Below are 144179 nucleotides of genomic sequence, written 5' to 3' on the forward strand. Positions count from 1 at the left end.
ACAGCTAACTTTTTTCCCACAAATCTCGAGGTTAGTTTATGTCTTTTTCAACTTAATCGGATCTCTCTAGTGATTTTAAGGATTCTGTAGTTTAGTTACGTGCAATTGTCTGTTCATGTTTTCGCCATGGAGACTTCCTATACAGTGGGAACAGAATTCAGTAACGGATAATTCGGCGCTCCTACACTTATCGATCGTGCCAGGGGTCGGATATTTCAGTGCGCCTTCTTTGCTCTTTTTGTCGCGGTACTGGGGGACCTCACCATTCTCACTACCACCTGGCTTCATTAAGCCAATTTTATTGTGTTCCAGGCACATAGGCACATGAAACCGGTTCTTGCTAATTGCAAGCCGTGAAAACATTACGCCGGAAATCTTCACTACATTCTTTTTTTGTTTTCGTTCGTCTTTCAAAGTGAATCTTTGGTGCAGGGCTTATGTGCTGGTAGTGCAGAACGTGCACCATTGAGCTTCCTTGGTGATGATACAATGGCATGCCCGGAGTGTAGTTGCAGGAGAGGCGCGAGATTAAATTTTGAAGGATCATTCATCGGGGACGGATTTAACGCAAGAGCGGGGCACACAAATGTAACAGGACCTCGCTGGATCCACAATGATTGACCCTAGCAGTTTACTAGCGGAAATGAGAGGTGAATGAAAGGCCAAATGAGAGGAAAACCGCCCACCGTTACTTGATACCTTTTTTTTTTTTTTTTGCTGATTTACGATTTCACAGATCTTCGAACGTTTATGTGACATAAGCGTTCGAAGATCTGCGAAATCGTTAGTGTCTTAAATAAATCATGATTTTGTCTCAGCAGCCATGTCGCTATCACGATGCTGATATCGAACTGAGTCATAGAGGGTTTGAATGAACAGACTGTTAATTTATTTGTTCTTGTTATGGCAACACAATCGGCTTCGATAGTCAAGCAGCTTAACGCAGATGTCATCATTACGAATACCTTTTTATCGGTGAAATTTACAGCAGCTTGTATTGAACTATAGTAGGAGACGACGACGAAACCAGGATGATCGGCAAAGCACAAGACGGACGGGAGCTCGCGTGGTCTTTTCCGCTGCAGACATCATTTGGAACCACTTCGTTATTTCAGCAGCATTAAACAAGTTATAAGTGGAGACCCGGACGTGATGCGCCAGCGCCTTCGGTGCACCGTCATGAGCAACAACGAAGACTCCACGACAGGAGAAATCTCATCCGCACATGTTCGGTTTCTGAAGTAGTGGACCGCCGATTCGAAGGTATCGTTTGCTCAAGTCGAAAGCCAGATTTCCATGTATCGCATCACTTCGCAAATCCGCATGTTCCACTACGTCGTCGCCGCTCTTCCACCCGAAATAGCGACCGAAGTGCGAGATTTAATCTTCGTTCCATTACCGAGCAAACCTTACACCACCTTGAAGACGGAACTGGTGAAGCGGACGCCGGATTCAGAACGGCGCCAACTACATTAACTGTTGACAAGCGAAGAACTCGGCGACCGGAAACCGTCGCAGCTGCTCAGAAGCCTCCAACAACTCCTCGGCGAGAGAGCAGCACCGTTCGACACTTCACTTCTGAAGGAACTATTGCTTCAACGATTACCGACCAATGTTCGCATGGTGCTTTCCATGACGTCAGACCTCCAGTTGCCTGCCCTGGCACAGCTGGCAGTCCCCATTATGGAGGTTGCCACGCTGCTGGTAGCAGAGCGGCATCAATCGCAAGTCTCGACAAAAGCATCTGTGGACTCACCATGTACCAATTTCTCTGCAGAGCTGCACCAGCTACGGGATGTTCTCAAACTAGAGTTGAGTGAACTCAGAAATGAAATAGCTGCAGTTTCGTTGCGCTCTCGATCAACATCGCGGCAACGCAACAATGAACGCTATCGTCGGAACCGCCCGATTTCACCGCAATCCAGAGTCGGCTGGTAGTACCACCGAACATTTAGAGACAGGACCAGACACTGTACACCACCGTGAGCAGCGGCGGAAAATGCCAAACCCCACCACTAGAAGCGGCGAGGGGTGCTGTAACGGATGCTGGCCGCTTATTCTTCGTCACAGATCGCGATATCGGCCAGAGTTTCCTTATCGACACTGGCGCTGAGGTAAGCGCACTGCCTTCATCTGCACTTCCTTGTAAGCCTCAGCAAACCCCCTCCTTTCTTCAGGCTGCCAATAAAACATCCATCGCAACCTACGGTGAGCGAGTTTCGACAATCAACATACTCTGCGGAGAGTTTTCCGATGGATATTTTCAGTCGCGGACGTTGCCTACCCAATATTGGGTGTTGAATGTCTCACGCATTTCAACCGCATCGTTGATATATTGAACAAGAGTCTTGTATACCCAACCACTAATCTCAAGGTTCAGGGAATAGCCCTCACTACTTCTGATCCACGTCCTAGAGAGCCCCAAGAGGCAGCGTCGATGTACGAGACACTACGTCAGCATTTTGCATCGTTAACTCGCCCTCATAAATTTTAACGTCCAATCAAACATTACGTGACCCACCACATTGTTACAACGGGGCAACTTGTTTATGCTCGACCACGTCGGCTACACCCGGATCGCTTGAAGGTGGCACAATAGGAATTCGCCTACATGCTTGAATTGGGATTCATACGTCCCTCATCAAGTCCATGGGCATCGCCTCTACACATGGTGCCGAAAAAAACACCCGGGGATTGCCGAACTTGTGGCGATTACCACACCCTAAACAACTTAACAGTATCGAATCGCAATCTCTTCCCACATATCGAAGATTTCACGGCATCCCTTTCAGGCGCTAAAATCGTTTTCCAAAATTGACCTTGTCAAAGCGTACCATCAGATACCTGTACACCCTGTTGATATCGCCAAGACCGCCTTTACTACCGCATTCGGGCATTTTGAATACGCCAGAATGCCATTTGGCCTGAGAAATGCCGCGCAGACGTTTCAGCGTTTTGTCGACAACGTAACTTGAGACCTTCCCTTTTGTTATGCATATATTGATGACGTCCTCATCTACAGCCTCGGTACTAAAATACACTTGGAACATCTCGAACTTCTTTTCCATAGGCGTGATGAATATGGCCTCCTAATTATTAAGGCCAAGTGCGAATTCAGTGACACCGAAATTAACTTTCTCGGCCACCACCTCGACCAGGGGCCCTAAGCTGGACGCTTGGCGAAAACGACGGCGAGAAATTTGGCGGCCGCGATTGGCAAACGCCACAGTTGACCTTGGCGCCGGCCAATCACAGCCGCCAAAGTTCTCGCTGAATTTTCCGCCAAGTGTCCAGATTAGGGCCCCAGCATGGACTTCGACCTCTCGACAAGAAAGTCAAGGATATTCGAGATTCCCTACGATGTCCTACCTCCATCCGGGTTTTATTAATTTCTCCCGCTGTTTCATTCCTAACTGCGCTGAGATACTCAAAGCATTAGCCGACCTCTTGAAAGGCACCAACACACCTTCGGGAATGCTTCAGTGGTCTGCCAAAACGGCGCAAGCATTTGACCAAGCTAGATAAACACTAGCCAAGGCCACTTTCTATTCCATCTGAGGCCCAATGCCCCGCCCAATTTTATGGTTGACGCTTCTAATACTGCTGTTGGGGCCATCCTGCAGCAGCATGTCGGAACAGATTGGCACCGCATTTAAGTCATCTCAAAGAAGCTGGAATCTGCAGAGTGCCGCTACTGCACTTTCGGCCGTGAGCTCCTCGCTATCTGCCTGGCAGTCAAGCAGTTCAACATTTTTTTCGAAGGCCGAGCTTTTTTCATAATCACGGATCACAAACCATTGACCCATGCGTTAAAATCTGCCAGCGATAAGTTTTCTCCACGAGAAACACGGCACCTCACATCATGGCTGACGTTAAGGGACCCCACAATGCAGCAGCAGACGCTCTCTCGCGCATTTCAGTTACTTCCAGTTACAAGACTTTTCCATCCTCCATTGACTTCAATGCAATGCCTTCTGCGCAGCAGAACGACTGTGCCATTCCTTTACTTAGTCAGTTTTCTAACAAGTTAAAGCTTGAGAATATCACAATGCCGGTTGGTGATTATCCTCTTCTTTGTGTTATATCAACTGGAGTGCCTCCTCCAGTTGTCCCTGTTGCATTCCGCCGTCAGGTCCTTGATGCACTCCACGGATTGTCACACCCAGGCATGCGCGCGACACAACGCTTGGTCACTGAACGTTTCTTTTGGCAGGGCATAAATAAGGACGTCCGGGGATGGACACAAGCTTGTATAGGCTGTCAAAAATCAAAGATTTATCGCCATACCTTGGCACCTTTTCAATCATTCCCGGAAGCAACCAACCGTATTGATCACGTTCATCTTGACATCGTGGGCTCATTACCTCCGTCAGAGGGCAACACCTACATACTTACCTGTATTGACTAATTTACTCGTTGGCCAGAGGCCTTCCCGATTCCCAACAGTACAGCTGCTACCATTGCACAATTATTCGTGAGCGGAAGGGTGGCAAATTTTGGTGTACCAACCAGCATAACTACAGATCGGGGACTGCAGTTTCAATCATCTTTGTTTCGTTCCCTCGCATAGCTTCTCGATGCACAACAGATACACACATCATATCATCCCATCGCCAACGGCATGGTTGAAAGATTACATCTATCACACAAGTCATCACTCAAGGCAAAAGGGGATCCAACATATCGGGCCAGACACGCGCCTCTAGTTCTTTTTGGATTTCGATCAGCAATCAAAGCTGATCTCAACTGCAGCCCAGCAGAGCTTGTTTATGACACCACTCTACGCCTTCCCGGCGATTCGTTTACCCCGACCGTTCATAAAGTCGGGATTGATTCCGGGATCTTCGCTAGCGAACTAAAAGCTTTCACAAGACAAGTTCGGGCAGTGCAACCAAGCTACGAACAAAAGCCGTCGATTTATGTGCCACAAGATCTTGAAACATCCACGCCCGTTTTCGTCCGACGAGATGCGGTTCGAAAGCCGTTACTGCAGCCATTTAAAGTCATGGAACGGCGAGACAAGCATTTTCTCTTGGATTTAGGTGGTCGAACAGACACGGTATCTGTTAACCGACTTAAACCGGCCCACTTGGCAACGGCCACCAACACTCGCCCATCTGGTCATACTTCTGGTACCCAACCGTCTGCATTTCCTTTCTTCACATCTACAGACAAGCTTCTCCGTCGTCACATAACGTGGGCTACGCCTCTCTGGAGCCCGCTTTTTTAGCAGGAGGGTACCTGTAGTGAACTATATTAGGAAACGCTTACGAAACCAGAATGAGCAACAGAGCACGAGAGGGACGAGAGCTCGTCTGGTCTTTTCCGCTGCAGACATCATTCGGAGCCACTTCGTTATTTTAGCAACATTAAACAACATATAACACTTATTAGTGTTATAAAGATATGATGTCAACTGTTGGAGGCGCGCATTTTATGTGATGACAGATTCCAGACGCTTACTTAAAGTTAAGTTTTAAGACGTTATATTTTCAACAATTATTAAACGTGACACGTTTATTTATTTCGCTCTGGATTTGTCGGATTCAATACAAATCTGCATCGTCACTGCCCATCACGTTCTGCATATCAAACCATCTTCGTGTTTGTCCAGTGCGAAGTTTACATAATTTATCCATTCACAGACGACGCCGTAAACAACCACTAAAGGGAGTTATAGCTCGAAGCTTTACGGCATCTATTATGCTCATGTTCATAACTTTCTCTATTGCCAGTTCGAGGTCACAAGCAACAGAACACGTCTAGGTTGCTGCCGTAAGGACTAACGCAACTGGCACCCCTTGCAAAATTTGAAATCCAAACTTAAATACCTAAAGTTCGTAGTGGAACATAAAAGAAATTAAATTAGTAACAAATTAAAAATGTAATTGCATATTAATGCTTTTTAAGCGCAACTTTTAGGCGCCCGTTTCCGGGTTGAGCGACGTCGGCGTCGGCGTAACCGCCCGTTTCATTATTGGATGTTTCCCATAATGGCGCCTCCCGCCACGTGTGACGTCACGAAGATAAAATTTTCCCGCTGACTTTGGAGGGAAACTTTTTCGCTCAATTTGGCGGGAAATCTTTCCGCTTAATGCGGTGGCACATTTGTCTGCTAAATTCAACGGGAAAAGTTTGCCGCTAAATGTTGCGGGAAAATGCTTTCGCTAAATTTAGCAAAAAAATGTTAGCAAACTTTTCAATAAATTTAGAGGGGAAATTTTCGCTTAATTTAGCGGGAAAAATTTAGTTTTGTTGACGCACGCAAAAAATCCACGGGACCCTAGCCATAAACAGCTTCGCAAAATAACTTAATAAGCACGGTTTCATGTGGTTCATATTGGAAGCAGTACCAGTAGAAGACACAGAGTCAATTCCGGTGTACGACAGGGTAGCACATTAGGTCCGATAGTTTTTTTTTAAATATTTATATAAACATTCTAGGATTTTTACTGTTGCGATATAGAATCTTTCAGTTCCTGGACGCTACCGTTCGTTTGTTACCGAACCATAATTACAGCCAAGCGGTTTCGCTGCTTCAGAGCGAGATAAATGGATTATTTAAATGTTTTGCATGTGATATAGTTTCTTTCAATATCAATAAAACTAAATTAGTTTGCTTTCGTAATATTCATAAGCATGTTAGTCTAGTACCAAACGTAGATATTCATCTCCATATCACGGTCAACAAATTTGCAAGCGTAGGGCATTACCATATGGCTCGATACTTAAATAGTTAGGTTTAACATTTTACCATGATGTCCCGAGGAACCACAAATTAGAATGTATTGTTTAAATAATCCAGGTGGTTTCCGGGTGTCTTTACAAGCTAAATGTGCTTTTCGGTGATATCGCAGGGAACTGTTTTTAGATCTTTAGGAGAATCAGTCATACGGTACGGAATCACGATATGCGGCAATTCTTCGGTGCACGAAAACAGGGAGTTCACAAAACCATAAAACATAATGTACACAATATTTCGTACGGATCAATATACAAAAACCTGGGGATAAAAAAAATTTGGGCGCGCTTTAAAATTTATTTTATCAGTTTCATAGATACGTGATAATAGCAACCAATTATTATTGTTGCGCCTTTAAACAGAAGGTGAGAAAAACTAACTTATGACGTGCAGAGCGGTTCAAGGTTTCTATGATAGAAACCAATTATGAAACAAAATTAAAATATCACTGCCTTCCCTCATTATTCAGCACTTTGCCAGGGTCTTTTTCTAAATTTAGTACCCTTCCGCCCGGTAAAAGGGAATGTAAGAGAGTGGTGCCTCATGCTTGCGCAATAAGAATTGTATAATTTCCTAACGCGTGTTGTGGACTTCTTATGTAGTTTTTTTTTTTTTTTTTTGATGTTTAATTGTGTCACTGATGTTCGTTGGCTGCCTGATCCCACCCACAAGCATCTTGGCTTTCGTGGGCCAGCAAGCTTCAGTATGTATTTTCTAAGGATAATTAAGGCGTTATTATTATTACTATTCTTAATTTTCCAGCTTTTGATGTACTCTGTTGTAAAATATCGTTTTGGAAGCTTATACCAAGATTCAGTCCAGCTTCTGCTCCCAATGTCAACAGGTTTGTTATATGGCTCTTGCTGACAATCTTGTAGTTCACACGTATCTCTTTAGTCCTGGGCTCCTCCTGCATCCCTGAGGCCAAAAAACTCTACGGTTATTTGTTTTCACGTGCGCCTCTTTGGAGAGTCGTAGACCCGTTTCCTTTTAGCAGCGATGATTGTTGTTGACTTCGTAGCGATCGAATTCCTGGCAATCGACCTCGGCGGTTATCATTTCTTCGTCAGAGCTGGACATTCCGCTCCGTTTAAATTGATATTTCGTAGTATCGAAATTATTCCGCACAGACGCAATCTCAAAACAAGCATCACCGGAAAGGCCGCCGGCGTTTGTTGTGATTCAACTTGCATGTGCTCCGATCATGCCGAGCTCTCCGAGTGGCTATTCGTGTTTCCAAAGACGCCGTCGCGATACCAACAGCCCACTCCTGCGTTGATTGTGAGCTTGCAAGACACCGGAAGTTATATTTTAAAACACGAGAACGTCGCCTTCCTCCCCTCACTTTAGAAAACATCCGTGAAGATCGATTCCTCAACTTCTTACGATGTCCGTAACCTAACAACTTCTTAGCTAAGTTGTCGTAGCCCAAGAAGAAGTTCGTGAATCTGGCATCTTGTGTTGAGGCAAACTCATCCGATCAATGATGCTGGTGGTGATGATGCTATAGGCTTCATAGGCTTCATGGCCTCCAGACAAATATGGGAGGTACGTTACCGTGTTAGAAAAAAGCTCTTCAACCTGTCTTTTGAACTGGTGTATCGCTAATCTGGTGAAGAATGTCAGTCGATTTGTGCATCCGACCTACAGGCGTCTCATAAATCCGAGAAGGTAATGTTGTCGCAGGCTCCTGATAGGCAACAATCCACACGACCTCTCGGAAAATTCCACACCGTCTCACAACCCGCGACGGCGTTGAAGATGGTGAGAGAGGGAGCACGAGCCCGAAATGCATTATACTGATGCACATTTTTTTTCTTCTTTTTCTTTTTCTTTTTCTTTTTTTTTTTTTGGGGGGGGGGGGGGGGGAGAAGAGAGAGTAGCCGTGCTTCCGTAATGCAGTTGGGCGGGCGTCGTTCTTGGGCCCAGCCACCTCTTCGTGCCGCGCCACGACATCATTTTGTTCAAATTTTAGTGTCTCGTGCCAGAGACGTAGCGGCGGCGATGGAAGCCACATCATCCGACTCACCACAGTCACATCTGTTTTCTCCGCAAGTAATCACGTAGCACCCGCGCTCTCCCGTTTTCGAGTCAGACGGACGATTCCGTGTCAGACGCACGATTCCGTGTCAGACGAACGATTCCGTGTCAGACGAACAATTCTGAGTCAGACGAACCGGCAAGGGTCCGTCTGACCCGGATTGAAGGTCACACAAAGACCTTCTAAGCCGTCCCCTATTTTTTTTTTGAGGGGGGCGGGGGGGGGGGGGGGAGGGGGAATTGTGTCGGCAACCTGGGGATCAAAGAGATGGACTAGGTTGCCCTCATGTTAAATCATCCGTGCTCACTTCCACCGCGAGAGGGCCAAGTGCAATTGGCGGAGTGAGCGGTACTCCGCCGCTGATTAAAGGCCGTCATGGCTTATGCGCCGTGCTATTTTGACCGTAGCTTGGGCGATACGCTTAGTATATAACTACGTGCTTTCGAACCAGTGCATTGTGCTATTTTCCGAGACGGGTAGCAGCAAGGGAAGTCCCACACACTCTGAACATTCTTCTTCATGCTCCTGCTGCAAGCATCATTCGAAAAAAAACAAAAAAAAAAACGACAGCATTCCTGTGCGTGGTTCGGCGCCTACAGCGACGGGGTGTTATTGGTGAAGCATTTTCCAGATGGCGCTGAACACGACCAACAAAAGTCGTAATTGCGCCGCCTGTATTCACGTCACCATTTAAGCTATAAGTATAGACAACCAGAGGGCTAGGCAAGGAGGAGCTCGAACATTGCAGTGCATTGAGGGAAAGGAACTCGCGAGTATTAGAGGTTCTCAAAGATTACTAGGTTTATCAGCCTGATTATCGGTAGTATCACTCCAGTCAGGGAACAACTATCAAGTGTACTCATGGTACGTAAACAATCTGATGAAGAGCGTCGTGAACGGAGGCGTCTGGCGCTTGGAAACTCAGATTATATTTAAAGGTTCGTTCTTCTAGAATGATTGACTTATGCAGCACAATTATCTATTAATTTGCCATAGATTATTGCACTGTTAGTCTGACTCTAAAGTCCAGAAGCTTTAGAATTAACTCTCGAGTTTATCCAGAAGTGGTGCGGATCCTCTCGTTTCCAGATGTAGAAACGTGAAGAATATCTTAGAATATGGTTATGCACACTCGCACATCTTACATATTTCTGTCTTTGCTTTTGGTTTCTTCCAGTCCAAATAATTATAAGTTATTTATTCGACTGTGGTTTCGAAAGTCGTCTATTTTATTTTGGTTGAATGACAGCCTTCTCAAGTTTGTCAAGTTTACTGCTTTGCTCTTTCGAGACGACTTTAACGTCTACGATTTCTTAATTTTTAGCTTTGATGGTGTCCAATATACTACAGATTGCTTTCTGGCATGATTTAATTTTTTTTTAATGTTGCTAGCACTAACATCGGTGTTTCCTTTTGTTTTCTCTATCCTAACAGGACTTGGGTTCAAATCTATTCTCCCGCACAACAATAATAAACTTGTCAGCATCAGTGGGATATTGCAAAAATATATATTTATTGACGTTTACAGATCCAAGAAAAAAATTATATCACTCTCTAATAGTGATATTTAAATATAGCGAATTCTTCTACAGCTCTACGTAACTGTGAAAATCAACCAATCACTCAAGTTGACATCTCTACTGTCCCCGGTTAGGCTGCCTCTGACGCCGCGAGCATGGTGACAAAAGTTTTCGTCCATTTTTTAAATCACCACCAGACGATGCTGCCCTTGAATCGGTGAAATGAAGGGACGGAATAATCTTCCTTCTTTCCGTTGGTGCCAGGGACGAAAATATTTTCGCAGCTTCTCCTTTTTTAGTGTGCAGAGAAGGGTGGAGAGCTTTAGCTGAGAAAGCCCAGGCATACTATGTTCCATCTTCCTAGTTCCTAGACAACTCATTTGATTTGCGTTTGTCTTCCAAGTAGCGTAAAACACACCAGTGCACGAGGCCCGTGCCTTGAGCGGCCCTTGGAAGCAATTAACGACGCAGCACCGAAATGAACGGCCCGCGGAAGCGAATGGTGGCGGAGCACCCGCTCGTGGCACGTGCCTTGCGAGTTTTTACAACAATCGTGGGCGGTACTTGAAAGCCTGAATTTTGTGACGGGATTTTTCTCCTGCCGTTTTTATCTAGATGAGCATTCTCCTCAGGCGCGATAGGATATAACAACTAGATGAAAAGTTAAAACAACCATAGGTTAGCAATCGTACTGTTTTGGACACATTTCAGGCCTACTGCAGATACACGATACGCCCAGTGGAGGTGACTGACCTGTACACACAATACGATTACTAACCATACTTCGCTTTATACAAGGTGTCACATAAACATTTACAGCTTTTGTTTCTACTGCAAAAATAATCTAGGCATCGCCGAAAGCTCATTCTCCGCCCAAAGGTAGCGCTAGAGGTCACAACCAGATGCCAAAGTTTCAGCCTGATCCGATAGCGTAATCAAAAGTTATAAGTGATTTTCTAAAAGCCTTGATCGGAAAATGGCGGCCGACGGAGTTTTCGAATACCTGAGGCTGTATGGGACCAGAAACCGAAAACGGGCAATTCTGAACTCCATTTTCCCATTGAATTTTTCAGAAAATCACTTATAAATTTTGATTAAGTTATCGGATCGGGCTGAGCTTTTGGCATCTGGTTGTGACCTCTAGCGCTACCATTGGGCGGAGAATGAGCGTTCGGCAGCGCCTAGTTTATTTTTGAGGTGAAAAAAACTCTGTAAATATTTTTTGTGGCACCCTGTACTTAGTGTACAATGGTGGCAATACCGCGTTATCGAGCGTGTGGTTCTATTAAGCGTCTTATACGGGTTAGAACATGGTCAAATTAACGGCCAGTCCATGCCTCACGCCGTCCCAAGGAGCTCTAATAGAGTTTTACCCCAGTTTTGAAACTAAGTATAGCTTTAACTTGAGGAAGGAAACAAAGGTCGCGCTGGAGTTCTAGAGATTCTACTCTAGACCATCTCAGTCGGTGGTTTTGTCTTTTTTAGTGAGAAAAAGGCTTTTTGGCCACGTAGTTGTGTTCAGAAAATACCCCACTGGGCTTGTTTACGATCCCAAGTTATCATTGATAGCGACTTGTGGAGTCTCAGAAACAAGGTTCGCCTTTGCTTTTACCACCGCTCAGGTGCCTGCTAATATTGTCAAATCAATAAATACAAAATGAATGCGTATAATTTGTGTGAACAGAATGAGCGGTGCCTCGGCTGTCGCCCCAGTTCACCTGCAGAACACGGGAAAAAATAGTATTTTTTTCGCCTTCTAGTTTTTTTTTTTTTTTTTTGATAAGTGAAGATCCTTTTATAACCAATCCCAGAACATTTAGGAACTTTTAGTTCCTAATCTTTGTTGACAGGGGCATATGCTCTCACAGCCGCAGCACCGTTTTTTTTCAGTTTGTTTTAGACTGTGGCGTGTAATAGATGCAATGAAAGTATTTCGGTTCAATACTTTTCGCTTGAACGCAAAACCACGGATAGTTGGATAGGAGATTAATTTTGTAACGGGTCCTATTTAAGCCACATGAGAGGGTAACGCATTTATTTAACATTAGCTTAAAAAAAAATTTTATGCGGCGCTGTAATGCCGGAAGTTTTGATTTGTGACGTAGCTTCTCTTGCATTTCGTAATTTGCAGTGAACTAGCTATACCATTTCTGTGAGAAGTCTGCTATTACTTTATTTCGGTAGTTCCCGTAGGCATGGCTAAAGCACCCGAATTTATTTCCATGTGTGTCTTGTGGGAAGAGACACTTGTCTGAGATTCAGTGAGGCCAATCAATCTTCGCGCCACCTATTGTCTTCCACTATAGGTATGTTGTGGCCATGCCTGCAATGCCATCGCCGTATTGTAGTGGACACCCTCCGTGTAATGTTTGCTGTATGTGGCCCTTATGAAAGACGTGAAGGTAGCGCTGGTCTTGATGCTTGGTTCATCTACTTCTTGACGCATCTGTTATTCACGCAATGCTGCAACATAAAAATAAGTATATTTTTAATCGGCACTCGAGAGAATGGATTTGGATTTGCTTCGCGGTCGCCAGGTTGCTCGTTGAAAGCACGGTCATCACATGGCCCCGTATATATACAAGCTTATGTATGACGTCACTAAGGCGGCATCGCAGCATGGAATGTGATTCATTATTTGCTTCCGGCATTCATCAGGTGACATACGTTAAGCCAAAAATGACGCTTTCTTATCTTCTGAAACAACTAGCAAATTAGCGGCATCTTTAATGTACGCCAAAAGTTACCCAAATTTGAATGATGGCTAAATAGCATCACAGATGTTTGACTGTGAAGCTCTACGAAATACAATGGTGGCTTCACGTGCCGTTGGTGAACTTATAAACATTATACGACGGGATGCAGAAGGTAGAGGAAATCTTTAATATTCTTTATAGAACGGTGCCCTTTTGCCTGATTCGTCAGCAAGACCAATCTTTAGGGAGAATTTGATCATTCGCAAACATTACCTATTCACATATGTAAGTCAGTTTCTGACATGGAAGAGGATGACCATACACGCTCATCGTCAAGCCGTTCTGATAATAATTGGGGATGTGTGTGATGACGTTCAATTTGACGGTTTGAAATAAGCAGGTTTCTGATATCTTTGTCACCAAGTAATCAAGGAGACCGATTTTTTATATCTTTCTTCAGTTTTATTTTGTTGCGGATTTAAACTTTGTGGTGTTTATTATCTTATAAATATAGTCCGCTCGGAGCTTTTTGCTACGAGTTCCGGACGGGAACATATTTCGTTAGCTGGTGTTCTTTGTTATCTCTCGTAAGAAGGAGACTGCACACAGCTAAGATGCATCGACGCCCTTTGTCGCCTTTTATTTAGTTGCTCTATAGTGCCTGGAACGCGTCACCCAGTAGTGTGTTTTCCGCGTTTATAAAGTGGGCCCTTAGTTTTCGCCCGATGACGTCACAGACGTGTCACATTGCTCCCGCCCGCGATCCTGGCGGTGTCCCAGCAGCAGTGGTGGAAGCTGCAGACCCCTGTTTCGTCGCAGCGTGAGAGTCCACGGAAGCTTCGGCAGCCAGGAGTTCGGACGCCGCGACGACAGCGACACAGGCGTTCGCTCGTGCGTTTCGCCAGCATTTCTACGACCAACCGCCAGGATCCCGACACCCAACAGCGCTACACCCCGTCATCTGTGACGTCATTTGCTGCCACTTCGAGGCCACTTTTGATGTATCTGCAGCATGGGGCGCTGAGCACAGCAGTCGGAGACGCACTCTAGGCACCAGACTTGCGGCATCGCTGAGCCGTGATTACTCGTTGATTTTGATAACAGACCACCTGAAGTTATGTAGGCAACAGCCGCTGACAGCTCAAGAAAAGAAGGGCGTGGTCTTTTAAGCTCACACCTCTTGCTTTGCGATTGGTTCTCCTGCGTTTTAATAGCTGATTCCACCATCTAATTGGCTGAAAAGCTATGAAAGGATGCCCAGGATTCACAACACCCTGCGTTTGATAAGCTCTCAGCGACTATGCGGAGCCCAAGTTCGTCTGCTTCTGTAGCAAGGATTACGGTAATTGGGATAGACCACAAATCTTGCTGTCCTGAGGTCTATCCAATCTCCTCAAATCCGAGGCGATTGGAGCTCGGCGTTCTGACTTCGCCACAACCCCTGCGAAAGAAGCAGATGAAGTTGGACTCCGTATGGGCAGCGAAATCTAATCCGTGACGCGGACAGCCTTGGCGAAAAAAACTCCTTTCGGAGCTTCTGGGTGTTTTCGAGACTTGGCGGGGATTTCGTTGGAGTCGGTAATGGTTCGTAATATAAGTTGCAAAATGTGAAACTTACATGTCCGCGTTTGCATTCCATTCCATCCACAAGCGAAACTCGCCTGCACTTGTGGAAACGTGTAGAACAGCACACTGTCTGGCACTTACGGAGACTCTTGGGCTTCTGTGGACAAGATAGGTAGACGTCTAACTTTGTGACAGCGTTACGAATGCTTGTACTGTTGTTCTCGTCTGGTACCTCTCGCGACATAAAAGAAAAGTGGTGTCGCACTACATTGATGTTAACGTTTCTTTGCTACAAAAGCAGAAGGACATTTCTGGCCCTTTTAAAGTGATGTAGCGCTCGGTGACCTGGTTTAGTTGTGCCTTGCTGTACAGATTTGTACACGGGACGCGGTACAAATCTGCTGAGGCTTTCTCAGACTTACTTTAAATTAAACGGTGCGCGTGTTTTTAGCCACTTGAAATGGTGCCTTTGAGATTCTCATTATTGTGGGCTCTTATACGGTGAGTGATATGGAGTAGTAGACAAGTTAAGATGGTGGAGTGTAGTCTCGCGTAATAGCACCACGATACGGCCTCGTTTTTCAAGGAACAATAAGTACCGAAGGTCGTCAAGAAGGCAAAAGTGTACTACCCTGAAGAGTCGATCTTCATTCCTATACATTTATGCACTAATGCCCCTTTCAGCTAAGCTAATTTACTGCAGTTCAAACGCGTGTCCTTCAGCTCCCTGAATGTCACTCCAAGTGTTTCGGTGCCGCAGTAAAAAACTAGTTGTCACTCGGAAAACACGGAAATAACGGTGTGTGGAGTACTATTAGACATTGCAAATATTATGGTCAATATATAAATGTCTCTGAAATGTTATATATATTGTTATGGCAGAAGGCAAGTCGAAGGCTTTGTCTCGTCAGGTTCACCGTCAGCCTTTAATGGCGTCCATTCACCCACAGGCACGCTGTCTAATCTTCTTTTTCCTTGCTGTATTTGCAAGTCTTCGTCTTGTACAACACTCTTTACGGTCTGAGTCTTCGTTTTGCACAACAATATTTTAATCAGGACGCCTTAGAATATATTATATAAGGCTACAGTAATGAATAATCTTTACACTGTTTCGTTGCTTCTAACGGACCTTCACAAGAAGACGCAGATCCAGCCTTGGCTTTGCGCTTTGTCCTACGGAGGTCTGCGAAAAATTCATAACACTGCCTTCTTAGACCATACGGATCGTATTATTTCACGCAGGTACACGTCGAAACTGGAGTAGGCTCTATCTTTCTATGCTAAGATTGCATTGAAATCACTTACTTCACCGCCGTCTTTTATTGATTCACCGTGGCGCTAATCTTGGTCATGATCAAGCCTAAACCGGAATGCTAACTATGCTTTGCTATTTTTTTTAACAATACTCATCTCCTTTCTTATTTTCGCTTTTTTTTAATTAAATTTAAAATAAAATAACGCGACACTTTTTTTTTTTTTTTTGTTGTTGTCTATTACTCTTGAAACACCGCAGCGCATTCGATCGAGCAAAGGGAGTTTGTCAAGCACACTTAAAGCCGAGTGTGACCCTTAGGAAGAAGCCGTGTGGCACACTATAGACCGACACGCGGAGCGGCTCTGTTTACCAACACGGCCGGAAGGCCGCGCATGCGCGGTAGCTATGTGGGCAAAAGCAACCCGGCTCTCCGTGTTTTCGCCATTGCGCTCTATGGCGTGCGCTCGTTGTTGACGTTGTAGGGACGCTTGTATCTTTATTTGTGCGTCGTATTTCCTCATAACGTATGTCGTACGCTATGCCCGACTATTTGAGCTCGTTGCCCGAGCCTGAACGATAGCGGTATCGAAACAAACTATGCGTGGACGGCGTTGCCTACGAGGATCCCTACGCCGTAAACAAGACCTGCTGGACTTCCGACGTAAAGTTGCTGCCATGGAAGTCGACGGCTCAGGTCGTCGTTTATTTAGTTTTTTCGCCAAGCCAGTTCACGGCCGACACGGTGCAGGCGTACAAGTCTCCCGAGGCCTACGATCACATCGAGTCGGTTTCCGCACTGCCGGCGGAATCAGCAGACTGTGGGTCTGCGGAAGTGTGTATTCATTAACTGATTAAATACACAGAGCGCCTTCAAGTCAACGTATGATATTTTTCATACCCCCATGACCACAAGGCATTACAACCACTAAAGGTTTGTCCGTGCAGTCTTGGCGGTATCAGGTTACAAGTAACGGCGTTACCAGGAACGCGTTACTTTTTTCAGTAACGTAGTTTTCGTTTTCGTTTTCGACACAGTTTACGTTTTCGACACAGTAACGTTTTCGACACAGTAACAGTTTACGTTTTCGACACAGTAACGGGTAACGTACTTGTGTTACTATTTCAAGTAACGTAGTTACGTTAGTATTTACTACTTCCCAAGTCTTAAAGAAATTACACTTCAATTGTTTTCGTGTTTTAGGCGTCAAGCCATGTTTTTCTTTGCGTTTTTTCTCTTAAGTATTTAAGTGAAACCGTAAAAAGAGATAAAGTAATTATGTTCAGTTCCTGCTTCATATATGACCTGTATCGTCAAAACCGTAAAATGTGTTAAATCATAATTTAAAAAAAGTAATGCAGAAGTAACGTGCCTTACTTTTTATCGGTAGCGGTAACGCGTTCCTTTTATATTTAGGTAACGTAGCTCAGTAACGCGTACCTTTTATTTGCAAGTAACGAGTAACTTGTTTTGTTACTTTTTTTTTGGTAACGCCTACAACACTGCCGTTCTGTCGCCGATCCCCTTCTGCTCGGTAGCACGGGCGTAGCGAGCCTCCGACGAGCGCTTGGCCGGTGCGTTGTGCGCGAACACCGTGGGAATAAAATCCGGGTGGTCTCGATCAGACAACGGTTTCCTTGCACATAAGCAAGCCTCGGGACGGAGATTGAAATGGAAGCCGCACTTGCCTCCAAGAAAGTGTTCGCCGCAGAAACGGTCGTTCGCACGAGGTGACCATTCTTTTCGATCCACGGATATTATCCACCTTCTATGCCTTTCAGAGTCTGCCGGGAACTTGTGGAAACTCACTCCGCTATTTTTCTTGTACATTTTGGCGCAATTAACGGCAACACAGCTTCGCGGCATGCTGAAATGCTTTGACGCCCATGCGAAACGTGCGCGCTTTTGCCCACACCCCCCGGCTCCAGCGCGATCGCAGCGCCGCCGCAGCTCCGTGACGTCAAACCCGCGTGTCGGTGTATACAAATGACATTAAAGAGGAAATGTACTTGGTTGATGTGCACTACGTTAGCCTGTCTGACAGGGGTATTGTATACACCTGAGCGCTTCTATATTCATCCGTACTTTTTTTTTTAAAGACAATGCCACAAAATAAGTAAAGGCGACCTCATAATTTTCCTTCATGTGATATAAGCAATACAGTCGTTACATGTGTCGTGCAAGAATGATGTAACGAAGATGCACGTAAAAGTGGCAGAATCTCATTAGTATAGTGCGGCACCATGATCTTCCCTCCAAGAAATTAGAAGAGGCTACTTTCCCGCCCGTAACTTGGGATGGCACAATGACTGCAGTCTACAGAGGGGGATGGGCAAATGGGAAGATTAATGAAATGTTTAGAACGAGAAAAAAAAAAGATTAGGCTGGAACACTTTACTTGATGAAGCATGATGCTCGGCATCACCAAGGGCGCTGTTTGTTAGGTGTAGGCATTGTCCAGCCTTGTCATTCCCTGAGGTGCACTGCAGCGAGTGCGTTTCCAGAGTGCTTTGCGAGAAATTAGACTTTCCAGGTTTTTTGGAGTGTACAAAACTGCACAATAATGGGTGTTTTTATCTTCAATGTACAAATTAGCTGGTTAAAGTGAGCTGGGTACTCTCGTTTCTTACTGACGGCTGCAGCAGAAGATGTTTTAAAGAAAATCAGATGAGGTAATCAAGTAATGAGCTAAGTAAGAGATAAAGAAAGACGGCTGTTGTTCTATACAAACATAATGTGTCACACGGATTTAAGAAGATAGGGAACCTTGTTAACATCAACGTAGCCTTTTCTGCACCGAGTATGCTTCTGAGCTGATGCAGCAAAGTCAATCTGTCAACACAGCGTCAAGCTGGTTGTGCAAAAAAGCACCGAAAGAGGTTTGTTACTTGCATCGAGGGGGTGGTTAGTTTATTATATTCCACTCTCATATGGTAGAGAATATATAGGACAAACCAGCAGGTTTTTAAATGATCACTTAAGAGAACACTTCTATAGCACCCACAAAGTCGTTTCAGGACACCTGGGCATGCAGTGTAGGTATTGTGGATATGTTCCGAATTTCGAAAAAGGTTTGTAACAGAAAGAAGTCGGTACCCGCTGAGAAGAGATATAAATAAAAAAAAAAAAAGCGCTTCTGGTTGACAAGTGTGTTAGCAGTCCGTCTTAAACACTGTCTCAACCCACCTGACATTTTTATTCTGAAAATTGCGGTGGGGATTCAGAGGCATATTTAGAAGTGGTTCCTGTATTCGTGCATCTGTGCTGGTCTTAGAGATTGGGATTGTCAGCCCAATGACGAGAACAAGAAAGCTTGAGATACACCTAAGCATTTCTTATGAGTCGTGAATGCGAAAGCATGCAAGCCGCTCGTCCGCTCCCTTTGTCGTCTGCTCGTCCGCTCCTTTTGTCGTCTGCTCGTCCGCTCCCCTTGTCGTCTGCTTGTGCGCTCCCTTTGTCGTCTGCTGCGTACTAGCGCGCGCGCGCCTCGGGATCTCGAAGGCCATGGCGCAGCGGCCAATGGGAGCCCCCTCGACGCGCGCCAGCTAATGGAACCGAAGGCACGCGGAAACTATCTGCTCTTTTCGCGTTTCCAACTGATGACGTCAGATCGCTCCATGAGCCAGTTAATACTTTCGCATTAAAAAGTAACAGAATGCAAAACGAGTTGTAAGTCAGCGCGTGTGTTTGTCCTTTTGTGTGTTGGTGTGTGATTGATCTTGTGCTGTTAACATGAGAAGGTTTTATCTTCTTCAAGATATGCATGACTCTCGATCGCCTTCCCTTTTGACTAAGTTAAAATGAAATCCCCTGCTCACCTGTTCGACATTACAAAAAAAAAAAAAAAAAAGTAATTCGGGAACTTTGGTTGTTAACATCAAGGTGATACTCGGTCACGAAAATGAGTAAACAGAGGTAAATCCCTCTATAAGTCTGCATTTAAGCACTAGCTTTTACGTTGGTATTTGTGCGCTCGTTAGTAGCGATTTGACATTTCGCAGGTCTCGCTTGGCTGTGTAAAGATTATTGAACAATCTATCAATAGAACAGAATGATGATATTAAATGATATTAAAACAGCGTGAATATAAATGTGTACCAAACGATACGGTGGACGAAAGAAACAACGTCCGCTTAGCCCATGTCCAGTTACTCCATAGTAGGAATACGTACCATCTCTTCAATTTAACAATTCTCTTACCTCTAAAAACACGAAATAAAGGGTGTCCTAAAAAATGGACATGTTTATATGTAATTATATTGCAAATATAAACTATGCACATGGAACACTCGTTTTTCGTCCAAAAGTAGCGCTAGAGATCCGAACCAGATGCCAAAGTTTCAACACGAACCGCTATTTTATTCAAAAGTTACAAGTGATTACTCAAAAATGACATTAGGAAAATGGCGGTTGATGGAACTCACGAATGCATAGAGCTCTGTGGTGCCACAGACGAAAAAGAGGCGAAAATGAGCCCCATTGTTTCATTAAAAGTTTCGGAAAATCACTTAGGACGATACCATATCGGTTCGAGCTGTAAATTTGGCAACTGGTTCGGACGTTTAGCGCTACCTTTGGGCGGAGAATGAGTGTTCTGCGTTACGTAATTTATCCTTGCGATGAAAAAAAAAAGAAGCCTGTAATGTTTTTTGAGACGCTGTGTAAATATACACATAGAAACTGAAAGAGCGTAAAAGATTAGAGCGCGACGGAATGTCGAAGTACCAAGCTCTAGTTGGAATTATCCGTAAGTGAACTCAGTCGCTACTCGCTGCTCTAAAGCAAACACCGAACGGCGGCATCCGGCGTTCGAACGCGTTTCGCCAATGAAAAAAAAAACCAAGGCAGAGAGAGTTGTATTTTCCCACTGACCATTTGAACCAGAGCTTGGTGCTCTGACGTCCCTTCACTTCTCACTTCTCTCTTTCAGCTTTTATGCCCTATAGGCCAGAATGTTTTAGCCTCGCAAGCAGAGGCGAGCGGCGCTCTACTTTCGACACCGGACGGTACGTATGGTGCAGGGTACTGCGGAGATCGCGGTGGTATGCCGCAGTATGCTCTGCCTACACTATTTCCTTGCGCGTGCTCATTTATTCTTTTGTCGTGTGTAAGTTTTAACTCCGGACGCACAAGAACTATTCATCTGGACGGCATTGCAGTCCCCCCGCAAAACCGCAGTCCCCAAGAAGTGCCCGCGGGCGTCGCCCCAGTCGACACAATATGACCGCTCGCTGAAACGTCCAAAATCTGCTCTGTACTCTACCTCGGATGTTGTCTATAGTCCTGGCGAAACCCGACACCACCGAAAAAATGAAGACAGCGCCACCCCTTCCCCAAAATTTCATTGCTATTGTGTTCACACAGTGCCGTGCGCGTCTCGGACTAGCAGCGTCTCACGAGTGCGACGATGGTACCGGGCGTAGCGAAACGACCGCGTCCACCGCTTTTCGGCTACTCTCGTCAAGATTCAGAGCAGGCATTGTCTTCTAGGTGACAGTAAAGAAACAGGGCCGTGCAATTTTCATTTATGATTTCTTTGCACTTGAGGTCGGGACCTGGAGCGATGCGTCTGCATGTTTGGGAATACCGTTGGAGCCATACGTGTGTAGAGCACGAGGCGGCACGAGCCGTCTCCTGCATTCTCGCTTGCACTTTGCTAGAACTATTCCGGCGTTACACGTGCGCTGAAAGTTTAGCGAGATCCGTGTATTTATCATCAATGTATCATCCCAGACACCCACTTTTGAGATGAATTGTACCATTAATCCTTAGTTCGTAAGCACTATGTAGTTTCCCCGAATATTTTTTACAGAAGATATTGAGTTCGTTTTTGTAAGACAGATAGTTTTACAAGATTACTCGTACAGTTTGTGTAAGCCGCCGCCGGTCTTCCTGCATTCCAGGACACGTTCGATTATTTCTATGCCGCCAAAGCATAGAAGCAGGTTTCTGCGTGGTTTAGTTTTATAATGCGTGGTCCAAAGATAGGAAACTTACGCCACGGGAAATCATAGGACCAAAGTCTGGGAAGGCTTCACGACACAGTTGGTTCTTCGTCATTTTCGTCCCCGGAAGTTCCTTCATGTTTATTCTGTAGCGCGTCTGTGACGTCACATCAAAGCAGGCTTGATCTAGAGTCCTGAAACAAGCAAAAATGAAGAACGCCTAATCTTCACCGATGCTCCGTTATTTACCAAACCGTCTTACTTTGACGTGTCGCACTACTTGACTTTATTTGAATATTGCCCGAACAAACAAGATATTTAGGAATATACCAATCTCGCTAAGCCTCAGGCGCATGCAAGACGCCGCAATAAATGTAGTTTGCTGAAGGCAGGCTACATTAATCCATCTGAACACCAATTTAATCCAAGTGTCAGTAAACTTAATTTCAACGCCATTCATTTGAATTCACGAGTCACTCAAGTTAATCCGTTCATATCACTGAATTAACTATGACTAAACTCATATGTGACTTCCGTTTTTGAGGTTTAAGTTCCTTGCAAGTCATAAATGGTTTTTCAGTCTTTATGCGTATTGAGTAACTCGTTCTTACGTGAATTTTGAGGTATTTTTTAGACCACAATACTTAAGCTCGTGACTGAATGATGGAGAGTTTTTTGTCGGTTTTAGAAAAGTAACGAAAATTTTGGAAAGGCTTGACAGTAGCAGCTTGTTTAAATAATTTGCATTTAAATTAGACGTATGCAATTAATAGCATAAACATTTCCATTGCAAATCAAGACGCTGATTTTCGACAGCGAGTATTCCACTCCCAAATATGTGAGTTACTTGTCTTTAGTTTGAAGAACAGAAACAAGATTACGGTCACAGGCCAGGCAAATAACACGATGACTTTTCTGCCTTGCTTTTTTACGTCGCCGTTTAGAGCACCTGCCATCGGGTTTTCTTTTGAGGTGTAGTGCCAAGCCGCGCGAGTGCGGCTGGGCTATGCTCACTGGTGTAAGCTTTCACGCCGGACTTAAACTTGGAAAACATCTCTTTAGTCGGGTTCAAGAGCGGACTGTATGGCGGTAGGTACTTTAAAAACTGCCCCAAGGACAAGGCGGCGTATGCGGCTCGTCGATGTGCGGGAGCGTTGCCAAATATTATGACTGCATCCTGGCCTGGAGCTGTTGCCACGACAGACCTCGAAACTTACTCCAGGAATTCGTGAAAAGTCGACCAAGACATTTTTTTCACATTTCTCTGCAAGAGAATCCCGTCATCAGACAAGCATCCGAGGATGCTGATATTGGGCCTTGTGGTACATTTAGTTCTCGAGACGGAGTTGTCGAGGATCTTTCTCGGTTTAGAATTAAATAGGCTGAGCAGTAAATGTCACACCGTTTAATCGGTCGTTCTCATAATTCGAGCTATACAAAACAAAACAAAATAAAAAAACCTGCCTCATTGTCGTCTTCCCTATATCGGAGTCGTTTCCACTTCACCCTTCTTGATTTTCCAGATGCTCCCGAGACGGAGAAGCGTAATGAATCTCAAGGAGATATAGCTTTCGAACTGGCCTTTGAAAAACATTTCCGTGTTGGTCCCTGACGATGTAGGCTCAAACGTGACCGTCTTTCCCTTTGATGGAGTCTGTAAATTTTATCAGATTCTAAAAATATCGGGGACAGTTCTTTTCTTCAAGAAGTACCAAGTCACTTGCATACAGGTTTGTGGACTTGATATTGGGGTAGTGATCAGCAGATTGTAGTTCCGAGATGTTTCCTTTTCTCCATCTCGTCCAAAACTGGTCCAGTAGTTGTTGTCGGTATTGAAGCTTCTGAATCGCTTGACGTTGTATGAGGGGCGGCAGAATCTCGTCCGTGCAGTTCATTTCTGGTAAAACAGTCAAGTTTTGTCCAACCAGAAAGTGAGCCAGGCAAAGTGGTGCTGGTTCGTCAACTTCCGAACTGACGCATATTAAAAGTCTTGAGTTAATAATAGCCTCCACTTCAGAGAGGACTGTTGGCAGCTCTTCAAAGCCAAGGCCGCATTTTCCCAAGACTTTCCTGAGTGTTTTTTTTACTGAGCGCACCAGCCGTTCCCACCACCCTCCCCACCAAGGAGCTCTCCCAACAATTAATTTCCACCGTATTCTGTGTTGAGCACGGTAGGAAGTGACGCCTGGGTGGTTCAGGCTTTTCAGGATGTTCCTCAAGTCACTTGATGCCTTCTTAAATGTTTTAGCATTGTCGGAGAATATCGTGCTGGGTACTCCTCTGCGCGAAATGAAGCGCCGAAATGCCAAAATAAAGGCGTCAGTTGAAAGATTAGTTGATAATTCCAGATAAACCGCTTTCGTTATGGCACAGGTGAACAAGACTATGTAACTCTTAGCATCGTTCTTCTTTCCGTTCCGGTTTTTCGCATAGAGTGGTCCTGCGAAATCCAATCCCGTTACCTCGAAAGGTTTGGTTTCGTTAATTATGTCGGCTGGAAGTGGAGCGAATTGCATCTGAGTCGGTTTAGTACTGAACCTACGACACTTAGGACATGTACCAAATATCTTCTTGGTTAACTGTCGTGCTCGAAGTATCCTGAATCGTTGCCTCGAAACAGTCATCGTACTAGTCACACATTCATGAAGCCACAGGTTCTGAGCATTCAGGACAATGAGTTCTGTACAATGCTTGTCATTCGGCAGAATGATAGGATGTTTCACTGCACTTGGAGCGTGCAGCTCATGTAGCCTTCTTGTTATCCTGAGTGTACGATGTTCGTCCTGAAAGGAATGAAGATCAGCCAGGGGTGAGTGTTTTTCCGCTTGATGGTCTCTGGTCAGTAAGCTGACTTCCCTTTTGAAGTTTTCATTTTGAACTTGCCTTATTCAATATTATTCCGCCGCGGCATAATCAGCAGCTTTCAAGTGTCCTTTTCTTTCCAAATTTTCGCTCCTGCAATTGCTGACAAATCTGATAACTCGGGCTGTAACTTGAAGCAATCTAGAGAGGCTACTATACTTCGTCACATCAAGGAATGCCATCGCTAATGGACTTGTTTGAAGGTATACTTGGTGATGTAGTGCTATTTGCATTTGAGTTCCAAGTGAGTATCTGAAGTAGGTAGGTTTTTTGGCCATTCAACTGGATCTTGAACAAGCTGCTGGGTCCTTTCTACCACATGGATCTATCCCGCAGCGTTGCTGCTGATTCTCCTCGCGTGAACTGGTCCGCAGGGTTACTGTTTCCAGGGCAGTGCCTCAAGTTTTCGGAAACACTTTGTGATTGAATTTTTAGTACTTGATGTTTTACAAAAGGCTTCGATCTTTCTACTGAGCCCTGAATCCAACTAAGTACCACGGTGGAATGCGTCCACATGACATATCGAATATGAATGTCAGGGTACGTCTCGCGCAAATAGTCTAGGGGTCTCGTACCAACAATAGCTCCCATCAGTTCCAGACGCGGTAACGTTATTGTTTTGATCGGCACAACCCTTGATTTAGTTGTCACTAGAGCCGTTAAGCTTCTCTGCTTTGAGTTTCGATTCGCATGCAAGCAGATGCTCCATAGGCTTGTGCACTTGCGTCGACAAAGGTGTGCAGGTGTGTTTCTATGACTTCTGTCAGTCCATTCTTGAGGTGTCTTGGAACGAAAATACTGTAGAGCTGAAACAGCTCAGCGCAACATTCTTCCCAGTCTCCTCTCTGGCGCTCCGGAAGCATTTCATCTCGTTTTAGTTTAAGCCTCCACAAACTCTGGAATAGAATTTTTGCTCGTATTGTGAAGGGTGTATTCAATCCCATTGGACCGAAGAATCGTTACGCTGCTTGTAGCACATACCGTTTAGTGTCTCGTTTGTTTTGTAGAAATGAGATAAGGTTATCCACTGAGAATTTGAAGCAATCGTTGTCCTTGTCCCAGGTCATCCCCAGTACTTTCAAGATCCCCGAGAATCTTCTGTCAGTGTCCTCTGCTATCACGCCTGTCTCTATTTCCTCCATAATTTGCTGCAGTTCAGCATCGTTAGAAGACCATTTTCTTAGCTTCATGCCTGCATCGTTCATGAGGATCTTAGATATTTTGTACCCAATTCGGTTGCTTCTTCCAGCGCATCTGCACCCACAAGAAGATCGTCCACGTAGATTGAGCTCTGTAATATTTCTGTAATGCTTTTTTGATCTCTAGTCACGTTCTTCAGATGGTGCTGTATAGTTGCAGACAACATACACGTTCTCGACGTCGCTCCAAACGGAACTCTTGTCATCCGCCATTCCTGAATGTTCGGAAATTTCATCTGGGAAAGGAGCTCGTCTTCAAACCACGGGAACCTGAATGCGGTGCGATCTTCTTTTTTAACATCGATTTGTAGAAACTCTTTTTCGATTTCTGGAGTTAGTACAATCGCATGCGCTCTAAAGCAAAAAAGGGTTTGAAGTATTTCTGGATTCAGGTTAGAATATTTTTCCAGGAAGTGATTAAGCGGTTTGCACCCTTTTTCGTGAGATGAAGCGTCAAACACCACCCTCAACTTCATGATAACAGACTCTCCTTTGAGGATTTTCCAATGTGGCATGTAATATGTTCGTGTCTCAGCTTGATCGTGCTGACCGAGCGGTACTGGTTCCGCATGTCCCAACTTTATATACTGGCGGATTGCCTCGTCATAACGCCGAAGTAGATCGTTCTGGATCGAAATTCGCTTGGTCAGGCGATGTAGGCGAGTCGGAGCTATTTGACAATTATCCTTGAACACCTCCACACAGTCTTCTTTCCAGGGCAATGCTACTTGGTACTTTTCACCAACCTTGACAATGCTCTTGTGAAAGCGTGCTGCTACACTCTGTTGAGTGTTAGATGTCTCCACGTCTGTGATTTCCATGCTGTGAAGTTTCCAAAAAGCCTTCAGAGTTTGGGTGGTTGCTTCCTCGTCGATCATGGTTTGTGCGGTAAGGACGCTCACAATCAGGGTCGTTTTTAATAGTATACCCTTTTGCATCGAGGTTCCTTGGAGAGTTCATCCTATCGCAGTGTTGAGGGCTACCAATCCACGGATTTCCTTGGATCACAAAATGTTTGTAGTTGGATGTTATTGCTCTCACCTAGCTCAGTAGAAGTCGTGTGCTTAGGATCAGAAGAAGACACGCGAACGACTAAGTCTTTCTTCGTTTTTTCTTTCCTTGTCCGGGCGAATGACGGATCATACATTCTTATCGCGTGTCGTCTGTTACAATTTGGGCACCGTAGGGGCCTTTTGCCATCTCTTGCGCGATACCCATTGATGGTGCTGCGGAAACATCACATGTCCTTTCGCAGCAACTTCTTCTCCACACGAGTCGTGTCAGAGTCTCGATAATGTGTGGTGTGCCCTTTTAAATCTCAGAAGTAGCCCTCGCCTGTTGTTTGCTGAGAACCATGTGAGCTGTGAAGCGCCGAAGCAGATGCAAGAGATTCTTGCTTTCGCTCGTTCGTACGGGCTCCGCTGTAGTTGCTCCTTTCCCTGTTTTGCCCTTCAATTCGAAGAAATTGTAGCGTCTCTTCGAGTTCTGACGTAGATGCAGATCAGGCGATGAAGTTGCGTTGCCCTCTGCTGCTGCGTTGTTTGTAGCCTTGTATGAAACTTGTCTGTGGTATTTCACCACAATGTCGTGAGGCACCGATGTACTGAGAATATCACAAAGCATGGCCGCGAAGCTTCCGTTCGTCACGTTTAGTGAGTTCAGAGCTCGAATGTTCAGCTGCGTGGTGTAGTACAAGTTCCTCAGACCCATGGTGTCTGTAGAGGATCGAACACGGGGAAGATTTCGAGGGGGCACCAGATTTTCTTGCTCTATCCTCCTCTGTTCACCGAAACGTTGCTTTAGTAGTTGAATGGCGTCAACATAGCGCACTTCTGTTGTTGGTAGTCCTGCTATTCCAGCTGCTGCGTCTCCAGTCAGGCAGCGGCGTAAATAATGAAATTTATCCGTCGTTGACAACGTACTGTTCCCAAAACGTCCGCCACTGGGTGACGTCCCCACTGAAGGTAGTGATGTCCAGTTTTGGTAGTCTGGATACACTCATCCTGAAGACTGTGACATGCGCATTGGGCGTTGTCGCTGCTGTTGCCGGAACCATGGGGCGTCTACTGGTGTCCAATTCTGCAATGTTGAAGCAGAGCTAGGCAATAAACATCATGGCACGGCCTTGGTATTCGGCAGCAGCGGCGTACTCGTTCTCGAACTCCTGTGCTGATAGCAGCAGCTCTAACTCCTCGCTCATTCTTTTAAGCTCCGCGTTGCTCGTAGTCAGGCATTCTTTGATTTCGATGAGCCTGTTCAGGTCTATATCAGGGCTGTTCAGCTGTGTGGTGGCGTCGTTTATCATCCCGGTGTTTTGGGCTCGTCGAGTGCTAGGCTTCGCCTTCAGTATGTCCATTGCGATTTGTTAGGGTCGATTGGCTTTCGCTTGGTTGGCAGGAATCTCTCTTAAAAGACCTTCGCGTTACAATCCCGATGGTTTGCCTCCATCGTTAAAGTCTCCAAGTTCCACTGTTAGGGTTAACAACGAAAGTCACCAGTACCTGGTAAATTTGCAGCTTCGTCTGGGTTTGGAGATGATGTCTTGAGGCAGACTAACGGGTTTCGGCACAAAAATGCCGAAGATCTTTCTCGGTATAAAATTAAATTAGCCAAGCAGTAAATGTCGTACCGTTTAATTGGTCGTTCTCATAATTCAAGCTATACAAAAAAAAAGACCTGCCTCGTCGTCGTCTTCCCTATATCGCAGTCGTTTCCACTTCATCCTTCTTTATTTTGCACAGGAGTAATTTCAATTTTTTGACCACCCAAGCCTTCGACTACACCACATCATAAAGGTTGCCTCGTCGGCGTAATATCGAGGTCGAAGCGGGCCGTAGCCCTGTAGCCACGAAGCGTATTATTTTTGTGGATTTTTTACATCACAGCAATTTCCGCCAACGGGCTTCAGAGAAAGTTGCTTTCTTGTATAACTGTGTCCGTCCAAAAGTTTGCCAATTGTAGATAGGCTGATTTGGGTTCCTGATCCAGTTGCTTCGAGCTTTTGTTTGAGTTGCTTCAGTGTGTAACTGCCATATCTTGCACAACATGCAAGATATATGACACCATAGCTGTCATATCTTGCAGAACATCGGAGTCGAATATCTTCTTTGAGCCTCCTCTGTGTTTCGGTTCCTCTTTGTCAGCCTTCGCAATTCACCGATAACTTTTCACATTAATTCTTAGTGTTTCAGCAAGTTGCTTCATGCTACCGCCTCGTCGCCAGCTGTCAAGCGGCTGCGTTCAATCTTGATCGGATACCTTTCAATAGACATGTTTAGGTAGGTTTTGACCCTTCCAATGTGGACCTCGGTTTCTTGCATTAGACCAACTTATTGCCAAGAGTGTTCACCCATGTGGGTGACTTGCGTGAAAATCGTTAAACTGCTCCTAACTATTATATCTGCCTCGGAGATTCGAGGATCTGCCGCCGTCTGCAACCAAGCGGGAGATGCCAGGCTATCGTCTGCAAAATCTGCACGGCGCAAGAATACCGTGATGTGTTTGCAGACGACACAAGAAGTGCTGCCGGATGGTTTTATCAACGACGTCGTCTGCTATTTTACGGAGACCGTCTTCGAAAACTCCGCGGTGTGTTTAGGCCGGGCTGCTGTTTTATCTAAGGCTACTGCTACTTTAAATTTTGTGCGAACACTTCGCCGTATGCTTGCGCTGTGCCGCGGTTGCAGACGATAACCTGGCATCTACCACTTGGTTGCAGGCGGCTGCCGATCCTCAACTCTCCGAGGCAGATAAAAACGATTTTAGATGCTTGACGGTGTGCATCTAAGTCACCCGTATTTTTTAACGCAAGTGGTAATAAGTTTGTCTAATGCAAAGTGTCGAGTTCGACCTCGTTATGATCCAAACTTTCCTAAAACATCCTACCAAAAGGTATCTCATCAAGATCAAGCGCGGCTGCTCGACTCCCGGCGACGATGCGGTAACATCAAGGAACCTGCTGACACACTAGGAATTAACGTAAAGACTGCTCGGTCGAATGCGAAGACTGACAGAGATGAACCGAAACTCAGAGGTGGTTTAAAGAAGACATTCGACTGTGATTGTGTGCAGGACCTGAGAGCTATGGTAAATGAACACCCAACCTACACGCTTAGGCAACTCAAACAAGTGTTTGAAGCAACTGGATCAAGTTTTCAATTCAACCTATCTGTAATTTACTAAAATATTAAGGTGGGCTAGTTTGTTCAACATACCGAAAATATAGAGCTCAAGGGGCAGACACGGACATGAAGTAGAGAGGACAGCGATATTCTGTCTACTTAATGTCCGTGTCTCCAGCTTACGCTTTATAATTTTACAATCTACAATTGACTGACTTTTGAATGGAGACGGCTACACAGCGAAGAATCTTTCTTTATTCAACCTTTATTCAAGGATTACCCAGCATTGCCTGGAGGCGTTATTGCAGGGGGATTACAGTTTTTTAAATAATACATCTTCATTTGTAGAGCACACCTGGTCTTCAGACAGCCTATTCCACGTTGAAATGGTTTTAACAAAAAAAGAATTTGCATACATGTTCGTCCTGGCATGGTACTCTCGGATTTTAAAGGCATGTTCTGTCCGCCCAGAAACATAATGTGAGTGATTTCAATATACCTCTCTGTTAATGCCAGTTTTATGATTATATATGAGAAATAAAAACTTCAGTCTCAACTTTTCTCGTTGAGAAGAAAGCAGTTCCTAATTCAATTCGCTTTTCATTTTAGTGCAGCTCTCTCTCCGTCCATAACGACCTAGTACAAACCTAGCAGCTCTATTTTTAATTTTTTCCAATTTATCAATCAATGTTATGTGCGAAGGGTCGCAGACGGTGCAGGCATATTCTAATATCGGCCTAACACATGTTAAGTACGCGGTTTTCTTTAATTCAGGTTGTGAAGATTTCAAATTCCGTTGTATAAAATCGAGCGCCCTGCCAGCTTTTAGGATGACATCATCAACGTGAGCATTCCAAGAACAGTCGGATGACAGTGTGACACCAAGGCACTTGTAGGTAGTTTCGTTTCTCTGCAACCCATTAACCGAAATTGCAATGATGTAAAAAGTGAAGAAAATATACGCTTCGTAACTACAGGTGTACGGCCCGCTTCAGCTTCGATGTTAGGCTGACAAAACAAACTTTAATAGTTGGCATAGCTTAAGGTTTAGGAGGTCAAAACGTAGGAAGGACGCCGTGAAGGCAACAGGTACCCGAGAGCCAAATATCAACATCCTCGCAAGCGTGTCTGCTGACGGTTTCTTCTAGTGGGGAAGTGTGGAAAAGGTGTCCTGCTTAAATTCCAACGAATTCCTGGAGGAAGGTTCGAGGGAGGCCAGGATTCGGTCATTATAATTAATAATATTTCCGCACACCGACGAGTCGCAGACGCCCCCTTGTCCCAGCGGCACTCTTTGAAGTACTTACCACCGCACAGTCCGGTCTTCATTCCATTTTAAGATATGTTTTTAAGTTTAAGCCTGGCAGGAGAGCTTACCTTAGTGAGCATAGCGCAGTTGTACTTGCGCGGCCTGAAGCTACCACCTTAAAGGAACACCATTCTCAGGTTCTCCAGACAGCGGCGCAAGAAGCAGTGCAGAAAATTCAACGTGTTGAAGCGTGGCCTATGTCCGCAACCATTTCAAGTACATAGTGCCTGCCCTTCAAACTCAGTAGATGTAACTCGCATATTCGTGTGTGGAATACACGAGTTTCAAAATCAGCATCCTGCTTTGCAATTAAAATGTTCATGCCATTAAATTCACACACCTAATTGAAATATAAATTATCCAACGCGGTTTCACTGTCAAGCCTTTAGTAAATGTTCGTTACTATTTTAAAACCGACAAAAGACATATCCATGGCTTGTTCGAGCTTACGTATTATTGTCTAAGAAATCCCTCCAAATGCACGAGAAAACCAGTCACGCAGTGCGCACATACAGTTAAAAGTCGTTTATGACTTGCAAGCAACTTAGGTTTTTAAAAAGGTAGTAACATATGAGTTAGTAGTAACAGTAAATTCACAACTATGAACGAATTAAAGTAAGTGAGCCTTGCATTTAATTGAATGGCGTTGGGATTAAACAGTTGACTACTTGAGTTAAATTCGTTAACACTTGGGCTGAATTGGTGTACAGCTGAATTAAATTCTGGGACACACGGAATAAAATTTCCGGCACCTAGATTATTATGAGCGGGAAAACCAACAGGGTTCCCTCAATGCATTGCGTCAGCCGTGGCGTAGTCAAAGTGGCTTTTAGATATCGATGTTATGTTCACATCCAACTTAAAATCCTCGTCTTGCAGAATGCTCAATATTCACCGCAAGGTAGCCCCTTAAATCAAGGGGAATGCAAATGTGAGAAGTGTCTTTAGAATGCGATTAAGATGCAACAACCATCTCTCGGATACTTGACCCATACTCATTAAAATGATTTTATTCCCCCTAGAAAATGAAGTCTACTTTCGAAACTAACTGATGAAGAGGCTGCCTGACCCGAAACATTGCTTTGGGTTCCATTCTCCAAAGAGGTATTTCAAAGGCTAATAGCCCAATCTTTTTGAATGGTTGGTTTAGTGAGTGAATAAAGCTTAAATGGACACTTCAACAAAATTTGAAATATATCCGTCGTGTTTAGAAATAGGATGAATGTGATCCACAATATCTGTAAATGACATTCGCAAGTTTCTATTTTGAGCCTGATGGCTGTATTTTGCGTCGTAAACGGCCCATTCTGGCAAGCGCTCGGAATGCAACCAAGAAAGCGACGAGGGTAGGACACAATACAGCCTCTAATCTAGGACACAATGGAACATCAATGGGAGGCCAGAATGAAGCAATAGAAAACAATAGAAAATCGTACCTTACAAACCCTTTCAAGTGAGCCAAGGAGCACTTAGACCATTGTCCCATTCTGGCGCCAAACGTAACAGGTGCCATTAGGTAGCCGGCACGTGGGTCGCAGGTAACATTTCTGTAAGCCGGAGTGCTGTATTTTGCCCTTAATCCGTCGTGCACCATTCCAAGCCTGTGAAAAAATTCAAAATTTCGAGATAGATCTGTGACGTGGTTTTGAAATCATAGTTCGATGCAGGCACCACGTGCATCCACGTGTGATATATGTGAAACACCTGTGAACATATGCGATAAGTGCGGGAACTCGCGTAAACACTTAATATCAAGATCTGGTTCTTGTTTCGCGTCACTGTAGAGTTTGTAAGCTCGGTGGGTGTTCAAAATATCAGGAACCTTGATAACTTAACTCAGCCAAACCAATCGCTTTTGAATTGAGAATTTCTTCCAAGCTCTAACGACATCCTAAGGACATGAGTTGTGCCAAGGGGTAATCTTGTTTAAATTGTTCCGCCTAAATTTTTTTTAGTCGGAAAAATAAAGCCTGCATTTTTTAACACTATCATTTCGCGAGTGAGCGCTAACGGTGCTGTTTATAGACCGACACGCGGAGCGGCTCTGTTTACCAACACGGCCGGGAGGCCGCGCATGCGCGTGAGCTATGTGGGCAAAAGCAGCCCGGCCCTCCGTGTTTTCGCCATTGCGCTCTATGGCGTGCGCTCGTTGTTGACGTTGTAGGGACGCTTGTACCTTTATTTGTGCGTCGTATTTCCTCATAACGTATGTCGTATGCTATGCCCGACTATTTGAACTCGTTGCCCGAGCCTGAACGGTAGCGGTATCGAAACAAACTGTGCGTGGACGGCTTTCCCTACGAGAATCCGTACGCCGTAAACAAGGCCTGCTGGACTTCCGACGTAAAGTTGCTGCCACGGAAGTCGACGGCTCAGGTCGTCGTTTATTTAGTTTTTTCGCCAAGCCAGTTCACGGCCGACACGGTGCAGGCGTACAAGTCTCTCGAGGCTACGATTACATCGAGTGGGTTTCCGCAATGCCGGCGGGATCAGCAGACTGTGGGTCTGCGGAAGTGTGTATATTCATTAATTGATTAAATACACAGAGCGTCTTCAAGTCAAGGTATGATATTTTTCATACCCTCAGGACCACAAGGCATTACAACCAGTAAAGGTTTGTCCGTTCTGCAGTATTGGCGGTAACAGGTTACAAGTAACGGCGTTACCAGGAACGCGTTACTTTTTTCAGCAACGTAGTAACCTGCTCGTTACGTTTTCGACACAGTAACGGGTAACGTACTTATGTTACAATTTCAAGTAACGTAGTTACGTTAGTCTTTACTACTTCCCAATTCTTAAACAAATTACACTTCAATTGTTTCCGTGTTTTAGGCGTCAAGCCATGTTGTTCTTTGCGGGTTTTTTTTTTTCGTAAGTATTTAGGTGAAACCGTAAAAAGAGATAGGGTAATTATGTTCAGTTTCTGCATGAACATAATGTTTCTTGATATATGACCTGTATCGTCAAAACCGTAAAATGTGTCAAATCATTATTTTAAAAAATAACGCACAAGTAACGTGCCTTACTTTTTATCGGTAGCGGCAACGCGTTCCTTTTATTTTTAGATAACGTAGCTCGGTAACGCGTACCTTTGATTTGCAAGTAACAAATAACATATTTCGTTACTTTTTTTTTTTTTTGGTAACGCCTACAACACTGCCGTTCTGTCGCCAATCCCCTTCTGCTGGGTAGCACGGGCGTGGCGAGCCTCCGACGAGCGCTTGGCCGGTGCGTTGTGCGCGAACACCGTGGGAACAAAATCCGGGTGGTCTCGATCAGACAACGGTTTCCCTGCGCATAAGCAAGCCTCGGGACGGAGATTGAAATGGAAGCCGCACTTGCCTCCAAGAAAGTGTTTTCCGCGCAAACGGTCGTTCGCGCGAGGCGACCATTCTTTTCGATCCACGGATATTATCCACCTTCAATGCCTTTCAGAGTCTGCCGGGAACTTGTGGAAACTCACTCCGCTGCTTTTCTTGTACATTTCGGTGCAATTAACGGCAACACAACTTCGCGACATGCTGAAATGCTATGACGCCCACGCGAAACGTGCGCGCTTTTGCCCACACCCCCCGGCTCCGGCGCGATCGCAGCGCCGCCGCAGCTCCGTGACGTCAAGCCCGCGTGTCGGTGTATATACCCGCAATCAGAGTTGACCGTTATCGGGTTCAAACTATATAAAAAAAATATTCGGCAAGTTTAAATGGGGAAATTGTGGAATACGAAGTCTACGAATACATGAAGATTAATGGCGGCAGCTACCGGAAACGGGCTCTATTTTTGCAATTAAATTGCAAAAAATATTTATTAAACGTTGAACAACATAACGCTTACTTCTGAAGGAATGCCCTCTGGTCCCTAACGCTAGCGCTGCGATTCGTCAGTGACCAAACATTTGACATTGGAGTGCTATATTTTTCTTTTTTTTTTTGCTATACAAAATAATTTTAGTTACGCTGCATTATATTTAGAAGGGTTTGAATGGCCAACGTCTAGAAGCCAATACATTTTACAGTTCCAATGATCGTTAGAGTTTTCCTGCGCTTTAAACTCTACTGAGGATAGGAACGATCTGACAATCACGAAACTATGTCACTGTTTGAAAGTATTTTTGTGCACTTCCAGGTAACGCTGCCAATGTTTTGGTTGCTTTACTTTTCACTCGGAAGAAATTGCCCACGCTTTTCATTTGTTATCGGTTATCGTCCTTCGCTGAACTGTTGACAGAATTCGTAGACTCTTGACCGTGATAGCGTGTGTTTCCCGATAATGTGCTTATAATCTTCCCGAATCGCAGCTAGTTTAATTTTTTCTTAACCAGAACTGTAAATATGCGCCGCTCTTACATAGATACAAAGACATTGCCCTAAGTGGTAGTTGAAGCTGCCGGAGATGCGTGAAATACGTCAGTAGGGATGCCGAATGTTTATTAATTTCGTTGACGTCCTCAGCAAGTAAGTATAGTCGTGCTAGCCTTGTTCAGGAACACTTTTTTGAGAAAAGGCCTTGGTCGACCTTGAAAGACCGTGGTATATATGTATGTATATATCTTTTATTTCAGACACAAAAAAGGGTCTGGGGGGCTGGGCCAAAAGAAGACGAGTTGTCTTCTGACGAGCCTCCAGCCCCTTTTTCACAGCACTCGGAGGAGACACAGGAAAACAAACAGAATAAATATACAAAGATACAGCAATTTTAAAATCCACAACAAACACAACAACACACAACTGTCAACTTCTTACTAACTGCAGATCATGAGTGATTTAGTATATATTCTACAATCCTTTTTTTTTTTTAAATGGAAAAACGAAATGTGTGCTTGGGCCATTTCTGCTATGTTTAGGCGTTTGCTTAGTAGATCTGATGCGAGATATGTAAGGTGCTGTGTACCGTAATTAGTTCGAACCATGGGTTTCGTATAGGTACTGTGCATTTCTAAGACTGTAATTTGCCGAGGTTTTATTGAAGATATAAAGAAAGGGCGCTTCGTTTTGTCTAGTTTGATTAAAAATAAAAATAGATAATTTGAGAAGCAGAATTTGATCTATATTTAATATTTTATACTTTTGAAATGCTGGGAATGAGTGTTCGTACCTTTTAAGGTTCTCAATATATCGAACAGCCTTCTTTTGCAAAATAAATAGTTTTTCCTTATTCGTTTGTGTAGTGGTTCCCCATACTAACATACAGTACTATAAGCGTGAGTAGACCAGCGAATAATATAATTGCAGTTTCACCCTTTTTGGTAGTAATTGTCGGAATTTGTTAATATTCCTATTGCTCTTGCAATATCAACCCTCATTTTTTCTATGTGTACAGTCCAACTGAGTGTTTCTTCAAACCATACACCAATAAACTTGTGATATTTAACGCATTCAATTTTTTCCCCGTCAAAAGAGATATTCAATGTACGCGAAATAGGTTTGTTTCTTGATCTGAACAACACATATTTTGTTTTACTAGTGTTAAGACTAAGCTGGTTGCGCCTTAGCCACAATAATAATTTACTGAGCCAACTATTTGCAAATTCCTTGAGCTGATCCAGATTTCCACTAGAAAAAAAGACATTGGTATCATCAGCATATAAAATAATACCACGCGATTCAGGTATATTCACAATATCGTTTATATAAATTTGAAATAATAGAGGCCCCAGTATGGAACCTTGCGGAACGCCATATATTATCGGTGCGAGTTTAGATTGAAATCCATTAAGTACCGTATATTGAGAACGCGAATATAAATAGCTGCGAATTAATTCTAGTGCATTACCTCTAATTCCGCACGCCAATAGTTTCTCCAGTAAACTTTCATGTTTTATTGAATCAAACGCTTTTCTGAAATCCAGGAAAATCCCAATGGTATCTGCATGGTTTTCTATATTAGTAATTATTTTATCTTTGATTTATATTAGGGCTGATTCGGTTGATTTCCCTTTCTGAAAACCAAACTGTTTGTCAGTTATAATATTTGTAATAGTAAAAAACCGGTAAAATCTTGAAATAATTATGTTTTCTACAACCTTGGAAAAAAGTGGTAGTACAGATATAGGCCTGTAATTATTAAGGTTCTCATATGTGCCTCCCTTGTGGATAACACTGACTTTAGCAATTTTCATTTTTTCTGGGAATATACCGGAAACCAATATTTTATTACAAAGATCAACAAGAGGAGGAAACACTAACTCCGTTACCGCTTTAATAGCGGTAACCTTGATATCATCAACACCACTTGCGCAGTTATTTTTAGGGACATTAGTATATTTCGAACTTCTGTTTCATCTGTTGGTTCTAAAAATATTGAGCTCAATACCGGTACAGATGAGTAATGGTTGTCATATACGGTCGCTGATTCACATGCACCAGATGACAGAAAATGTGTATTAAATTTATCTGCCAATAAAGCTTGCGTATATAGAGTACCATCTATTTTAAGTTCTTTAGGGATGAAAACCGGATTTATTGACATTAGTTTTCTCATAGTATTCCACAGCTTAGCTGGGTCTTTATAAATTTCAGAGAACGTAGATTTAAAAAAAGTTTATCTTCGCCTTTTTAATGTCAAGGGAAGGTTTCTTTCTGCATTTTTTTATATTCCATAAGTAAATTCTTATTTTTAGTTTTGATAAACGTTGGAAACATCTGATCACGTCCTTTGATTCGGTTGTAAAGTTCCAGGGTTACCCGTGGCTTCCTTGACATTTTATGTTTTTTAATCTCCGCTTTTGGGAAAGCTTTATTATAATATTCTTGAAGCTTTGATATAAAAATATCGTAAGATTTTGTCGGGTTAGGTTCCTTAAAACATCATCCCAGTTTTCTGTCAAAACGAGATTATAGAAATTTTCCAAAGTGGTTGCGTTTATGAGTCTGAAAAATACAGGGTTTTTGCGCAGGAGATTGTGTTGTGAATTGTGTTGGGGAAAGAAGCAAAAAAACGGTAAGTGGTCGCTCAGATCTGCAGTTAGAACTCCAGAAAATACATCAGTCTTTTGGTAATTCGTTAAACAAATATCGATTAGTGATTCCGTACCTTCAGTTACGCGAGTGGGAACGCTGATTATATTTTCACATCCACTTGCTTGAGCGATTTCTAATAATGCTACACGCGCAGGTCCATTGGCCAACAGATCAATGTTCAAAAAAAAAACATTTAAGGCACCTGAGGGTGGACGGTAAACCGCAGCTATTATACAACCTCCGTAAAACACAACCAAAGATTCAAAATCATTATTCATACAAGTGAAATCATGCAGTACATGGTAGTTTAGTTTGTTTTGAATGTACAAGGCAACACTGCCCCCCCCCCCCCCCCCCCCCCCCCCCCCCCGGCAAGATTCGCGGCAGATAACTTCACATTTATAATCTTGGAATCGCACAATGTCCGATTCTCCTGAGTACCACGTTTCGGTAAATGCAAGAACATCGAACGGAGTACAAAGTGAATCTAGGAAAAAACATATTTCATCAAATTTATTCCGCAGACTCAGTGCGTTTAGGTGAAACAATTTGAGTGTTTTTGCAGTGACTGCTTTATCAGTGATGCACCGATTGAATAACGCGCTGTCATAGTACGTAGGCTCATTATAATCGCCCGCCATTGTTGTGTTTATTTATTTAGTGGCTTTATACTTCCGGAATGTTTACTCAATTTTTGCTAGATCATTATCATTGTCAATTCGGATAGGGCGATCGCCGGGTTGCCTTCTTGACAAAAATCCTTCCGCCCTTCTGCCAGACAAACTGATAACGTCTTTCCGCTGCCTTCGTCTTTGCCTGCCAAAGCAATGTTTTTGTTTGCGATGTTAGGTTGTCCGTTAACCAGATACCCGACGCGTTATCTTTGAGTACAGCCCTTGCCTGGAACCATCGATCTCTAGTAAGTCGGGACGTGAAACGAACGAGAATCGAAGGAACTTTATCTGGCTTTCCGGGCATCCTGTGCAACGCCTCTACATCGTTTTCAGTCAGTTCAGCAACGCCTAGCTGGTCTGATACTTCTTTGAGTTTGTGCCACAGGTTCCTTTTTGGGAGACATGGAAACCCATGCACCTCAAGGTTCTGTCTGCGGCTGTATTGTTGAAGCTCATTTACTTCCCGTTTTAAAGCTTCGACTTCTCTTTGGGTTCCGCTATTTTCCAGTCTTTCAACACGTTCCCCGAGTCCTTTAATATCTTGGTTTTGCTTTTTCATTTCCCCAAGTATCTCAAGATATTGGTCTGACATGTGCTGCACATACAGCTTAATTTTGTCGACTGTTTCTTTTATGGAGAGAAGCGCGTCCACTTTCGCTCCGATTGACATTAAGACATTCAGTTTTCTTGTTATTTCGGCCAACTAATTCTCGGTTTTCTCTACCGGATCTTTTGATGAGGTACCATTTATCGGCGCCTGAAAACATCTGATATTCCCCGTTATGCCAAAACGTTTAATCAGCCCTTTGGTCATACAAGCAGACGGTGAATGCACTCATCTTTAGGGGTTTCGCTGAGGCTCGTTATAGCAACGAGAGTTTCTAAAACGGTTGTCCACCCACCCCCTTATACTAATATTGTAGAGACTCGGAAGAAAATACTGCACCTCGACCAACAACCACTGTACAACCTTCTAATATATATAATCTCAGGAAGACAGAAGCTCAGCGACCGCTTTCAGTGATGATTATATTCGAACTGGCCCGCGGTTGCGAGCACGGGCCACACGAGCTATCGGTGATGACGATGATGGAGGAGATATGACGATGCTCGATGACGACGATGAGGGTCTTCATCACATTACCGCCCTCCTCGGGGGGGGGGGGGGGGGGGGAGCTATTGCAGTGGTGGGTGGTACGGTTTCAAGCGGTTCACGTGTAGAACTTCCGAAGGTCGGCGGCGGCCATCCGAGGAGGAAGAAATGGGCTCAGCGAGGTAGGAGACAGGTGATGTTTTCTCGGTGATTCGATAGGGACCGATGTACTTGTGAAGGAACTTGTCCACTCGGCCAGGTTGTCGAGCTGGTGTCCAGACCCACACAAGGTCACCAGGGGAGTAAGAAGTGTTTGTGTGGTGCTTGTCGTAGCGGCCCTTGGTGACCTGTTGATGCCGCGACGTGCGGAGCTGCGCGAGCTGGCGGCATTCTTCGGCGCCAAAGATGAAGTTCTCTAGGAGTTCACTTTGATTGTTGATTGAAGGAGCGACAGGAAAGATGGTGTCCATTGTGCATGATGCTTCGCGTCCGTACACTAAATAAAAAGGGGAGTAGCCCGTGGTAGACTGGAGGACAGTATTATAGGCAAAAGTTACGAACGGGAGTACAGTGTCCCAGTTCGTATGGTCGGGGGAAACGTACATGGATATCATTTCTGCAAGGGTCTTGTGAAAACGTTCGGTTAAACCGTTTGTCTGTGGATGATATGATGATGTTGTTTTATGAATTACGTTACAGGCTTTCAGAATAGCTGTAAGTGTACTCGAAAGAAACTGCCGTCCTCGGTCGCTTAAGAGGACTTGTGGCGCACCATGACGTAGAAGCAGATACCGTGGAGGCTAACACTGCCAACTCCCGCGGAAAACGGGCGAAAAGTGATTGCAGTTCCCCTGGCGAGCTCGGAGTCTCCGCTAGCAGACAAATTCTCCAAAATGCATTGGTTTTGCCTATCTCCGTGCGAGGTGACCAACGAAAAAAAATTCTCACGGACATTCGCTGCTTTGAAAGTTAAAAAATGGGTGCCAGCTCATGAGTGAAGGACATTCTCTTCGCGTGGGAAAGATGTTACAGATTTCTGGCTGTAATTTCGGAGTTCTCCCGAAGAAAACATTCTGTCACAACTCATGTAAGCCAAGCAAAACACGAATGTATGCCTTCGCGCTGTTTCGTGAAAAAGGGAAATTTACAAACATTTCAGAACATAGCTTCGTTTCAACTTTATTGTTCTTATCAGTCAATTCGTTCTGTCGTTGCAATTCCCATTTCTCATTAATGTCTCGCTTATAACCGTTTCGTCGAACAGGCGAGCTGGCTAATACCGTTAAGATCGTCTCCGGATGAAGAAGCAGAAGTCAATTTCGAACCACGTACGTTACGGCGATGTCAGTATGCTCCGAAAGAAGTCGTTGTGCAAATGCAAATCTGACACGATTATAGATTAATAAAAGCGGAGTTACGAAAAAAGCAGACTTCTCGCGCTTGCAAAGAGAGAAGGGGAGAGCGTCGTAGCCCCGCGAAAAAAGGTGATTTCAGTCACGTTATTTACAGTGCGCAAATTCCGATTGTTAGCGCGGGGACGACCAACATCTTCTTCTTCGCTGTTTTTTTACTTCTACGATAAAGGCCGACAACCGTTGAACCGTCTCCACTCTTTCCATTTTTGAGTCTTCTTTCTTTTATATGTTTGAGGCGACGCCACTCTGCCGCGTTATTTCTTCCTCCTGCTTATATGTTGCTGTGCAATTTTTTTGTTTTCTTTTTGCTTTTTTTTTTTGCCCGACGTGTAAATCATCGCGTATCCTTGCTTTGTTTGGCTTAGTTTTTACTCCCTTTCCTTCGCTTCGGCGCTTTCCACCCCCGGTTCGTCTGCGCTAGGCCCGGGCATTTTGATGGCCGTCTGCAAGTTTGATGTTGCTGTTGTTGTTTTCTTCCACTGTCGTCTGCGATAACCTCCTATTTTCGCCTTCGATTGAGTTTCTAATCCAAATTCTCATACGTGCTTTTTGATATTTATTAAATATATTAAGAAGTGTAAGCTCGTTATACATTTCTATTCGAATTTTATTTGTGTACTCCGGCCGGCACGTCTGCTACGGGTCATGGTTTGTTGATGAACCGGCCGCATTCGAGCATACACCAGAGCATACTTAGAGATGGCGGGCATGCTATGTGCTGCCTACCATTGCACGAACAAGTTTGTCCGATGTGGTGGAAAATCTTTCTTCTGCTTCCTACGTCAACCTACGGACACCTACGTCAACAAGTACTTGAATGCACTTTTAAACTGCTTCGTCAAGCGAGCGAACGAACAACCCCGCCAAAGTCACTGGAAAAAGAAGTTCGAAAGCGAAAAAAGGTTACTCACTGCTAGCACATATAGAAGATTGCTGCCTGCGACCAAAACTTTTCTGCGACTCTTTTTTACCGTCCAGTGTGAGCTGGTACTACGTTATTTATTTCCCCAGTTTTGTTTTTAGTTCGCACCTACGCCGCGAAAGCAAATAAAGAAATGTACAACAAGCAGCTAAAAAAAAAAGGACGCTTTCTTCTTTTTTCATTAGTTTCGTCTGTTGCTTTCGCTTTGTTTGTCCTGAACTCAACACCGGTGGCGACCACCAGCTATTCAATTGCTGCTTTCCACTTTTCTTTTTTTTTTATATAAGTGCCGCAACGATAGTCGCCGTTGAAATAGTTTTTTTGCTAGCTTCTTTGTTTTATTCGCCGTTGTTCGCTTCTCTTTCCCGTTTCTTTTTATTTTCGTCGGGAAAGGCGACACCATTTTTTCTGCAAAGTTCGGTAAGTGTTTGCACGGTCATTTTTGTCCGTACTTTTTCTTTTGTTTTTATGCTCCAGCAGCTCGTGCGCTTGCTCTGGTAATATTAACATGTCGTTTTTGCATGTTTTAATGATTACAACGTAGTTCGAGTAGCTGAACCCAGACGCGTTTCAAACGCGTGTGATCCCTGAGAGGTGTTTGAGACCGCTAAATAAACTGCTCTATCTTTGTTTATGCGCGCGTTGTTATTCGATTGTCGTTGCAGTTGCGATCAGTGGATTCCGCTTTGTGAGCGGACTGACCGTAATAAGTTGTTTCTGCTGTTAGTATGACGAAACGGGGCTCGTAAAGCTCGAGGACGTCGCGGAGCCTATACTTTTCCATTGCGTCGACTGCTTCCGTAGACTCCGAGTCCGCTAGAGGCGCCACTGTCACGTTCGCCGCCGCTCCTATGGGTTTTCGGAGCAGTTTCCAGTATTGGCGAAGCTATATCGTATTTGGTAGAAGTATGATGTGTACAAAGAATTGAAAAATTTCTTCGGATGTCGCAGAGGTCAGCGCGGCAGTCGCGGCGTATCTAGTTAAGTGGTCAACGGCCGTGACTATCCAGCGATGACCATGAGAAGAAACGGGGAACGGACTGAACAAATCGTTTCCTGCTTGTTCGAAAGGCGCACTGGGGCAAACTAATGGTTGCAGCAAACGAGCAGGGGCAGTGGTTGGACGTTTTCTACGCTGGCATTTCAAGCAGGACTGAACGTATTTAAAAAGAGTTGTCTGAAGCTGCGGCCAGAAGTAGCGTTGCCTAATGCGAGCGTATGTTTTGTTAAACCCCATGTGTCCTGAAGTAGGGTCATCATGAAAACATCGAAGAATATCAGTGCGTATATTGCGAGGAACTACGAGGAGCCAGCGGTGTCCTGAAGGGGAAAGTTATGCCGGTAGAGTATACCATCTTGGAGAGAGAAGTTCTGTAACTCTTTTTGCAACTTTTTGTGAACGAAGTTATTCGGTTTCTTTAGGTGGTCGATGATGCCTTTGATCCATGGATCTTTGGATTACTCATGTGTAATAGAGTCAAAATGAAGTGCTGAGACATCAAAAACGTCATCCATGTTTTCAAGCCGTTCATCTGGTTTGTCTACTGGACATCGAGATAGGCTGTCAGCGTCTGTATGTTTGCGCGCAGATTGTATACTACTGTATAATTGTATTCCTAAAGCGCAAGCGTCCATTGACCAAGTCTGCCAGTGAGATCTTTCAAGGAAGAAAGCCGACATAACGCGTGGTGATCGGTCACAATAGTAAAATGTCTTCCGTAAAGATATGGCCGGAATTTGTTAATTGCCCAAACGACAGCTAGGCATTCTTTCTCGGTTATAGTGTAATTCTGTTCGGCGGCGGAGAGCATTCGGCTCGCATAGGCCACAACATATTCTTTTAGTGTGTTGGGATCTCTCTGCAATAGAACAACACCAAGGCCATATCCACTGGCGTCGGTGTGCAACTCTGTATGGGCAGAGTCATTAAAGTGCCCCAGGATTGGATCGGACTGGAGAGTGGCTTCGAGAGAGTGACATGAGTCTCGATATTCAGGGGACCAGATGAATGGTGCATTGGCATGTAACAACCGTGTAAGTGGGGCAGCCAGTTGGGCGAAGTGAGGTACAGAACGGCGAAAATACGAGCAGAGTCCTAGGAAACTAAGAAGTTGTTTGATATTAAGAGGAACAGGAAATTCGTTTACTGCCTTGAGCTTGTCTGGGTCGGACCGAATGCCATCTTTATCTACTAAATGCCCAAGGATCTTAATTTGTCGAGAGGCAAAGTGGCACTTTTTTGTGTTGAGTAGAACGTTAGCTTTTGTGAGACAAACGAACACTTCGGACAGGCGAAGGAGATGGTCGTTAAACGTACGAGAAAAAATAATAATGTCATCAAGGTATCAAAGGCATATGTGCCATTTAAGGCCGCGGAGAACGTTATCTATCATGCGCTCAAATGTTGCCGCCGCATTGCAAAGGCCAAAAGGCATCACGTTGAATTCAAAAAGACCGTCAGTTGTAATGAAATCTGTTTTTTCTTTGTCTTCTTCCTTCATTGGTATTTGCCAGTAGCCGGTCTTTAAATCCAGGGATGAAAAATATTCGGCTCCTTAATTGTAGGGTGTCCAATGTGTCATCAATCCGTGGTAAAGGGTACACGTCCTTGCGAGTGATCTTATTGAGTCTACGGTAATCAACGCAGAAACGTATGCTGCCGTCCTTCTTTTTACAAGGACTACTGGTGAAGACCAGGGGCTCGAGAATTGACGGATGATCCCCTTACGCAGCATTTCTGACACCTCTTGGTCAATAATACGGCGTTCTGAAGGAGACACGCGATATGGGCGTTGGTGAACTATTTCTCCAGGAGGCGTATTGATCGTATGTGCTACCGAGTTTGTTGTGCTTGTGAAGGACGTGTAAACGTCAAAGCACGATTGGAAACGAGTTAAATAATTAATTAATTGCTTTTTATGAACCTCTCCCAGGTCAGAGTCAATGGCATTTAAAAGTATTTGGTTAGATATAACAGGCAACGTTGGAGGGTCAAAATGATGTGTTGATTCGAGCGAAGCAAGTTCCAAAGAATTTTGTGGTTCGATACTTGCGACGACTGTGTCCTTTACGAAAAGAAGTGGCTGGTGAGTAACGTTACATACAGGGAGTATCGTTTTGCCGTCGGTAAGTTTAGATAGGGCATAGGGTACGATGAACCCGTGCGATAGCAAGACGGTAGACAGAGGAGTTACTAGAAAAGTCCCCGAAAGGCTTGGTTCGCTCGAAAAATTCATCAGGAAAGATGCTAGCGGGGGAATGACAGTATCCTCACAGGCCCGTAATTTGGTTTCAACAATTATGGAATCAGACTCGTGGTTATTTGAATGCCCCAAACTGACGCCTTTGCAATTAATGACAGCTTCAGCAGGTTGAAGAAAATCCCAGCCTAGAATCAGGTCGTGCGTGCAAGACGACAAAACCATGAACAAAACCACGTACTTTGTATGAAAACACGAGCCGTGCACTGAGCGGTGGGATGAATGATGTCTGTGGATGCCGCCCGTAATGAACAACCATGTAGGGGTGTTCTAATTTCGTGAAGACGTAAGCAAATGTCCTCTCTTATCACGGAAGTAGCCGCCCCTGCGTCAACTAAAGCGTACAGGAGTAAGCCGTCGATATATACCTCGATGAGATTGGATGGGTCAGAGGGAGGATGATGAAGACTCTCCCGTGACGCAGTTGGTCCTCCAACAACTGCGGAACCTAGTTTCCCGTATTGGGCCGCGCGTCTCTCCTCGAGGTCGTGGGTGAGAAAGAGCGAGGATACGGAGATGGGGAGCGGCGCCGTGGAGCTTCCGGACGACGTGCTGGATAGGGATCCGGGGGTGGAGACCGATCCCGCGGCTGGTTCCAATACCCTCTGTTGTTTCGCTCTCGACTATAGTAGTCGCGGGTTTCGTAGTCCTGTTGTCTTTTTCGGCAAACTCGTGCCACGTGGCCGGTAATCCCACAATAATGGCAGATTGGACGCGGCCGATTTTGTCGTATTTTTTCTCACATAAGGGGTTTTAAATATTTAACAGGGTAACAGTTGAGAGTTCACAGTTCATATTTAAAGTGGCTGTATGAAAGTTTAGTTTAGCGGTAGATGGTGAAGGCGGTAGAAAACGCATGAAAGGTCGTACAAGTTAGCGTGCTAAGCGTTTTCCTCTGAAGCCGATTGCACCGTCCTTTCAACGACTTCACCGTCACGTACAAAGTAGACGCTGTAGCGAAATAGTGCTTCAGACACGCCACAATTTGGTGCCAAAACCGGAGATTTGGGATTTGAGAAATTAACCAAAGAACAACTTGGATGTTGAGAAAGCGGAATGCTCGAAAGCAGAATACTATGACAATCAACGGGGAACACGACAGCTCTATATTTGCCACCAGTTACGTGAATTTCCTTGAAAGGTCACCTCCAAATTTCAATATAACTTTTTGCTATCTGGATTATGGAATAAAAAATCTTATTGAATCTTATCTGCATTACAGGTTTTCAAACCGGAATTCAGGTTGCTAATAACATTTCAAGTTATATTTCTTGTTTTATAATCTCAATAGCGAAAAAGTTAAATTGGGTTTTTGGGTAGGCGACTGATCACCCGCAACAAAGAATTGCGAATAGTCAACGAGGAGTTTAAGCCAGATATCAGCAATACTGATTTTCTAGACTGCGCGGCCATTGCAAACTGGGATGACAGAGTGCGTTGAGCACTTGGTGAGCCGCGCAGAAATATCATTCTTCACCGGGCGACAACGACCACAAGCTAAGCAGGGGTCGACGGCAACAGTGATAAAGCATCTCATATTAAGAAAGTGAAGCTCCCCAAGCTAAAACTACTGCAGTATCGAGGTGAGGGGGCAACCTTCCTGTGTGCGATTCGGCGTCCCAGTGCATCGCAATGCCAGGTTCTGTGAAGAATAAAAGCTTTAATACTTATGCTATCTACTGAATGAACTAGCCGCCATGGCCATTGCGGGACTGCAAGCAACAGTAGCATTCTCTGCAATTTCCTTTACAATCCTGACCCAAATAGCAAGCGATAATACCCAGAACGAGTCTAAAGCTTATCAATGACAAAGACAAAGCCAGGTATAACGCGATCATGAATATGGAATATTCATGATCGCGTTAAAACCAGCATTGGCGTCTAACGTTCCTTGGGTACTCTGCGTAAGACGCTCCTATAGGTTAGACATACCTCTAACCAGTTTGAGAACCGGTACCGTGGTGAATTACCATTGACTCCATTGCTATGCACATAACGTACGAGTTTGTGCGAAAATGCGATGGCACAATTGACGATGACGCAACTTGGACACCGGCTTCGCATTGTTAACAAATGAACGTGAGGGAGTCGAAAACGCTTGCGTTTTATACGAGTGGGGACCGAAAGAAGGTTATGATAAGCACCTCTTGAGCAAAGACCAGTGAGCCTGACGATAGTGGCTCAAAACTCAAAGAAAGCCATTGATACACCTTCAAAGCTTGAAATGCAAGCCAGCGTAACAAACAACCCATGATTATTTAGCAAGGGGCAATATCACCATTCGATTTCCACGTCCTTACTTCTGTGATCGCACTAAATGAGGAACAAAAGTCTGGTGCAAGATGGGAGAGGCCTCAGATGCACCATTCGAGAACATAAATGAAACGACTATCGCAGCCAAGCGAGATCTCCTGGGTGCAGTGTATGACGTTCTTTACCCGGGTGCATTTGTCTTTAATAAACAGCATCACAGGTTCAACAAGTTCAGGGAGAGACTGGCAACATAATACAATTGGTAACGCAGCGCCGCACCGAGCTTCCACAATCGGAAGCTAGGCTGTTACGAACCAGAGCAGTGCCTATATCCGAGAAATTATCGACGGTGGAACTCGGACGAGTTTTATCGGAAAGGCATTTGCCAGAAAACTAAGCTTGAAACTTGTTGGTAAACAAAGCGGATAGCTCGACATGTTCTCCACTAGCGGCTCTGACGAGTTCAGGAAGACGTTCACAGTGGCTAGCTTACAACCGAGAAGCCAGTACGCTGCGAGGTATCATGCTTTGGAAGACGTTGTCGTCCCTTTCTTTTGGCCGGCCATCCTTTAAACATTAGTCCAACAGTCAACTCGCACAACCATCACAAGGGGGATTGCCCACAAGTTGATGTTTCTTTTCATTTAGGCGGAGGTCAGCACACGGCTGTTGGTTTGAGCTGATCAGATGTCGCCACCGCAGACGGTAAAACACGCTGCTCATTTTCAAACACGAGCCCGATGGCCATCATAACTAACCTGGGATTGAAATTGCGGGGACACACGCGAAGTGCGAGAAGCCAAGCCATCGTAGCCGTGATTCGAACCATCGCCATAGTTCAACAATAGGACGCGGCATTTATCGAACACCACGAATGAGCAGGCTTGTGTGCGGTCAGTGGGCCACACTTTGCCTCCCATCTTCGCTATACTAAAGCACACAAAGCACGTCAAAAGGATACAGCATAGTTAATGGCAGGGGGCGCTATGCCTGGCCAAAAGCATGACTCACCGTTCCAATGGAAGGGGAAGAGGCGTTCAGACGGTAGCGACCATGCCATGCGGAACCACTCCCGAACGCGGCCGCTGCGGGAGCGGGGACTTATAATCTTTGATGAGCTTTTATGCACCTCAATATATCACGACCAAACTTCAGAGCTTAAGACCGACCGCTAATGGCTTCGTGGGGAGCCGAATATGCTCCTAAAATGAGCGAGGCGCCTCACAAAAAGCGACCTCACTCAGAACAGTTCGGCGTTAAGTTTACTGACAGTCGATCCGACGGTACCAATATTCACGAGCGACTTTATAGTCGTGTGATACAACCGATTAAAATAAGTATTATACAAGTGAAAGACTACAGGAAAGTGATCATGTTTTTGTTGACCTTGCTGCAAAACATATCAGTGTTTTCTGTAGTCGTTGAAACGTACATTATATATTTAGTGATTGATATCATACAGCTATCGAGCCGCTCGCAAATGCTGGTATCGTCGGTTCGACGTCGGTGGACTGAACGTCAAAATGCAGTGTTGCGATATTATGTTTTTGACAAGGGGCGTAACCACTACACCCGCGATTTCTGAGAGTGCTGGACAGAGTTCGGATGTAACAAGGTGACGCAAGGACGGTTAGATATTTGCTGTAGTATATGGCAACTTCAAAATTTAAACTCAAAATATTACCACCTTGCCACGGCAGGGGTGATCGCTAGACATTTAAAGCGGCAGCGTGGCATTTTAGCTCGGACGTGGAAGAGAAGATACATCGTCTGAAGAAGCGAACGAGTAAGCGTGCTAAACGGCTTCTTCTAATGCATCATGAACTCTCATTTAAACGATTTTATCGTCACCCACAAATCAACAAAATCGAAAAAAAAAGATTAAAGGGAGCAGCAGAGTTGGCGTGCATAACCATTCTAATGCTGCTTGTGGTGTATTTAACAAAAAAAGAGCAGGTTACATAAATCAGCCCAGTTGGAACACGGCTGCATGCTGTCGCTCGGGTAGGCAGTCAGTCAAGCACTTCATGTGATAGTCTCACGCGCACGCTGCACGTGATGGCACGAGCACTGTGACACTTATAACATTTCCCCCGGCGTAATTGCAGAAACCAAAGGAAAAAAAAGCTCTGCACATGATGCCGAAAACGTTATGCGTCGTATCTGTCTGGAGGACGACGAAGTCTTGTGGGGTAGCGCTGTTGCGCAGCGGAATTGTCGGTTGCCGTTTGTGGGGTGGTTGCAAACTCACTGACCACAGGCTCGTCGGCGCAGTTTTCTGCATCCCTGAGGTCGGGCAGGAATCCGTCCGATGTGCGTTGCATCGAGTTTTCATGATGATTAAGCATCTGGTCTTGGTGACGGCGCCAGATATATGTGCCCCGAGCCGTTGTGACTCGAAGCTGGAACGACACTGGGCCAGATTGCTTTAGAATCCTGCAGGGAACGCATTTCTGGGAGCCTCTCTTGTTCCTCACGAACACATTGTTGTTCACACTAAAAATCCTTGCTCGTGCCTTTCGCTGCGAGGCCTGGACGAACTTTTATGTCCTACTCTTCCCCCAACGGAAGGCTTGATGGCATCAAGTCTTGTGCGAAGTCTTCTGCCTAAGAACAAACTGGCAGGTGTTTCTTTTGTCGTCGTGTGAGGGGTGTTGCGGTACGTCAGAAGAAGCGTTTGTACCATCAACTCCAGCGAGTCTTGCGGTCGTCCTTTCGGAGAGCAGACTTCAATGTCTAGACAAACTTCTCGGCGAGGCCACTAGTAATCAGATGATAGGCTGCGCTCAAGATGTGACGACCTCCTAGATTCTTAATAAAAGTCTTGAATTCTGTTGAGACGAACTGGGGACCGTTGTCTGTAACAACGGTCCCAGGTACGCCAAAACAAGTCCTGAAGACGTTGGATCGTATGTTGTGATGTCGTATTGCCCATCACATAGACCTCGGGCCACTTTGAGAGTGCATCTACGGCAACCAAAAACATCTTCCCCTTGACTGGACCCGCGAAATCCAAGTGCACCGTTTGCCAGGGCGATGTCGGCCATGCCCAAGGATGGAGGGGCGCGGGGACTGACTCGTTCCGCTGTTGATAGCATTCTTGACATGCTTTCACTTGCTCTTCCAGGTCATTGTCAATTGTAGGCCACCAGATATAGCTCCTGGCTAGTTCTTTGCTTTTGACAATACCTGGATAACCCTGATGTGTCGCCTCAAGCAGGAGAGTACGCAGTTTTGGTTGTACGACTACCCTCATGCCATACATCGGACAGCCTTGATGCACAATGAGCTCCAGACGTCTGTCAAAAAAAGCTTGATTTCCTTGTCAGTGAAGGACGATGGCCAGCCCATGCCTGTCAAGCCGAGCCCTTTGCTCAACATAGGGTCGTGGCTTGTGGCACGAGCAATGCCACGGCTGGTAACATGTAGCGCATCTAGACGCAGTGAATAAAAAGTTTCGTTTCCTTCGGTCGAATCATCTTCCACAAATTCAAGTGGCAATCTTGACAAGCAGTCTGCTTCAGCATTGTGCCTTCATTTCTTGAACTGGAGCTAGTAGCTGTACGTAGATAGCGTCACTGCCCAGCTCTGCATCCGTGCAGCATCCATAGCTGGAATGCCTGTTTTCGGGCCGAAAATGGTTTGCGAAGGCTTATGGTCTGTAATCAAGGCGAAGAAACGGCTGTAAATATACATGTGACATTTTTTAACTACAAAAACCAAGGCCAGTGCCTTTTCAATCTGACTGTAGTTCTTTTCAGCCTCCGATAAGATACGAGACTCGTAAGCCACAGGTTGAACCTTTCCATCCAGCGAAACTTGCAAAAGAACGGCCCCTATGCCTTATTGCGATGCGTTGCAAGCGAGCTGCAGAGGCCTCTTTGGGTCATAATGAACTAAGATCGGTGGGGAAGTCATCGCAGCTTTGATTTTCTGAAAGGAGGACTGGCGAACTTTGTGTCACGTTCATTCTTCTCCTTGTCTCAGCAGCTTGTACAAGGGGTGTGCCAGTGTGGAGAGTTGCGGGACGAACTTTTCGTAGTACTTCACCATCCCAAGGAACGACTGCAGTTGCTGCTAGTTTTTCGGAGCAGGAGCATTCAGTAGTGCAGACACTTTCTCAGGGGATGCGGAAACACCTTCGGCGTTGATGACGTGGCCTAGCTAACGTGGTTCGTGCTAAAAAAACGCACACTTGTCAGACCGCACTCGCACACCACGTTCTTGCAATCTCGACAAGACAGCTTCGAGATTGCTGAGGTGTTCTTGCTTCGACTTTCCTGTGATCAGGATGTCATCGAGATAGCAGCTGCTACTCTTCAGGCCCTTCAGCATATTGTACATATTTTCTGAAAGATGCCTGGTGGTGATGAGATTCCAAAAGCAAGGCGGTTCATGGCGTACAGCCCTTTGTGCGTGTTCAGCGTTAGCAACTTCTTTGAGTTGCCCGCCATAACCACCTGTTGGTAAGCCCTGCTGAGGTAGATTTTTGAGAAGTCTTGTCCACCAGCTAAAGCCGCCAACAGCTCATCAATACGTGGTATGGGGTACCTGTCCACCTCGAGGCAGGGATTGAGCGTAGCCTTGAAATCTCCGCAGAGGCAGATACTGCCATTCGCCTTTACTACAGGTACAAGGGGTGTTGCATCCTCGCTAGTAGCCACGGGCGTGATGACTCCCAACTTTTTCATTTTTGCCAATTCTGTCTCGACTGCTGTTTGCAGTGCGAATGAAACGGTTCTAGCTTTCAGAAACTTCGGCTCTAAACCTTCACGAAGAAAAAGTTCGACTTGTTCTCCAGAAATGGTGCCAAGCTCGTCTTCGAACAGGTCGCTGTGATTCTCCAACAAGGCGTTCAACTTCGGTTTGAGACTCTCCGACGTGTCGAGCCTGTTGACAGACACCAGGTTCTTCCAGTCTAGCCGAATTTCTCGCAGCCATTCTCTGCCAAGCAATGCCGGTCCCTTGGTTTCCACGACCTACAGTGGAAGCTCCTTACTTTGGTCGTTCTGTTGCACAAAGACCAAAGTGAGACCCTTCGGCTTCACTAAGTCTCCTGTATACGTGCGAAGTGTCATCGTTGTTGGCTGTAGCTGCTTTCTTGTGAACAGCTTCCGAAACTTAGTCAAGGATACAGAGACACAGCTGCTCCTGTGTCAAGTTCCATTGTATACTTCACACCGTCAATGTTTATGGGTGCGGTGATCGGTTCCAAGCCCGCAGCCTTAACCGCATGCAGAGATACCGCGTCGTGAACGAACGTCAGTGTTTTCACCTGCCTTTGTCGTTTCGATTTTGGCGGCTTCTTGTTACACGAACTGCAGGCGCGTTGAATGTGTCCTTTCCGGTTGCAGTTGAAACATGTGTCACCGGCGTGGGGGCACGCATCTCTGCGATGGTTGGTCGAGTCACAACGGAAACAACTGGCCTGCTCTGGTACTTGCTTGTCGGTCCGGGCTTTGTGGTCGACCCAAGCCTTGTGGACGTCTGGGATCGATGCACCGCTGGTGCGCGTTAACGCTGAAATTTTAGTCGCTATTTCCATCGCAAGAGCCCTCTCTATCGCCTTCTGGAAAGTCAACTTTTTGTCTTCTGTGAAGAGGACGCGCTGTACATCTTCTCGACGAAGGCCGCACACAAAACGGTCGCGGAGCGCCTCATCAAGAAACGCTCAAAAATCGCAGCTCCGTGCTGGATCTCGAAGTACAGCTACCGATTCGGCGATAGACTCGCTTTCTTCGCGCGAACGCTTGTAGAACTTTGCCCTTTCCGCTATGACGGATTGCTGCGGCACAAGATAATCGCCCAGAAGCTTGAGTAACGCTGTAAGCGACTTTTGGGACGGTGACTGCGGGGCCGTGAGCGACATCAACAAAGCGTACGTCTTCGGACCGATGAGACTCAAGAGGTCATGAACATTCTTACCTTCGGGAACCTCGTTTACCAGGAGGTACGACGCCAGTCTTTCTTCGTAGGAGCGCCAGTCGCTCGTCGTATCGTCGAAAGACTCGATGAGCCCGATGCGGCTCATGGTCCTCGCTGACGGGTGGCCGCTTGATGGCCGCGCCAGGATTTCGAGGCTGGACAATCCTTGGCTCAAGTCAAGCCCACAGGAGTCAGAAGATGATCCAATCCATCGACCAAGGGCAGCAGAAATTCTTCGCAAAAATCCCTTCCTCGTCGCCAATAAATGTGGTGCATTTACAAGAAAAGTTGGTTACAGAGATCAGCCCGGTTGGAACACGGCTGCCAGCTGTCGCTCGGGTAGGCAGTCAGTCAAACAATTCACGTGATAGTCTCGCGCGCACGCTGCACGTCATGACACAAGCGCTGCGACACATATAACACTGCTGACAGCAGTTCTACGTTCATCCTGAATGCAGGGTGTCGAACCGGAACCGAACCGAAAACCGGAACGAAGCAGTTATTTTTAGCCGAACCGAAACTGAACCGAACCGAAATCTTCACCGCGATCTTGGAACTGAACCGAAAAAAGTATCACAAAAACCGGTTCAAAACGATTCACGGAAATTTTTATTTTGGTTAGTATCACCGAATAAATGTTTGAGAATGAAAAATTGGAAGGTGGCATTTCTATATATTGATCAAATCGTCATATACAGAATTCCAGTGTGTGAAAAATTTTGGGATCTCGTAGCGCTTTTGCTTCGGCAGTATGATGAATCATGTGTCACATGGTCACTTGACGTGCATGGTGTTATGTAAAACCACTGGAACGCGTCTCCGACTGGTGTGTTTATCGCGCCCAAAAAGTGGTCCCTCAATTTCCGCTTGATGACTTCATAGAAGTGTCATGCTGCCGCCGGTCGCGATCCTGGCGGTGTCACAGCAGCGGTGGTTGATATGGCAGACGCCTGTTCTGCTGCAGGTCGCTCTCCAGTGTGGCACTTCACGGAAGCTTCGGCAGCCAGAAGTTGGGACGCCATGACGACAGCAACACTCGCGTTCGCTCGTGCTTTTCGCCAGCATGTTTACGACCAACAGCCAGGATCGCGTCATCCGGCAGCACAATACTCCAGCTTTTGTGACGTCATTTGGTGACACTTTGGGACTACTGTTGATGTTTGAGAGAGATGGGCACTGAACGTACACCAGTCGGAAACGCGCTCCAGGCAAACTTGTGCTAAGACATGCTGTCAAGTAATGTCACGTCACTCCACACAGTGACGTCATGTGACTCATTGCGTCAAATTGATTTAAATTTATGGCGTCACTAGATTTATTAGCGTTGTTGACGCACTGACGTCGCATGACAGCACGGCTACGCACCGCAAGTCATGTTGCACCCTTACGTACTCGCTTGTCATGAGCCGGAGTCGAGTGCTTGGGTTCGTGACAATCAGCATCGCCAAACATTCGCGTAATGGGTCGTGTTCAATTAAAGATGAGAATAGTCGAACTTTAACAATGCCTGAAGCTCAGCCCATACTTTATGTTATGAAAATCCCAGTGCATGACAATGGTGAACACTGACATGTATATAATTAGCGTCGGTTCACGTGGCCCCTTATTCTAATTGCGAGTTAAGGGGGGGGGGGGGGAACTGTTTATTTCCTTTATTTTTTCTGCGTCTAATGCGTATTATTATGCATTCAAGTAATCAAAGTCAGGGATTAGCTCTTTAGGGTATTTACTGAAAGTACAAAAAACGTTGCACGACCTATTTTACACGCACACATGATTGAAGCTCCCAAGCATATTTTTGTTGTTCCTGAGCTGCCTCAGACAGTTGTCCCCGTTATGCATTTACGAAATGTATTATTAAATAAACCTACGTTACATAAAAATACAACTGTGTTTGGGAGGGATATCTGAAAACAAAGATCATAGTGGCCTCGGAGGGACATTTTCCCCCAAGTTTCGACCACCTCCGTATTTTGTTGATTTTGGGGTGCTAAATAAAAGCAATGGAAAATTATTCTATTCAAGTGACACAAATTAAATTGTTGAATTAACACCCACAACGGAGTAGGGAGTCCCTCGGGAAGAAAAAGGATAGTCTGAAGGAGCGACGAAAGAAGTAGGAGAGAAAAAGAGGGGGAGGGTACTTTTAAAAGCGTACTGTGTTGTAAAGGTTCCTCTGCTCTGCTTCTTCGGCAGACGAGAAAGCGTGGCCCCGGAAACAACTATCTTTGCAAAAGATACTCTAACCAGAAAGCGCGTTTTCTTTGTGCCAGATGCTCGCGCCGTTCCTCGCGACGCTACACCAAGTAAGAATAATTAGTGTCTTTCAAATAAATGGCTTGCGCTCAAAGTGAACCTTCTGCAGCGTGCATTTTGTATTACTTGTTTTAATTTTCTGATTAAGAACAAATCGCAATAGAGCCTTCCGGAGAATCCCAGGAGACCTCGCGGCAGTGTGAATTGTGGGGCTGTTTCGATATACGCTCGTGCCGACTCGAATGCTTCGTATATCTCTGTAGCGACGCGGTCCATTCTTTCTTATCATTAGGAGCTATGAATGCCCAAAAAATAAAGCGAACATAAAAGAAGCTCATCGCATTCTCGGTTTTTCTTTCCTTCTGCCTTGTCTGTTTTCTAAAGCCACAGAACGTTAAACCAATCTCAACCTCGTCCTCACGTCCTTAGTAGGGAGTTTTCGTAGATGGTTTTCGCCGTCCGGCCACGCTCTCCGCAACCCGCTACGATACCCAGAACTCTACAGTCAAGGCCATGGGCGCGCAGGCGCAGTAGATGCTTCTTCATTGCGGACGGCATAGCGGAGGGAAGAACGCGGTCTATGTAAGCTCCCCATTAATAGGGAGTTTTCGTAGGCCGCTTTTCCCTCTCGTTAAACATTGGCAACATTAAGCAACATTTACTCTTATAATCGAGAGCAAAGAAAAAACGCATTTTGCGTTTTCCCATAGGAATGCATTACTGGAAGTCAAATTTAGACTGCTTGCTGTCTGCTTCAAAATGCAACAGCACACTAGCGCCACCTGAACCTCTAGCGTTTATTGTAATAACTCTATGCCACCAACATAGTGCGATGACGTCACGTTCACACCATGTTAAACAGTTCAGTTTTTTCGTGAAATCCGATGTTCGCAACATTAACAAAAGTAGATATCCGAATTGCAAATTTGTGCAGTATAGTTTGCAGTTTCGCGATGATATATAGCAGACAAACATAATGTTAGAGCTCATCACTGAAAGCAAGAAGTTGTAAAGTGACTGCCAAAAACAAGTGCACGTCCAACCGAATGTAACATTAGCCCCCCGAGGCGTTTTTTCCCGAAGTTTCGAGTTCATGTAAACTGCTGGCCAATTGTAGTTCAAGTTAGTGATATAAAAATCTTCGTCTGTCCTTCGGGTTAGTTATGTGTATTTAGAAATATCATTTCATCGCTACAAATTTCTTTTTGCGTTAAGGCGTCGCGCATCGGGTTCTTTTGAAGATTCCCATTTATTATCGTTATTTTTCTGCCCATTTCGTGCACGAGCCGCAACCCGGTGTTTCACACTGCCAAACGGCAAAATAAAAAGGAAACATGTTTTTGCAGCCCTCAACTGCTGGTGTGTTCAAGTATCGTCCTCCCGTATCGGTCTCGAGCAGTTACGTGACATGGTAAAAGAGTGCCGCATAAGAGGCGGGACAGAGAAGAAGTAAAACAGAGGACGAGCGATATCTTGCAATTAAAAATTTATCCCTTTTATGCGCTACTCTTATATTATGTCTGCCAACAACTAACTAGCCCTTCAATTCATTATTTTCAGTTATGTGAACTTAATGCAGCCACATTTATTGATGATAATAAAACTATACTTAATTACTGACTGAAGGTTTTGAAACATAAATGAAGGGTCAATCACCTTGAAGATATACACGCATCATAAGTAAATACACCCGCAAATTATCTGAAAAATGATCTGCAAATCTTTTTTTGGCATTTTTATTCTCGATAGGCTCGAACTGATATGTAATAGCGTTAAATAACTGTGTTACTCACACATATCTAACTTGTGAAACATATAGAACTCTAACTAAACACGAGGAAGATACATAGAAAAGGGGGACCGACAACAAAGAAGTCTTCGTTGTCCGTCCCCCCTTTCTATGTACCTTCCTCGTGTTTAATTATTGTTACCAACACGCTTGTTTTGTACTTAATAGAAATTCGTTATTGCCTCTCTTATGTGAGGAACAGCAATTTTTCGTGCCTTAAGGCCGAACAAAACAAAGTCGACAGGGAAGCGTGACAGAACTATGACGACTACGCACGTAGACTGTCAGAGCTGTCATGTCGAGTAGAGCATGAAATACTATTTTGTTCTAGGAACCCACATGAGTTTTCTCTTCAGCTTAAATTTGCTCGAACTCACATTTTGAACCATGTCGTATTACACCTGAGACTGCGGTGGAAGAAATCGGAAGAACTTTCAGTAGAAGGAACAGACACAGAGAACGTCTCAAACTCAGCTAACTGGTTTATTTCTCAAACAGCCTTTAAGTACCCACGGAACTTTTTCCCAACCACACTCTACAGATAAACTCCTTTGTTGCAGACATTTCGAACCGGATGGAACACGCGCAAAAGATACAAAACAACCCACACATGAGACGAGGACTTAACAATGGGACACTGCGGATCATCGCAGTGACCTTGAGAGAGATATGTCCCAAATTATCCTAACAGTCGCGTCAAAGCGCACACACAAAAAAAAACACACACACAGGTGGCCTCTAAAACGTGGCGACGCACCCATACATAAAGAGACCACAAAGAGAACACCTTTCACTTTTTTCTTTTCCTTGGGAAAACACACCCAAGTGATCTCAAAACCGCGATCACAAACACATAAAAGAAAATATATATAGATGTATATACACATATACATTGTCTCTCTCCCCCCCCCCCTTTTCTCGTAAACCGAATGCGTTCGTTCAAAGTGTGAGAAACTTTTTGGAGTTGCGTCCAAGTTGCATCGATGCTTGGCTTATGCAGTTTCCAATAGAACTTATTCTTATTGTTTCTTTAACGACCCTCTTAATGTCATTTCGCTCTTTATGCAGAACTTTTGTCTCTGACCAATGCGCATTACAATTATTGCATTCCTCTATGTGCTTTGCTACTTCGGAGTTCGGCGCATGCGTGTTTACATTTCTCTTGTGTTCTATTAACCTGTCATTGAGCCATCTTGAAGTTTGTCCCACGTACTTAAATGCACATGTCAACGGAATCTCATATACTAAACTCTCTTTGCAAGGACCTGAAGGTTCCCGATGGGCCTTCTGACAGCCCTTGTGGTCCGACAGAAAGGGCGTCAACCTGCTCATTTTTAAATCTGAAGAAAATACTACGTCCACGCCGAACTTTTTTGCGAGAGCCTTTAGGTTATGGGAAATCCCGTGGAAATACGGTATTACTGCTATCTTCTTTCTTGCTTCCTTTTCCCGTGGTTCGTTGTTAAATTTCAGTTCCAATTGTCTTTTAATGAATTCTTCTTCATAACCTGCAGATTCTAGCCTCCTCCACTGTTCTTTCACGGCACTACTCATAAAATGAGCGCATGATTTACCCAACGCGTTTGTTACTAAGGACGTAACTACCCCTGCTTTAACCGACTTGGCGTGACAACTCTTTCTACTTAACACAGGTTTTCCGGCTTTTTTCCCGTATCCCCACAAAGACCTTGTTCGACATGTACGCGTAAATCTAAAAACTGCAGGATCCCATTTTCAGGTTTTTCAGTTGTAAACCTAAGCTCCGGAGCTGCTGCTTTTATAATCGATTCCAAACCCTGAGCATCATTCTCTCGAAAAGCGCAAATAAAAATATCATCCACGTGCCTTTTAACAATGCAACCATTCAAGTTATTTTCTTTAAGTGTTTCACTTACGCAGCTATCTAAGGTGTTAAGATACATTTCTGCTAACATCGGACCCACCGAAGATCCAATGCATACACCATATCTTTGAACATATTTCTGCCCATTATATTGAACAACTGTTGCTTGAAGGTACAAATCAAGAAGTGAAAGGAAACTGTCGACGGCGATGCCCTTCCTGGACTGAAAGTTTACCAGGTTTAACTCTAGCACTTGCCGAACTCTTTGCATCAAGCGCACTTTCTCAAGCGAATAGTATAGATCCTTGATGTCCACTGACATTACAGTGCATCGTCTTCCATGAAAGCCCTCTAGAACATCAATTAGTGCCTCTGAATCTCTTAGTGAAAGACTCCCCTCCAGTTGAATTACATTCAACCCTCTTTGCGAAAATTTCGAGACGCTACACTGCCACGTTCCGAGTTCGTTGATTACTGTGCGAAAAGGCATATCCGGTTTGTGACCTTTCAAAAAAAATTTTAGACTTAACGAAGACCTTGTTTGGTTGACTACTTGTTTTGCCAAATTATCCATCTCATCTTCCTTGAAGATTTCAACAATATTCTTCTTAATTTTCTTAATGTTCCCTTTCCATTCAATGAAGAGTGCGCTGAGGGCTTCGTCTGCCTTTCTTCCGAACACTGTCTCGGGAAGTACACCGAACATACCACTTTTGTCAGTCTGCAGCAGACGCAGCGATCCCCTTTCTAGTTCCTTCACGGCAGCGCTTATGACACGAAAATCTCTCTTTTCAGTTCGAAAGCTATCATTCATCAGTTTGTCCATTCTATCAACAGCACAATCCACGAACGTGGCTCTTTCATCATGACCCGTCACTTTCGAAATAATCTGAACTGCGGAAAACACATCTACCCTTGAAGGTTTCACGTTCATGCAGAACTTTGGGCCATTCCCCAGTGTTTGTTCCGTCTTTCTAGAAATGGACACCTCGCATGGATTCACCACGTGCGGTATAGTCAGATTTGACTGATTGTTGAGGTCTGGAAGTCTTCCATATGCTGTCGCCTGACTGTTCCTTTGGATACTCCTTAACACTGTTCTTCGCTTTACGCTCCAAACACTGTCAAAAAGTACCTTCTTTCCTGCGTTCCAGCGTTGTAAGTCCTGATCGTGCTTGTATTGCTGGCCCCAAAGGATGGTCCAGATGCGCTCGCAGGCCCGTCGTAGTTCTTCAATTCTCTTGGTCGCACCTTGTCTGTATGCCTTGATAATCTTCTTTTTGGCGCTCCATGGGAATCTTGAGGATGATAGATGTTTCAAGAGGTTCGGATCCACATACCGCTTTCTCAAACTGATGCCCAGGAAAGCGACCTCCGCTTCCAATTCAGCCAGACGTCGTCCCAGGTTGTCGAGTACCGTGAATGCTTGAAGAAGCAGCGAGGTTGGTTGGGACAGCATGTGGAAGACTACCAGACCTCAACAATCAGTCCAATCTTAATATACCGCACGTGGTGAATCCATACGAGGTGTTCATTTCTAGAAAGACGGAAAAAACACTGGGGAATGGCCCAAAGTTCTGCATGAACGTGAAACCTTCAAGGGTAGATGTGTTTTCCGCAATTCAGACTATTTCGAAAGTGACGGGTCATGATGAAAGAGCCACGTTCGTGGATTGTGCTGTTGATAGAATGGACAAACTGATGAATGATAGCTTTCGAACTGAAAAGAGAGATTTTCGTGTAATAAATGCTGCCGTGAAGGAACTAGAAAGGGGATCGCTGCGTCTGCTGCAGACTGACAAAAGTGGTATGTTCGGTGTACTTCCCGAGACAGTGTTCGGAAGAAAGGCAGACGAAGCCCTCAGCGCACTCTTCATTGAATGGAAAGGGGACATTAAGAAAATTAAGAAGAATATTGTTGAAATCTTCAAGGAAGATGAGATGGATAATTTGGCAAAACAAGTAGTTAACCAAACAAGGTCTTCGTTAAGTCTAAAATGTTTTTTGAAAGATCACAAACCGGATATTCCTTTTCGCACAGTAATCAACGAACTCGGAACGTGGCAGTGTAGCGTCTCGAAATTTTTGCAAAGAGGGTTGAATGTAATTCAACTGGAGGGGAGTCTTTCACTCAGAAATTCAGAGGCACTAATTGATGTTCTAGAGGGCTTTCATGGAAGACAATGCAATGTAATGTCAATGGACATTAAGGATCTATACTATTCGCTTGAGAAAGTGCGCTTGATGCAAAGAGTTTGGCAAGTGCTAGAGTTAAACCTGGTAAACTTTCAGTTCAGGACGGGCATCGCCGTCGACAGTTTCCTTTCACTTCTTGATTTGTACCTTCAAGCAACAGTTGTTCAATATAATGGGCAGAAATATGTTCAAAGAGATGGTGTATGCATTGGATCTTTCGTGGCTCCGATGTTAGCAGAAATCTATCTTAACACCTTAGATAGCTGCGTAAGTGAAACGCTTAAAGAAAATAACTTGAATGGTTGCATTGTTAAAAGGTACGTGAATTATATTTTTATTTGCGCTTTTCGAGAGAATGATGCTCAGGGTTTGGAATCGATTATAAAAGCAGCAGCTCCGGAGCTTAGGTTTACAACTGAAAAACCTGAAAATGGGATCCTGCAGTTTTTAGATTTACGCGTACATGTCGAACAAGGTCTTTGTTGGGAATACGGGAAAAAAGCCGGAAAACCTGTGTTAAGTAGAAAGAGTTGTCACGCGAAGTCGGTTAAAGCAGGGGTAGTTAAGTCCTTAGTAACAAACGCGTTGGGTAAATCATGCGCACATCTTATGAGTTGTGCTGTGAAAGAACAGTGGAGGAGGCTAGAATCTGCAGGTTATGAAGAAGAATTTATTAAAAGACAATTAGAACTGAAATTTAACAACGAACCACGTGAAAAAGAAGCAAGAAAGAAGATAACAGTAATCCCGTATTTCCACGGGATTTCCCACAACCTAAAGCCTCTCGCAGAAAAGTTCGGCGTGGACGTAGTGTTTTCTTCAGATTTAAAAATGAGCAGGTTGACGCCCTTTCTGTCGGACCACAAGGGCTGTCAGAAGGCCCATCGGGAACCTTCAGTTCCTTGCAAAGAGAGTGTAGTATATGAGATTCCGTTGACATATGGATTTAAGTACGTGGGACAAACTTCAAGATGCCTCAATGACAGGTTACTAGAACACAAGAGAAATGTACACACGCATGCGCCGAACTCCGAAATAGCAAAGCACATAGAGGAATGCAATAATTGTAATGCGCATTGGTCACAGACAGAAGTTCTGCATAAAGAGCGAAATGACATTAAGAGGGTCATTAAAGAAACAATAAGAATGAGTTATATTGGAAACTGCATAAGCCAAGCATCGATGCAACTTGGACGCAACTCCAAAAAGTTTCTCACACTTTGAACGAACGCATTCGGTTTACGAGAAAAGGGGGGGGGGGGGGGGGGGGGGAGAGACAATGTATATGTGTATATACATCTATAATATATATTTTTTTTTAATGTGTTTGTGATCGCGGTTTCGAGATCACTTCGGTGTGTTTTCCCAAGGAAAAGAAAAAAGGAAAGAAAGGTGTTCTCTTTGTGGTCTCTTTATGTCTGGGTGCGTCGCCACGTTTTAGAGGCCACCTGTGTGTGTGTGTGTTTTTTGTTTGTGTGTGCGTTTCGACGCGACTGTTAGGATAATTTGGAACATATCTCTCTCAAGGTTACTGCGATGATCCGCAGTGTCCCATTGTTAAGTCCTCGTCTCATGTGTGGGTTGTTTTGTATCTTTTGCGCGCGTTCCATCCGGTTCGAAATGTCTGCAACAAAGGAATTTATCTGTAGAGTGTGGTTGGGAAAAAGTTCCGTGGGTACTTAAAGGCTGTTTGAGAAATAAACCAGTTAGCTGAGTTTGAGACGTTCTCTGTGTCTGTTCCTTCTACTGAAAGTTCTTCCGATTTCTTCCACCGCAGTCTCAGGTGTAATACGACATGATTAGCTACCACCAGCTCGCCTGCACTCTCACCGTCTGCTCACATTTTGAAGTTGTCATTTTTTCCACGCACTATATCTAATTTGAACACACTGCCCTATAACTTTTTTTATCGTCCTCACTTTAGTAGAGCACTAAATGAACACCCCATTATATTTCTGTCGTATTTTTGTGTTCGAGCGCTGATTGCATATTCTCAGTCTTTGCTATTTTCCTTACCGTTAGTTATGTAAAACGGTAATTGGAATTTTGAAATGTACCTTGTTTAAAAAAATAAATATATATATTTACATGTTTTGGATCGGTACGTTGATCGTTTATTCCGATAGTCATTGCCATTCTTCTTACTGTTAGGTATATAAAAGAATAGTTGAAATATTGAAGTGTGTCTTTTTTATGAATCGCATGTTTTGGGTATGTACCCCACACCTGCAAGGGCCTAATCAAGGCCTCAACTATGTAATAAATAAATAAATCAAAAAATAAAATAACAATTATCAAGTGCGATGCTTATTTTCAAATAGAATTTGACCGCCGTCTTTTCAAGAACAGACCTCGAAACCCGGGCTTTGCCAGTTTATTCTGTATAAGAAAAATGTTCACTTGAGTACGCGCTATTTTAGGCCGGATTCGACCTGAGTGCGAAGATGCTTATAAGTTATAGACTGAACCATTTCGATCGCTTTTTTCGGCATAATTTTTCGCCTGCATCACGGCGCTGAGTGCAAAGGCTGTTAGGAAAACAAGCGTTCTCATTGTCAGGCTTTCTACAAAAGGTATGTCACTGACCCAGAGTGTCTACAAATGCACGTGTTTGTCATAAATTTTTCAACTGCTTTTTTCTCAGTTGCGTCATCATCATATACAGAGTGCAGCCGTATGGATTAACACAATTAGAACGGCGAGTTGGGCTAGTTGGTTGTACATGCTTGAAGTGGGGCGCCAAAACAACGAGGACACAAGGAGAGATGCAGACAGGACGAGGCGCACTTTCAACTGAACTTTATTTTTGAAAAACACAGAAACTCAAGCTATGCCCAATGTACACGTGCGCATGGGTAAGAAATAAAGATACAACGAAGCCCAGCGCGTTTTCCTACGTGACACGTTCATTTTGAAGGAACGTATACTCCCTATCAGATAGAGATAAAGGTGGGGCGCTGACACAGACATCGGTGCCACGAGATCTTATGGTGAAGGACTCCAAGATTTCGCGAGCTATTTTTGTTGCGCCGCTTCCAACAATTCTTGTTTCGTCAAACTTTGGGTCACACTCGCATCGAGCACAGTGTAGTGCCAAGTGGCCAGACGGGGGTTGCCTGGTTGACCCAGTATGCTCCCTGATTCTATCATTAATGCACCGCCCCGTCTGGCCAACATACACTCTCCCGCATGAAAGGGGTATCTCATAGACGACTTCAGTGACGCAATCGCGGGTACTGCGTCACGTGTCTCTTTTTGCATTCCCTTTCTGTCGCAGTGGCTTTACCTGAGCTCCTATTGATCCTATTGCACAATGCAGAAAGTTTATTTGGCGCAGAAAAGACAACTGGTATGCCAAATCTATTGGCTACCTTCTTCAGGTTGTGGGATAGTCTGTGTATGTAGGGCAAGACCGCAGGTCTGGCCGCCCTCTTTTTGTTACCCTCACAATCCTCCCTGCCGTGCTTTTTTATCTTTTTTAACAAGGTCTCCGACACATCGCGAAGCACATTGAGAGGGAAACTGGCGTTTCTGTGTTTTTCAAAAATAAAGTTCCGTTGAAAGTGCGCCTCGTCCTGTCTGCATCTCTCCTTGTGTCCTCGTTACTTGGCGCCTCACTTCAAGGATTAACACATTTGGCACGCCTTGCGAAATTTGAAATCAAAACGTACATAACTGAAAGTGGACACGCGAACATAGTTCCGCGAGAAGTTTCAATATATATATATATATATATATATATATATATATATATATATATATATATATATATATATATATATATATATATATATTATATATATATATATATATATATATATATATATATATATACAGCTACAGCAAAATATTAAGATATAGCAAAAACGGCGATCGTACATTTTCCTATGCCATGTACTGGATGTTGGTCGTCTTCACAGTGATTTGTGGGCTTGCTTTTCAAGTGGGCATTGTTTATATATTTCGTTAAAAGTATTAATTATCGCGATTATCTTGCTCATCGCCAGCCTTTGCTATTGAGTTTCGGCGTTTTTGCGTTCAGCCAGCTACCCGGGAGTGAGCTCAGAAGCCAGTGTGCAGACGACAAACGGGCTGGTACAGGACACAGGAAATGCACGGTCTCCGATTCGGCTATATTTTTAATACTTCACTAGCTGGAAATTGAGCTCCAAACAAACAGATTGGACATAAATCTTCTTGGGAAACTACGTCCGCGCGCCAAATTCAGATATGTACGTTTGAAAATCGAATTTCGCAAGGCGTTGGTCCTCGCGGACGCTGCCTGTATATTAAAAAATGTATTTTGTAAATTATATTTTATGATATATACGGCGGCGACATACCCATTTCATGATTTTATGCGCTGCAATTAATTCCCTAGTTGAAGAGCAAACTACGATTAAGCTTTTAATACTTCTAATCATGGGTATTTTAGGTGACCTACCGTACTTCCTGACTACTTTTCGATTAAGGCAAAATATATACGACTTAGGTAAACAAAGGGATGCTCAGTCGTAGAAACACGACGTTCTGTATGTTATGCTAGATTTTATTTTACTGTTGCGTCAAAATAAGTATCGCAATTTCTTATTTTTTGTACCTAAAAATAAAAGTGGATTGTACGAACGATAAACAACTATACAGTTACTCGTTTCACTGCGGAAAAAGTGCCTATTGCCGAAAAAGCGCGGAAAATAATTTCTCAATTTAGCGTTTCAAACCGGTTCGAACGTGTTTGAACCGTTATTTTTTTCTCTTCGGAGCTGAACCAGAACTTAACCTAAATCCGGGAACCCGAACCCGAACCAAACCTATAAAAATATCGGTTCGGCACTCTGCCTAAAAGTAATAGAGGCCCATGATTTTTTTATGCGTCTACTTACGAGTGTCCCCATTCGTGGGCAAGAATGCTGACCATAATGTATGTATGAGGCTGGTCTTCTGTTTGGGCAACACGGCAATAATGGCACACTCCCCCGATCCTGGCAGAACCTGCGAAAAATGTAGACACAAATTAAAATATGAATATTAAGCGCAGAGATTTCTATAGACCAACAAGCGGCCCAGACGTCACGCAGGGCGGCACTGCGCATGCGCAGACGCTTCAAGTCACGTGAATTCGGTTTGTGCGCACGCGCAGTGCCCACACCTGGTGTGGGCAAATTCGGGCTTGTTTGTAAACAGCGCGCCGGTCTATACCTTATCGATTTATTAACATGTATACCTGATGCGGCGTTATTAATTCAAATGGGGTATATGAGGGCAAAAATAAATACACACGCAAAATCAATCCAAATGTATGTTTAATTCTACAATGTGACTCTGTAGTACTATATCTCAAAGAAAGATCACAATCGGCAACAGTTATAGTTGTTGAAATACCTGAGCGGTCTTCGTATCATTTTGAACAGTTAGAAAGGAGAGAGATATGGGGGACGAAACAGACGGGACAATATTACAATTTGAACTACATTTGTTTTCAAGCACGGTGTCCGACCGCTCCGTGGAAAGAAGGGAAATGGAAAGAGTTTGGGGAAGGAGGGTGTGGGGAATCGAGAGGATTGCAGGAACCCTGAAAGAAGAAAGGAGAGGGGGGACGGGCGGTAATCCTGAGATTACGGAAAGAACAGGGTCTACGCAGCCGCCCCTGCTTGTCTCCTTGTTATCTCAAAAGGTTAAAACAGCGCAAAAAGGACGGACAGGGTAAAGAAGGACAGGGACAGGGAGTTGTGTATTCACTCCCTCTGTCTTGCGGTAGGCGTTATGTCGGACAGACAGGTCGCTGTCTCAATGACGGGCTAGGGGAACATGCTTAAAACGTCTTTTCGACGGTTTCCGGTCACCTCGGCATACATTGCCGTGACTGCAGATGCCAGCCTCAGTTTCAACAGTGCGAGGTCGTTAAACGTCACAGGGTTCAGCTGGTACGTGAAATTGTGGAGGCTCTAGAAATAGAAAGATTGGGTGCCATGGGGGGGGGGGGGGGGGGGGTGTCAGCAGCCCTTCTGTTGCCTTATCAAGGAAGGAGATTCATTTTCTGGCCACTTGATTAGCTTGGTTGAAGAGCGTGCCCTTTGTTTGTCTTTTTAGAGGTGATACTTAGTTTTTTGTGCTTTTGTTTTGGGTGTTTTTCAGGCTGATTTTCTTCTTTTTGTTCTCATTTGTGCGTATATATTGCACCGTTGGGTCCAGTAAAAATTTAGTTGCGAGTCAGCGCTCTGTCCGTGTTCTCCTTTACCCTGTCCGTCGTTTTTTGCGCTGTTTTAACCTTTGAAGTATGTCATACCAACTCGCCCAGGCTTCAACTTTAGCTTGTTATCTCGCCGTGTTCGTCATCGCTCGACGTCCATCGTCGTCTTCAAGACGGCCTACTCCTTCGGTGACAGCGAGAGGGATTGAGTATTTATGTTCTGCAAGCTTGTCGTGATCCGAAAGGCTTCGATTATTTGTTGCCCGATGCGCTCCGAGAGGCCATCCAGGGTCGTCGTAACGGAAAAATTAGGGGCGCAGCAAGTGCATTTTTTCCGATGAATAAAATCGGGTGTTGGGAATCTGAAGCAGCCTTCTTCGCGTCTATTTGATGCTCTTGGAGCCATTCGTTCAAGGACCGGCTCCGAGTGCATTAAATTCGGCCGGGGGGTTATCATGGCCGTAGAATCATCGATAAGTTTACGGTTTATCCGACCCCAAGATGCAGCAACAAAAGGCAGCGCCCATCACGGTCAAGTTAAAAAGTGGATGAGGAGTAAATGGGAGGAGTGGCGAGGAGAACGTTTGACATGTTTAAAAAATATTTCGCAGGTCGGCCTTTAATGTCCAGCTCCGAGGACCGATATAGTCTGCTCCGCAGGACGGGGGAATTGCGTACACCTTTGTATTACAGGCGGTGAACTTGCCTGCATGTTTTTTGGTGCAGCTAGGAGGTGGGGGTTCCTCCCTGTTCACAGTCTTGCACATGTGGCAGAACCTAGATTTGCACATGAAACCAACTTTTGTGACTAATTTGGAGACAAGTGCTTTGACGTGGTTGGATGTCCTGTGAATGCATGGAATGCGAGGTGGAGTTCTTGTGGCAGGTGATCTGTTGGAGACTGACTTAGGCCGGGGTTCTATTGCCAATATTTGCCTTCAACCAGTGTCTGCGAGGTGGCCAAAATCACTTCGTTAGTGCAGCCTGCCCGCGGCACTAACTAAAATCAATTGTTAGTGCAGCATTTGTTGGTGGGCGCAGGATTGGGTGCACGCTGAGAAGAGCAGGCACAAGACGATATCGTTTTTTTTATGTTTCAAGTGTGCATTTCAAAATAGAATAAACGGCTTTGTCGTTCGTTGTTGTAACGATCAGCATACTCCTTTTTCGGATACTCAGATGTGAACCTCCAGGAACTGCGATTAGCGTTCCGTAGAGTTCTCCCTTTTGAATGGCAGAAGCTCATGCGAGGCCAACAGAGGACGCCAAGCGTCGATGAACACTGCAAGACAAAGAGGTCATAATTGGCGCCTTGTGAATCCCCTTTTTTATTCTGTAATTCCGTAATTCCCCTATACCCCCCCCCCCCCTCGCCCACCTTTCTCTTAGCGGCTTCCTTACAAAGCTCTTGACTCCCCTTTCTCCATCCCTTCCTTCCCCCTAGTGCTTTCCCTTCTCACGGAACGGTCGGGTACCGTGCTTCAAGTAAGAAAATAAATGTAGTGGAATTTTAAAGAATGTCCCGTTGGGTCGTTTTCTTTGTGGTTCCAATTTGTAAATTATTGCTTTAGCCGTAAGTACATTGCGATATGGCATTGTTTGAACCAAAAACGAAAAGTAAAATCAAGCTGTATAAGAACGAAACGTTTTAACTTTTTTTTTTTTTAAATGATCCAAGCTTGGACACATAGTGCGTTGGAAGAATACAGTGACATCTTTTGTCACCTGTATGTCCGTGATATATGATATGAAAATATAAAACCTCTATAACCTTGTCTGTTTCTAAGCAGTATTCCAAGCTCATTTCTGTTTAGTTTTAGTGCGATTTGTATAAGCGATGTAATCGTTTGTCACAAAGCGCTTGAGTTTGAACACGATCTATCTCGATTTCGAGGTTACCTCTGCAATGGGTCACAAATACCACAAACTAATTTTAGAATTGGTCTTAAAAAAGGAACAAAAATGTTTGTTTGTTTTACACTGCGGGATGTATTTGTGTATTTTCTTCGTTTAAAATACTTAATTCTATTGGCCTTGGTCACAAAATTATCAACTTGATGTTTTTATTTTACGAGAAACCAATAATCAACTGTCGGACACTTAACATGTTCTACGGATGGAGATATACTTTTTTCACTTGATAGAAGCGCTTAAGGTCAGGGACAAAGTTAATAAGGAAACGCACCAAGAAACGCACTCGCAAGTGGGCACACAATGACATAAATATCTTAATAAACCACTTCGCTTCCAGCCATTCCACTCTCTCTCTCTATAAAAACCTGAACATTTAACCTTCGCCTTTAATATTGGAACGCGATAGCGTTATTGGAGCCTGCTCTCACTGCCTTCTCATTCGTCGTTCAAGCGTGTCGTGCGTAGCTTGTCTGGCTCGCAACCAAAGGGTCATGGGCAGGGTTGTAAAAGTTACTTCAAAAATGTACCTAAGGTAGAGTTACAGTTACTCATACGAAAATGTACCTAGGTGCGTATCTAGCTACTCTCTTAAAAATGTACCTAGGTACAGGTACAGTTACTTCAAAGATACTTTTTATTTTCACGTCAAGTTTTTTTTTTTTTTCAAATTTGTCACATTATTGTTGGAAGTAAATCCTTTGTATACTGGGATGTACACAAAAACAAGTTTGATAAACATGATGAAATTGATCCCTGGAGAGGGGGAACAAGGGGCACAAAGGACAAACAGAAATCTCCAAACAACAGCTTGCTTGCACCTTTGCATTTAATTGCAGTATAATATAACCTTGATAAACATGCTTTATTGATGTCAATGTTTCTAGGAAGGAAGAGAATATTTTAACGCGAGCGCGTTTAGGAGCTCGTGTCACAGAAAATCCGTCGGGCGTCGGTGGCGTGACGAGAAATTTCTGAATGATCGATAGGGTCGTGACGTCAGAGTCATATGACTACGCGCGGGAATTTCAAACAACCCACAACGCTCATGTGAAACGTGACGTTACGCGTGGAATGAAGGTGGTTAAAGAAACACGAATCAATGGTCGCTGCATGTTTCAAATGATCCCATTTGATAAACTAATTCATTTGCCTTAAAGAAAAATTTCAAGAATTTACGCAGGATCGCACCCACGACCCTTCGGTTGCGAGCCAGACATGCTACCGACTAGGCAACGGAGGGCTTGGGAATGGCACTGCGATCCTGCCGTCATTGGAGTGCGTCGATGTCTGTCTGTGTCAGGGTAAAGGCACTAGCGCATCGAGTGTTGTCTGCGCGTGCCGAGCAAGCACATAAATAAACCTTGCGGGGTAAAATGACATCAAAGCACTGGCAAAAGCTCCTCGATCGCGCCGGGAGTGTTGTATTATAAGAACTAGGTCGTTGTGTGACTCAAGAGCATGAGAAACGATTGAGAAGGCCATGCGTTCAACTCTTAAAGGCGAAGATTAATCGTCCTCCCAGTTTTTTTCTTCACAAACATTTTCTGTTTTGTAAAGTACAAAATTTGAGTTCGATTTATTGCATGAAAACACTACGTGATGTTAAATTGCTTTAGGACTGTAATTATAGTTTATTTTCAGTTTTATGTTATATTGTATTTTCTACGCTTTTGACGAAGTGAATAGAAAAGTACCTATAAAAAGTAACTTCACTTAGTTACAAGTTACTGGAAAATGTACCTAAGATACATATACAGATACTGAAAAATGAAAGTACCTAGGTTTGTACCTCAGGTACAACAAAAGTACCTAGATACCGATTTACAGTTACTTGTACCTAGGTACTTTACAACCCTGGTCGTGGGTTTGAATCACGCCTTCGCATTGTTTGTCTAATGAAAATGAATTACTTTGTAAAAAGAAATCAATTGAGGTAGATGGCGATGTTTAATACGCACTGCAAGTGATGTTTTTATCACTTCCATTCCAAGCGTTACGTCGGATTTTACGCTAGCGTTGTGTGTTGTTCGAAATTCCCGCGCGAGGCCATGTAATTGTGACTTCATGACCCTATCGACCAATGAGGTTCTTCCTGTCGCGCCATCAACGCTGGCTTTTCTGCGATACGATATTCTTTAACGCTCTCACGTTAAAATAACCTTTCCTAATCTGACAGGGCGGCAGACCGGCGCACACTATTTTGATGACACCCGATTTTGTGAATTTCTTCAGTTGCTCCTCTGCTGCGCCATCTCAAGATGGTTTTATTTGACGACGAAAGCGGGCGCGGGCTTTGATCGCCATGCCCAGCCAAAAGCACACAGGGCGTCTGCCTGATATCGGCTGCGTATTTTCTAGCACGGTAATCTATTTTGGCGGTATTTAGTATCACACGGCTTGTGTAATAACGCACGTATTTAGGGTTCTTTATATTTACATCTATTTTTATCAATGACACGAGTATTTTAGGACCTATATGACAGATGAGTATGTTGAAAAAACTCAATAAAACCGGACACGTTTTTTTTTTAATATGAGAATAATAAAGAAAATGCAGCAAAATATTCACAAGTTCGTACGTACCAATGACACGGTTGGAAAAAATACCATCTTCAATTTTTGCGAGGTCACCTCTGAAAAAAAAAAAACATAAGACGGCAATAGAAATGCAGTTTAGTTTTATAGAATAACATTTAAATCTCACGCTCAACTTTACCCTTTTCTAGATAAAACGCAGGAACGGTTTTAATGCTCTTCCTACACTCACTGACAGCCTGTAAAACTCAGAGCTTGGCGAGTTCTATGAATGTGACTGTCCCTTCGCGGCTATTGAGACTGCTGAATGAACCAATAAGGAACCCGAAGAACAAAACTCTAAGCATCAGGCGTGAACCAAACGAGCCATATACTGTCTTCTTCAATTGTCAGGGACAACAAAAACAGAGATAAGCAGCATGCATATTGTAGATATAAAGAAAACGAAAGATGAACAAATAATGACGAAAAGAATCCCTGGAGAAGTTGGAACAAGAGGGACAAAGGACAAACACAAAACTCCAAGCAAAGCTAGGTGACTGGTTCGCGACGAGTCACCTAGCTTTGGTCCGGGTGTCGAACCCGGGACCTCTTCATTCCCAGTAGAGCGCCCTACCAACTGAGCTAACCAGAGGTTAGACGTCAGGAGAGAACGTGTCTTATCAGCTGCCATCAGTCTAACACCAACAAAGGTGAAGCTTGCAATTTAGGGTTATGATTATAATGCAATTAATTGCGAAGGTGGAAGCGAGCTGGACAGAAATGACAAAAATAATCCCTGGAGAAGGGGAACAAGAGGGACAGAGGGCAAGCACAAATCTCTAAACAGACATTACAAATTTATTAGGTACTTCGTACAAAACACACCCTGCGCGTGGAAGACGAGGGAACTTTTTTGTATATCTTTATATTTTTTTTCTAATCTCGTTGAACTCGTCTACTTCCGACAAAATGGCAAGTACACCGATTCGAGAAAGCCTCTTGGGACCGGTAACTTTGCTGGTTTGGTGTTTTTGAGCACAATTACGCATCAATAAACGTCAATACAGCTAAGCCAATGTAACGAGTTTTCTGGGCCAATCAGGGAGTGATAAAAGAGCGAGGTCGTGGCGTTGAACTATTTTTAACGCTGTAGCGTTGAGGAGCTCGTTTCTCAGAAAAGCCGGCGTTGGGTTACCTGACTGGAAAATCCTGATTGGTGGATAGGGTCATGACGTAAGAGCCACATGACCTCGAGCAAGAATTTCAAATAACCCCGAAAGCTCAAGTGAAACGTGATGTCACGCTTCCAATAAAACCGATTACAACATAGCATGGGACGGGAATTAAAGGTTGCCGCATGTCTAAAGAGATGTTCATTGTAAATGTAATTCATTTGCCTCGAGGAAACAAAAATGAGAGCATTTTAAGCGGGATTGAAACTCACGATTATCCGATTGCAAGTAAGACACGCTACTGATTAGGCCACGCAAGGTACGCTTGCTAGGCTTGTGAACGAGCCGGAAATTCTATATGCCTGACAGCTTAGCCGACGCGAGGCTACAGCAGCCTTTCGGATATGCGATATATTCTCTGGATATCGGAGCGAATTCGCGTTTCCTAGCTGGACAAGCGAATTCGAAGGCGGTGCGAGCGCGGCCCGATGAGGCGTGTCACTCGTAAGGGCGAAGCTTAAGCGTCCTCCAAGTGTTGGGCTTGAGCTGTGATCGGCTGAACTAATCAACTGCGGTGAACGCACCACGACCTTGAGGTTTCAATATATGTGTTCTTATTTGTGTGTATTAAGCGCGCTCTGATCTGGGATGAAAAGAAGTCTAAGACATTACACGGTAATATGAGACAGCAAAGAAATTGTATTAATGTGTCGAATTTATTTGTACGTCTGATTCGAAATAAGAGCGACAAGAAATCATTTGCTGAACGTCGCATTTGGATTGTCATTGACTATTTCCCGGCTGACGGAGGTGGTAGACTAGAACACAAGCATGCTAAACTGTGGTCTCCATCAATGTCTGAATTCGCAGATGCGTCCGCGCATGCTCATATACGTGATCTGCACATATATCCGCCTCATAAAGGCGGATATGATGTGTGCAGAATGTGTGTTTGGAAATTATGGCCCAATGTATGGGTCGCCAACTCTAGCTCGACTATTTTGTCTCAGGCAACAAGAAGGCTTTCTTGGGAAGTATAACTCACTGCGCAAAGCAAACAAGGAGATTTTAATATAGCCTAAAACTACCGCTAAAATTCCTTCCTAACCGTACAGACTGCTTTTAATGATTTATGGTTTTTGGCTAATCACTTTACATTACTGGTTTATTATCGCTAAAGCGTCTGGTAAAGTGTGGAGTCTTCGAAGGACTATGTGGCATTGTACCCCGGAAACTAAGCTTTTTGCGTAAACTACTTTGATTCGTCCATTACTAGAACACGCGGACATTCTATGGTACCCGTATACACAGTCATTGATTGACAAATTTGAGAGAGTGCAAGAAAAGGCAGTGCGATTTACATATAATGCATAAGAATGCATACGTCTGTCATCCCTTTATGCGTTATCCGGATTAGTCCAGTTATCGGCCCGCAGAAAAGTAAAGCGTCTGAATTTCTTTTTATAAATTAATACACGATAAGATTGGAATGAAGTTCAAATACTATCTGGTGTACAATATCAGTCGAGTCACGCGGCAGAAGCACAAAAATCTTCGAGAGTTTCAATGTAGAAAATACATTTTTAACTACTCTTTTTTTCCGAGAACTGTCCGAAACTGGAATGACCTGACTCACAACATTACAGGCAGTGCCACCTTCGACACGGTTGTGAGTGCCTTAGATGGAGTTTTGAATCCATTTGATTCAAATGGATTCAAAACTAAGCGTTACCTCTGTTTATTGCTAAGCGTTACCTCTGTTTATTGGAAAGCGTTTGTACTATATGCCTTTTATTTTTTTTTCAACTATGTTTTTTGAAGCCATGTATAACTAGAGCCATGCTGTTGTAGATGTCACATATGTACTCACATGCCCTGGCCCACAAAAGTAGGCCGACAATATTATTCAAATGAAAAATAAATTAAAAAATAAATAAATAAAAAAATGGTGGGTAGAACTTCATTGTGCTTACGATGTAACCAAGGTGACGAGGTCTGCGGTAACCTCGATCCTCCCCGAGTTGACTGCGTCCTTCAAATTCTTAAGCGTTCTTTTTAACCAGACATATCTTTTAGTGTAACCTCGCGGCTTCAACTTATCTTGAGCTACTACTTCTCTTGTAATGGTGTTCATCTAGACCAAAGAAAAAAAAGGGTGTTAAATAACACGAGCCTTATTAACGCATATCAAACAGTGTTTGCTGCAGAGAAGCCCATATGAACAACATACCTCTGTCAACTCAAGAACAGCAACCAGAACAAATTGAACTCTTGGATGCGAAGTGACGTCAAATCGCATGTTGACCTTGAAAAAAAGTGTGGTAAATATTTGAGCGTGTTTTCTATCAGCGTATTTCCAAAACGCAAATAAGCGACACCACCCAGCGGAAGAGACGCGAACGAGAGAAGCGAGGAGCAACTACCTAGGAATGTGTGCAGCAAAAGCTGCCGGGGCCTGGCGGCAGCATTGCGAAAAACAAATAGAGGGATTAAGCGCAGGTTTTTTGAGTTGCGAATCAAACTGTCCACCTCAAATTTATTGGAGCACCACAAAACGTATATGTTGTTGAGTTTATAGAAGACGAAGTAAACAGACAGGAAACGAGGTTTTAGTCAAACACACTTAAAACGCCGAAATGACGGCAAAAAAAAAAGGATATGGCATCAACACGGTTTTGCATGTTTCTATTTGTTTTAATTTCTGGTGTTCAGTTTAAAATGTCTGTGTCCACATTATTACAATATTTTGTTACGCATTGCCAAACGAAGAGGAAGCGCTCAAAATGCTATTTGCATAAAAATATTCATCCACGGTTTTCTCTAAACTGACAAGATGAGGACTGTAGGAAGCCTCGTTCCAGTGTCCGGACTCCACCTCTTGACCGTTGCCCTCCGCCGAGTTTTTGAATGGGCGTGCACCCTGGAAGCTCACAAGATATAGAAGCCTTAAGAAAAGCAAAACATTTTCGCTTGAAGTGCGACAATTTAAGAACCGCCTACCGTTCTCATCATGTTTTTGAATGGGTATATCACTGTCTTCTTTAGGTATTTAAAGTGCCTTTAATGATAATACAGCCTGTTAATGTAATTGGTTCTGAATCATCTTCTAAACAATAGTCACTGACGGCTTATGAGACGCAGATTCCCGTCTATTATAATCATGCACCTTGATTAATGGCTCCTTTTTCGCAGTTCTTATTGTTTGATGCCACCATTTTATTGACCGCGGAGCGGTTAAAAGATGTTTCGGTTTCACATTTGAATAGTATATTTCTTCGTCATGACCAGCACACAGCAAGTTTAAATACGTATGACAACTCTACAGTTGCTAATAACTCTCTAATAATATTTCTGGAATATGGAAAAAAATAACATTCAGAAACAGCTTAAGCGGCTTGTTTTCGCACGTCATGAATAGACAAGACTGTGACACACAGAAAACTAAATCAAACTTGCAGGATACAATTCACCAAGGTAAGGCGTCATACCAGTTGAACAGTGACTCCAGCGTATCGCAAGAGGCTTCTTGTAGTCTTGAACTGCTTTCTGTGGTGGTGATCGAACACCATTGCCACCTCGACAAGAAAAACGCTCGGTATTTGTGCGGCTGGTCGGGTAGCTGAAAAATCAATTTCATCAAAAATATGCTTTCAAATGTTGAAATCGAAGTATATAAAACGTTCTGTACCTTTCATGAATTTGCATGTAATAGTGGCATTGATAAGTAAGATTATGCCACAAATAAATGACACACACATGATACGATGCGAGCCCTAACTAACTCGCAACGAACACGTGTCTTTGAGAATGTCTCGCAATTAGGGAGGTTTCACCTTCTCTAACAAGCAAACTGCCTGGCTTCTTTTCACACATCTTCAAAGCCGTTTGTTTCTCAAGTGAACTATTCATATAAATAAAACAACTGCATGACACCAACCTCTCAGTGGGTAAAGGACACTCTCTCGATATATTTAAAGAGAAAAAAAAAACAGTCTTCTTTCCAACAGAACTGCATCTTTGTCTTGCTCGCTTAGGAAGTAATTTTTTGCACCTCGCGTTGTAAATACTTTCTAGTAATAGCAATCTTTTTATGTCTTCCTTTTTTTATTTATATAGTTTGATGACCTTTATTTTACTTATGCAGAGAGTCATGTCAAATAGCAGTTTTCGCTCTATTAGGATTTTTGGCGAATGATAAAACGTGCGTCACCAGTGGAAAGAACGCGAGAAGGAAACGTGTTTAAATTCTTTTGTTGCGCAATGAAAAGTAATTTTGAGCACTGTCCGCAAAATCAGCTGATATAGGGCATTTACTTACAGGACGACGTTCTCTACTCGACAATAAACTGTGTAAGTACAACCAGAAGCACTGATACCATGCTGGTGATAAAGCAGTCACATCATTTAATATTTTTGTCATATACGCTAATTCAAAATCCCTCCACATTATAGAATCATCTCATGTGATCCTCGTCACAGTTGGTGTATTAAACTTTCCTATATATTGCCACGTGTGACCAAGTGGTTACCACGCGTGACTGTCGCTCGGAAAGCTTAGGTTCGGTTCCAGTCAGTGGGATGTTCTTTTATTTATTATTTCAACATTGCATTCTCGTGAGTTCGAGATCATTCTCGTCTGATCGAGTTCCGAATGTTCTAGTCGTCGAACGTTCTAGGTCGATTTTCCCAGAAGCCAACGTGCGTACATAAGGGGCTCCGCGTGGCGACCTGCGGTCAGTCTCGCCCCAGCGTTGGACTCTGATCTTACCCCGACTTCGACGCAGGCGACGCTTGCTATTGTCTTTTGTTTCCTTTTTATTTTTGGACACAAGTTCGCTCCATTAAACGTTTCAGTTTCCTCAGGTTTTTTTTGTTTCACCTTGTCATTCGTGACATTTTGGTGGAGGTGCGGGGTACCGCATGTCCGTGCAGCGATCCCCTCCAAGGGCCCACAGTGAAAGTCTGATTCCAGGCTCAGTGCGAGGACCGCTCAACGCGGATCCTGAAACTCGAACCAGCCGCTGCACCAAGGAAAAGGATCCTGAGAACGGTTTGCTGCTGGACAAGCCCGAGCCGAAGAAGACGACGATGGCCAACTAGCCGCAGACCCCCGCCGCTTCTGCCGTCGCCTACCTACCCGTCGCTACTCGGACACCAACTCCCTTCCACGGCGAAAGCCACGGAGACATTGACAACTGGGTTCAACATTACGAACGAGTGGCCCGTCATAACGGGTGGACACCTGAACAGTGTATTCAGTATGCCTACTTTGCCTCGGAAGCAACCGCCCGGCACTGGTTCGAGAAGCACGAAGCATCGATCACCTCCTGGAAGCAATTCAAGGCTGAGTTGCGAAGAACATTCACGAACCAACAACGAAGAGGACGCGCGAAAGAGCTTCTTCAAGCGAAGATCTAAGGCACTAACGAGGACGTCGTTAGCTTCGTGGAAGATATCCTGCGACTCAGCAACCACGCCGATCCTCAAGGCAGCGAAGCAAAGAAGCTGAGAATCCTGATGCGAGGCGTCAAGGAAAACATCTTCGGCGGCCTTGTGCGAGCCCCGCCTATCACAGTCAAAGGATTCGTAACAAAGGCAACAAACATCGAACGTGCCCTACAAGCACGGGCCTCCCAATAGCAGAGACTTCCCGGCGTCGCTGCCTTCTCGACTTATAGCTGCAACAGCCCGGACCTCCGCGAGATTATTCGGGACGTCGTGCGGGAGGAAATAAGAAGCTGCTACCTGCTGCCACAAGCCCGGCTTCGCCCTCAGTCGCCAAGATTGTCCGGGAAGAAGTTCAACAGGCGCTGCATCCAGAAGTTCTTGTCAGCGTCACTAGTGAACCACCGAAGCTGGGCTACGCCGCAGCTACCCGACGACCACCGCCCCTGCTCACCCGTATACGGCGCCACCCCGACGTGAACGTCCAGCTCCGCAGTATTCCCGACGCCAGGAAGATCGGGCGTACGTCCGCCCAAAACAAGCTGCGCCACAAAAGACCGACATGTGGAGGACGGCCGATCGACCCCCGTTGTGATTTCATTGCGGTGAAACCGGCCACATTTACCGTCGAAGCCACCAATGACAATTGGGTGTGCGCGGGTTGCACCCGAATGACCCGCGCCCAAGGTGCGACGAACGCCTTCGTGACACTGAGGAGTACCTCCGACGTTCGCCATCTTCAACGCCGGTTCTCCGTCGTTAGTCCCGCTCACCATCGCCCACACGTTCAGCGTCTCCAGCGCCACCACCCCACCGAGAGAGCCTGTCTCCTTTGCGTCTCCATGAACACTAAGTGCGGCAACGCCTGGAGGTGGCGTTTCCGTAGACTACCGAAGTAGAGAGCCTCCATGAACGAAAGAGCGCTTCCACTCTCCCGACGCTGCGCACAACAACGATGCCACTGCATCGCTGTCCAACAACCTAAAAGTTATTATCAACGGCCACGACGCATCGGCGCTCGTGGACACCGGAGCAGACTAATCTGTCTTGAGTGGGAGGCTTTTTCGCCGCCTACGAAAAGTGACGACGCCGTGGGAAGGCCCTCAGATACGAACCGCCGGTGGGCACCTTATTATACCAGTCGGGAGAAGCACTTCCCGCGTCGAGATTCACGACGTTCGTCATTCTGCAAGGCTGTGTGAGGGATATTATCCTCGATATAGACTTTCTCTGCGAGAATGGCGTCGTCCTCGACCTCGGAGAAAACCGGTTGATGTTACGAAAACCTGTTTTACCACCAGAGGAACCCGAAGCGACATCATCCGCCGTCCATTCCTCTGAAGCCACGTGAACTTACCGCCGCGGTCGAGTGTTTTCGTGCCCGTCGGGGTCACCGAAGCTCTCGGCGGCCAAGTTCTGTTCGAGGAAAGCCTCCAGTTCCGTCTAGGAAGAGGAACAGGCGTCTCAAGAGGAGTAGCTGAACTCCAGGATGGCCGTACTGTGGTCCTCGTGATGAAGTTCCGAAATGAAACGCAAAACCTTACTAAAAGTGCGGCCATTGGCTACGTCGAGGAGCTCTGAAACTCTGCCGAAATCGTCGCCATTACTGTCGCATCCTCGCCACCTCAGCAAGGCAGTACGTCGCCAGCGCAGCTCGACATGGACCCTAAGCTTCCGGGCCCGAAACGTCGGCAGTTAATTGACCTCCTTGCCGAATAACGCGACTGCTCTGCGACGTCGGCAAAGGTGCGCAAACCGCCGTTGCGAAGCACCGCATCGTTACCGAGGGAAACGCGCGCCCTATGCGCCGATCGCTGCACAGAGTTTCCGTTAAAGAAAGGTAGGTGATCCAGGAGCAAGTTTAAGATATGCTGAAAAACGACACAATCCACCTGCAAGCAAACCATGGGACTCTCCAGCCGTACTGGTTGAGAAGAAGGACGGAACGCTTAGGTTTTGCGTGGACTACCGGCAGCTGAACGCGGTGACAAAAAAAGACGTCTATCCACCCCCACGCATCAATGATGCTTTAGGCCGCCAGCGACGAATGGGATCGAGAGAAGACAGCTTTCGTCACACCGGATGGACTATACGCGTTCAAGGTGATGCCCCTCGGACTGTGCACGGCGCCAGCAACTTTCCAGCGTGTCATCGACACCGTACTGGCGGGACTGAAGTAGCAGAGCTGTCGTCTACCTCGACGGCCTTGTTGTGCTTTCCAGCGACTTTGACGAGCACTTGCGACGGCTCCGAGCTGTTCTCTAAGTCATACGGGCCGCCGGACTCACCCTGAAGCCGTAAAAGTGTCGGTTCGACTATGACGAACTGAAGTTCCTAGGTCATGTGGTTAGCAACGAAGGCGTTCGCCCCGAGCCAGAGAAGACTCGCGCCGTCGCAGCATTTCCAGCGCCGACAGACAAGAAGGCCGTGCGAAGGTTTCTTGGACTATGTGCCTACTATCGGCGCTTCGTTTGGGATTTCACAGTGATTTCCGCACCGCTCAGAAACATTACATAGGGCGCCGAGAAGTTCGAATGGGCCGAGGAGGAGCAGCAGGCATTCGACGAGCTGAAGCGACGACTGCAGAGTCCTCCTGTTCTTGGACATTCCGATCAAGATGCGGAAACCGAAAATCACATGAATGCAAGTAACGCTGTACGGCGCGGTACTGGTTGAAGTTCAAGAGGACACTGAATGAGTTATCGGCTACGCAAGTCGAGCACTGTCCAAGGCGGAGAATATTTACTCCACGACTGAGAAAAATGCCTTGCGGTCGTTGGGGCAATCACGAACTTTCGTCCGTACTTGTACGGGAGCCCGTTCCGTGTAGTCACGGGCCACCACTTGCTCTGCTGGCTTGCGAACCTGAAGGACCCGTCAGGACGCCTCGCTCGATGGAGTCTCCGACTACAAGAGTTCAACACGACTGTGGTCTACAAGTCAGGCCGCAAGCACAGCGACGCCGACTGCCTGTCCAGAGCCCCCGTCGAAACACCTTCCGGCAGCAACGATGACAATGAGGACGAGTGCTTCCTAAGCGCAGACAACACCGGCGACATGGCTCGACGTCAAAGAGACGATCCTGAGTTGCGCGTGCTAATCGAGCACCTCGAAGGGCGAGGTATCACTGTCCCCCGTGTCTTGTCGAGAGCCCTGCCGACCTTCGTCCTCTGACAAGATGTATTTTACAAAGAGGGCTTCGGATACAACAGTACGCCATGGGTGCTGGTAATCCCTACCGACCTTAAAGCGGAGATCTTCCAAGGCTGCCACGACGACCCGACGTCCGGACACCATGGTTACGCCGAAACGAAAGCCCTTCCTGCTGGAACTGCTGTGGAAGTCGCCAAGTTTTTTATCGAGTCTATCGTCCTCCGGCAGGGCGCTTCCGAAGTTCTGATCTCAGACCATAGATCATCGTTCATGGCCCAGCTGACGCAAGAAATCCTTCGTCGGAGCCACACCAGCCATCGGCGCACCACTGCGTACCACCTGCAGTCAAACAGGCTGACGGAGAGACTCAAGAAGAGCATCGCCGACATGATCTCTATGTACGTTCATGTTGCAGGTTCCGAAGAAGAAGAGAGACATAGGGCGAATGGACGAGGGACGAGAAGAAAAGGAGAAAAAGAAGAGGTGGAACGGAACGGCACTGGTGGGGCAGTCGAATCCGGCAGAGTTCGAGGCAGAAGCCTTTTTCATCGCGGAGTCATGGACCCAGAGCTCCACGGCGTACCCGGGCCTTCACCCTCGAGGCAGACCGGCAAAGCAGCGACGGTCGCCACAATCGTGGAGACCAAGCCGGCGGCAGAGTAGAGATCTGTATTTATAAACCTCCTTCTCATGGCAGCGGGTGTCGTCTGGTTTCTCGGTGAGCGAGCGCAGCGGGGTCCGATCGGGCAGGGGCAATAGGACACCCACATTAACTGGAGCCCAACGTGGGGCCCGATCAGATTGCCGCTGCGCCTGTTCATCCCGGGAGGCCACGCACATTGCGCCTCGTTCTCTTTTAGGACGGAAGTTTCCGCCCAAGCCCGTTGAGCGTTAGTTAGGCACTAACGATTTCAAGGTCAGCTCGGAATAAGGGGTTGGCCGACAGCGATGTCCAGGCGGTGTCAGCAGTCGCTGCAAGTGCACAAGAAGGCGCGAATGCACAGGCGGACGGCGCAGTGGCGCCGGGGGCAAGGACTTGGCCCACGGCTGCGGGAGGAGGAGTCAGCGAACCTCTACGTTCCCTAACGGCGATGTTCGAGACGTTTTCACGACAAATGGGGACAGCCCCAACATGGGTCTCAGGAAAACGGGAGAGGCCGCCGCCACTAATTGTACTTCCACTACTCACGGTTGCCGGCCACTGCCGAGGCCCCTCATCAGACTGCGAACGGGGCTGGAGTTGCGGTCAGCGACAGATTGATGTTTATCCCGTCGTCGTGTCGGACTCAGGGTTTGACATCTGAGAAAGGGCCATACGTGCGCGCCGAGATCGGTGGTAACATTTACTACGCACTAATTGACGCCGGTTCGACCCTTTCCCTAATAGGCGACAGAGTCTACGAAGACTGTCGTCGAAGAGCACTTGACGTGCGAGAAGTTCCCACCGCGCTTGGTTTAGCAGCAGCATCGGCTAGGGCACAAAGCGCTCTACGCATTGACCTTAGCCTAGATGGCAGACGAAGGAGGCAGCGTTTTCTCTATCTACCACACATGCAAATTCCTGTGATCTTAGGACAGGACTTCGTCTGCCGGGAGGGGATTATCATAGACTTGAGGAATAACGGGTACCACTATAATCCGTTGACTCCCCTTATCTTTTTTGCCGCCCCACCGCGTTTCGGTCAGGGCATAGAACGCTCACTCGCCGGATCTTAATAGGAGCAAACATTAGCTTCGCGAGTAGACCGCAAGGGCTTGACCAACATGGTTGCCGACACACTTTCTCGGGCACTGGTGATAGTGGTTGGAAGGAGAGGACGCAACCAGGGGATTGCGAGAGACGAGTTTCCCGCGCGACCGCTCATAAGCGAGAGAGTGGAGGGAAATCTATGCAACCAGATGTCGTAGAAGTCTAAGGAGGCCGCACGAGGGAACAAAAGATCGTGGCTTGGAGTGAAGTGTTGAGCAAGGAAGAACTTGTCAAGGCCCTAAAGGCAGACGGTTTTTGTCAGCGGATGTTGGGGAAAATAGTGGAAATGGAAAGCAACACCGGGAACGCTGGCGGTCAAGTTAACGAGCACATTCATTGATACCTGCTGGGCCAAGACGGCTTGTTCCTCCGCTACATCCCAACAATCGATGACAAGGAAGGAAACGACTATACGTTTAGGGTGGTGATTCCTAGGAGTCTACGGAGGCGGTTTATCGGTTACTTCCACGATTCGGCTATAGCTTGTCATGGCAGCGGCAGCAAGACTTTTCAAAAGTTATGTCACGTAGCGACCTGGCCATAGATGAGGCAGGACACACTCCGGTACGCCCGTACCTACCCAGCCTGCCAAATAACGAAGCCGCGAGGGGGAAAGCCCCCAGGCCTGATGCAGCTTGTAGTGAGTCACTACTCGTGGGAGATGGTTGCTTGCGACATCGTCGGCTCACTACCAAAAAGTCCCTGTGGGAACCAGTACTTATTGGTAATAACCGATTATTTCTCAAAATGGGTGGAGTTACACCCGCTGAGGAGGTTGGTTTTGAAGCGCATCGGGGAAAAGTTGTTGGAAACTTTCATGCGTTTCGGCACACCCACGTGTCTCATCAGCAATAATACTTGTAATTTTACCATCAAATTGTTCACTGACTCCTGCTTGGCGCTAAACACAAAACACAGGAGGACAACACCATGCCATCTTCAGGCAAATATCACTGAAAGAGTGAATCGGAACTTGAAGAGTATGTTGATCGCGCTAAACCGGGAGACAAAGGGACTGGGATCAGTACGTCAGCGAGATGGGTTTCGCCATCCGGATGACTGTGAACAGATGGACTGGGTTCACAATAGCGCTACTTAACTTGGGTAAAGAACTACCGTCTCCGCTAGAGAAAGGATTGCAGAATAACCAAGCACCACTAGAGCGCTCACTCTCTAAATACTCGGTAAAATTAAAGAACCGCTTGGCGAGCGCAATGCACGACGTTAGAGAGAATCTCGATGCTGCAAAGATCGAGCAGGCTGCCCAGTACGATGAGAGTTTTCGTCACCTGGAATACAAGTTGGGGGACCTGGTCCTTAGAGAACACATCCTTTGACCAATGCAGCGAGCGGATTCGCAGCCTCATTTGCTCCGAAGTGGGAAGGGCCCTACGTGGTAAAAGCAAGACAGTCACGTCTTACCTACAGGCTCGCTCGGCAAAATACGAACGAGGAGTCTGACCCGGTTCACATCACAGACCTGAAAAAGTACCATCTTCGTGATCGGGGTGACGATGAGCGAGAACTCGCAAAGGGGGACGAGGAACTCCTTGTCCAGGGCGATTCTGATGCGCAACCCACAACGCGCTCTAAGCGCGGCAGTCAAACGGTGCAAGAACCTGTCGGGAAAGAACTCGACTGTGGATCTGCCCGGCAGTACGATTTACGGCCTAGAAATTTATATTTTCAGGGTTACTAATTGTGTCCCTTCTGCCCAGAATGACACCCCCTGAGAGGTCGACACGGAGACTACCGTCCCGGAGGTGAACCGGGATTGGGCACAAGTCCATCCGGTTTGGGGGACAGCCAAGCTGGGTGGCAAGAGGCTGACCTGCCCAGCCCACAGAGTAATCGACCCTGGGGCCCAGCAGACGGTGGCTCATCGCAGTGGGACGCGAGGAGCCCCACTTCCCCAAACGGCTCAGCTAGCCGATATGGACCAGACCGGTGCAAAAGGCGCGGAGGCCGTCCTTGGAGACGGCCACGCCATCCCCGAGGAGCTGGTTCCCCGGCTCAGACCTCTACTCCGAACGTGCTGAGCCCATCTGCGTCGAGGGAACGACCAGCGTCAGCGCGGAACGGTGTGAACGTATACCCCCGAGAGGAATGCCAAGGCGATGCAGGCCCCACCGTGCCTTCGCCACACCGTGGCAACCTGGACGACGTGCGACGGGCGAGAAGACCGCCATTTCGTTTCAAGACAACGTTGGAGAGACCAACCGAGACCGACCCCGTCCCAACCCCTCCACCAGGCCCCACAGCCCTTCCGGGGACACATATTGCCGGCTTTTTCCTTTTTTGAGGACCAGATGAATCCGTGTTGTTTATGCCAGGTCCCGGTTGTGCACCAAAAACACACGAGGCCGGCCGTCGGCACACAGACATGTTAAAGACAATGGGTCTCAACTTCTGCATAGTGGCAGCGGTACAGTTGCTTCGCAGAAACCGGCCCGACCTCCTGAATCCAGCTGCCCTGGGTCCCGCCCAAAACCGAAACACACCCAAACGAAGCCCTAGTCGAGGAAATGACAATCGGGGAGTCAACCCCAGACCCTTCTACCGCCGAGCAGCCTCCGTTTTTACCAGATCCCGCTCCGCGCACACCAGCTACAACCGAACTGCTTTCACCTCCTGCGAAAGACACCCTAATGGAAGACATCAATGAGTTCCTTGAGAGTGACGCAATACCCCCAGCCTCCAGAACCCAGGACCAGACGCTTGAGGAGGCGATACCCCCGGCCTCCGGTATCCAGGACCAGACGCTCGAGGATTGGAGGATTTAGGGGACGAGGAAGAAGAGAGGAATAGGGCGAGGCGGGAGGGACGAGAAGAAAAGGAGGAAAAGAAGAGGTAAAACGCGGACGGCACTGGCGGGGCTGTCGAATCCGGCAGAGCTCGAGGACAGAAGCCTTTTTCATCGTGGAGTCGCAGACCCAGACCTTCACGGCGTACCCGGGCCCTCCACCATCGAGGCAGGCCGGCAAGCAGCGCGGTTGCCACAACCGGGGAGGCCAAGCCAGCGGCGGAGCAGCGAACTGTATTTATAAAACTCCTCCTTATGGCAGGGGGTGTCGTCTGGTTTCTCGGTGAGTGAGCGCAGCGCGGTCAGATCGGGCAGTGGCAATAGGACACCTACAACGTGGAGCACAAGGCATGGAACGAGGTGTTGCAGTACGTGATATTTGCCTACAACACGGCCGTACAAGAGACCACCGGGGTGACATCGTTTCAACTGGTTCATGGTCGCGAAGTAATGACAATGCGGACGCGGGGTTACCCCACGAACCGTTTCTCGACGGAAGCGACGACGCTCAGGTGGTTGCCCAACGGGCAGAAGAAGTCCGCCAGCTCGCCAGACACCGTATGCAAGCCCAACAACGTGTTAACACTGGCCGCTAAAAACTTCGTCGTCGGGAGGTCCACTTCCAGCCCGGAGACAGGGTGTAGGTGTGGACACCGATCCGCCGCCGTGGTCTAAGCGAAAAACTCCTAAAGCGCTACTTTGTACCCTACAAAGTACTTCGTCGACTCGGGGATCTGAACTACGAGTTGATGTTCGACGGAACACGGACTTCATCACGCCGCTCTGCATTACAGGAAATCGTCCACGTGGTGCGCCTCAAGCCGTACTACGCACGCTAAGACTGCGAACTGGGATGTTGTGCAACGCTTGATAGAATTGTGTTTTGCCAGCCTTTGTATTCTTCCATTATTTTGTTTGCCTTGCTTTGTTTTGTTGCGTTTCACGTTGCATTGGGACGATGACTTTTTAAAGGGGGGAGTAATGCCACGCGCGTCGGCGAGCGACCGCGCGTGGCCGAGTGGTTATCGCGCGTGACTGTCGCTCGTAATGTCTAGGTTCGATTCCAGTGAGTGAAATGTTCTTTTATTTGTTCTTTCAACATTGCGTTCTCGTGAGTTGAAGATCATTCTCGTCTGACCGAGTTCCGAATATTCTAGTCGTCGAACGTTCTAGGCCGATTGTTCCAGAAGCCAACCCGTGTACATAAGGCTCTGCGTGGCGATCTGCGGTCAGTCTCGCCCCAGCGTTCGACTGTGCTCCGACGCCGACTTGGACGCCCGCGACGCCCTGCTGTTATCCTCTGTTTCCTTTTCATTTTTGGGCACAAGTTCGCCCCATTAAACGTTTCAGTTTCCCCAGTTATTTTTGTTTTACCTTCTCATTCGTGACAGTATAAGACTTTCGAATTGTTTGTCGCTAAAAGGCGACTCTACTTACGTCGTCTTTCAGGGCATTCCTGCTCTGCTGAAGCTGAAAAACAAAAGAATTTAATGTGTACTAATTTTTAGATAACGCTAAGAGCTTGGGTAATGAATAAATAAATAACAAAAAATTGCCGAGTTTTTTGTTTTGACGTTTGTTTTTACTCAAAGAATAATTATTCGGTTTGTAGCAATGTTCGAGACTTTAATTACTCCTTGGCAACTTAAAAAAACTTGAAGGTTGATCGAGACGTTTCTATAAAAAGAGGCCTAAGATTGCTGATGGAAGTCGATCGCAACATCATTACTTTTGCTTAGTTTACAGTACCTTTTTAGGTGCAGGTACAACTTCACCAACAAAACATTTATTTTAAGACAACTACTGAATTAGAGGTGATAGCATTGTCAAATATGGTTATACGTAACGTAATATGCATAAACGAAAACTGGTGTAAATGCGAAAAAAAGGTTGGTGAACCTATTTTGTTGACAAATGTCGCAATTATGCTTTATAAAGTCGTGTATAAACATACATTGGTTAGCGTGCTTTATCATCTCGGTACTTTATTAATTATGACATACGGCTATAACAAAACATTTCCCGCCATATTTATCTATTTTTAGAAAATCACGCTATAAGCCACTTTTATCAGGCTTTAAAACCATTTATAAATCAATATGTAAGTATATTAGAAGTGTGGGCGCTTCAACTAACTAGATAAAACAGGTCGAATTCTCATTGAAACATTCTGCCTTATTTCAACTCGAGTCAGATTTTTCTAGCTTAGGCAGGTGATAAGAGTGGAAGGATCCAAGCCTTTTCGTATAAAAAGTTTTACGCTGTGTCTCACCTGTGTAATCGATTCTGTGCCCCTCCGGCTCCTCGATTTCAAAGACTTTGTGTGCTCCGTATCGACCTTCATGGTGTCCCATCAGGGGCAGAGGAGCAATCCTCAATGTGGGGCCCAAGGCCCCGCTCTGTGCGTAACATGATTGCGGCTTAGGAAACTTGCTTCTTGGAATAACAATTCATGATATTTTTTTATTGAATAATGTTGTAGGCCTCGTTAGCACCCAGAAACGTGCGCACCGAATAACATGTTTCAGGACGCAATAAAAAGTGACATTGCTCAGGATCTGTTCTATATCCTTTCCGGAATTCAGTCTGGCCACTTTGATCACTATCATCATCATCTGAAAACGGCATATGTGCTATACTAATGGCGGCCTTCTGTTTACAGTTGAAGGAAGAAGTTGAAGATGCTCCTAAGCAGATGATTCGATGCCTTTACATTCTCGACGTTAGCACGACGTGAAGCAGGAATTGGACGCAGGAGCTGCGTAAGCGTTCATTCCTAACTCATTCCCAGTCAATCTGTTAGTAGCACTCACTCGGCTTCAAAGCACCTTGATGTATAGGACTCTATCAAGGCGGCTATATGGGTTGGCTCTTCGTTCCGACTGGCTGCATTTGTTTTGCCATCAATACTAAAAGAGATTGAAAAACAATTGTAGTGAAGTGCACATTTTCGTTTACCGTTGACCTTTAAGTGACGGTGCCCCATTAAATACAGCAGACCACAGGTTCATTGCCGCCATTAGTATAGTAAAAGATAAACTGCCATTTGGGACACCAGATGGCACTGAATTCCAGAAAGGGCCTATTGAAGCCTGAAAGGAACAGAACTTCAAAATAAAACACCAGCCATCAGCGAAACAATAAGACAATAAACAGGAGCGGCAAAGAGTGCAGGTACATTCAGCTCAAAAACAAAAGCCTTGATGTGCAATTGGTGTCTTTTGGAGCAGCGTTTTTGTTATCTATTTGTTCTTTGAAATTACGACATCGTAACTATACATTTGTAACTCCGGTTTGTTTTTGGTCGCCCGCCGAAATTAAATTCCGTAATCCGGCGTTATATAAGTATTAACTATAATCGGTGACAGGTCAAGAACGAAGTGGAAGCTCCGCCTAACTCTTTCCAATTCAGCAGAGAGAACGCTGGAGAGGAGGTCGCTTCCTCTGCATCATTGCTCCGCTAATGTTGAAAGAGGTGGGAGGAGCTTTCCTCTTCGTTCTTGACCTGTCTCCGACTACAGGTTGAATTCTCAATTTTGAAAAGTCCGCAATGACTCAATTGATGGATCAGTCATACACAAAACATGTAAAACTACACAAAATTCAACTACACATCGCGTTAAAAAACCTAGATATTGCAAAGCTTTTTTTTTTACTCGAGCTAAAAAAAGTATTATAAGCCAGCTAATGCGTATTAATGACGCAATATAAAAATGGTACAGACTCCAGACATCAAAATGCTTGCTCGTAAATTGATCACGGTCTTTTACTTTTTCTCGAGCTAAAAAGAAAAAAAAAAATACGTTAGAGAAGTGCTTTTGATCCCGAAGGAAAAATCCATCAATGTAACCCTGTTTGGCAGTCAATGTTTTCTAGTGGACCGCTGACTGTGCCTGACTGTACGTCAAGCATGTCTGATTGGCCAACAAGCTACTCTGACCGACAGTCAAACTCCAGTCAGACTCCGCTTGTCGGCTTTCTGATGGTTTCCTGGTGGCAGTCGGCCGCCGCGAAATGCCATCAGGATGTCTTGGTGGCGATTCTGATTGTACATCGATTTTCTCTGACTGTACTTCAAAAAGCTTTGACGTGCAGACAGACATACGGTCAAAGGACGTAAAGTTCGTTCGTAACCTATGAATACGAAAAGTAATCAATGGACGAGAAAACGATTTCGGGACGTGAGCCCATAAAACCGCTGACGTTAGAGATATGACACGCAACCGACCGACAACCTTGATCAGAAGCCCGCCGAAGCGCCGAACACGACACTTCGCTTCGCCCATAGAGACTTCGCCAAGCTTTCATGAACGATCGCTCTCCACTCGTTTTGTTTGCCCGCTTGCTCCAACCTGTTGATCCTGCCCGGGCTCTACAATGTCTTATGTTTTAGTAAAATTTCTAGACCCAGCCTGTTGTGAGTTCCGACGATATAAGGGACTTTAGCGGTGTAGTTGAAGACGACAAGGTGTACCAGGTCCACTGGGCCGGAGACGCGCGAACAAAAGGATCGTTCTACGACGCGAAAGTACTCTACATTGCAGGTGAGTAGAACTGAAGTACGGCCAGTGATGTACGAGTACTTTGCATAACCTGCTGACGGCTTAACTGCATTTGCAGCCGAAGCATCTCGTATAAAACAAATAGTCAAATCTAGTTTCCAATGCGGTGGCATAGCATGGGGGTCAAGATGTCCGATCTGTACGCAAGTGGTCGCGGGTTCGATCCGGCGGTGGTCCTGCTTTTTTTTTTTTTTTTTTTTCTCGAACATTTTGTTTTATCGAGGCATTTGGCGATATTTATGAGTGCGTATAGCTTTACTCTTATATAAATGCTGCCCTTGTTGGTGAAATTCCCTTGGCAGTGGCAGTCAGACGTCGTCTGATGGACCATCAGATGACGTCTGATGGTCCATCACGTTCCACCAAGGCTGCTGACTGGCAGTCAATGTCCCAAATTACGTATCTTGATGGAATTTTCAATAGGGATTGCAAACGCAGTTTAGTGAACATTTCTTAGTATGCACTTCCTTTTGTATCCTTTCTATTTTGGATGAACAGACGGATGTAATTTCATGCGATGCGAAGTTATTATATTGTTTAATAGCACGTTTCTGTGGTCCTTGATAGTATTTTCGCAATATTTTTGCGAACTCTACTCACTAGTTTGCTGTACTAGATAGATTACATAGTTACGTTCTTTTCTTCGGCCATGTGGCCCTTAAATAGAATAAAAATATCGCCGTTAAAGGAAAACATCTCACTCTTATTTCTGGTCTAAAATATATGCAAATATATCAAATAGAGCTTTGGAATACTACTTGGACACGAAGAGAGAAAGGACAGGAGAGGACAAGCAGCTTACTACCAACGATGTTTTAGTGTAAACTTCTTCTTTGCGCGTTTGCCTCTTTATTCAGAAACCAAAGTAGAACACGATAAAAGTATTACATAAATAAAACTATTGCACTCGGAAGGATACTACTGATAATTACGCATATACAAAAATTATACAAAAATATTACACAGAAACACTTAAAAATAATTGTTCTTGAACTAATCCACCACGAGCTCCTGCTGTTGTTGTTCGAGGCGTGTCATTTCGTAGGTGTTGTCTTTATTTTAGAGCGCAGCTCTTAGGCTCCCGTTTGCGGCTTGAGCAGCGTCGCCCTTCCCGTAACTGAGCTTTGCTTTATGGGACGTTTCCCATCATGATATCACACATGTCGTCACGTGTGATGTAACGAGGGTCACAAGTGACGTCACGAAAGTCACTTGTGAAGGTGACAACGAAGGTCACGGCCTTCACCGTAAAGGTCACGTCCACGAGACCTTCAGGAGTGACGTCGCGAGGGTCACTACAGTCGCGAGGGGGAGGGAGGGGGTAAATTAGGGCAGCAGGAAGGGGAGGAGAAAGGGAGGAGGGGAAGACGAGAATGAGAGGAGAAAGATGGAGGTAGGGAGAGGGAGGTGGAGCGGGAGGAGGAAAGAAGAAGAGGGTACGATGAAGGTTGAGGTACATACCCTCATTTCCATAACCTCCCCTCTTCTTCCCCAAGAACTGTGCTTTAATTCTGCATTACAGAGAACAGTAAACGGCTTGCTTTTTTTTTTTTGTGAACGATGATATATGGGGTGCTGACGCAATCTTCCGCGTGTTCCTCGATCGCGAGCGCCTCGACCATCTCGCGTGCATTAGGATTGTTACTGTCAGGGATGATTCTGGTGTTAAACGCTGCACTGCAGTGGCATGTGCTGTGATGAGATACCAGTTCTCCGGCCGCTGTTCCCGTAAGAGGCGCTCCATGCTCGCGGCCTCTGTCGTTAAGACATCGGCACGTTTGGCCGATGTAGCGATTCCCGGATGACCGGGGAATGTGATGCACCACCCCTGTTGTGCATGAGATACACTGCGTTCTAAGGGCTGTGTCGCAATGTATTTTCTTTTCTTTTTTAGAGCACAGCTTTTAGGCGCCTGTTCCGGCTAGAGTGGCGTCGCCATCGGCGCAACCGCGCGTCGCATTATGGGACGGTTCCTATAAAGACGCCACATGTGACGTCACGAGAGGTCTCGAGGGAGGAGGAGGAAGCTATTCCGATAAATTGAGTGGAAAAAAATTCTCTGCTAGACTTAGCAAAAAAAAATGGCCCCGCTAAATTTAGAGGAAAAAATTCTCTCCTACGTTTGGTGGAAAGAATTCCCCGCTAGATATAGCGGAACAATTTCCCCGCCAGATTGGGCGAAACGACTTGCCCGCTAAATGTAGCGGAAATATCTTCCTGATAAGTTTAGCGGAAAAATTTCCCCGCTGCATTTAGCGGTAAAAATTCCCCGCTATATTTAGCGGAAATTGTTAGTCACTAAATTTAGGGGAATGAATTTCTTGCTAGATTTACCGCCAAAATTTTCCCGATATATTTAGCAAAAAAGTTGTCCGCTAAATTTAGCGGAAACATTTTTTCCCTAAATCTAGCGGGAAATTTCCCCGCTAAGTTTACCGAAAAAATTCCCCGCTAAATTTAGCGGAAAATATCTTACAAATTTAGCATTAGAATTTCCCGCTAAATTTAGCGAAAAAACACTGCGCTCGAAAAAAATTCCGCAAATTTAGCCTAAAACTTTTCCCACTGGAAAAATTTACCGATACATCTAGCGAAAAAAAGTGTCGGCTAAATTTAGCGAAAAACTTATTGGCTAAATTTAGCGGAAAGTATTTCCTGATAAATTTATCGGAAAAAATTCTGTGCTGAATTTGGCGGAAACATTTCCCGGCTAAATTTTCCAGCTAGATATAGCGAAAACATTTCCCCGCTGAATTTAGGGGGGAATTTTCTGCTAAACTTAGCGGGGATTTTTTTCACTGCATTTAGCGGGAAGTGTAGTGTAAAATTTTACGCGAAATGAAAGGATAGCAGGAGAGGAGGAGGCGAGGGGAGGATGGGGAGAAGGGGCATACCCTCGCCTCTGTAGCCTCCCCTCCTCCTCAAGCGCTGCGCTCTAATTCGGCATTACAGGAACTTGTAAACGTGTTTCAATTTTTTGTTCTTCTTTTAACTTGTCTGCACATTGAGTAGGCCAAGAAAACCTACTTCATGGTCAGACAAGTTTGTTTAGCGAAATCTACGGTTCAATCTGTACGAGCTATGTGTGCGCAATATGTATACTGGATATGTGTTTTTGTTTTGTCAATCAAACATAAAGTAAATATTTTAAGAATGGCTCATTTCGAAGGGTGAAATGTACACCTACATAATATTAATACCATTGTATTACTCCCCTATTTAGGAGATATATGCTTTGGTCATTCCAGAAAATTGTCGGGATTTTCAGTGACGATGTTTACGGGGTTTATACACGATAAATATTTAAATGTACTTACAAAATATTGATAAAACCCAGCCCTTCCTCCCAATAACATTGGCAAGGGAAGGAAGTGTTGGCATAAATAATAGCACCTCAAAGGGTTATTTTAATAGATTTAGAAGTAATTTCCTCTTAAAACGTTAACATGAATACTTGGCCCTTTCATCTCACTTGCATCATAAAGAGGTATACAGGCGTTTCCACATGAAGGTCCAGCGTATAAGCTGTTTGCAACCCCCTCCAACTTTCTTTGTATCAACATTTTACACATGTGTATATTAAGGGAGGGTTGGAGGGGGGTGGCGGAGTCAGGACAACCGGACTCCCCTCAGCATTCCTAAGTGATCACGGTAGATGATGTTTGAACGTGGGTCTTCTAAGAATGGTAAATCTTGTGTTCTTACCACTTCCACAGTTCCGTTTTGCTCTGACACCGACACAGCTGCCATCTTACTTTTATCGTAATAAATATTCTTTACCACCTCCTTTCCGTCCACCTGAAAAAAAAAAGATACTAGCACTAATATTTTGTAAAATAATCTGTAGGGTCCATTTGTGATTTTATTTGAATACGCTAATTTCCAAGCAATTTAGGTGCGTGCGAAATTAGAAACGCGAAAATTTAATTTTATGAAAAAATATTGTCTTTGTTTGTATGTTTGTAGAATCTTTTCCCTGGAAATTGTGGCTTATTATGCACCAGATTAGCGAAGAGAGAACACGAGTTTTGTCTAATTAGCTTTCCAAGGTTGCTCGAAGGTCTTTTTTTTTTTACAAAACGTAAAAAAAAAACCTCAGAAATATATATAGATATAGATCAACCGCAATTTTCAAATTAATTTTTTTTTTCAGTAGTTGCTTGTTTGTTCTTTAGTTGCGACAATCAAAAATCGTGAGGAAGTACTTCAAATGTATGGACTGGCCTTCTTCGCATCTTAACTTCCTCTTTTGAGTTCAGACTCCTCCCAAGCCTCCTTCCTCCTTCCCTCCAAATAAACACACATTTAGCTGTTGCTCCTGGTTTACGCTTTTACAGTAACTCTAAAATTTTTTTGGTGTTCATTGGGTTGAGTAATTGAAGGTACACATTTTGCGGAGGTAGTGCATAAATTGGCCTCTTTTTATTTCGCCCCATCCAAGAAGGTCGCAAAAGAATGCGAGTTATTGCGCCAGGCAGTGTCAATTCGATATACATTAAGCTCAAGGGCCTGTGTGTGAGCAACGCTTTGCTGTGAATGCTCGAGGGTTCGTGTTAGTCATACAGGTTCACTAATCCAATTGCAACCTCTGGGCACCCTGGCGGCTCCCCAGCCCAATTAAATGTAGTTTACTGTTGTTGAAACTGCTGGCTCCGTGTTATGTCCCGGGTTAGGTATGCAGCAAGGCAAACCAACCACAAACAATACTAAATGTATAAAGCCCCGCTACTTTAACGCACCTTCAAATCTTACTGTCTAATAAATTGACGTCTTTGCCTAGAGAAAAACGACCAGAAAAGCACAGCTTAAGAAACGAAAGTTTTGACTGAGACGCCCCAAAAAAAAATCAAACGCCTGTGCAGCCTTTTTTCTGTCTTTGATCCACTGAAAATATTTGGTTTAATATATTAGTCATTGTTCGCGGCAGAAATTCCCAACCACAATGGTTAATAGAAGTCGATATAATAATATTAATAATAATAGTAATAACAATAACAATGATAATATAGATATTTATAAAATAATCTTTGTTTGGGGTGCCCAAAAGCACCACATCAGTCTTCCACTTGGTGCGCCAACACAAACAATAAAACCAGCAAAAAAATATCCTAGACACTCATAAAGTTAAGAGACAAATGTAAGGTTATCCAAACGGCGACAGTACATTGAAACTGAAGCATAGTGAGCGAAGATAGTAGCAAACAAAATATCACGTTAGGCATAAAGGGACATGAAAGTTCACCCTTTGAGGGAGTTACGGAGAATCAAATGTACCATTAGCAACCTTGTGCAGAGAAAGAAAATCTCAAACAGGTCTCCTGGTAGGCAGAAGTAAAAGTCAGAAGATTTCGAGAATGTGTTCATAACTATAATAAAAGCTCCTCTCGAAGTATCTATCATCAACAATTTGAATCACCTTTTTCTGAACATTTTCGATTGTTATAGCCTGTGTCTTAGATATTAAGTTCCATATGACAGAGGCAAGCTCGAGTCGTGACCTCGCTGTAGATATAATTACATAAATCTCAACATCCATTTACCTAGACAAAGAAAACCATTATGAATTTGAGACCTCTAGATAAAAAAGGCAACTTCTCCGAGATAGCATATCAAGCTAAACATACATGTAATGAATGCAATCTAGAAGATCATCTGCGCTAACCAGAGTAGAGCACTGATCAGGTCACACTCGCAAGTCCAGTCTTCGTGATTGGAGGGTTATGACACATTCATTTCGATCAAGCTTGGTCACTCGGCGTAAAAGAAAACAGAGGATTCTAACGCAAAATACCAATCGTCGTAATCTGAACCGTGAGATGTTGAGAAATAAAATAATGTACACGGCAAGTCAAAGCCTCTTAGATTTTGAACCGTCTTGTATTATTTTTATCCGTGTCTAGAATTTAAATTGTGATGTTTCCTGGAAAGCTCGCTTGTATGTTTTGCTTCTTGCAATACAAACCTCAATATTATTTTTGTTAAACGTAAACAACGAAGAAATAATTCTTTGAGATTACACTTTCTGATAAGCGCTATTTACGCGGAATGACGAAATTTACTGCCAGATTCAGGGTTTGTAGAATTAACCTAAAACTTGGAAGCCACAAGAAAATAAAAACCCGGAAAGACGGATGAAATAAATAATGAAAAAATTTAGTCGAGTTGACTGAAAAATTCTTTATCTTTTTATTTAATTAAAATTCATGTTGTGTGGAATGTAGACTGAATTGTTACAAAATGGATAAACAAATATTCCTGTCCTACAGATTTTAGTAGTAAGCTCATTGGGCTGATTCAACACACAAGCATATATATCTAAGACGCTTTTCTTTACATTTGGAGGTCCATATATATTTGATCTTATGAGCATTTTGTGTACACGAAAGGGCAGCGTATGGCCAGAAAATTTATGGCCGCAGCAATGAGCTCAGTCTGCAAAATTTTGCAGCATTTTAGTAAGATATATGTTTATAAATACGAAAGAAACGGTAAATACAGCCATGCACATCTTGAATGTGAAAGTTACTTCGGAGGGACTTTAAGGTTATTATAAAATAACAAAGGCGAACGTTAAACATCAAATCATATGACAAGCTGGAAAAAAATTACTCATGAAAAACGCATACATCTTAATGCACAAGCAAAATTAAGGCAAAATATCACTATACACAAAATATTTGAAAAGTCGCCTTCTTTTATGAGTTATACTATTTCAAATGTGTGATAGGAAGAAGATTTGTCTATGCAGTCATTTTGTGTTAATATATCTGCAAGCATAGCAGCAGTATACTTTTTTGTTGTTTTACATTATAAAAGCATAAAGCTCCCTTGCATTAGAATATGAAATATTCAAACACTGCAGTATATACAGATGCCGATTTCACGAGGGAAAACACAATTTCACGACGCAAAAATATGATAGACTTTTTTGGAAAAATGAAAAATACTTACAATGCTATCTACTTGCTCAGCGCCATTAGTACTCGAGACAACTAACTTGTCGGCGATAGCAGAGCTTTTTTCTAAACTAAGAGAAAGTTGTTCAGTGATTTGAAGAATTTTTTCTCCGTTGGTTCCTCTTGCTTCCAGGAGTCTTGGATAAACAACATACTCTGCGGATAGACCTGTGTTAGAGGTGATAATAAATGTTTCTCTTTGCGCAAGTACATGTGCACAATTGCAAAGTTTCGCTGTATTTTATTTTAGCTGCGTTATTATAAAACAAATTTGAGTTTTTCAAAACGAACGGGTAATTCTGGTTTCAGCTTACAAACGTGATGCCAGAGAAAATCTGCTACGCACTACTGAATCGTATGCCATGAGTTTATTTAGCGAATACTAAATTTTTGTTTTTGATGCATGGCCGACTCGTCACAGTAAATACAAATAAAAAGCTTTGAAAAAACGCTTGGAAATAAATTAAACTCCGAGTATGTTATTGAACCACTGACTTCCCCGCCATCGAGGAAATAGTATTCGTTGTAAAGCGAACAACAGATATTCGAAACAGTGTTGTTTGAAATTAGCAATGAAAACAGCTTTGGTGAATCTACTACTCAAAGGATGCGTGCAAAATAACGTAGAACATTATCGACCTATTTCCATTCTGTCTTGCTTTGCTTAAATGCTGGAAAAACATTTGTGGATAACTATGAAGAGCTTTTTAAATAAACACTGTATACTATCTCCTTATCAGTGCCGGTTCACACGGGGCCGGGGCACTCAAATTCTCCTTGAGGACTTTTCTGACATACTCAATTTATCTTTTGAACGGAATCAAGTCGCCTGCGTACTCTTCTTTGATGTCCGCAAGACATTTGATAGTGTTAGCCATCGGATTTTGTTAAAGCTTTCAAACTTAAGCTTTTCAGGCTCTTTTCTACATATACTGAAAAGCTGTCTACAGGTTAGGCATTAATGTGTTTCATTTTGAGCGTATCATAGCGGATTTATTTCAATCAAAGCTGGTATCCCCCAGTGCTCGGTCTTAAATACACTGTTTTTTAATCTTTATGTTAATGACCTCTCCATGGCGATACCAATTTCACTATTTCAATATGCTGACGAATCCGTTATAATACCTAGAGCGTCTAATTTACCAGATGCCTTTTCGTCTTAACAACTGCGGCAGTTAGAACTATAGAGTGGTTTGAAGCTAATTTAATTAAAGTTAATGCATCGAAATCGCAGTTAATGTTTTCACAACCGGCCTCAAAAAAGTTAATATAACCTCCTCTTCACGGTAACATACGTCTGGATGTGTATTATGTGCATGTGAGCCTATACAGCATACGTCTTCTATAAAATACCTTGGCCTATTCTTTGACATTGACCGAACCTGGAACACTCATCTTGCTCATGCGTGTAAGAAAATCCGTGTAGTGTCTTGTTTGTTATACAACACGAGATATTTTATGCCACTATGAGTTCGGAAAATTGTTGTAGATGCTCTAGTCTACAGTGTGCTCCTTTACGATATTACCGTGTATGGTCATTCTGCACTCCGTTGGCAAATTAGAATTATTTCGATTGTGCGCTCTTTGTTAAAGAAGATTTCCTATGATTTATGCCTCGGTAAGGATATTGACATGTTTAAAGCACTGCAATTGCCTGATTTTAATCCGTTATTGATGGAAACTCTTGTTCATAGGCATTTTTGGAATAGTCAATTTAAAGTTCTATACGTATTCTTAGACCCAAAGAGCGTTACCCGATACCTCGACGTTCGACAACATTTGGAAACAGGGCTCGTAGTTACTATATACCAGCATTTCTGAACAAACTACCCTCTAGTATTCTAAATTTAAGAACAAAATACAAGCTCAAAAAAGCCCTGAGAAATTTTAGTTCTTAAAGTGCTCAGTAGTTTGCTTTTGTTATTCTAATTTCTGTGTGTGGATTTTATTTTGCAGGTCTTTTTTCATACGGCTGGTTTCAGTGATTGTAAGAAGCTGCCAGTCAAGCCCAATGTGGCTTAGGCAGGTCTGCCTTAACATACGTTTTGTTCATTTGCAGTAAAATATTAATATAATATGAAAAAAATGATCCGGGTACGTCTTAAGTGTTTAATATTTCGGATGTATATGAATCTTTTCCCCTTCCCTCCTTACGATATATATTTGTTTTTTTTCTGGTATATAGGAGTCACTGATCACAAAGAGAAAATGACACTCCGCATTTTAATATTATTGTGCTACTTTCAAAAATTATTATGCGCATTTTTTTAGGTGCCGCAGGAGCTTACAAATATCATGATGAACTGGTTTCATTAAAATGGATTGTTTGCAGGTTCTTTTTTTTTTGCTTGACGTAATATTAGAAACCTTTTGAATGGTTCTTTTGCGTCTCATCCCTTTTCGTATGTTATTTTTATTCTTCCTGAGTAAAGTTGAGCAGCGAACACTGCTGTATACTAAGGGACATCGCGATATACGTTGTCTCTTTCGCATTTCTCAGACGATCTGTCCCCGCTGTCAAGGTAAACTGTCTTAAAGTGATAGTTCCTTCTCTTAAATGCACCATCTTTTCGTAGTTCCGATGCGGACGAAAGTAGAAACAAGCTGGTCTGCGAACCTGGGTCTGATATCGCCAACACAGAACGCATACGACTTCTTCGAGTGGTATGTTAAGGTAAACTGCGTATTTTCGTCTCTAGTGGAGGTTACGCTACTCAGCCTGAAACCCGTAAAGGAAAGAAACAAAGAGCATTGGCTGTCCAACTGTGTAATGTATATTAACGCTACTTGGCCGGTGAAACAAAAACCAGAGGAAAGGGGAACCTCAAAAAGTTTAAAAGCGCCCTAAAAAATGGACAAAGACAAAGTAATACAATCAGAAGGCGGAGCTAGGATGCAGACCAAAATAATCATCTTGCGAAAGTGAGTTTTTGTACAAGGTTAAATTTGTGAACAGAAGAAAAGTTCAAGTGAATTATGATTTTAAGCTTTCACCCTTTTTTTTATTCCAGGTGTCCTGTAAAACCGGATTAAAAGGCAACTCCGCTTCATTTTTGGTTTAAACAAAAACAATTCAGTCCTCTTCAGTATCGCCTAGGAAGACCACACGTCTAATATTAAAATGCAGTTTTTTCTAAATACTTTTTAAACGGTCCGGGAAACTTTGCAACTGGCTAAGTTGCCGAAATCGGCTGACTCGAGCCGGCGAATTCAGGCGCAACAAACAGCGCACTCAAGGCGAATTCAGCGCATGGACGGAGGCAACATTGAGCTAAACGTCATCATCATGGCCCCCTTCCGCTTGTTTTTACTTATTGGGGCGAGCGTAGCGCATGACGTCAGCAACGTTGCCTCTCGGCGCTCGGCGGTGTCCACGTGATTGGCGTAACGCGCCTGCGCAGCGCGCTTCTTGGGAGCCGTCCGGCCGCCCGCCATGGTCCCGCCGTTACCGCCGTCTTCCGCGTCACAGCCACCGTCGTCGTCTCACCGTTTGTGATTAATAGGGAGTTGTAGTATATAGTTTTTCTCCTCCGCTAAGGTATTCCCGAAAAAACGCCGCAACCGCGCATGCGCGCCGCCAGCCTTGTCTGCATGGTTCAAGGTCTTGTGGCGGATTACGGAGCGCTATCCGGGTGCTTAGCGGGCTGCTGGAACGGTCTACTATAATTCCCGATCGTATCTCGGAGTTTTGTCCACACTACGGACACCACGTGCGCAGACTTAAGGGGTGTCCAAACAGGACACTACAAAACCCGCGACTCCGACAAATCGTGAAAATTGAAGCGGACGCTTCTATTTTTACGGTCTGTCGGAGTCGTGAAAATGTTTGCAGGAGTCGTGAAAATTTTTACGATCACGACTGCTCTCCTCTTCAGATTGACGTCACACGCCACCTGCGTCTGTCTCACCTCGCCAACGCCCTCGCGTACCGCCGTCGCCTCGGCTCGAAGGCCAAGGAGGTCCGGCTTTGGCTGGATTTGGGACATTCCTGCGTCAAAGGGTGCGTTTCGCCCGCCTCGGATCTGCTTTCTTTGTCGAGATTCACTTTCGTCGTGATGGTGTCCGATGCGGTTCCGTATTGTGAGCGGAGGCCTTGAGCAATTGACCGACAGCCAACAGAGCGTGTGAGTGGCTCTCCGGACCCACGTGATAAGCAGAGCAAGGCCGCCGTGGAGGAAGCGAGGGGGAGATTTGACGGAGGGAAATTTCCCCCCGGGAAGAATTGACGGAGGGAAATTTCCCTCCGACGGCCGGAAGCGGATCGCGGCAGAGCGCGGCACGATTTGCCGGAGTCACGGGTTTTGTAATGTCCTGTTTGGACACCCCTTTATGCCGCAGTTGTGCAGACGTCGTCCAATGCCGTAGACATCAAAACGTGGCGAAGAGCGCGGTACAGACGATACTCGCGCCTGCCACACGCCCGCCCCAATCGCGCCCGTCGTTGGGCCAAGGATTACGTGAAATCTCGTACCACGTGAGGGCCATGTACTTGGCGGCCCGATGCCAATGTTGCCGGATCGAGCCGAAGTTTGGGTTTCAATTTCCGCTCGTGTTTAAAATTAGGTTAAAAATATATATTCCATTTTTCGCAAAACAAAGGACGTAGTGTCTTTTACTAGGGCTTTTTAATTCGAAATCACTAATTATCCTGAAATCTTTGGAACGAAGTTGAGTTGCCCTTTACAACCTACTTTTAGTGCCCAGACTACGTGAAAACCATACGTATTGGTTTAAGCATTAATGCACTCTAACTATTGTTTAACTTTATCTTTAGAAATCTGAAATTAGGTTCATACTTTCATGTGAATGCCAAGTAAATTACATCTAAGCGAATCAATTTTTTTCTTGCAAAAGTTTGGATGCCCATGTTTCAACTAAGTGCATAGCCTAAGCAAAAAATTAAAACATGCCTTTTAATGGGCGCGATGCATCTTTTGCCGGGCGATATTAGGTGGAAGATGAAGTGACTTAGGCAGAGTAATGAAGGGACGCAGTGCCAGTACGCAAGGAGTGAATGCAAGATTCCTTAAAGGTCATGTGGAAGAGCGTCGACTGAATCCAGATGCGCTGGCTAAACGATTTCTTGGTGTTATTTTATATTGTAGTCCCAATTAAAGTCCCGGAGGTTCGCAGTTTGAGCCTGAAGCCTTTCTTACAATATGTTTCCGAAGTTTCCTCGTTTCTCTGGGGTGATTGCTGTGCCGGCTTTTTAATCTTTATATTTCAATCTCCATCATTTTACCAAATAATTTGGTGCCTTCTGTCGCAGATTTGGCTCGAGGATTACTTGTTAGAATACCAGATAAAACAAAGGGTGCTATTAGGAAGGGGAGAGAAGAAGCTTCTATGAGTGAATTTGGCGGTAAAGTATAGGTTGCAATAGAAGAAAAGCTATTCATTTTATGCCTTGTATAGTTGCTCTTGGCTCGATTGAGCCAGATTCATCTAGCTCTTTTTTTTCTCGAAGGAATGCACGCGAGTTCATACAGCAAAATGTTCAGTATCGAAATAAAAAGACCGGGTAATAAATGTCTAATAATAACTGTCTTTCAGAAAAAAAAAATAGAACGGCCAATTTTTATTTTTTTTCTTCGAGCTTTTATTTTATTTTGCAAATTGCCCAATTATTTATTTATTTAAGCACTATCACTCTTTGTTTATCGGTATGTAAGTATACTTTTAGCAGAAATGATATAACTGAGAGTGGGCGTGACACAGACGTGCGCACTTTTCCTAAATTACGTTTCCTGTGCGTTTCACGTATTCTTTTGGTTTATGCTTTCTGCTAGAAGTATAGTTATATTGACACATTCGAATATTTGGGTATAGAGATTTACAGCATGCAAATGTAGCAGTTTAGTTTTGGAATAGCAAATTTTTCAGGACTTTTTTTTGTATCATGCAAATAAACTTTCTATTTGAGAAGTCTGAACGTATTGTTAAGGGTTAGTCACGTGCTTTGGTGGGGATAGCGCGCGAAGGCTATAGTCAATAAGTTCGGCCAGTCCTGTTCTTTTTTTATTAGAGCTTTTGTAATATTCTAGGCTCCTTGCCTCTGCGGGGCTTTATTTTCAAAAACATTTTACCAAACGGGAAAGTAAATAGCTTGGATGCACATATATCAAACACATTCAGCAATTTTCTGTCATAAATAAAACTATGGTGGCGAACATTTAGAGACTGCGCAGGTTTATGTGTATTGCGTCTGATGAATGCTGCAGTGATGTCGTCTATTTATATTTTCTCAGATATAAAGATCCGAAGTGTCTAGATATAAATGGTAATAAAAGCAGAAGACTCTGGTATACAGAAGGGGACGAACACAATACAAGGTCTCAAAGACTATTTAAGACGTTCTAGTGTGTTCGTCTCCTGCTGTGTTCCTGAGTCTGGCGTTTTTATAACCATGAATCACCACCGGCTCGCTTGTTTTTTAAGTACTATTCTACATATAAAGTTTGTTTTTTCAGGTTTAATTGCACTGTGCTCCAAGTTAAAAACAAAAATCGAGCACAATTTTGACTGTTGGTAAAACCAAAATCTGCGCATTATTCAAGTGCTTCATTTTTTTGTGCGAACTAATTGAAAAAAAAAAGCTGATGATGGTTAGACGAGTTCCATCTTCTCCGTGTATTTATCAACCTCAGCAGATATTATATGAGGAAATAATCGTTAAGGAAAGTTGACTAATTGACTAAAATGTATTAGAAAACTTTTTAATTATTTGATTTAAAGGGACATGTTGCAGTGGGAGTATTGGCCGCAATTGGTTTTGGAGAGAAAATTAACTAAAATAATTTTCAAAAAGACAATATTTGTTTGTTATATTAATTTATCAATTTTCGCGTTTTTTCGATGGATTTTTGTAAATTGTACTTTAAAAGAGCACCACACAATGAGACTTGAAAGATTGACATAGACTTTTAAACGAAATTATCGTGATCTCGGCAGCGTATTCTTGGCGGGTGCGCCGTCCAAACAAGTGACCACGTGAATGGAGGGACCACGCCACTCTTCCGAGCGTCATTGTGGACATGGCTCGCAGCGCTCTTTTTCAGCACTATCTCTAGATCGGACAAAAAAAGGCAAAAAATGTTTAATTAATATTTAGTAAAAACAATACCTTTTCGCAAAACTTTTAAATAGTTTTGGCATCCAATGATAATTTCTGTCAACACTGCAAGTGTAGAATGAAACCTAAACCCAAAAATTAAAGCGTCTAGCTATTAACAAATTTAAGCTAATTAGTCAAATTAGCGTAAGAATTATCCCATCATTTTATGCACTCTAAGACTGATAATACAAAGCAGAGGCAGAACGAGTCTTACACTGAAACCCTATATAAACATTGCTCCGACTAAAATACAATTTTATGCATAACAGGTAGGCACTCTTTATATGGTAGGTACACGGTCATATTTTTGCAGTTATATTTGGAATCTTCCGGTACCACATAATTTGTGTGTCTTTTTTGATTTCCACTTAAATCACGCCTTCTATTTTGAGCAAGCATCCATCCTGCTGCCCGCTATATTTGCAAAATCTACAGCGACTTTTTTCAATGGCAATGCGTCTCTTCCTAACGTGTGCTTTGTTTTGCATTAGTAAAGTAGTGAACGGGGAAATAATGCTAAATATATGAGTACCACATTTATAATATATAGGGCTAATATTTAACGTTAACCCGCACAAAAGTTTGCAGACTGAATCCCGACGATATTATTTGGTACGTTTCGGAAATAATTCACACGGTCTTGTTTTCTTTACCCGCCTGTTTTCGCCTTGTCTAAATCTTTCTTTTGTTTTTCTCCGCAACCAGAGTATACAACATAATCTAACATATTCTCGAGCAGCTGTCGTCTTCTTTCGCACAGAGCGTTTGTAAAGTTGATTGTTTCAATCTACGAAGCCAGCTTGTTTATTCATGAATGCAGAAAAAAGATTTATCCAGTCTACGAACAAAACGTTCGGGCGCAAACGAGCTGTTGAAGGTTTAACATTTTAGACAAAACCCCGAGAATGAAGGGAAAAAAGGACAACACAACACATGATCTCAAACACAGCTGAAATTTATTGGAGAGAATATCGCGGTTTGATAGGCCAGAGGTGCCCCGAAACCAAAAGGAAAGAAAAAGGGGAGAGAATGAACTTCTTTTTCCCGAACCTACAAGAGGAAAGAGACATTGACCAATAGCACACCGCTACGGTTCTAACTCAAACAAAAGGCGGAGGGGGAAGATCTCTTAACACACCTCGGCGAGGTCCTGATGCACATCACAAAATAAAGGACTGCGGGATGGTGACCTATTAGGGAAAGATCGAACGTGGACAAAAGCGAACCCCCGACATTAGTCACACCCGAAACAAAGAGGCAGGGGTGAAACTTAAACCAGGGGTGAGGCTTAAACCCTTCAAACCAAAATGCAGAGAGAAAGACATGCTGATTGTGTGTCGCGCAAAGTTTACAAGTTTCCTTTGCCTGTGGGTTATGTTACAGGCTACACTGCAATATTGCCGCGCGCTGTGCCGTAAAATCAACGCTTGGTTACAGACCTCTAGAACGTTCTCGTTTATTCTTGTTCCGGACGCAACTTCCATCCTTTATTCCTGCTTTCTTGTTCTAGAAAGTGCGTGTTCATTCTCGCCCCGAGCGCGCTACGCTCGAACCTTCACCGCCGAATCTTCGAGATAGTGACTCACTCTTGATTAGAGGCCGCCCGCCACCTTGTCGAGTCAGTTTTCGCCTCAGCGTTCGATCGTGCTGCTTCGCCGCCTTCGACGCCCGCGACGCTCTGTTATTATCGTTCTTTTTCCTTTTATTTTCGGGCACAAGTTCGCCCCATTAAACTTCAGTTTACTCGGTCATTCCCCGCCTCGTCACTTGTCATCCGTGACATTCTGGTGGAGGTACGGGGTACCGCATGTCCGTGCAGCGCAACCCTCCGAGTTCCCGCAGTACAAGTCCGAACCCAAGCTCCCGAGGACCCAACGAAGACCAGATCGAGACTCGATCAAGTCGCCGCACCCAAGGGCTACACCCGGAATATGGACTTCCACCACCCAGGACCAGGCAGCCGACGATGGCCAACCAGTCGCAGACCCCCGCCGCTCCTGCCGTTGTCTACCTACCCGTCGCTCCTCGGACACCGGCTCCGTTTGAAGGCGAACTCCACGAACACGTTGAAGATTGGATCGACCAATTCGAACGCGTCGCCCGCCACAATAGCTGGACCAACGAGCAACGGCTGCAAAACGTGTATTTCTCGCTCGAGGGGACTGCCAGGAGCTGGTACGAAAATCACGAGTCTTCATTGACATCCTGGGACATTTTCAAGAGCCAGCTGAAGGCGACATTTGTCAACCAGCACCGCCGAGAGAGAGCCGAAGACTTACTGCGTACCAGGACTCAAGGCCCCAACGAGAGCATCACCGGCTTCGTGGAGGATGTCCTGCGTCTAAGCGCCCGAGCCGACCCGGAGGCCACAGAGGAAAAGAAACTTCGAATCCTCATGCGAGGCGTCAAGGCAGAAATTTTCGGAAGCCCGGTTCGGAATCCCCCGACGATCGTCGATGCTTTTGTCAGTGAAGCCACCAACATCGCGCGCTCACTGACGGCCCGAGCAAGCCACTACCACCGACTCGTCGGCGCGCCTACTGCTCCAACCCTCGCAGCTTCCCTACTGGACCCGAATACCAACGGTGTCGACAACCTCCGGGAGATCGTCCGGGATATCGTCCGGGAAGAGCTCCGCAAGATCCTACCTGCTGCAGATTGCCCGTCTTCTCTCTCACTCGCCGAAGCCGTACGAGAGGGTCCACCGAGCCTTCCAGGCGGAGACTCCTGTCACCGTAGCAGCACCCGAGGAGCCCAACCTGACCTACGCCGCAGTGGCCCGAAGGCCACCGCCTCGTCCTCAAGCCTATGTCGCTCCGCCCCGACGTCGGTCTCCTGCGCCCCTGCACGAGCGCCACCGCGACGACCAGGTCCAGTACGCCGGCCAGGAGCCCCGCGCACCTCGGAAGACCGACGTGTGGCGAACACCCGACCGACGTCCTTTGTGTTTCCACTGCGGGGAAGCAAACCACACCTACCGCCAATGCCCATACCGGCGACTCGGGCTGCGGGGGTTCCACCCGAATGACCCACGCCCCGTTACGGTGAACGCCCTCGACACGCCCCCGTTACGGTGAACGCCCTCGGGAGATCGACGAGTACCTTCGATGACCTCAGTCCCCCGAGCCTGCCTCCCACCGAGAGTTCCGGTCGCCATCGCCACGACGTCCGGCTTCGCCGATGCACCGCCCCCACGTGAAAGCCTGTCACCCCTCGCTCCTCGCCGGGGAAACTAGGCGCGGCAACCCCTGGAGGTGGAGTTGCCGAAGACGACCGACGTAAAGAGCCTCCAAGAACGACAGAGCGCTCCCACTCTCCCGACGCCACGCATCGCAACGAAGCTTCTGCATCGGTGTCCAACAACCTAAACGTTGTTATTGACGGCCGCGACGCATCAGCGCTTGTGGACACCGGAGCAGACTACTCAGTCTTGAGTGGGAGGCACTCCCACCGTCTTCGAAAAGTCACGACGCCGTGGGATGGACCTCAAATACGAACCGCAGGAGGGCACCTCATCACGACGGTTGGGAGATGCACTGCTCGCGTCGAGATCAACGGTGAGACGTGCCCTGTCAAGTTCGTCGTTCTGCAAGACTGTTCGAGGGACGTTATCCTCGGAATGGATTTTCTCTGCGAGTATGGCGCCGTCATCGACCCTGGAGCAAACCGGCTGACGCTGCGAAAACCTGCTCCACCATAGGAGGACCCCAAAGCGACGTCATCCGCGGTACGAGTCCTCGCAAACCACGTGAACCTACCACCGCGGTCAAGTGTTTTTGTACCCGTCGGCGTCGATGAGACTTTCCGCGGCGACGTTTTGCTCGAAGGAAGCCTCCAGTTGCTTCTAGGAAGAGGGATCGGCATCGCAAGAGGCGTCACGGAACTCCAAGACGGACAAACTCTCGTACTCGTAACGAACTTCCGACAGGAGGCCCAGCACCTTACGAGAGGCACCGCCGTGGGTCACGCCGAGGAACTCCCGGACTCAGTCGCAATCGCCGGAATATCAGAAGACGTGGCCACCCAAGACAAACGCCGCCTTCGCAGTTTGACATCGACCCAACCCTGCCTACCCCGCACTTCCACCAAAATGTCACGGGTGGTGACCAAAGGAACAATAAATAAACAGGAAGAAATAAACGTTTAATGTGGCGACCCGACAGCACCGACGGCGACGATGACGGCCGTTTTCTTGGAGCACTTACGGATACCGACCTGGGAGCACTTCAACGAGACGACCCCGAACTTCGCGCCGTGATCGACCACCTTGGAGGTCAAGGAAGTTCAGTTCCGCGAGTCTTGGCCCGAGACCTGCCAAGCTTCGTTCTGCGGCGAGGCGTGCTGTTCAAGAAGAACTTCGGAACGAGCAACCCCACCTGGCTGCTGGTTTTTCCGGACAGCCTGCGAGAGGAAATCTTTCAAGCATGCCATGACGACCCGACGGCTGGACACCTTGGATAGAGCAGGACGCTCGCCCGGATTCGTGACAAGTACTACTGGCCGAGACTCCCGAAAACAGTCAACCTGTACACACGGTCATGCCATCAGTGCCAACGACGTAAGATGCCTCCGACGAAGCCAGCAGGACTCCTAGAGCCGATACCTGCCCCGACTACGCCCTTCCAGCAGATCGAAATGGATTTACTTGGGCCGTTCCCAACATCGACGCAAAAAAATCGGTGGATTATTGCCGCGACCGATTATCTTACACGATACGCCGAGACGAAAGTCCTGCCATCGGGAACAGCGGTCTAAGTCGCCAAGTTTTTCGTCGAATCCATCCTCCTTTGACACGGCGCCCCTGAAGTGCTGATCACAGATCGCGGGTCATCCTTCATGGCACAGCTGACCCAAGAAGTTCTTCGGCTCAGTCATACCAGCCATCGACGAACAACCGCTTATCACCCGCAGACCAACGGGCTAACAAAGCGGCTCAACAAGATCATTGCCGACATGATCTCCATGTACGTCGACGTAGAGCTCAAGACATGGGACGAGGTGTTGCCGTACGTCACGTTTGCGTACAACACATCGGCTCAAGAAACCACGGGAATGACACCGTTCCAACTGGTGCACGGCCGGACGGTTACCACAATGCTTGACGCCATGCTGCCTCACGTGCGAGCCGACGATGGCAACTCAACTGATCTCCCAGCGCGCGGAGGAAGCTCGTCAGCTGGCAAGAATCAAGATTCAAGACCAATAGCGAGTCGACGCACGCCGGTATAACCTTCGTCACTGAGACGTCCACTTTTAACCCGGAGACCGGGTATGGGTTTGGACACCAATACGGCGCCGCGGTCTCAGCGAGAAGCTTCTGAAACGCTATTTCGGATCCTACAAGATCATCCGACGCCTCGGCGATCTGAACTACGAATTTCTACCCGATGGAACGCGGCCATCTGCAAGACGTCAGCCGCGACCCGAGGTGGTGCTCGTCGTCAGGTTGAAGCCGTATTACGAACTATAGAGCTTTCCACTCTCGTCGACGAGTGAACTGTGAACTGTGAACTGCTGCTCGCAATTCTGCTGTCCTTTTGCTTTTTTTTTTTGTTTTCAGTTTGTGCTGCATCGGGACGATGCACTTTTAAAGGGGAGGGATAATGCCGCGCGCTGTGCCTGGAAATCACCGCTCGGTCATGGAGCTCTAGAACGGTTCTCGTTTATTCTTCTTCCGGACGTAACTTCCATCCTTTATTCCTGCTTTCTTGTTCTAGAAAGTGCGTGTTCATTCTCGCCCCGAGCGCGCTACACTCAAACCTTCTCCGCCGAATCTTCGAGATAGTCGCTCACTCTTGATAAGAGGCCGCCCGCGACCTTGTCGAGTCAGTTTTCGCCTCAACGTTCGATCGTGCTGCTTCGCCGCCTTCGACGCCCGCGACGCTCTGTTACTATCATTCTTTTTCCTTTTATTATCGGGCACAAGTTCGCCCCATTAAACGTTCAGTTTACTCGGTCATTCGCCACCTCGTCACTTGTCATCCGTGACAATATCAGCAAATCAAGGTACACAAGCACTTGGTCGAAGTGTAACCAATATATTTTCTCATCACACTTGGAACCAAAACTTGGCAGGTTGAAGGAGGATGCTCTATTTTTTTAACTTGTACAACTTCCTACATGTCCCGGCTAATGTGTATGTCCTTCTCCTACCATTGTTACCACATGCTGATGTTCTCCACTGTGTATGGTGATGTAGGGCAAGTTGACGGTAATTTATAGACCATTTGGTGTCCTTCACTGCCGAAATACATTATCAGGTATTTTTTACAAATTCGAACAGTCGGTTTTGAAATAATTGATTGTATGCATTAAAGATGCTTAAAAATAAAGGTGACTCCAATTTTTGTTTTGAATAATGTTGGCGTTATGTACATTACAAAAACTGCCAGTTTACTGATTACTTATATTACATTGTTGGGTCTACTATCAGACGGCACAGCCGGAGATTGTGTGAATAGTTGACCCACATGTAACCAGTCTTGTACACGTTACTAAAAAAAGTAATTGATTACAATTACTATTACTCTTGGCTAAAAAGTATTTGATTAGATTACATGATTACTCGACGGAAAAAGTAGTTGGATATTACTTAATAAAGTAATCGTTACGTTTTGGATTACTTTATTTTGTGAAGACCCATCTTTAGCGCTCATAACAATGAGCTCCTTCCAACCTATATTTCACATTTGCACAAGTATTGAAGAAGAAAAACTGGCTCCCTCTTCGTGGTCGTTGCACCTTCACAATGGGGACACAAGCATAGAATTCGTTTGAAGATGTTTAATGATTTGGTCGTTCGCCAGTCTGTATGTGTGTGTGTGTGGGGGGGGGGGGGGAGCGGAGGGGGTTCTAGATCTTGTTAAGCTTGAGCAAGGGTTATCGCTCAAAGTTTGCGTCACTCATTTTATTATTCACATGTGGATGAGCTCGCATGTTATAAAAAAGAGCAGCAGGTGCAGGATTTGAAACGGATCATGTGTAATATCTATTAGCGGAAGAGATTGCCCCGACCACTTCTCAACTCGAAACATTGCTTGTCACAAACACCACGTAGGGGAAATGGGGAAATATTTCAACTGCCTTTGTTATATTTTCCATCCGCTTTAGGCATTCTTCGGTTCTGGTTCTCCTACGGGCTGCGAGTAGGTACCCTAAGCAGGATTTTTTTTTATTTTTTTATTAGTGTGTGTGTGTGCGTGAGGGGGCAGGTTTCAACAAAGGACTCAGAAAGCTACATGCTGCTTCCTGAAACTTCGCCCTGAATGGCCTTTGTTACGCACTGTGGCTTCCCTGGGGCTTCCCGGTCCCAGTCCCAGCTCGAAAAAGAAAAAAAAAAAACGGACATTCCACAGAAACTGTACATAGAAAGAGATTGACCTCGTTTCCTACAGCTCTGCAAAAATCTTCCTTTTTTCCGTTCGAAAAAAAAAGAAGCAAATTTTATTTTTGACATTTTATAAAAAAAGGCGTGTGCCGGGAGGGGGGGGGGGGGGTCTCGTGGACAAATTGTAACGGTTACAAGTAATTTTACTACTTCAAAAAGTAATCAGATTACTCTTGTGATTACTGCCTAATAAAAGTAATCAACTAATTACAAAATTACTCCAAAAAGTAATCGATTACAAGTAATTTGATTACTTGTAATGCGTACGGTTCAAGTCTGCATGTAACTCACCTGAACGAAGGCCTTCCGCCAACGTGGCAGAGATCAACAACAGAGCGAGGAGTCTTGACATGTCTTTTGAGTGCTCACCATCAACCGCGACTTCTCTTAATTTATGTACACTTGCCTTGGTATGGTAATGTTGAGTGCTACTGACGCCAGTATATATATGTTCTTAAACATATTTTGATGGGGATCAATCAACACGTGATCATGTGGATGAGGCGTCATTTGTCACTGTGATTTGTGACATTTCTCAAGATTCTAGAGCGGCTTGTCAGCTCAGAGACATTCTTGCCTGCCTAATAGCTTAGGCAGCCGTTGCTGCGTGACAGATTGTTTGCAGACCTTTGCCTTGCGTCATCTAGGTATTTTTGACGTTTGACGTCGCTGGCTTCCAACGTATGAAGATAATCTCAGTTGTGTAATTTGCTATAAACCCTGTTTTCACGCACAGTAACCTCGCTCTCCCCCGAAGGTTCGCCTACCGTCGTCCGCATCGCGATATTTTTAGAGAGGAAAGTCTTAATCACAATATTTTATTCTATTCAGCCTTTGCCCCTCCATAAACTAGTCTTAAATAGCAGCCTTTTCCTGGTATTTGAGACGATGGATGGTGGCCACGGGGAGAACAATGGGAGGGGATATCTTTATGATGGAGTTCTGCAAATGGAGGTGATCGATCTACTAAGTTTAGGGGCTTCAAACTAACAAACACTGAATTCAAATTACCTTAAAAATCAGGCTTCAGGCGACTTTGTCTGAGAAAAATCATGGAGGTTATCAATGATTATTTTTTTTATTCTCATTGAAAAATATTATTTATTAATTTGCATCTTACATGCATGTTAGATTTCTTTGTTTTATTTTACTCGTGTAGAAAATGCTGTACAGTGCCACTTTGATGTAGCTCGATATGAAATGTAGGAACGCAGCCCACTGCTATACTACGGCCATCGCACTCGAGAATTTACAAGAAAACTGCGAAGATAAAAGTGGCGCGTATTCTCCTCCCTGAACATTTTAATAATTTTAATGGGTGATTTTGCTTTCACATGTGTAGTTTTCAATTAATACATAATTACGCAGTCCTTTTCGCAAAGAATAGGATGCATTTGACAATCGCTACTGCTTCGAGCTTACGCCCCAAATTATTAAGATGATGATTCCCAATCTTTTGTTATAACACCTTAATAAGGGAAGAATACATCCACAGTTTAGGAATGTATTTAAGTTTTCACTCTGAATACATTAATTAACCTTGAGCACTTAAAATATAATAAAGAAAACTGAGTTAATATGGTATGAAATAAAATTCACCTCAAAACATCACTGTTGCCTGGGCAAAACTTCCAATCTTACTGTGTAACATACTCAGCAAGATAAACAAATTCGCTTACACTGCTCTACGTTTAAACTTAGTCAAAATAGATTTAGAAGGTTTTTGTTTTGTTCAAAACTTGAGAGTGGTGCTTTATAAAGCCCCGCCCCCCCCCCCCCCCCCCAAAAAAAAAAGAATATATTAACATAGCTTTAAATTATTCAATACCGTTCCACATGCTATATAGCGCCTACCCAGGTAGCACGCCAGAGAAATGCCCAACTTGGGAAAACGTCTGGCAAACGTAAGGGCCCAAGCTTGGCCCAGTTAGGTTTTGGTCCATGGCGTACATCTGTTTGAAAGTACGTTGCCTAACTGTAGCCCTATGTGGGCGATCCTAGGGCATGATGAAGTTTGACTGTTTTCTGGCCCGCCACATTTGTACCAAAGTGCCATACTTGAGCCATCACTGCCGAAGTAAATCTTAGTTTGGGGATTTGGGGCATGGCGAGGGTTGGCTATTCTCTGGCTAGCCACTGGAGTGCTAAAAGTGCCAAAGACACATGTCGTCCGGTTTTCGTTTTCTATGTCATTCTCCTTTAACACCGTAACTTATCCAGCGCGCTCCATTTCAACGAGAAAGCCCACAGGCCTGCCGAAGTTTGAAGTTTCTCTGGTGTGCCGCAGAAGTACCCTTCTACGCGCTTCAGAGGAAATTTAAATTTAAAAAGGGTTGGAAACACGATGGTCAGATCAGATCATCTTCGTTGCCAAGCAGCACGGTGGTACTTGGCTGTAGTGTAGTGCCAGAACCGGTTGAAAGTCGGTTCTAAGATCCCTTAAATGTCTAGTTTTGCGCCATTATTCGATATCCTGAGGAAATCGCCGTACAGTCGTTTCGCACCACTTTAGTGTTCGCGCTATATGATGCGAATAATCTGCGATTCGTCTGCTCCGTATTGACCGGACGTCGTGGAAGTCTGTGTTGTATAGAATGTTGGATATTATTTGTCACATATCAATAACACACATGGACCAAGAAACTTTTTCGAACGCTCCCAGTGGTTTATTAAATCACTATCATTACACACAGCTTATTCTCGACATATTTACCAAGGTCATACTTCTTTGTTAAATGAAGCACAGATTATAAAATAGAATTAAGACTGATTCCAAGCCAAGCAAAACTAAAAAATTAAAATAAAAAAAATTAAAACTGCGAAGATTGATAGGAATGCAGAACTACTATCAAAAGCATGCTTGTAGTGCACTTACTAATAAAAGCGATATCATGTAATCCTCGATAGATGCATACTCCGATTCAAGCAACCTAAAAACACAGTCGAGAAAGAAGGTTGCGCACATTCAACTGGCGTCTTGTCCTCGGCGAGGAGCAGTTTTTGTCAAAACGCGTCCAGCATACACAGCACAAGAAATCCACGCACTCCGGCTAGAAAAATGGTCACAGTATAAAATTGGCGTGGACGTATTCCGGCAGTTCACAACCAAAAAGCACGGCCGCGTCTGCAACGCACGAAAGCAACAGAACACTGAAGAGCAGATTTCGGGTACCGGACCTACTTTGCCCGCCTATTTCTATAACTTGTCAAACGGCGCAAAGAGCCCCAGAGATTCCACCAGCGTGGCAGAGAGAGTCACGTGACAAATTTTTATTTAAGCGTTTTTGTACTACGCGTTCTACGGACTAAGGTCACGCGTTTCGCTCCACACTGCTGATTTGCTTAATACGGCCGTCGCGCTCGCTGACAGCCAGACAGACACAAAAGCAGGTGGGGAGGCTTAGCAAAAGGCGCGGTCGAAGGGGCACGAGTAATACAGGTAAGCTTCCTCTTCATTTTTGACTGAAAATGAAGGCATTTTATACCTCGAATCTCGGAGGCTTGTAATGTCAGCTTTGGGTAGGGCGGGAGGCGGGGGGGGGGGGGGGGGGAGGGAGGGAGGGAGGGAGGGAGGGAGGGAGGGGCATGTGGGGAGGAGTTAAGAACTGTGAGGGAAAGGCGTGTCCAGGTTGATACTGTAAAATCCAAATAATAACACAGGCTCGATATGGATTTCAAAAAAAAAGTCTGCAGTACATGCACTGATTGAAATAAAAAATACAATTGTTGAAAATATGGAAAATAAGTTGTATACACTTGGCCTATTCCCCTACGAAAAGCTTTTGATACTGTGCAACACAATATTGTACTAGACTAGCTTCAAACTTGCGGAGTTCGAGGAATCGCATTAAAACAAATTAAATCCTATCTTACAAATTGCTATCAATATGTTAATATCATTAATCAATCGTCTAGTAAAATGAAAATACAAAACGGAATTCCTTAGGGTTATCCCGGGGCCTCTGTTGTTCCTTGTATATATTAATAATATAACAAATATACCAGGCTCTCCTCAGTTAATATTGAATGCAGACGATATAAATGTATGTTTCTCTGGCATTGCAAAGGAGAGTTTAGAAAATTCTGCGAATGCCTACCTTGTGAACCTGTCAAATTGGCTACAAATCAATCGTTTAAGTTTAAATGCAAGTAAAACTAAGTAGGTAATTTTTAGACCAGTAAATAAACGAGATCCAGCTCTATCAATATAACTTTTGACGGCACCTTATTAAAGAAAGTAAGAGATCAACAATTTGTGGGTGTATGGTTTGCCGAGGACCTATCGTGGAATACTCATGTCAATAAACTTAAAACTAATTTAGATCGAGTTACTGGCAGCTTATATAAAATTCAAAACCTAGTACCTACCTGGTTATATCAAATGTTATACTATTGATTTTACTCTAGAATTAGTTACGGTATATTGGTCTGGGGAACAGCAACAACTACGAACTACAATAGAATATTTACATTACAAAAGAGAATACTACGTATATGTGGAAACTATAGAGGCACGCACAGAGCTACGCTCGCTTTTGCAATGCGCCGCCTAATAATGGTATCTGTTGAGGAGACGTGCGCACATCAGTCTAGCGCAGCGCTTGCTTGATGGCAGCATTTTCTGCAACGTCGTACCTGTCTCACTTCTTGTCCCGATATTTGTGTGTGTACGTACGCGTGAATACAACAATCCGGGAAAATCTGCGTGTATAAAGTCATTTCCGCAGCGGCAGAACATTCAGCCCACCTTTGGCGTGGAGAAGTCAAGGAACACCCAAAATACAATCAAAAGTTGCGAGCAGAATAAAACTTGATCTCTATTTAATTAAGTTCCAGACCAACCGCGTACATACAATGCATTGGCAAAGATGTAAACCTAGTTCTGACAATTGTTTGTGATTTTTGCCCGTAGCTGTCAGATGACAGCCGAACTATCAGGAAGCGAAGCCTAACTTTGGCACTTTTTTGGTGACCTGCACCCAAAGGCGGCAGATGTGAGCCGAACTATAAGGCAGTAATCCTAACTCTGGCACATCTGTGGCGGCAGCTTTGACTTGCGGTTGGCCTTTTGGCGGCATGGCAGCGCGAAGTGGCTCCTATTTTGAACTGATCTTTGCCCCGCGTTTGCTGTCGTTTGTAGCCAATGAAGTGTCATGCCGAATTAGCGTTTAATCGCGCAACAAATGCAATGCGAGCCGCTCTTTCTGCCCGCTGCATAAAGCCCACCCATAACATGCTTTAGTGGCGCCCTCTCGCGCCGTCAACACGGAGTGCGGCAGCTGTGAGCGCTCGCTGAGCTCACTAACCCTCCTGTAGTTCACGGTCACTCAAAGAACCAAGGACGTCATGAAAGAGGTTATTTTTTGCTTGTTTTTGCAAATTTTAATTTGCCTATAACTTTTAAAATAAAGCGAAATTCAAGAAACGAAAAGTTTCATTAAGTTACTAAGTTCAGTGCGCTCAGGTTCGGTGCAAATTAAAAACTAGTAAAAAAGTTCTTGCAGGGCTCCTTTAACATAGTGTTCTATTTCTGGTGCTTTGGCAATGACTTGGTCCGGGCAGTGTCATTTGGACGGCTGCCTGGAGTCGGGTTTAGAAAAAGAGGGAGTCATAAGAGGCGGGAAGTGTTCAGAATTCGCCGTGCACCGCCTACCGCCGAGCCCAACAAAGGGGTTAAATAAGGCACCATAACAAGAAGTGCCTGGCTGGAGACACTACGCTAATAGTGTTGCCGGGAAACTATAACCAAGTGTGGACCTGGACGATAGCATCTGTCACCACCCAAAGTTCGCCCTTGCCGCCAAAGAAGGTGAAATTACAAGGAAGGGGAGAAGTTAGAAGGAAGGTATAGGAAGGGGAGGTGGAGAAAGGCGACTGGGGACTGTATCGTCCTGGTCGGGCCAAGCCAGGACACCCGTCAACGAGAAGCAGGGGTCAAAGCGGTGTATTGCCTCGCCCGCATTGCCCCGAAAGGTCGAAAAATACTCCAGACTCAGCTCAAGCACCAGGTTCCCCTTTTCCCCGGACACGGGTTAAGCCACGCATAGCCAGACGCGGGTGGGCGAACCCACATGGCTCAGGGTTCGTAGTGACTCCACTCACCAAGCACCTACTAAAGTAGGTGCCCCCTGCGTGCGGGTATGGTGGCCCACGTGGCTGAGGGTTCGTGGTGACGCTACTCACCAAGCACCTAGCACCTAAAGTGCAGGCGCCTTTTGCGGGCCTCGGGATACGTGTAGACGCGGCTCTCCAAACACCTGCTTTTCCATGTGCCGCCTGCGGGGAATGCAATTAAATGCAAAGGCGCAAGCGAGCTGGTCAAGAATGGCGAGAGTAATCCCTCGAGAAGGGGAATAAGGGGCACAAAGGTCAAACACAAATCTCCAAACACAGCTAGGTGACTGGTGCGTGACCGAAAAAATCCGCCTGGTCCGGTTATCGAACCCAGGACCTTTCCATTTTCAGCGGAGCACTCTAAAAACTGAGCTAACCAGGGGTTAGACGTTAGTAGAGCAGACGGGTTTTATCAGCTGCTACTCGTCTAACACCAATAAGAGTGAAAGGCTTGCATTTTAACTTTATCTAATTAATCACATAATCAGAGAACATATTTAAGAATGTAATAAGCCGCGACCCTAGCTGTCGTATTCCATCCCACAAAGTAGTTGCCACCTTAGTATTCGGTCATTTTATCAAGAGTTTTCCAAAGACTTTATTCGCCACAGCCGTTCTTTCTTTATAAAGGCCGGCTGGTCGTCCTTTCGAATTTATAAATATTTTGATAGGCAGAAAGTACGTATTATTTATCTTTAGGCTGTAATCTAAGTTTGAGATTTGCAAAGATTTATTTGCAAATAGTAGACACTATGCACGATCAGACATTTTCTTGAGCGACATTTCCTTTGTAAAGTTTTTTTTTGTATTTTTATGGCCTAAAAATATTCATCAATTCTTCCAGTCGCAATTATAACTGGAGGTTTCCATTTTTTTATTTTTGTATGTGCGCTTAAAACGTAATTTTTATGTTGTTTTGGGAAATTACTAACTTAAATCAGTCAAAAAACAGTCAAATATTGCAACACTTAGTTCTTAAATAAATTAAATCAGTAATTCTCAAAATGCCTAAATTTTGTTGTAGTTTTTTTTAAACATAACTTTAGGATGCTTTTGATGTTGTGTGAGAGCTTTCACTAGTCGAGAAAAAAACTTCTTGACGTCAGAAATTATATATTTTTGGTGTTTCGCAGAAGACTCTTAAAAATGCCTACATGAAAGTGGCTAATAAAAAAGATAACTTCTTCCAGGAACAAACTGCCAGCCATGGCGGACTTTATTAATTGCTGAAAAACGTACTAATTAGCTAAAGAATTACGTAAAATTGAGTAATCAACCGTTTAACTTGTCAAAATAGACAAATGATTTCAAAGAAACTTGCTAAGCAAATTCGAAAACCACAAAAACAAATAACTTTCAAAGGATATAACGAAATTGCAAATTTTAAAGTAGTAGTAGTAGTAGTAAACTTTATTTTGTCCAAGATGGGGTTTAGAGAGGAGGGGAGTGGGAGTGCCCGTCCTCTTCTTCCTCAGGCGGCGGCCAGGCCTTGGGCTTTGGCGGCATCTTCGGCCATCGGGACGACCCGAAGTTGGGGATCCGGGTCTGAGCTAAGCGGTGCATTCTCCCACTGCTTTAAGGTGGTAATGGAAAGAGGAGGTAATGAGCTGGTGCGTTTTTGAGTGCTTATCAGGGGGCACGCCCACATGATGTGGTGAAGATAGGCCCTACCTGCGCATAATTTACAATCACTGGGTTTGGGAAAGTGTGCGTTTGGAAAAGGCGCCAAGTAACTAATTGCTTTTTATCTAAGTTTTTGTGAGCGGCGGGGTAATGCTCCCGGCCCTGTCTGTAGTATTGCAGGACTTCCTTATAGGACACCATCCGGTCCCTACCTGAACGACGAAGGGATTCGAGCTGCTCATCGTGAGAGGTTGTCGTGCGGCCGCGGGTGGCCAATTCTCGGGCCGCACTGTGAGCAGCTTCGTTTCCCGGTGCGCCGGTGCCCAAACGAGTTGTGTCCATCTGCACCGGGTTTCGGGTACCTGGACTAAAATTTTGAGGGCTTCGGGCCAAATGCGCCCTTTCGCGAAGTTTCGAATAGATGACTTAGAGTCGCTGACTAGATTTGGCTGAAGATGAAGCGTATGCCAAGGCGATTGCGACTTCCTCCCCGACCTCCGGCGAGGTTGTAATGACTGAGCTTGCAGCGATGGTTTGATTTTTTTTTTATCAAGTACAGCCACTACCATGGCGTCTCGATCACGATACTCGGCCGCGTCTACACGGGCCACGTCTTCAGAATTTGCAAAGCGCTTTTGTAAGGCTCTGGCTCTTTCCTTTCTGCGCTCTTGGTTGTACAGAGGGTGGGAGTTTTTAGGTAATGATGGGACGTGTATGTCTTTTCTGAGCTCTATGGGAATGTCTACCTTTGGTCCGAATTGGGTGCTGTATGTAATCCCGAGTGATTGGAGAATATGTTGCCCAGTCGGGGACTGCGAGAGTCTCTCCAGCTGGGCAATTCTTTGGGCTTCTATGAGCTCGTCAAGAGGATTGTGCATTCCTAGAGCCTTAAACTTTTCGTTCGCGGTGGTAATTGAGAGGTGTAGAGCCTGCTTATAGGCTCTCTTATCATGAGGTTAATTTTGAAACGTTCATCATTCTTTAGTTGCAGGAATAGGGTAGCGTAAACTATTCTGCTTATAACGAAAGCTTGTACCAGTCTAAGTAAATTAGTTTCTTTCATTCCGTGATGTCTGTTGGCGACGCGCGACACGAGTCTTGTCGTTTGATGCACTTGTGAGTCTAGTGCCTTTATCGCTCCATTGTTGTGTCCACTGGTCTGTATTGTAAGTCCAAGGATCCTGATACTCGATACTATTGGAATGTCAAATCCGTAAGATCTGAGTGTGATCTGAGCGGGTATGGAGGAAGTTTTTCTACCTCTGCACGTAGGTCTATACAGTAATAACTCTGACTTTTGCGGGGAACACGAGAGTCCTTTAGGCGTTACGTATTCGTTGACTACATCGATCGAAGTTTGTGAAGTTTCCTGTATTTCTCCGTCACTTCCTCCGGTTACCCACAGTGTCACGTCGTCTGCATATACGCTATGATGTAGTTTAGGGATTTTGGCTAGCTTGCTTGGCAATCTTAGCATGGCCATATTAAAGAGGTAAGGAGATAGGACCGACCCCTGGGGTGTTCCTCTATTCCCGAGCGAAATGCTCTCCGAGGTTATCTCACCGACGGTAATAGTGGCTGTCCTGTCTGTAAAAAAGTATTTCATATAGTTGTAAGCTCCGAAGTCAATTCCTAGTTTGTTTAGCTGGGTTAGGATGGTTTCGTGATGAACACTATCAAAGGCTTTGGTTAGATCAAGGCCAAGAATGGCTCGGGTATCGAGTTCTGAGATGTGATCAGCGTCTATTATCTGGTGTTTAATTTGAAGCATAATGTCCTGCGTGGACAACTTGGGCCTGAATCCAATCATTGTGTGAGGGTACAGGTCGTGGTCTTCCATGTGTTTGTTTAAGCGAGTAAGGATGATGTGTTCCAGGAGTTTGCCGAGGCAGGAGGTCAGCGAGATGGGTCTTAGGTTCTCTAGCTGCAACCTCTTGCCTAGCTTTGGTATCATTAAAATTTTAGCTTCCTTCCACAGTTCAGGAATATGGCCAGTTTCCCAGCATTTGTTGAAATACTTAGTTAGTGCTTCTATGGAATCATCGTCCAGGTTTCGTATGGTTTTGTTTTTTACTCTGTCTAGACCCGGAGCGGAGTGCGTTCGTAGACCATGCATGGCCTCGCGTACTTCTGCTGCCGTAATAGGCTCGTCCATTATTAGGTTTGGGTCTCCCGTGCACGAGGGCAAGGGCATTTTGGTATGGTTTCCGAGGTATCGATCTTTGAGTTCATTGATTAGGTCTTTGTCTGATCCCGGGAAAGTATGGATTATTTTGCTGAGGTTGTGCCTCTGCGTAGTCTTACTATTCTCGGGATCGCGTAGGCATCTGAGTATGCGCCATGTTTTGACCATGCCTATTTGCGCTTCCATGCCATCACACGCACTACGCCAGTTTTGGCGTGTTAGTTGGTCCGCATAGTCTTCAATTTGTTTTTTAAGATTGTTAGGCGTTTGCGCAGGGATCTATTCAGTTTGTGTTGGTTTAGTCGTCTTTGTAAGCTAGCTGTTGCTTCCCACATGTGAAGTAGCTTGGCATCTGCCGCCTGGATATTAGCTTCTTCTCGTATGGTTTTGGTCACCTGCATAACATTTTGTTGTAAGCTGTCGACCCATGCCTTTATGTCTATTATCTGAGAAACGCTAGGTTCGTTCTTGTTTCTTTGTGATTGCCTAAAAGCGTCCCAGTCCGTGAGGTGGATTCGTCTGCCTTTAGGTTTGGCGGGACCCGTCTGGATTATGGTGGCCACTATGAAGTGGTCAATTCCCAAGTTTATTTGCGTGTTGAGCCATGTGGGACCTGACGCGTTTTTTGTGAAGGTTAAGTCTGGTGAAGTGTCTACGCTGACGCAGTTTCCCATTCGAGTGGGATGTGTCGAGTCTTGTGGTGATCGGTGGAATAACCCAATTCAGAGTAGTGCGCATTGAAATCATCTACTAGGACTAGGGGTGGTTTGTTTGCTACTTGTATTGCTTTCCTGAATAGACTGAAAAATCGGTGTTGCTGTTTAGGGTTGCTTATATGTTGAGCAGAAACAGAGTGCCAGTTCTTCGCTTTGCTGTAGGAATAATTTACACTAGGACGTGTGCTATCGACGTAATGCCGGTCTCGTGCAGGAGCGCCGGTATGTTTCGTTTGATTACCGTAGTGATTGTCGCGTTGCCTGTGCCCGATACATCGGCACAGAAAGACGTATAGCCTGATAATTTGGCCTGCCCCCCCCCCCGTTTTTTGGAGTGCAATTATGTCTGGCACTTCGGAATTTTTATTTTGTAGGAACTCCTGGAGATTCCCCCTCTTACGGTGGAATCCGCGGCAGTTCCATTGCCATATGATGTGCGTAGTGTTTTTACCGCTAATCCTGGCCATCATTAGTCTGGCGGCTGTAAGGCTTAGTTACTTTAATGGGCCCTACGCTGGGCCTCTGTTGGGCGTTATCTAGGGCCGTAATTCTGGCATTACAATTCTCGGCAAATTGTGTCATCATGGTGTGGAAGGTTTTATGGATTACTCCGAATTTGAGATCAATGACCCTGGTAATTTTATCTATGATCGTGTCTTCCCTGATATTACGGTTATAGTTGCCGGCGCGGGCGGTTGTCCCCTGGGAATGAGGGGATTGTTCTACCGCTCTGCGTTTCGCAGGTAGGTGTTCGATATCGCAATCTGATTCCGCATCTTGTGCTCTAGGTTCTACAACTGCCGGGGGTGCATCTATTTCTATAGGGTTCGTTTCTGGATCTGCGGGTGCAACCGTTTCAGGCGGTGTTGCCTTGAGTTGAGCGATCTCGGCCTTCAGGGCCTTATTCTCTGCTAGTAGCATTTCGAGCATTTTTTTATTTTATTTTAGTAAGCTCACTGTTGTGAGATGAGAGGAGGGTGGGGTTTTCTGTCACAGTGGGTTTAGACTGGGAGACTGCACTTGCCCAGCTCATATTGTTGTTGTTGTTTGAGGTCTTGCTTTCTTGTTTCGCTTGGGGTCTATGTTTCGATGGAAATCTGGTTTGAGATGCCTTGCGGGCTGTCGGCCGTGTTCATTGATCTGGATCGGGTGGGGCGTTGGGCCTCCGCTGTTTTTTTGCCGTCTTGACTTGATAGCAATGGGTCTCTGTCTCCGTCGCTCCGGTTGTGCAGTGTTTGTTGCTGTTGTCGCCGTTTTTCCCACTGGCGCTGTTTGATGAGGAAAGGCGTCTGAAAGCGTTTCCGGCAGCGCTTGTCTCCCGTGTGGTGGTCTTTGCCACATAGCGCACAGCTGGGGTTGCAGTTGTGATTGTCCGTGGGGTTTCGGGCACCACATTATATGCATTGTTGCTTGTCAGGGGTCGGGCATACGTCCGCGCGATGACCGATGCGGCCGCAGGCGCCGCACACTTCGACTTTTTTCTTGTGGAGGTAGCAGCAGTACAAAGCGCCCCGGCAGTAGTAGACGTAGAATGGTACCTTTGGGCCTTCAAATATGATGATGATCGAGTTGGTGTTTCTCATACGACGGACCTGCAAGATGGGGGGTTCTTCTTGTAGCTGAGGCTTTTGGTGATGTCCTCCGCAGTGTCGTAATCCAGAATATTGCGGATTACGCCTTCGGAGGTGTCTGCTGGTGGGGTTGCGTAGACTGTGGCTTCGTAGTGCGTGTCTCTGAATTGGAGTTCTCTGATTCGATTGTATTTCTCAGCGTTTGCATACTTGGAGTGCTGATTACTATGATATTTTATCCCACGCAGGAGCGATATATGTCGACTTCCGCCTCAGCGATTGTTAGTGTTGCGGCGCGCAGTACTCCGTCTCGAATTAGCGCGTCGCTCAGTTTTGAAATATTAAGCGCGTCGCGGGGACATACGATGATCTTTATATCTTCCCTTGGCAGTTGCGGCTGCCGCGGCAGCTGTGGTTTCTTGGTGGAATATCCTGTACGCACTGCGCCGGCTCCAGCTGTTTTGCATGTTTTTTCTGCTGTTAGGCCAAGCTCCGTCTGGCTTCTACAATTCCTATTGCGGTAGCTGTCAAGCCATCCCGCTTCTTTGGTTGCTTGTTCTGGTGTAATATTTGTCCCCTCTACTTCAAGTGCTTCCATGCCATGAAAAGAGCTTATGCGGTGTATCTGTGGGGTGGTTGACCGACCCTGGGTGCTGCCTTGTGGCTCCTCGGCGGCCGGCATCGGGCAGCTTCGGTGCGTCGATGCGACGGCGCCGGAGTCTTGGTTGCTAACGGATCATATGCGGGGCACGTCCGCTTCGGCGCCGTCATCAGTGCCGTCGGTGCGATCACGCCGGAGTTTTTGACCTAAAAAGACGGAATTCGCCACAGCCGTGGCGTCCCTAGCTCGTCCTCTTCGTCCTCCTCTCAGATTTTGAAGTGTTAAAAAACTATTCGCTCAATTTGAACGCATTTTTAGGTTTCGGTGTCTTTTTGGAGTGTACCTTTCGTCCACGGTCCTGCTCCGTGGTGGCGGAGGCGCGGTACTGTCGCCTCGCCTTTGCTATAGTAAGGGCGAAGTATGGCGCACCTGTGTTCCGTGTCTCGGCCACCGGCAAGAAGGAGCGCGGTCGCCAAGATGCGCTCCGAGAACAAAGCGAAACGCAGAAATGCGTTCATATGTAGCGTTTTTGTTCGGAATGCTGCCAGGTACCTTATATCTATATTAGCGTGTTATTTCGTGATTCTTTGTAATGTTCAGCAAGCTTCTAATTAAAACCATATATTTTAATGCCTCTAGTTACAACGTCCAATATAAATGTTTACTTTATTATTTAGCTAATTAGTATGTTTTTTTCAGAACTGGACGTTCGTTGTTGCTGGCAATTTATTCACGCAAATAATTTCTTTTTTGTCCCGAGCAGCCCTATGTTTATGGATGTTTGAAATCGCGTCCACTGAAACACCTCGCTTATAAACTAAATTTAACACTCAGACAAGCTGAAGAATTGAACTAAGCTTCGTTTTACAAACTGTTCCTGTCTTTGTATTTCAAAATGCATGTGTTTTTTTTTCGAATGTTTTGGCTATACGTATAGCAATACACTTCGATGAATGTTCGTGTTTTTGCTATTCGTGTATGTATACTAGGAGTGTTCCAAATACTTTTGAGCGTATTTCTGCCAAAACCTGCTATTTATGCACCGTGCGGTTAAAGCATTAAGATATTTAGATATTTTGAGACACTCGTGATACTGTGGCTGGGGGGCCGGATATAACACCAGGAGTCAATCGTCCATTTTCAAAACTTCCCAGCGACTTTTTACAAGCTGTGTATTTTCAAGAAACTTCTTCTCGTAGAAGCGTGCTTGCAAATCTCCATCCAGCCGTCCAATAAAAATAATAAATCAAAAAAAAACTTCCATCCGAACAGTTCTCGACGTATATTTGTACCTGCGGATATTATTTGACCCCATAGATTTAGCACATGTATTCCAGCGTTGGATAGGCAACTTCTCTGCAGGGAATTACGTTTGAATTTGGTTATATCCACGGTTTTCTTGACAGCAAAAATACCAAAAATCAAGATTATCGCCTTTTCCAGCATTTCCCGCATCTATCCCAATACTACATCGCTCTAATCGCTGTAAATTGTGATTTCAGTGTGAGCAAGCTGGGTTTTCTAGGCCCTCCTGCAGGCGATTGTTTCACGTTGTCCTTTTAAACACAATGTTTATATCATCAAATATGTTCCTCAGTGAAAAAGCAGAAGAAACTTCGCTAATTTTGTAACCTAATAAGTCTCTATCAAATTTTTTTTTTTTTTTTCGCTGCGATTTTCCGGTTCCGCAACAGATTTATGACCATTCATCTGGAGAATTCCGCAGCAGATGCCCCCGATGAGGCGGTGGAATTCTTATTCCAGCAAATTACTATTTCTAATTATAAACAACCTTTGTTCACACACATGGCTCCAATAGAAACATACTGTAGCACGTTCGGGCATGAGTTATCGGGTAATCCGCCTTCGCGCTGAGCACGTAGGCTGTGTCTTCGAAGGGCGTCAGTTCGTCCTTACGACGGACCACAAGCCGTTTAGGTAGGCGTCTAACAAGTCGTCATACATCTCAAGAGAAGTCCGTCAGATGCCGTACGTGTCTAAATGGATTAAGGTCATTTAATTCATCAAAAGCGGAAACAACAAGGCAGCTGGCTCGTTGCCACGAACAGGTTCCAAGCACCACTAAGCGAACACTACTGCCAAGATTTCGTCAGTTTTGACCTGCAACACTGCACTCACGTATTTTTCAGAAACAACACGGTGACACGTCCACTTCCGTGCCCACACGACGGACCGCATTCTATCATTCAACGTCCAGTCAAAACCACGACTCTGTCAGTCAAAGGTCGACAAGAGGTAGAGTCACTCGACCGCCTAAAATCTTCAATCATGCCAAACAACAACTCGGAAGAAAATTCAGCTGTTGCCGTAACAAGCAACTCAGCAAAACCGCTTTTCTCCACCAGCTATTCGTTAGAGGGGGAACCACGTACTGGCTGCCAGCGAGGCTCAAGAAAAGCAAATAGAATGATACTGCAATGAGAAGTGAGGGAGGCATGCAGCCAGGTTTCCAGCATACACGGGCAGTTATCCGAGCGCGAAAAGGAAATAAAATTATCCGAAAATTTATATGTAGTTTAAATGAAGGTCAAAGTGTGTTTTTTTTTCAAAAGCCCGACCTGAAGCCCGCACAAAACTAGAAAATAAGAAATAAATATTTGGATATATTTCCATAACGTCTGCAATACTATAAACTCTTCTCAAGCCCCAAAGTGTTTTGCAAGACACTCTCATAATCCATCTCCTCTGAAACTGACCGAACGAAATTATCTTAACAGCCGAAGATATATGTAACTAAACTCGTTAGGCGCACGCCACCCTAGGTACGTCCTATTAGTTCCTTATTTTGGGAATTACACAAGGAGCACGCGCTGTCGCTCATTCTTAATTTTTCTCCGTTTTAAAGCTCTGAGATATTAAAGCCGTTTGAGCAACTTCGAGCCCAGAACCCTACCATGTGTAATCGTAGTACGCAGAGATTGTGATTGATGACAGTGCTTGAAACTGAAATATCGAATGAAAAACATATTACACTAAAATAAGCGTGTACCGGACAATTCATCGAACGCCGTTTCATCGAATAAGTGGGCTTTCCACGCTGCTGTCGAATCACCAGAAATGATATTCCTACCCTGGCAAATTTCACACCGAAAGACTGGTTAAAGAATCATGGAACATAACAAAACTTGAGTGGGTAGTAATTAGGGTTTTCTGTTTTCGGGTAAGCTGAGCAGCTGGACCACATACTTTGTTTCCTATTTGTTGACGCATAGAAGGTAGATCCGGAAAGGACTATAACGTGTCTTCTCTGCGGCTTTTTTTATTTATCTCTTCGTTTGATTTTTCCATTTTATCCCACGAGACTAGCTTTCTTTCTTTCTAAGAACAAAGGTTGAAAAGCCGGTCTGTCCAGTGTTCTGCCAATGACGAAGAGTAGGCAACCAAGAAAGACATGCCCCCGTGAGGTCACGTGACCCCCGTGAGCTAACGTGACCTCGGTGGCGTCGCGTGACGCCGCGAGGTCACGTGATCCCGGTGACCTCGCGATGTTCTCGGTGTAATCACGAGGGTCACGTGACCTCACGGTTACGCCGACGGTGACGTCGACGCCGATGCTGCTCGGAGGGAGAAGTAGCAGGCAGGATGAGGAGGTGAGGAGGAGGGAAGAAGGGTATACGCTCCTTTCAGCACACTTGCCTCCTCCTGCTCAAGAGCTGCGCTTTAATTCGGTGTTACAGGGAGTTGTGAATGGTATCCATAGTAACCCTGAGACGTAGGAACAATAAAAAAAAAAAAACGGACAGTACAACGAAGTCTCTATTGTGAATGGCTTTTATTATTTTTTTATTATTATTTTTTTTAATTTTGGCGTGGGGTAGACGGGGTAAGTTATGGGATATTGAAACTTCCCGTTTTCGGGTCTATTTTGGGCTGGGCAGTTTCTTTGGTATTCCATATACTAGCCTTCAAGCAATTGTCTGTTCACTCTGTATTTCCAGCAGGGTAAACACTATGCGAGTTTTAAGCCAATCGTTTCTCCGCTTAGGGTCACGTGATTATACAAGCTAAAGGAGGGAGAGCACGGCATTTGCCTGAAAACGAAGGCCACGCATAGCATCCACTACACAATCATCTCAGGGTCGAACTCTTAAAAGCATACCTGTGTTGTCAGATTGTCCCACCGAAAGCCGCCAAACGGCTGGAATGTATAACCCTAATATACCAAAGCCATTGAAGAAATATAACAAAAATTGCCGAGACTTAAGACAATGGTCTTTAAACGTTTTATTTTTAATTTTTCACATACCTAAAAAGCACGCTGAATTATATCTCAATTTTCAGATCCGCCGCATTTTGTGTAGATTGTGTCATTTTTGAATTTTTCTGAACAAGCTTCAGAAGGATGAATATCCGTACAAGACTGACCCTCCCTTCATAGGTTTTCAAAAGTAAGAAAACAACACATGAAAGCGACTCTATTTTGGAGCCTGGGAGATATGATCATGTAGAAAATGAACAGGATAGATAAAGAAAACAGTCAGGACACCGGGCGGTTTAAACCAAAACCCCCTAATATACAAGGTTGTTACCAGTATCCCAACCGCCGTGTTGACATATATCTCAGTTTACTTCTTTCAAGCCCGTCATTTTCATCGTAAGCGCGCTGCAACCTACTTCTTGCTAAAAAAATTAACCGTTCTTCTATGGGTTCTCTTCCGGATTACCTATAGGATTAGGCAGCCGGGAGAATAATTTCCCCAAGTTATACCGGCAGTCGCGATGTACGCGGCAGCGCTGCGGTCGTACGGACTGGAGGATCCGACCGTTTCCGAGCTTCGGCGAGCAGCTTTGGTTTGCGGTTGGCCTTTTGTCGGCATGGCAGCGCGAAGTTGCTCCCGTTCTGAACTGATACTTACGCCGTGTTTGCTGTCGTTTGTGGCCAATGAAGTGTCATGCCGAATTACTAGTGTTTAATCGCGCAGCAAATGCAATGAGAGCCGCCCTGGCTGCCCGCTTCATACAGCCTATCCAGAACATGCTTTAGTGGCGCCCTCTCGAGCCGTCGACACGGAGTGCGGCAGCCGTGACCGACCGCTGAGCTCACTACCCCTCGTCTAGTTCGCGGCCACTCAAGCAACCAAGGATGTCATGAAGGAGGTTATTTTCTGCTTGTTTTTGTAAGTTTAATTCGCCTATACCTTCTCAAATAAGGCGAAATTCAAGAAGCGAACAGTTTTATTAAGTTACTACGTTCAGTGCACTCAGGTTCGCTGCAAATCAAAAACCAATAAAAAGTCCTTGCAGGGCCCCTTTAGGCCAAACGTTCCTAGTTGAAACTAAAGTTATTAAAAAGTATTCAAAATGTATTGCCATTATTTACATCAGAAGCTACCCGTTTAGCTAAATACATCGAAGATGCCAGGCTAACAGCTTTACTCTACTAGCATGGCTCCGTTCGAAGAAGCAGTTTATAGTGTGTTAAGTTCCCGCTGCCTGATCCTTCATACAACAAATAAAACTTTTCAGAAATGTTTACAATTCTGCTTCCTAGATTTGCACATTCCACAATCCTGCTTCCTATCTACAAGAAGCCGGATTGTGAGAAGTGAAAAGGTTGTGTATGTTATATGAAGGTTCAGGCAGCGTGAAGTAGAGGAAGCAGGACTGGGAAAAGTGGAAACATCTGGAACGTTTTTTCTGTTGTATGAAGGTACATGGGCAGCAGGAAGTTAACCAACCATAAACTGGGCTTCTCCGAACGGTGCCATGGTAGTACAGTACAACCTTTAACCTGGTACCTTCAAAGCAATTAAACAGGCATCATTGGATGACAATAATGACATTAAGGTTTGCAAACTTGTTTATAACTTAACTGCCAAGATGGATTGTATTCTCCCTTTAGGCTGCAGGTATTCTTCCAGTGAAGTTGGGTCAACATGAAAATATAACGTGACCTGACTGCCTCACAAGCATGTATGGCAGTTGGCGAGTAGGGTTGCAACTTTATACATCTGCGGCACCCGTTCCAGAGGCATTTTTTGATTTTTTTTAAGTCTACGAAATCAAACTCTGTGACCACCTTCCCAAAGGGGCTTTGGGAAGGTCAATCTGTCGAGTGGGGCACTCGACAGATTGATGCACAGAGCTCATAGCCTTATTAAAATCGACTTCTTGCTGCTGCAGCGTGGCCCCTCCATAGGGTTTGAGGAGGTGACGTCTGAGGGGGTAAGCAGAGTCACCATAAATGACGTACGACTGGTCCTGACAGAGTGCCTCCATCTCCTTGTAAAGTTCGCTGATGTGCAGCATACATGCGAAAAAACAAAAACAATATCAAGCTTTCGTGCAACACATCCACCCACGTGTTGTCGTCTGTTGGTCCTGGCGAGTGCACCTTTAAAAGGGGGGGGTTTAACGATATTAAAATTAAAATAATTTGCATCTCCTAATTTCTACATTGTGTATCATGTTCCGAAAGATAGAAAAAAACACTTCCTTCATTAAAAAAAATGTTGCGAATCCGCTGCATAATCTTAAAGCAAAAGTCTAGCTTTTCCCCCCACCTGCAGCCGTGTGTGGCACCCAAAGGAACTACGGCAAAAAGATTGCGTGACCTCGCTTAGCTCTAACCTGTAGCATAACGCCTGCTAATGCCAGCAGAGAGAGGGAGAGTAGGCGTCTTCTGAGAGAGTACTCCAGAAGCTACACGGCACCCCTAATTACGTCACTGGGAGGGGGGCCAGGTGGGACCATGAAGACGGAGTTGAGGGGTGCCAGAAATGCCAATATTTTTTTTTGCACAACTAGGACACACAGTCGAAATTGGTTTTTTGTTCTTTACTTCACAAGTGTCAGGTGGCAACTTCCCCAAATGTTTGAGCGGAGTCCGGTAATCGTTGCACGGCGGCCTCGGCCAGACCTTCAGGATTGCAGTAGAATGGGTATGTTGCCTAGTTTGTACATGCTTTTGATCTAAAATGCGAAACACAAGCACGATGGAAGGTAGACAAACAAGGTGCCGCTAAGAACTGAAGTTTATTCGAACATGTAACATATATGCCGGTTCTTGAAGTGCTGACGCAATAAATTTAAATTTCTTCTCCAAAAGGAGCAGTGATTGTACACTGCACTTTTCGGATAAGACTTCCGCTACTGACAGGATATTACTTATACCTTTCTCTATGAGCGGGACACGGGAGAAGGCGCCTGCCATGGCAATTATTTTTCCCAGAACGTACGCGACCTCGCACCGATACCGCATGAGCCTCATGTGGAACCTTTGTATGCGAGGTGGCAAGACGTCAACTGCCGTTTGTCACCGTCTCGTGGTAGGGGCATAACAGTAAAACTCTCGACACACACATGTCTTTCTCGAGTGGAAACTACCTCATTTATTCTCGTAACGTCCTTTGTATAGCTGTCTCGCCAGACAAGAGGGTGCAGCGACACGCTGGCAATTAGATATCTCTTTATTGTTAGTTCCAGACCATTGACATTGTCAAGACATTCAAAAACTACCTGACATGTTGTGTGGTCTACCTGGACTACAAAAAAATTGACGCTTCCCCGCACCAGTGGTGGAACTGACAAATGGTGACTTGGAGCAGCTCTTGTAGCAGGGAAGAACAGGTTTAGAGCAGAGATTCCTACGTTTGTAGCAGACAATTTTGAGCTTTCATGTAAAACAAATTTACGCAATCCTTTTAAAACTTAGCCTGAGGAAAAAACTTCAGTTGTTTGAGTGTTGGGAGCCTATTCATACCTACAGGGGACCTGGCCTATACAGATTTCATTAATTTCATTCATTATGTCCCCCAGGGCCCGAAGGCATTACAGAGAGGAGTGGGGCACACTAAGTGTAACAAAGCAAATAACAACGAAAAGGCAAAATAATACAAAAGAATGACTAATAAACATCACATAACAGATTACTAATAGCAATCTTTAATTTATCTGAGGCAGTGATTGTGAAAATGGCTTCGGGAAGGCGGTTCCAGTCAATCGAGGTTTGAGGCAAAAAAGACGTGTTAAAGGTAGAAGTGCTGCAATGAGGGATCCTAGCTTTTAATTGATCGGTGTGGGATGATAGGTAAAATGGTTCAGTAAATAGTGCTTGGCGGAGAGTAGGGTTATAGTGATATATCTTATGGAACAAGCGAAGACGAAGAGAAAAAGTGGGCAAGGATGGAGATGCTTTCAGTAAAGTGGTGCTTGCTGTGCGATGATAGTTAGAAAGTATAAAACGGACGGAGCGGCTTTGAATGAATTCTACGGCAGATGTAAGGGTGATACCAGGGTTCCAGATTGAGGCGGTATATTCAAGTTTAGGGCGAATTACTTTTATAATTGAGAAGGTTGAATGAAAAAGGGGCATGGAAAACGTTTCTTTTGGTGTATCCTAATAATTGATTAGGGTTTTTCGTGACATAATCGACATGAACATTCCAGGACAGATCATTAGAGATGTTAACACCGAGGTATTTATAGGAGGACACAGGAAGGAGGGTAGAGTTGCTGATGGAGTAGAAAGGGCAAATGTTAATTTGACGAGAGATACACATAGATTTACATTTAGAGATATTAAGTTCCATAGGCCAGTCGTTGCACCATTGGGTTACATTGTTAATATCGGTCTGAGGAGCAAAGATGTCGGAGTCGTTAAGGATTTCTTTGTAAATAACACAGGCGTCGGCAAAATGCTAATAGAAGAGGAGACACGGATAGGGATATCATTAATATACATTGGAAATAGTAGTGGACCGAGTAAAGAACCTTGTGGGACACCGGAGTTGACAGGCGAGTATGGAGAATTAGTTATGTTGACGTGACCAAACTGAAGACGGTTAGTCAGAAAGTCGTCTATCCAAGCGAGAATGTATGGGCATATGCTAAGGCTACTAAGTTTAAGGAGAAGAAGGGCATGAGGAACTTTGCCGAAAGCTTTGGAAAAATCAAGGAATCAAGGAAGCATCGCCAGCTTTGTGTACAGGAACCACCTTCCAATCCAATGGCAAGACACCATGTTGAAGTGACTGAAAAAAAATCTTGGACAGGATAATGCTAGAATACATTTTAGTGTTTTTCAAAAATTTGGTGTTAATATTGTTAGTACCTACGGCAGAAGAAATTTTAGGTTATCAATAATCTTAGCGATTTTTTTACTAGCTACAACAACAGGACGCATAGGCAAAAAATCACAGGCGGTAAATACAGGGAAGCAAGAACTAACTGGAATAGAGAAAGATTTAGTAAACACTTCATTTAAAACGAAAAAAAACTAATGATTGGATAATTCTTCTCCATCAACATCCCTAAGCGTTATATTGGAAGAAAAAGGGGGATTAATTACTTTCCAAAATTGACGCGGGTTATTTAACAACAAGGAGGGTAACATCCCTTTCACATCTAGAAGTGCTTTTTTATACATAACAGCTGCAGTACGGTACGCTGACCATCGCCGTTCGTTGTCCGATAGCTTTGCAGCGCGAAATATTTGTTTTTTCTTGTTTGCCAGCCTTTTTAAAAACACGTTACACCAAGGCGATTAAAGAGAGGACGAGATAGTGCGAAGCGGCATGTGTTCTTTCATGTAGTACGCAACTTGTTCTTTAAATAAACACCAGTTATTCTCAACTGAACGCTCATCAAAACAATGCAAGTAAAAATCAAGAAAAAGACACAGGTTCATAATAATGGAATCAATATCAGCTCGTGCATAATGAGAAATTCGCTTAATTACTTTCGACCTAAACCATGTAGGAAAAATGCAATAAGGAATGATCACTAAGACCTGGCAAATGAGTTATGGAAGAGATGACCTCAGGCGATGTTGTTAAGATGAGGTTTAAAACACAACAGGTCGAAGCAGCAATACGCGTAGGTTGGTTAACCATTTGGGAGAAATTAAAATCAATACACAAGTGCACGAATTCCTTGCACTCAGTTGAGAGGGAAATAAGATGAGTAAAAACATCTGACCAATCTATGAAAGGATAATTAAAATCGCCCAAAAGGATGACTGAGCATTTGGAAAGCGAACAGTGACTGTGTTGATTCCATCGTGAAGTTTAGAAACAATAGTGTCACTTCTAGGGGGAGGGCGGTAACACGCGCCTAAAATGTATTTCTTGTTTTTTAGGTTGAGACAAACCCACACTAGCTCTAATTCAGAAACCAGATTTACATGAAATCACTGTCTATTTTCTTATACCGCAATCAATACGCCGCCACCGCTTCTTTCAGCCCTGTCATGAGGGTATAAATGAAAATATTCGTGATAATTTAAAATCTCGCGGTTACGTATCTTGTCGGATAACCAGGTCTCAATGAGAACAACAATGACAGCATTGGAAGAATCAATGATAGAAGATAAGTCATATTTCTTGTTCATGACGCTTCTAAAGTTAGTAAAAATAACAGGAATAATATTAGCAGACGTGATAACATCACAGCTTCCACCCCTCGCAGCATGTTATTGCGGAGTTTGATTGGGATTAGAGGCATTATGTGGAGGCAAATTAAAGTGTGGTAGAGAAGTTGAACGAGAGTTGGAAGCTCCGGTATTATCCTGAAATGAAGTGTGCTCTGGCTCCCGGGAGTTCAATTTAATAACAGAGCCAGAGGCAGGTACATAGACATATCATTTGTTCCCAGTTAGTAACTTGTCGAACCGCTGTTTAAAAGGCTGTCCCCTTGTTCTCACAAACTGGTGCAGTTTACGCTGAGCTAGACGCACTGAGGGGATAAATTCTTCACTTCCTGAGAAGTTGGAGCCCTTGCATTTATAGGCATTCGAAAGCACCTCCTCTTTATCTTTCTAAGAAGCCATTTTAACAATAATCGGGCGACACCGTTGCTGAATGAACTGGCCAAGGCAATGGGCTCTTTCGATAAATGACGCGGAAAGTTGAAAACCTAATCTTTGAAGGCATACATCAAGGACAGCCTTTTCGGATTGTACACAAGTCTCTCTCTCAGTATCGCGGAAGCCAAGGAAAAGAAGGTTAGCCCGGCGCTCTCGGCTCTCAGCGTCATCACCGCGTGTTCTGAGCTGAGAAATCTCGGCGGCGGCAGACTCCATCAAGTGAGCAGAACTGACGCTGCTGTTTACGCCGGTTGATTTGATAGCGGAAAGGTCCTTTTCTAACTGGTTCACCCGTATAGTGAGCGCAGTTAGCGATTCTTCGGTGCCGCTTTGTTTTAGTTTTAAGTCTCTAACTTAGTGAAGGATGTTATTTTGGCCTGCCTGAAGTGTCGTTACAATGTCAAGAACTTTATTTAGTAGAGCTTCTTGCTCTTTGGTCATTGGGTTTAGACCCAATATCGCCACCAAGGAGTAAAAGCACCCTGAATCTAACACTGTCGACATATGTAGAAATAGATGTACAGGCAATTTTGTACAGGTCTATACATTCGAGATACAGCTCAATGCATGCCTTGGGGCCCGGCAGCACAAAACAACACAAGTCATTGACTTTGAATTCAAGATATTCAAATTTAGCAACCTGAACTGAGACCACGAAAAAGTTAGGCATCTTGATGGAACAGTTGCTGCCACGCCCACTCTTTATTTTTTATTGAACAATGATACGCCGGTAATTTTCCAGACGTCTCAATCAACCCATTAGGAGTACCGATGGTGTCTTTGGTTTGTGTTTGATGTAAAACAGATTGTAGGGTTTGTATCAGAGTGTCGAACCGAAATTTTTATTGGTTCGGTTCGGGTTCGGGTTTAAGCATTCGGTTCAGTTCCGGTTCAGTTCCGGGGAGCAAAAAACAACGGTTCAAACCGGTTTGAACCGCTAAATTGAGAATATATTTTCTTCGTTGTTCTGTGAAACGTGAAACGATTATATATATTAGTTTAATTTATCGTCCGTGCAATCCAATCCCATTTTGAGGTACCAAAAATATAAAATTATGTTATTTAATTTTGATGCAACAGTAAAAAAAGTGCGTTAACCTACAAAACGCTATGTTAATTCATACAATTCAACATCCCTTTGTTTACCAGAATCACAAAAATTTACCTAAATCAAAACGTTCAAAGTAAAACAATAAAAAGTTGAGTTCGTTGGTACATACAAATAGATCAGCTTGACGTTAGAACTATACTGTTCTGTCCTGTGCTCTTTTTGTGTTTAAGCCTAGTTATAAAGTTCAAACTGATCTATTTACAAGGTATCAAAATGTTGTTGCGAAGCGTGGTAGGCAGCATAGAATACCCGTGGTCGGTACAACTTTGTGTCGCAGTATTAGGAGTTAAATGATGGTTGTGTCCTTGAACTCAATAATTAATTACAGCCCACAAAATCATAAAGGGGGCACCTCGTCGCCTTATATATTATGAATATGGTTTACGGAATGTGTTTCACAATATATATATATATATATATATATATATATATATATATATATATATATATATATATATATATATATATATATATATATATATATATATATATAAGAGGACGACACAACTGAACTAAAAGCAATACTTTCTTTTCAAAATCTCACAAACGTTTAGGACAATCCCTTTCAGTATATCGTTTAGAGTAGAGAAGTACCGAGCGGCAATCTGAATGCTTATTTTTCTAACCAAACATTCTTTACACTCAGCACCGCGATGCATGCGACTAATCATGTAGAAAGGAAATTGTTCAGTTACTCACCTTCGCGCTCAGTTCGAATCCGGACCAAGATAGCGCTTGCCCAAGTGAATATTTTCTTGTACAGGATAAACTGACATAGCCTGGCTGTTGAGGTTTGTTCTTGACAAGAGTCCGGTCAATTCAATTTGTCTATAAGCATCACCCTTGCTAATTGACTATTTTAACGCTAGAGCGTTAAGGAGCTCGTGTCGTAGAAAAGCCTATGTCGGTGGCGTGGCGGGCAAATTCTGACCGGTCAATAGGTTTATGACGTCACAGCTACATGTCCTCGCGCGAAAATCAACCCACAACGCTCACGTGAATCGAGACGCAACCCGTGGAATGAAGCTGTTTAAAAAATGACATGTAAAGCGAATTAAAAGTCTCCGCATGTCTCGAATGATTTCACCTTATATAATAACTCATTCGCCGCAAAGAAAAAAAAATGTAGAGTTTTAGGCGGGATTCGAACCAACAACCCTACTGTAGCGAGTGAGACGCGCTACTGACTAGGCCACGCAAGGCACGCTTTTACGGCGAATGAGAAGGCGATGTGAACGGAGCCCAAAACACTACTGGATTCCACTCTTAAAGGCGAAGTTAAGCGTCCTAAAAGATTTTTTTTTGTTAAGCAAAACGAAATGGTATATCCTGCTCTACTCGACATGGCACCTGCTTAATTGGACACTTTCTGACGATGTGCGTGCGTAATCGTCGTTCCGCCACGCGCCCTTGTGTACTTTGTTGTTGTCCAGCCCACAGACACATAAACATTATGCTCGCCACTTAAAAGAGGCAATAAAAGACTTCAATATGTTTGAGAAGTTATATGTTTCAGGAACACATAGTTCCTTAAATAAGCTTCAATATCAAAAATTCGTGCCCCCTCCCCCCCCCCCCCCCCCCCCCCCCAATGCTGTCCCAAATCACTTACATGCTGTCCCAAATCACTTACGAATCACTTATCGAGGATAAAAACACCAGAAAAACTTGCAGAGTAGCTTTCAGATAATTTGGAGGTGCATTATGGGGTTTCTTCTGCATATTTAGGAATATAATTACACGCATCTTTATTCATTTTGTCAAATCTTCAGACATAAATTAAATATGTTTTTTTACTATCATGAATGAATTTTACTTTATGAAGTTCACATAACCGCTTGAGACCGACATGGGAGGACGATACTCGAGACTACGCCAGCTGTTGAGTCTGCGTAAACGTCCTTTTTGTTCGCTGATTGGCAGTGTGAAACATCGGGTTGTGGGCTATGCCAAAAAGGACTTTGTGCTCACATGATAGATCGGAAGACAAATACACGAAATGTGCAGAAAGAAGGAGATAATAAATGACATTGTTCTGAATGATCCCTTACAGATCGCCTTACTGCAAAAATATATCCATAAAGATGCATGCAATGATATACCAAATTGCACATACATAGCGCGAAGGGCAGACAAAGATTATCAAAAACCTAATATAAATCACACTTCATCAGGTTGCATGAAATCGAAAATTGGCAAAATACTGCCTCTGGAGGCTAATGTTATAGTCGGTTTTACATCCACTTGTTTTTGGGCCCTCACTTTACAACATTGAGCTTTATCAGTCATGCGTTGTAACATTTCCCTAGGCTGCCGTAAATCATCGCGAGACTGCTATAAATACTGTACAAATTTTCAATTTAGACATCTATTGCTAGTTTAGCGAACATCGCATTTCACCAGAAAGCTGAACTGCTTAACATGGTACGCACGTGCCGTCATCGCACTATATGCTGGTGATCATTACGATTTGTTCTTTCTGAGAAACTGGAATTCGATGGTGCGAAATGCACGTAGCAGAAACATCGCAAAAAAAAATTGGGTAGTGTGTGTGTTTATACAGCCTAGAACTTGGTCTGCCTCACAGGGGCGACGAGTCTCCCAGCTGTAGATGAGAAATTTAGCCAGTGCGGCACAACCTCTAGCCTGGGGTCTTTAACGTGCATCACGCAGTAGTGATACACGACCGCACGCCGGTACGATGCTCGTCCAGATCAAAACGGGCAGGGGTGGGGCTCGAACCCAGGATCCCTGGGTTCTGAAGCGCGAGCTTTCGCTCCACGTGCTCCGAGCTGGTGTGCGCTAGACCACTCGGCCACCTAACTAATCGATCACAGTTTGTTACTACCAATGAGACATATTCTTTCCTCAGTGCCGCCACCTCCGGTGTTCCCCAGGGGTCCGTTTTGGGACCCCTTTTGTTTCTTAGTTATATTAATGACTCACCAATGTGTGTATCATCCCCTATTAGCTTATTCGCGGATGTTTGTGTAATATATCGTGAAATTACTAAAAAATCTGACGCGGCACTTCTTCAAGCAGATTTATGCGCGGTATCAGAATGGTGCAACTTATGGCAAATGACTCTGAATACTAACAAATGTAAAACTATGAGGGTGTCTTGTCGTAACACATCACCATCACCGTACTGAATATGTAATATTCAGGTGGCATCTGTAACCTCTTTCAAGTATCTCGGTGTTCAAGTCACTTCTAACCTATCATGGAAAACTCATTCTGATCACATAATCGCTAACGCAAATTCAATGCTTGGATATTTAAAAAGAAACCTTTCTTAACCCCCATGTCCCTAAAAATTATCTTGTATAAGACTTTAATACGTTCAAAGTTGGAGTATGCCGCGGTAATCTGGGATCTAAGTCACTAACGCTTATAACAAACATCGAAGCCCTGCGAAATCGCGCCGCACGATTCATAGTCTGCAACTTTCATCGCACCGCAAGTGTCTCATCTATGAAAACCACCCTAGCCCTGCCTCTTCTTTCCTCACGTCGGAAAATATCTCGTCTATGCCTTTTTCATAAAATCTATCATCCCAACGCTTGCCTGAAAAACGAACTATTCATTAGCCCCCCCCCCCCCTTCCCTTCATTTCTCCCCGCATTGATCACAAACTTAAAGTTGGCATACATCAATGCGAAACTTCTGCTTGCATCAACTTTTTCATCCCTAGAACGTCATCTGAATGGAACCACCTTCCCGCATCATTAGTAACTATTCCAACTATAGATTTATTTAGAAAAGCTCTAACCACTCACTTTTGCTAGGATTATGTCGTACTAACATTTATAACCAAGTTTCCTTGTTGTTTTAATTTTATGCAGAGCCAATATTGTCACGGGTAGTGACCAAAAATAACAAATAAACAGGAAGAAACAAACGTTTAATGTGGCGAACTTGTGCCAAAAATAAAAGAGTACAAAAGATAATAATAGAGCGTCGCGGGCGTCGAAGTCGGCGTGGCATCAGAGTCGAACGCTGGGGCGAGACTGACTCCTGCTTGCCAGGCGGAACCGCTTTTGTACACGCGTTGGCTTATGGAGCATTCGATGTAGAAGGTTCGACGCGTATAACATTCCAACCTCGAATCAGCTAGACGGTTCTCGAATTCACTAGAACATCACATTACAGTGTAAACAAAAATGCGTAGCCACGGCCAGGAATCGAACCCTGGCCATTCGCGTGGGAGGCAAGCGCGATAACCGTTAGGCAACGGCCGCGCTGCCTACTTGGCGCGCGGCATTACTCCACCCTTAAAAAGTGCATCGCCTCGATGCAACACAAAACAAAACAAAGCACATAAAAAGAACGGCAAACTAAAGAGTCATTTGAAACACATAAGATCCACAGTCCTATCGAGCGTAGTACGGCTTCAGGCGCACGACGTGGACGACTTCAGGTCGTGGTGGGCGGCGTGATGATGTTCTTGTTCCGTCGGGCATCACCTCGTAGTTCAGCTCGCCGAGGCGATGAAGTACCTTGTATGGTCCAAAGTACCGTTTCAGCAGTTTCTCACTGAGGCCGCGGCGACGAATGGGCGTCCACACCCACACCTTGTCTCCGGGCTGGAAGTGAACGTCCCTGCGACGAAGGTTGTAGCGGCCCGCGTCGACGCGTTGCTGGTCTTGAATCATGAGTCGGGCGAGCTGGCGGGCTTCTTCGGCGCGTTGAGCAACCGCCTGGGCGTCGTCGCTCTCATTGTCAGATGGCTCATGGGGCAGCATTGCGTCCAGCATGGTTGTTACCTTCCGACCATCTACCAGCTGGAAAGGGGTGAATCCAGTGGTCTCCCGAACGGCCGTATTGTAGGCGAACGTGACGTAGGGCAACACCTCGTCCCACGTCTTGTGCTCTACGTCGACGTACATAGAGATCATATCGGCGATTGTCTTGTTGAGTCGCTCGGTCAGCCCGTTGGTCTGCGGGTGGTATGCAGTGGTTCGACGATGGCCGGTGCCACTGAGACGAAGGATCTCTTGCGTCAGCTGGGCCATGAACGAAGATCCACGGTTTGTGATGAGGACTTCAGGGGCGCCGTGCCGGAGGACAATGGACTTAATGAAAAACTTGGCGACTTCAACAGCCGTGCCTGCTGGAAGGGCTTTCGTCTCGGCGTACCGTGTGAGATAATCGGTGGCGACGATAATCCAGCGGTTTCCCGACGTTGACGATGGGAAAGGGCCAAGCAAATCCATTCCGATCTGCTGGAACGGCATAGACGGGGGAGAAATCGGATGCAGAAGTCCTGACGGCTTCATTGGCGGTTTCTTGCGTCGCTGACACTCGTGGCATGATCGAATGTATAGGTAAACGGTCTTCGGTAGCCTAGGCCAGTAGTACTTTTCTCGAATCCTGGCGAGCCTCCTGCTGTAGCCAAGGTGTCCAGCCGTTGGGTCGTCATGGCATCCTTGGAATATTTCGTCTCGAAGGCTGGCAGGAACAACCAACAGCCATGCTGTGTTGTTGTTGACGAAGTTCTCCTTGTACAGCACCCCTCGCCGCATGGAAAATGTATGCAGGATTCTTAAGAAAGCACGGGGAACCGAACTCGCTTGTCCCTCTAAGTGATCGATGAGCGCTCGCAGTTCAGGGTCGTCTCGTTGGAGTGCTGCCATGTCGCTGACGTCCAAAGCGCCGAGGAAACACTCATCGTCGTCGTCTTCGATACAGGCAGGACCGGCCTCGACAGGAGCTCTTGACAGGCAGTCGGCGTCATGATGCTTCCGGCCGGACTTGTACACAACGGTCATGTCGAACTCCTGCAGTCGTAGGCTCCACCGGGCGAGGCGTCCGGAGGGGTCTTTCAGATTCGCGAGCCAGCAGAGCGAGTGGTGGTCCGTGACCACGCAAAAAGGACTTCCATACAGATATGGGCGAAACTTTGTTATAGCCCAGACGACACCAAGGCACTCCTTTTCAGTTGTAGAGTAGTTCCTCTCCGCCTTAGGCAGCGTCCGACTCGCGTATGCGATGACTCGCTCTGCCCCGTCCTGCCTTTGAACTAGCACTGCGCCAAGTCCGGTGTTACTGGCGTCAATGTGGATCTCTGTATCAGCGAACTGGTCGAAATGGCCAAGAATCGGGGGCGTCTGGAGTCTTCGTTTCAGCTCATCGAATGACTGCTGGTGTTCGTCTGTCCATTCGAACTTTACGGCGTCCTTCGTGAGGTGCGTCAGCGGTGCGGACAGCTTGGCGAAGTCCCGAACAAATCGTCTGTAGTAGGCACAAAGTCCGAGGAATCTTCTCACGGCCTTCTTGTCAGACGGCGGCGTAAATGCAGCCACGGCGCGGGTCTTCTCAGGGTCAGGGAGAACACCTTTGTTGCTCACGACGTGGCCAAGGAACTTAAGTTCACCATAGGCGAATCGACACTTTGTTGGCTTGAGTGACAGGCCGGGGGTCTTTATGGCTTGAAGCACGGCTCGAAGTCGTTTCAGGTGCTCGTCGAAATCTCGTGAAAATACCACGACGTCGTCGAGGTAGACGAGGCAGCTCTGCCATTTCAGACCTGCCAGCACGGTGTCCATGACACGCTGGAAGGTGGCTGGCGCAGTACAAAGCCCGAACGGCATCACTTTGAATTCGTACAGTCCGTCGGGAGTGACGAAGG

At 45.0% G+C, this 144179-nt stretch overlaps 1 protein-coding gene, 1 non-coding gene and 3 pseudogenes across 2 annotated transcripts; 1 reads left to right on the plus strand and 4 right to left on the minus strand.

The window, feature by feature from the left end:
- The first annotated feature begins 1446 nt into the window (after positions 1-1446).
- On the plus strand, positions 1447-2019 carry LOC115310344 (annotated as a pseudogene).
- Positions 2020-12733: 10714 nt separating this feature from the next.
- Positions 12734-113154, minus strand: LOC120839982 (zinc metalloproteinase/disintegrin-like). Its single transcript, XM_040210403.1, has 14 exons — positions 113094-113154; positions 98297-98469; positions 95051-95143; positions 89056-89182; positions 80083-80094; positions 77682-77702; positions 77121-77251; positions 75863-75937; positions 75606-75766; positions 72527-72576; positions 66723-66831; positions 32691-32855; positions 21816-21957; positions 12734-12766 (listed from the first exon to the last, which is right to left on the minus strand). Exons 1-14 carry the CDS (start codon positions 113152-113154, stop codon positions 12734-12736), a joined length of 1353 nt encoding a protein of 450 aa, XP_040066337.1.
- On the minus strand, positions 73040-73112 carry Trnap-ggg. Its single transcript has one exon. It is a non-coding gene; the product is annotated as a tRNA-Pro (tRNA).
- A 7233-nt stretch (positions 113155-120387) lies between the features above and the next one.
- LOC115310339 lies at positions 120388-123716 on the minus strand (annotated as a pseudogene).
- A 177-nt stretch (positions 123717-123893) lies between these two features.
- On the minus strand, positions 123894-125693 carry LOC121046555 (annotated as a pseudogene).
- Positions 125694-144179: the final 18486 nt, after the last annotated feature.

Source organism: Ixodes scapularis, unplaced genomic scaffold (genome assembly GCF_016920785.2).
Source record: "Ixodes scapularis isolate PalLabHiFi unplaced genomic scaffold, ASM1692078v2 PGA_scaffold4__175_contigs__length_147842914, whole genome shotgun sequence".
NCBI classification, from domain to species: Eukaryota; Metazoa; Arthropoda; class Arachnida; order Ixodida; family Ixodidae; genus Ixodes; species Ixodes scapularis.

Bases quoted from the DNA above. Each gene is read 5' to 3' on its own strand.
- LOC120839982 (XM_040210403.1), bottom strand. From the start codon at position 113,154: ATGTCAAGACTCCTCGCTCTGTTGTTGATCTCTGCCACGTTGGCGGAA. The intron at 77,252-77,681 runs GCAAAAAATTAC...TTGATTTTTCAG, and splicing joins AAGTATTTACAACGCGAGGT to CTACCCGACCAGCCGCACAA. The intron at 75,767-75,862 runs GTATGTTGTTCA...TCTTTGGTCTAG, and splicing joins CTGTTCTTGAGTTGACAGAG to ATGAACACCATTACAAGAGA.